The following is a 144,179-nucleotide window of genomic DNA, read 5'->3' as shown; positions in this document are numbered from 1 at the left end:
GCCTAAAAACGCAGGTTTGATTCCCCAGTACTCACCTAAGCCAGACACACATGGTGGTGCAGCTGTCTAGAGTTCATTCACAGTGACTAGAGACCCTGGCATGTCCATTCTCTCTCTCTCGCTCTTTCTCTCTCTCTCAGTTGGGATTTTCCTTATAGACCTTAAAGAATAAAATATAACAGAAAACCCCCTCCCATCGTGATAATGTATGTGCTGGGGGTATGGCTCAGTAATAGTGTGGATATCATGTATGATGCTCTGAGTCTGATCCCCAACACTGAAAGTAAATAAATAAGCAAGTAAGTGTATCTACTAAGTGTTGACTGTGTCAAAATTCTTTTAGAACATATTTGTACTTCACAACAACCTCACACAATTTGTTTTTTTTTTTTTTGGTTTATTTTTATTTATTTACTTGAGAGTGAAAAACAGAGAAAGAGGCAGAGAGAGAGAGAGAGAGAATGGGCGCGCCAGGGCTTCCAGCCACTGCAGACAATTTCCAGATATGTGCGCCCTCTTGTGCATCTGGCTAACGTGGGTCCTGGGGAATTGAGCCTCAAACAGGGGTCCTTAGGCTTCACAGGCAAACGCTTAACCGCTAAGCCATCTCTCCAGCCCACAATTTTTGACTTAGTCCCATTGTACGGATGGTCCTTAGGCTAACTGAGTAATTTGCTGGCATCATTAAAATTTCAAATCAGGTCTGATTAGGACTGGGACATGATGTCCTTGTGTTTCGTTTTGTGTCATAAATTCCTCAGTCATTCAGACTGTTAAATATTTCTTATGTGCTTAATTTGTGAGTAAAACCAAGCAGGATAAGACACAATGCTCACCTTCATGGAGCATTTACTTTTATTGTTTAGAGAAGACACCGGCATCTGGTGAGTTACTGCTTTCATTTCCACACACAAAATTCCACTTTGTCCCTCAGGTCTGACTTCCAAAAGCCCTATTTCCACAACACAAAGGTAAGATTATTTGCCATCAAGACATCACTTAGGAATTCTGAAGAGGAGCTGATCTGATGGGAAATGTGGGGTGAAACTATACACTCCCCACCCTGGATGTGTGCTTGGCGTAGATATGTTATTTTTCCACCTAACATCTCAACGACCTTCTCCAAGTAACAGCATCCCAACTTTGCTCTGAACCCTACAGCTGTCAGTCCATTTGCTTCAAGGAGAGTTGATTCCACTCCCGACTGTCATAGGAGAGTGTGGAAAGAGGCACAAAGCTAACTCGGGCTTAGACAATCAAAACACTGTCTTCTCTAACCTAAGCAATTGGTTGGGACATGGGCCTGGTGCCCAGGAGAACCATAAAGGCCATATCCAGGACTGATACAGCAGAGATGCATCATTCTCTTCCCTTGGCTCTGTTAGAGGTAAGGGGAGTTGAAGAACTTCCAGGCCATCACAAGGACCCGGGAACCAAACGCAGCATGGCAAGAGGCAGACCTGAGAAACAGAAAGAAAACAAGACCTGGTGACATCTGTTGTCCCATTGGCCCCTGTCACTCATAAAGCAATGAAGAGGAAGAAACATTCACCCTTCTATACAAATACCTTCTCTCGGAAGCCAGTTCTAGTTAGGTATACGTCCCTTCTAGACAAATTTATCTAGACTGAGAAAAGTTCCCAGTAAATTCATTTTATCGGTTTAATTTATATTATCAACAATGGTTACAGAAGAAATTGGCTGTTTATACTGTTCTACGTTTGTCAGGGTGTAGGTCACAGGCATAGACCTGTGAAGCATCTCTCTGTGGTTGATGGTATACTCTAAAGAACAGAATGAGCAAGTTTGCACCAAAACCTAGAAGTCAAGCAAGTGAAACCCACTGAGCCTAGACTCCAATTATGTAAATGTAATGTTGACTTCAGCAACCCACCGGGTGTCCAGTTCTCCTCTGTTCATCACACAAGATCAATCACAAACCAAACTTTGAGGTGCAACTTAGATTGAATCAAAAGTAAGCTCAGGGGCTGGAGAGATGGCTTAGTGGTGAAGTCACTTGCTTGCAAAGCCAAAGGACCCAGGTTCAATTCCACAGGACCCACATAAGTCAGATGCACAAGGTAGCACGTGCATCTGGAGTTTACACTGGCTGGAGGCCCTGGTACAACCATTCTGTCTCCCTCTCTCTCTCTCTCTCTCTCCCTCTCTCATAAATAAATAAACAAAAATATTTTTTAAAGTAAGCTGATTTATTAATCCCTAAGACGTTGATTGGAGTAAAGCAAACTCTAACCCCCAGAGAAGCCTCCCTCTTTGTGTGACAGCAGACATGGCGAGTCACAGCAGTGTGTTTGCAGATTTCGGAATTACACTTAAATGTCTTTCCTGCTGTCTTTTTTCCTCCCTTCCTCTCCTGCCCATTCCAGTACCTTCCGAGGGAAGATTGGCAATTGCAGGATATATTGTGCATCCATATTTTGTCCTTGAATGCCCTTGCTGGTGATAGTAACCTATCAGTCCATGAGAAGTTCACTTTGGTCTACCCAGGGTAATCTTAAATGTTTACATCAACATTTGACCCAAAAGAGATTATTCATAAAATTCTGGATCTCTGGCTTTTCCTTGGAAAATCAGAAGATCCAGCAACATGAGTGACATAAGCCAGGACGAGCTAGCAAGCCCCTTTAAACCAACCAGCACCCTGGAGTGTGGGAAGCTTCAACCCAACACATGCTCCTTCCCAGTCCCACCTCGTCTCTGGAGGCGGGTGGGTTTGCGGTTCTTGGCCTCAGTCTATAGAGGACAGGGTGTCAGGAGTCCCGGTGAGCTGGGAGCATTCAGCTGAGGATGAAAACTGCAAGAAGAGAAGTAAATGCTCTCAAGATTAAGGAGGTTCCCAAAGGCTAAGGGAGGGGGTAAGTGGCCTTTGTGACCTCCAAGAGGAGAGACCCAAGGGGGCTAATAGCAGGGTTCAAGAGAGATGAGGGGACCCCTGCAAGGAATGGCTGTGCAGTTCTTGCGTTGACAGCAGGGGCTGGACATGGCGGCTCAGGCCTTTAACCGCAGCATCTGAAGGCTGAGGCAGGAGTGCTGTGCGTGTGCGGCCAGCTCGGGGCTAGAGTGACAGCCCGCCTCGGAATTTTTTTAAAAAAATTAAATAAATAAGAATAATAAGCAAAGCAACAGGACAGGAATCACCCCACATGGCTTCTCAGTAACCGAGGCACACTGATGGCCTCTGCCCCAGGGCCCTGGTCCCTGAAGTCTATCGCAGGTCCCTTTAACCCTTCTGGAGACGGAGGAAGAGCAGGTCCAGCACCTTGGCCGTGTTGTACTTCAGGCCCAGCAGGCAAATGAGCCTTGGGTTGTTCTGAAAGGAAAAGCATGTGTTATTTCTTAAGTGCAGAAGATAACTACGCTTTCAACATTACAAACAGAGCCCCTCAAAAAAACGACACCTGCCGGGCGTGGTGGCGCACGCCTTTAATCCCAGCACTCGGGAGGCAGAGGTAAGAGCATCACCATGAGTTTGAGGCCACTCTATAGTGAATTCCAGGTCAGCCTGGGCTAGAGTGGGACCCTACCTCGAAAAACAAAAAATAAACGACAACTTCTCTCTCCCTCAGTTTGGCTGCTTATGTTTTGTTTTGTTTTCCTATTTCCAGGTAGCTTTTCTCCGATGGCTGTTCCTGTTGGCATCGTTCCTATGGCTGCCACATCCTTGACCGAGAAAGGCCTGGACCTCATAGCGCTTTCGGGCTCAGGAGTTTGAGCTGTTTCCTTCTGTTGCTCTCGTGGGAACACGGGGCTCGGTGGACGGTGCCGCGTGCCTCACATACCCCCTGGAGCCCCGTCCACAGTTTCACGGCTCACGGGAAGAGTTCAGCCCGGGCAAGTCTGCAGGATGGGTGCCAAGACCGTCCCTGTGACCATTATGAAGCACCACACAAGCACACCCCGCGGTGGCTCAGCAAGCAAGGCTGCTACCCGGTCACCAAGGGCGCCAGCTTCAATGACGAGCAAACCGAGTTCAAACCAAGGATCAGCCCGTTATCAGCTTTGTTTTTTAATCTCCTCGTGTGTGTGTGTGTGTGGGTGTGTGTGCACGTGCATGTGTGTACATGTGTTTATGGGCATGTCAGTGCGTGTGGGAGGGATGCACGTGTGTATGCATGCTTGTAGAGGTCAGAGGACAACCTCGGGTTGTCCCTCATTCATTGTCCACTTGTTTTTTTTTAAGACAGTGGCTCTCATTGGCTTGTAGCTTGTCAGTCAGGCTAGGCTAGTTCTAGGGATCCCCTGTGGGTAGCTCCCCACACTGAGATTACAAGCATGCATCACTCCACCCAGCATTGTAACACGGCTGTAATCAAAGTCAGGTCCTTGTGCTTACAAAGCAAGTGCGCTACCCACTGAGCATCTCCCCAGGCTCCCTCACAAGCATTTTATTTAACTTCAGGAAGCCTCGGTTACCTCAAAATAATAGTACACACCTCACAGTGTTGCTAGGAAGAGTCAATGAGGCAATGCATAGCAAGTGTCTAGTTTAATGCCTGTTCTCAGTAAGAACCTGACTAGGAATTGCCTGTTAAAATAATAATTCTTATTATTAATGGAAAACAGCCCAGGCACCCTGGGAATTCAGAACGTGAATAATGAACCCAGCTAAACCAACATCTGCCCAGTGATTTCATCCATAGAACATACATTAAGGAAAAAACAGCACCAACGCAAGGCCTTTCCCGGCTCTACTCGATCCAATGTAAATACAGATCTGCCCTTCACTGCCCAAGAGCCAGAGCTTCCTTGTGTTCAAGGAAAATGGAGGCGAGTGTATGTAAATATTTGACACTTGTTCCAGAAAACACGAAGTTGCCAACCAAAATTACACAAGTCGCCCAATGTAGGCAAGCAGTTAGGCCAGAGCCATGAGACAAAGCTATGAAGACCAAGGTGTTGCTAACCACATTTTTTTTTTTTTTTGCTTTCTTCATTACTGTATTACAATACACCCTTCCAATTAGGCCCCTGTGCTAGTTTGGAAGGATGGCCCCCCTAGACTCAGGTGTTTTATTAAAGCTTGTAACTTGGGTCTCCGGCGGCCTGGCTGGAAGAGGTGTCACTGGGGACTGATCCTGGAGTCCAGCCCTCAGGTGTGTTTGGGGATCGATCTGATTTCCAGCCCAAAGGTTTGGCAGAGTTTTGAGCCCTGCCTGGGTCCCCCTTGCAGCTCGCTGCCTTTGGTGTGGCTGGCTGGGGACGGTGTCTCTCTGCTGGGACGTGTGCAAGCATCTGCTTCTGCCATGGATGGAGCCTCCCCAAATCTGTGAGCCTGAAACAAATCCCTTCCTCCTGCAAACTACGCCTCGTCTGGATGCTCATCCCAGAGATGCACAGCTGACTACAACAGTCCCTACGACAGCATGGCTGTCCTTTTCATGCCCAGGGTCTCAAAGTTAGCCTCATTCTGTCTCAAGTCTTCTCGGGCCCTCTGAGCCTTTGGGTAACAGCCCTGGCCCTAGTCCAAACCTGCCACGTAGTCCCTTCATTTAGACTCTACTTCTCACTAATATGAAAAATAATAATAATAATAATTCCTATAGAAGTTTTATGGTGGTTTTAGGTGGTCTCCATCACCACTTCACTTGTTCAAATCTGCATTTTACCAGCTTTTCCTACTCCCCTGAACAAGCCTTAGATTAGGTATGCCTCAAGAGTGACTTAGAGCTGGTGTGAAGTGGGCAGACCTCCTGGAATTGTGGTTCGATTGTAAACTGAAAGGTGATGCATAAATGTAACAAGACGTGAGTGTCATCAATACAGGCAGTCACATACCAAGTTCTGTCCAAGGCCCTCAGCTAGGCTGAGCCCCAGGCATAGAGACTGCAAAGGAGAGACTCCATGGCCCACAGGAAAAAAAGAGAGAGAGAGAGAGAGAGAGAAAATGCTGGCTGCTGGGGAAATGGCTCAGCAAGCAGTTAAGGGCACTTGCTTGTAAAGCCTGCTAGCTTAGGTTCAATTCCCCAGTACCCATGTAAAGCCAGATGCACAAAGTGGTACATGTATCTGGAGTTTGTTTGTAGTAACAAGAGGCCCTTCTGTTCCCATTCCCTCCCTCCCTCCCTCTCTCTCTCTCTCTCTCTCTCTCTCTCTCTCTCTCTCTCTCTCTCTCTCGTCAGTCTGCTTTCAAATAAATAAATAAAGAGAATGTTGTTTATAAAGCACTTCCCTTTGATCTTATAACATGTAAGTTATATATGAAAAGATATCTGAGAATTTCCCTTAAATTACCATCTAAGGTTCTCAAATCCATTCATTTCCTTGCACTCTCTCTCATCTTGGATTCCTCAAGCCTTTGCTTGAGAATAGGATTGTCTAAAGATTCCAATTCTTATGGCACAGGGAAAGCCCTGAGTTTCCTGTGATTTCCTAGAATTTGCACTCCATTTCTCCATTTCCTGGCTCCTAAGTCCAAACACCCAACTATGCTCTCAATGCATCCAGATGAGAAATCCAACTACTCCTCAATTGCCCCCAAAGGATCCCCCCAGAGAGCATCGTGAAGCATGACGTTCACTGATGGTTTCAGAGAAATGGCATTGCACAGGCTGGAGAGATGGCTCAGAGGTTGAGGCACTTGCCTGCCAAGCCTAACAACCCAGCCTCAATTCCCCACGACCCATGTAAAGCCAGATGCACAGAGTACCACTTGCATCTGGACTTTGTTTGCAGCGGCTGTAGACCCTGGGGCACCCTTTCTCTCTGTCACTCTTCTCTATCTCTCTCTGCTTGCAGATAAATAAATAAATAAACTTTATGAGAGGGAAAGAACAAGAGGGCTGGATGAATGGTTTAGTGGTTAAGATGCTTGCCTGCAATGCCAAAAAATATTTCAAAAGCCATATTTGACTGCCCAGGACCCACACAAGCCAGATGCACAAGATGGCACATGTATCTGCAGTTTGTTTGCAGTGGCTGGAGGCCCTGGCACACCCATATTCATTCTGTCTTTCTCTTTCTCTCTCTCCCCCTCTCTCTGTTTCTGAAAGAAAGAAAGAAAGAAAGAAAGAAAGAAAGAAAGAAAGAAAGAAAGAAAGAAAGAAAGAAAGAAATAAGAAAGAAAGATCAAGAGATAGAGAGAATTGGTGCAGTAGGGCCTTCAGCCACTGCTATCAAACTCCAGATGTGTATGCCACCTTGTGCACATGTGCAACATTACACATGTGTCACCTTGTATGCCTGGCTTACGTGGGATCTGGGGAGTCGAACATGGGTCCTTAGCCTTCACAGGCAAGCACCTTAATTGCTAAGCCATCTCTCCAGCCCAGAAATATTTTTTTTCAAAAAAACAACACATGTCCCTCTCTGCTGACTGCCCCTTCTCCCTGGATACATGATGGCTATCAATGACCTTGGACAATATATAATTGACTCAAACATTGTTTTTACCTGACTTTTCTTTGTGGCAGCCATACTGCTACTGTGACTATGTAGTATATTCAGTATCTAGAAACAGGCAAAATACAAGTATAAAAATCTAGCTCTCGCTCCTATCAAAACTAAGTCAGATGCTTTGTACAAACTCAATAAAAGTGCACTTATAGGAAAATTACTGTCATGCCCAATCTTAAAAAAAATAGATTGGTATAAAAGATAAAGGGGACAGTAGTAAACCTCTGGAAGGACTCTATACTGAGATTTCTGGTCCTTTCTTTTAAATTGATGCTGCAATTAAAAAAAAGTAAAATAAAAACCAGTAGTCATAGATAATGTATCATAGAGTGTCTGGCCAGAAAAAGACTTTGGCTAGACACCAAACGATGAGTAAATGAACATATATTTTATGTGTCTTAGGGTAAAATAAGATATACAAATGTGTTTTTTATGATATCCCTATGTGGCCATTTTTTTTACTAACTATGCAACAGCTCCCATCATCTAAGTCAAGAAGCTTCTAAAAATCTTTAAAATTTTATAGGTCATGGTGACGCATCCCAGAGGTAGGAAAGTCCTCATGAGTTCAAGACCATCGTGAACTACATAATGAATTCCAGGTCAGCCTGAGCTAGAGGGGGATCCTACCTTGAAAAACAAACAAACAAAACAAAACAAAACTATTAAAACTTTAAAACTTGATGCTAGGCATGGTGGTGCACGCCTTTAATCCTAGCACTTGGGAGGCTGAGGTAGGAGGATCGCCGTGAGTTCAAGGCCACCCTGAGACTACAGAGTTAATTCCAGGTCAGCCTGAGCCAGAGTGAGATCTTACCTTGAAAAATCAAACAAAAAAAAAAAAAAAAAAACCAAACTGGGTGAATTATGAGTGCCTATTTATTATCATTATTTTTATTATTATTATTATTATTTTATGAGAGCGAGAAAAAGAGAGAATAGGCGTGCCAGAGCCTTAGGCACTGCAAATGAACTCCAGGCACGTGTACCACCTTGGGCACATGTGTCATCTTGTGCATCTGACTTACATGGGTTCTGGAGACTCAAACCTGGGTCCTTAGGGTTCACAGGCAAGTGCCTTAACATCTCTCTAGCCCTAAGTACATATATTCTTAACCAGAAAGTTATGGGTAAGCTCCAAAGTAATGCCTTAAAATGTTTGCAAAGTATTGCATTCTTGTGGGCATGTGCACCCTTTAAGTTTCAAATGTGACCTTGTAAATGGCTGTTCTATGCTGCCCTCACAGGGTGACCCATGATGCCCATCTGCTCATGATTATCCTGTTTTGATATCCTGGGAGAGTCCTCAGACCTGGAGTGATCAGAGTGTTTTGTAGAGTAACACAGGGCAGCCAGAAAAGATGTACAATGCACAAGTAAATTTTAATACAAGAAATGATGAGCCGGGTGTGGTAGCACACACCTTTAATCCCAGCACTTATGAGGCAGAGGTACGAGGATCACAGTGAGTTCGAGGCCACCCTGAGACTACATACTGAATTCCAGGTCAGCCTGGGCTAGAGTGAGACCCTTCCTCGAAAAAAAAAAAAGAAAGAAAGAAAGAAATGAAATGAAATGATGAGTAACTTTCAGTGTATGTCCTAATCAATAGTTACTGTCAAACTGAGCATGGTGGGATACACTTTAATGGTCCCTCTCACAGGCAGAGGCAGCAAGATCCCGAGTTCCAGGCTAGCCAGGGCTATATAGTAAGACCTCTGTCCAAAATTTTTAAATTAAAAAAAAAAACAGTGTTAGTGTTCATCTGAAGTTCACACTTAACTGAACATCTTCTATTTTTACTTAAATAATCTGAATCTGGTAACCTTAGCCTAATACAATAATTAGTAATACTAGAAATAGTATATTAATGAGGGAAATAACAGCAACTAACAATTACTCAATGTTTCCTTCATGCCACCTTTATTTTTAGTCAATCTTTACCATATAATTGGAGATTAGGATTATCATAATTTCCTTTTCATGAACCCTGACACTAAGGGTTAGAGATGTAAAACAGATTGCTCAATCATACAGTCAGTGACAAAGGGCAGGTGCCAATCCACCGCAACGTGCCCTAGAAAGGAAGGGAAGCTCCATGTCAAGGAGCCAGAGTGGCCAACGTTGCCTCTTAGGCTCTCTCCATCCTGCGCTTGGAGAGTCAGCCAGGGCTTGGCGCGCACCTAAACAGGCTGTGCGTGGAGGCCTGTGAACACAAGCCTGGCCGGCATCCTGTTTCCCAAACCCTGATCTCACTCCCCCACTTTTCTCACAGGCGTTATCACAGAGACTTGCCCTGACGGCTGCTTCCAACTCCAGCTGAACTTCATTTGCCACTTCCTGTTCTCCAAAATGTACCAGCTCTGTGTCCACAGACGCCTTGGGGACGGAGGGAGACTCTCGTGGAGTGAGTGATCAATTCTCCTGGCTTGACTGACATTGAAGGGGCCTCGAGGTCTGAGGCTTCAAGACCCAGAATGCTAAAAATGAAACCCAGCTCTAGAAAACCAGGGTAGTCCGTCTGCTGTCTGCCAGATCACCATGCATTTATTTGTCTTTAATACTTGTTTGTTTGCTTATTTGAGAGACAAAGAGAATGAGATTAAGAATGAGAACGAATACACCAGGGCCTCCTGCCACTGTGAATGAACTCCAGATGCAGGCATCACTTTGTGCATCTGGCTTTATGCAGGTGATGGGGAATCAACCCAAAGCCATCAGGCTTTGCAGCAAGTGCTTTTAACCACTGAGCCATCTCTCCAACCTCCAACACGTGTTCTTGTGGCTATTATTTCATTAGTCCTTAGCACAACCCTGAGACAGAACCCACTGCACTAGCAAGGGAAACTAAATCACGGGGATACTCAGTAACTGTCCAAGTGTGTGGAGCGGTGAGCCCCAGAACAAGCCGACCAGATGTGTCTACCCTCAAAGATGGCTGAGAAGTGATTCAATGCCCTGGGCTGTGGAAGCCAGACTGCTTGAATGGGTACCTTGTGGCTGACCCTGGGTCTATTGATCAACCTCTCCCAGCACCCCAATTCCTTGTATATAAAAATGAGGGTGACATGAAATCTACCTTTCCACATTGTAGATACCAAGACAGGATCTCTCGTTATACACCTTGTGATGGTTTGATTCAGGTGTCCCCCAAAAATTTAGGTGTTCTGAATTCTAGGTTCCCAGCTGATGGAGATTTGAGAATTAACGCCTCCTGGAGGCAGTGTATTGCTGGGGGCGGGCTTATGGGTGGTACAGCCAGCTTCCTCTTGCCAGTGTTGGGCATACTCTCCTGTTGCTGTTGTCCATCTGATGTTGTCCAGGAGGTGATGTCCTCCCTCTGCTCATGCCATCATTTCCCCTGCCATCATGGAGCTTCCCCTCAAGTCTGTAAGTCAAAATAAACCTTTTCTTCCCACAAGCTGCTTTTGATCAGGTGTTTTCTGCCAGCAGTGTGAACCTGACTGCAACACACCTCTCCTTTCTCTATGCTGGCTGTCCCCTGAGCTTCTGGCACATTCTCCTATATCTGATTCCCTTCTCTTCACAGGCGCATTAGGGTTACAGATACCCATTACAGCGTCCAGCTGGACACGTGGGTTCTGGGGATCCAAACTCAGGTTCATGCTTACACCCAGTCACAGGAAGAAAACTGTTCAGGGTGGGATCAGGAGCTGCGCCCTCATAAATCAGGCTATGCTGCGCCCCCCCCCCACTTCAGCTTTTCCCTCTCTCTCTAGAGATTGGACTCAAATCCAGGCAGGCAAGCCCAGCTCCCTGTTGCCATAGCCAAGACAACTTTGAATTCTAACTCAATTCTCTCATCTAGTTCCTTCCTACATCTCCCTGACCCCCACCCCTGCCAAGAGCATGAGCAGGAGAATAGACCCTCCCCCTTAAAGACCTTGAAGGACCAGAAGCTTCTCTGACCTCCCATTGCCTCAGTGACTCCTACCACATAGCCTGTCCAGACACTCCCTTTTCCCCCAGAAATTCTAGGATGCCCAAGTCCATCTCTCTCTCTCTCTCTCTCTCTCTCTATCTATCTATCTATCTATCTATCTGTCTGTCTCATACACGCATGTGCTTCTACACCCCATCATGCTCCCCTAATAACACTCCAATTCTAAAAGGCCATTTGGTCTCATTGCCTCTCATGGAAGCAGCCTGCTTTTTCTCTTTCATCTCTGTCATTCAGAACAAGCAGAGACAAAGGAATCAGGCAACGTGGGGTAGAAGGCATATCAGGTCAGAAGTCAGCAGACTGATACCAGACTTGCCATTAACTAGCTATGTGCCTAGTAAAAAGAAGGGAGTGAGAACATTCGCACAGCCAGCTCTGTATAAAGCCCTTCCTACAAACTGTTTTCAAATGTAACTTCCCTGCCAACAGGTTAGTGCCTTCCCGGGTTTTAAAACTGAAGGCGCTCGGGGATCTTGAACATCTAACCCAAATTATACCTGTTAGGAAAGTTAAGATGTGAACCCAAGTCTATTGACCAGAAAACACAGATTCTCCTCACTTTTCCCACTGCCATGCCTCCTTAAGTGTGAGGTGGTATTTTAAAAAAAAATCTTTCAATCAGTCTATGGGTTCATGGGCCCAATGAGCTCCCCTTGAATCAGAACCTGCCATCAATTTAAGCCCTTAGTTTTTCTTTAGGTAACAGGAGGCTGAGCTAGGTGGTGTCATACACATTTGAAATCCTGTGACTCGGTACCAATGTATTGAGATTCACTAGAAGAAGAAAAAAAAGAAGCAGCAGCTCATCAGAGCCCTCAGGAAGGAAGCCTGTGTGCTCAAGCGTCCATCCTTCCAGCATTATCAATCTGTCACATTAATATGCTAATTGTGTGGGAAGATATGTGGAACTAATTCCATGTATCGCTCGGGCAAAGGCATCCAGGTAATTCCAAGATACTAAAGAACAGAAGCAGCGACTCTGAGTGCCACGGTCGGGGGACCGTGGGAAGCGCTCTTCGTTAAGATTTCCCATCCCAGCCCGACCGACAGAAAGCGCTCCTTTCCCCATTCCCTCTGGGCGTTGGCGTTGCCCAGTGCATAAAGTACACAGGCAGCCTTCCCCATTCTTCCAAGAGCCCATGAAAAAGTAATGACCCTGATGCCTTGGGGCTCGGTCAATCTGTTGCTCTCACAATCCCCACCCAGACTTGGAGGGTTGGCTGGCTCGAATAAATGGGGCTAAACGAATGTTCCAGTTGTCTTTCTCAGGATCTGGGCTAAGTCTGCCATCTGGTTGGGGACAACAGCCATGTCATTCTGATGATCTTAAATAAGCTGCCAGTGTGTGTGTTTGAGGAAAAGGGTTGGTGGTGTGTTGGTAAGAGCTTCAGGAGTTCTGAGCACAGCTGAGCACGCTGCTGGACCTTAACATAGAATTGTCTGAATGTAAAAAAAAAAAAAAAAAAAAATCATCCTTTCTCCCTCCATGACCTCTGCTCGATTTAAAACAACAAAATATACGCTTACTTTCTTTTTCATGTTCACTGCTCATATAAAGAGTATTTCTAAGCCAGACATGGTGGTGCACACCTTTAATCCCAGCACTTGCAAGACAGAGCTAGGAGGATCACCATGAGTTCAAGGTCACCATAAGACTACATAGGCTGGGCTAAAGTGAAACCCTACCTTGAAAAACCAAAAAAAAAAAAAAAAAAAGTATTTCTAGCTTTCTCTTTTTACATGCTTCCTTTGCTAAGACTAACCCTCACATATGATCTAAATACTAAACCACCTACATAGTTTAGTTACAGAGCCTTTCAAGACCCTCCTATCTGGTGCCCTTGCCATCTACCCACCAAAAATAAATTACAGTAAATGCTGGCTTTGCCACAATGGCTGTGATTGCCATTGTAATCAATTGTGAAATTAAATGTGGGTGTACCTCTCAAAGATGTGGGAACATGGTGGGTTAGATGGGATTCCTCTCAAGCAGACCCATAGGGCAAAATTGCTCAGCAAGTGATTTGTTAAGGAAACCCTCCAGGAGATGCAGGAAGAGGGAGAAAGGAAATGCATGCTTGATTTCTGGCAAATTCCCATGAAGAGCAGCTTCAGCCGATCCTACGGGGAACCTGGAGTGGAAGCCATGTTCCTCAGGTTTATCTCCACTGGAGGCAAAGAAACGGGCCTTCCAGACACCTGCACAGCCCAGCTCACGAGTCACCGAGAGCAACCGTTGGTGAGTAAACTCCAGCAGCCAGAGTCTCCTTCAACGGGAGCAGCTGGGGGCAGATCCCAAAATCAAGAGCAACCAGGAAAAGGAACAGGAAATGAAGGGACTCTACCAAGTGGCTGCTGCAAACAGTAAGCTTTCCCTAAGCTCCTGTTGGTTAATGCAAAATCGCCAGGCTGGCCCATTAGGAGAGGGCATGATCTAGGAAAGAGAGATCACAGATGGGAAGGAAGCCGGGATGCCAAGGAGGGGCTCAGGCTGCAGCTTCTACGAGCCACAGTTCTCTCTGAGAGCAAGGACTTAGAAATAAAACCCCCATGGCCCTAGCAAAGAAGGCAGACAGAGCCTGAGGCCCACACTGCCAGGACTTCCCATCAGGGGATTGATCCATTCACTCACTTGCAAGCATTCAGGTGAGATGTTCAAAATATCATGAAGACAGGCAAGGTACCTACTTTCAAAGAGTTTCCTGTGTGATCGGGGAAACCAAGGGAAATCCAGTAAACCAGGTGAGATAATGCAAAACACTGGCTAGTGCTGGGACAAGAAGTGCAAAGAGTAGCAAAGAAATACTGACAGGATTACATGAGAGCTGATCAAGAGTGGGAAAAGCAGAGCCTTTCGTATGGACGATGTGTGAGCAGAGACTTGAAGGAAGTAGGGAATGCACTCGTGCAAAAAAATAATCTGTTTTGTGATTATTATTAACAACGTATTTTGTATGGATACATCATGTGTTGGTACCATCCTTTCTCTCATCCTTGCCCCTATTCTGCTGGAAGGCTCCTCTTGTCGGGTTGCAGATATTCCCCATGGGGTTCTGGGTTATGACTTGTGGGTGCGGTAGTCAGTTATTTTGAGGGGGGAGGGAATGGCTCTGGGCATGATGTCTCAACCTGTGGCTCTTACAATCTTTCTGCCCTCTCTTCTGCAATATTCTCTGAGCTGTGGTGGGTGAGTTTTAAGTCTACTTCAGAGATGAGCTCTTAGGAGCCTCTGCATCTCCGCTTTGGTAGGTGTTGAGTGTCCTCAGGGTCTGTCTCCTTCACCCTGACGCTTATTATCAGGTTCAACATGGAAGCAGCGCTCTTGCTCATCTCCCCAATTCCTCTGTGGTTTCAGCTGTGGCCTGGCTGATGTGCAAAGGGTAGTTTATCTCCTCTGGTCTTGCTACCTTCTGAAAACGAAGAACAGATTCTCCAATGGAGAGTGACGTCGGCATAGTTTAAATGGGGTAACCATTATTAATTTAGGGAGAAATTAATGTGTGTAGCCCCTCTTTTAGCCAAAGACTGATGAGAGCTTGACATTATAGAGCATAATCTTTGTCACCATAGGATTCTATTAAAAAAAATAGAACCTTGGTTTCATTTTCTAAACCATCAGCACAGCTTTTACGTGGAAGATTACTGTTCATCAGACATCTATGGAAACAGATGACTTGCAAGGCTTTTCCCAAAGGCAAGAGGAAGTGCGGAAGTGCTCTAAGGGCTGGGTGACAGCTACATGGTGAGAAGCAGAAAACATCAGAGGCAAGGGAGCAGGTGGAGATGGCAGCACTTTGGAGAGAAGGCGATGGTATCCAAAAACTACTGTCTGGGGCTGGATAGACAGCTTAGCGGTTCAGGCATTTGCCTGCAAAGCGAAAGGTTCCTGATTCGATTCCCCAGGACCCATGTAAGCCAGATGCACAAGGGGACACATGAATCTGGCATGCCCATTCTCTCCCTCTCTCTCTCTTTCTCTCTTTCAAATAAATAAATAAAATATATTAAAATAAAGAAACTACTGTATGGTACATACCAGTCTTATCCCTTATCTTGGCGATTTGCCCACTTCAGGAAATCATCAGGTTCATCAATATCAATACCCAAATGCATAAACAGCATAAAGAATCCTGAGCACTTCTCACCCTGATGCCATATCCTTTCCAGAGGCCAAGCTCAAATTGCTCCAGAACAAGGCGAGCACGCTTTTCCTGTGAAGCGGCTCCACAGCCACATGGTCTCTGCCATGAACACTGCGCTTGTAGCGGCCGCATGTGGATGAATACCAGGGTGTGCGCACAGTATGCGTGTTTATGGGCAATGACATTTTAACTTCATATAATAGTTTTCTCATGCTACAGAATATTCTTCTTGTTTTAACCATTTAAAATGTGCAAACCAGGGCTGGGGAGATAGCTTAGTCAGTAACATACTGGCCTTACAAGCATGGTAACCTGAGTTCAATCCCCAGCACCCCTGTAAATAAAAGGTGTTGGCACCACCTGTAATCCCAGTGCTAATGAGCGGAGATGTGAGGATAACTGGTCCAGTCTAATCCGTAAGCTCTGAGCCCATGAGAGATTCTGTCTCAAAAAAAAAAAAAAAAAAAAAAATGATGGATGGACTTTCTGAGGAAGATCATACAAGATTGTCTCCTGGCCTCTATAAACACACACACACACACACACACACACACACACTAAATAAATATAAAACCCACATTCCATTCATATGATTACAGAAACAGGCAGCTGGTTGCATTTGAGCCATGGGCCACAATACACAGACCCCCTCTCTAGGAGACTGCAGGCTGACATCCCCCACATTCAGTTTCCAACGTTAGCATCTCTCCTGTGGGCCCAATATATGTCATGCGGCATCTTCCATATAAACATAGCCACTTTTTTTAGTCCTTGCATGGAATATCCCTGGAGACTCTAGAGTCTAATAGCAAGAGTGAGTACATTTTGCCAACAATCCCACACTTTCCATAATGGAATTTAATTATTTGGCCTGAAAAGCATTTAAGCCTCACCATACAGGAGTCAAATAAATAAATAATAAAGGGAGCACATTTTGATAGCACCTGCCTCAAAGATCTTAAAGGCACTGTCATGCCTTCTTTAATATTTTATGGTGTAGAAATGTGACTGTTACCAGGTCATAAAAAATATACGGCATTTTCGACGAGGTCAGAATCTGGGGCCAGTAGTCCTGGTCTGTGATGGGATGCAGAGGACAGGGCAAGAGCGAGGACGGAGATGCAGGTTGTGAAATCTGAGGGGAGCTGTTTAGAGATGATGGACCCCCATAACTGCACATTAGGTATTTTTTACTGTTTTCTTTTCTTTCCTTCTGCATCTCAACACAGGAGGTTGCGGAGTGTGCTGGCAGCTGGAGCAACATTCATTATTTATGACTGAAAAGCCAAGACTCTCAGCCTCTGACCTTCTGTGATTGCTTAGGCATATTCTGGGAAGAGCCACGAGGCAGGCAGGTGCTTCCTGGAGCCAATTACACTCAGTTTCTACTGCAAACACTCAAGCCCCTTGAGTTGGAAGTGACCTAGCAACGATCCCCACCCCCAAGGTTACATCCTAGAAGAAAAGGCTACTCAGCGTGACTGGCTGTGGACACCCCATCCCACGGAGTCTTCCCCGCTCCCCCCACCCCCGGCAGCCTCTGTCAACGTTAGACAGAGAGTTGGCTGTTTTTTTAACCTTCTCAAAAATCTCCCAGCAACAGGAACTATGATAATGTCTAGTTTACAGATGAGGAAACTGAGACAGGTAACTATCCAAATGTTACACAGGTCACATTAGCAGAGCTGAAGGGGGAACCCCGCTGTTCTGTTTGCTTTACAGGTTTGCTTTTCTGGCTCCTGCCGAGCACTGTACGGAGCCCTCTCGCCACCCTTGCCCCCCCCCCCCCGCCCCTCTCCCAATGTGTCAGCCGCTAAGCATGCTGCCCTGGTTCCTACCCAAGGAGAATGACCATTTCCAGGATATTGACAGAAAAGTGGCAGTTCTCAGCTGGGGTCACGTACTAACAGAGCTAATGACCGACATACAAGCCAGCGTGGGCAGAGAAAAGATTTTGGCACCATTCAATGTGACGCAGAGATTAATTAATACTAGATTACAATGGAATTCCGATAGAATGACACTAGGTCCAGACCCCAGAATAACATAGGAAATCAACATGATTAATGCTCTGAAAGGCAAGGGACGTCAGAATAATTTGCCTCTTATTACTAAGAAAAAACGGGGGGGGGGGGGGGGGTCTGCCAGGTTGCTTATAAAAGCTCCGCCCGAGCCAGGACGTGGCTGTCCGGGCACAGGCAGCTCTGCAAGGATGGTCAATGGACAGGGCGCGCTTCCTAGCTTTCTAGGAAGCTTTTCTCCTTCCCCTCTCCTTCCCTCTCTGTCAGCATTGCAAGGAGAGCAGACCGCCTCTCTCCGGCTTTCATGCCAAGCCAATAAGCCACGTTGGAGGGAAGAATGTTGAAATCCCCGACAAGCCCAGATGAATAACTGGAGCTCCTCAGACAAGCTGGTCACAGGCAGTGGGCAAGATGAGCAAAATGCATCCGCACGCAAGTGCCAGCTATCCTTCCAGCTCCAAAAGCCTCCCTTTATTTTATCTTACCCTTCCTCTTCTTTAAATTTAAAAAAAAAAAAAAAAAAAGATCCCTGCTGGTGAGTCATTCATAGCTATAGGTGTTTAAAGCATTTATATGAGGAAAAAGACAGATTGATGTCCTGAGCCCAGCCTGGCTGCTCTGGTCTAAAGAGAGGTCGGGAGGATGACAGGAACACTAAAGTGTAACACAGAATTGGCGCCAACGTGACATTTAAGCAGAGACGAAGAGTCCAGAATTCCTGGACATCATAAAGACTCTATTATCGTTGTGGTCCACTCTCGGCAAGACTGATTTCATTAGCGTCTGTTTTCATCTTCGACTGTTTGGTGAATAAATATTAAATATAGAGCTTTTTCCTGGACTGAGTCACTGAGGCTGAGAGGGAGGTGGTCGTGAAGCAGTGACCTCCCCCCCCCCCAAAAAACGCATCCCAGGCAGGAGAGAGCACATGAGGGGAGGGTGAGGCGGCAGGTGGTTGGGGACGGGGACACGGGTGGAGGCAGATCAGATCATTAGCTCCACTGAGTCGAAAATAAGAGTATAGTTCTCGGTTGAGTAATAATTCTCTTTTCAAGGTGGGCGATATTTAAGCAATCATCTCCTGAAAATTGGTCATTACCACCAGCTAATAACTGATTTGTTAGTTAATAGCCCAAGGTGAAACCAAGGACAGTAAATGCTCCCACAGACTGTTCTTCAGTGCCGGGATGGGCAGATTCCAAGGGCAGTGTTGCTATAATGAACCATGCTCACTGATTTATAACACCAATAGGTATGATTTTTTTTTTAAGTGGATGCAAGATACTAGAAAAAAAATCATCACTGCCTGGTGATTTGAAGTTAAGTAACCACAATGTCATGTCCAAAAAAAGGCACCTTCCAATCTAGTATTGCGTGTTGCCAAGCTTAGGCTAGGGTACCCTAGGGACCGTGTTCTGGGTGGGATGAGAGAATCTAGGCAGACATTATCCAGAAGGGTCCAGGGTATGGCTTTAACTAGAAAGATGCTGCCTCCGCCCCTGAGCATACGCTGATTATGTTTTTCCTTCATACGTGTTTGGCATGCATGTGTGTTCACATGCATGTGGTATGGAGGAGCGTGCACTTGAGTGTGGATATGGGAGACCACAGGTTGACATCAAACGTCTTCCAAAATCTCTCTCTCACTGTCTGAGGCAAGGTCTCTCGCTTGGACCTAGAGCTCACCGACTGAGCCAGCTTGTTCTGAGGATCCCCTGCCCGCGGCCCACCCCCCGCCCCTCCCTGGTGCTGTGTGCTCAGGGCCGCTTCACCCTCCAGCCACCTCCCAAGCCCCCAGTGTAGTTTGGAAGCCTTTTATGATGAAGTCTAGAAGGATAAACAGTAGAGGGCACTGAGGAAGAGCAACACTCACTTCCTGCTTTATTTTTTTTTAATATTTTTATTTCTTTATTTCAGAGACAGAAAGAGAGAGCATGGACATACCAGGACCCCTTGTGCTGCAAAATCCAGATGGAGGTACCACTGTGTGCATCTGGCTTTATGCAAGTGGGCTGGGGAACCAAACCCCGGATGGTAGGCTTTCTAAAGGGCTTATCTTTAACCACTGAGTCACCTCCCCAACCCTGTTTCCTACTTTACAATTTCTTTCTCCTTCTTTTGTTTTGAAAGACAAAAAAAAATGACACGGAATTCTAAGGTTCAGGTGGGAGTTAATATCCATTCTTAGCACAGGTGTGTGCAGCGTGACTGGGTCCAAGAGAGCAACAGTGCTGGGAGAAGGCCTTCGGGATCCACTGGATCTCCCCAGGCAGGCTTCCCGCAGGTCATCACACCTCCCTTCCCGAAGACAGCATGTCCATGTGGGCCAAGGTCAGACCTGTCCGCAGTGCAGAAGAGCCCCAGTGCTGAGTGCGACACTGGCCACCCTGTTGTCCAGGACCCCTCTCCATCCAGAGGAGCGTTCATCCGCTTTCACTTTCAAGGGCTTATTAAAAGTATGCTTAATGGGTTGGAGAGATGGCTTAGCAGTTAAGCGCCTTTCTGTGAAGCCTAAAGACCCCAGTTCGAGGCTTGATTCCCCAGGACCCACGTAAGCCAGATGCACAAGGGGCGCATGCATCTGGAGTTTGTTTGCAGTGGCTGGCGGCCCTGGCAAGCCCATTCTCTCTCTCTCTCTCTCTCTCTCTCTCTCTCTCTCTCTCTCTCTCTCTCACCCTCCCTCCCTCCCTCCCTCCCTCCCTCCCTCTCTCTCTCTCTCCCTCTTTCTCTGTCTGTTGCTCTCAAATAAATAAATAAATTTTTTTTAAAGTATGCTTAAGATAAAATTTTCCTACATTTGTTCAGAAAGTATCACTTAAAATCTAGTGTGAGGGCTGGAGAGATGCCTTAGCGCTTGCCTGTGAAGCCTAAGGATCCCGGTTCGAGGCTCGATTCCCCAGGACCCACGTTAGCCAGATGCACAAGGGGCGCACGCATCTGAAGGCCCTGGCGCGCCCATTCTCTCTCTATATCTCTGCCTCTTTCTCTCTGTCGCTCTAAAATAAATAAAATAACAACAAAAAAATGTTTTTTTTTTAAATATAGTGTGAGCGGGCTGGAGAAATGGCTAAGAAGTTAAGCACTTGCCTGTGAAGCCAAAGGACTTCGGTTCAAGGCTCAATCCCTCAGGACCCACGTAAGGACAAGGGGACACATGCATCTGGAATTCATTTGCATTGGCTGGAGGCCCTGGTGCGCCCATTCTCTATCTATCTGCCTCTTTCTCTGTCTGTCACTCTCAAATAAATAAATAAATAAGAATAAAAACAAAAAATAAATCTAGTAGGCTGGGTGGAGAGATGGCTCTGGGGGTAAAGGCACTATAGAGCAAAGCCTGACATCTGGGTTGATTCCTCAGGACCCACATAACACCAGACACATAAACTGGTGCATGCATCTGGAGTCCATGTGCTGGGGCACGAGGCCCTGATGCACCCATACACATCCTTTCTCCCTCTCCCTCCCTTACAAATAAATAAATGAAAATATTTTTTAAAAAATAAATAAAATCTGACACTAAAATAAGAAATAAGAGCAGGAGATAACTGGCTAAATATTTGTTACCTGTACATTGTGCGTTTAAGTAAGTTATAATAAAGGCATATCATCCATATTTTATTCAGCAACCTTAATGAAAACCAGTCTGGAGCTGGGCATGGTGGCGCACGGCTTTAATACCAGCACTCGGGAGGCAGAGGTAGGAGGATCGCCGTGAGTTCAAGGTCACCCTGAGACTCCATAGTGAATTCCAGGTCAGCCTGGGCTAGAGTGAGACCCTACCTTGAAAAACTAAAAAAAAGAAAGAAAACCAGCCTGTAATGTTGCAATACTGTTTCAAGAAAAAAAGATGAAATACTGTTCACACGCAGTTACCAACTGAGGTATCCGTTTCTACTCACTCAGCGTGGAGGGTAAACAGAGTGGATAGGAGAAACCATGCTGGGCAACGATACTGAATGCCGCAAGGTCTTCTGCTGCCTTTGCCATACAAACCTCCAGTGACTCGTATCTCGAGTGTGTGGGAGTCGGTTGATAAGAACATGTAAGATAGTTGACAGCATACAAAGTTTGAGGGTCACAAACAGCCAGCAAAAAGCTCTATTCATTGCCATGTGTCACCCGAGGAACAGAGGATAGAAACAGTAACGCCCTGTTCATCTGTGGCAGGAACACTTGCCTATTACTCTGCTCCGGGTTTGGGAACCAAGGCCACGTCCCTAGACATAAAAGCCTATTTACGTGGACAAGGCATCCTGGGCAATTAGAAGGCGGCGCGCCAAGCCTTTGCGGGTAAATGCATATTGAACACTCACTCTTCCAAGACCTTGAGAATGCCTATAACGGCCTTCATAGACATGCCTGCACGTCAAAGCTACTGTTTCTAGTCACACTGGGTGGCGAAAGGAATTATTAATTTGTCCGTGAATGCAGTTCCTGAGCGAATGAGTTTCTCTGACTCATTGGTGTCCATGAGTTTATGTGTATTTCTGACCATAATCTAGAAATGCATGTGGGAAGAAAAGCTGGATTCTTGTCAAAGCCAGAAAAATTCCCAGGTCTAGAGGATAAAGGTGCCTTCCATCAGCTGAGAAACTGAGAAACGGAACACAGCATGCAAGAGCTTTATTTGAAAACCAAGCTGGAAAAAAGAAAATTTTGTTTAATACCTACCAACAAAGAAAAGTAGCTAAAGACTGTCAGTGCATTGGGAAAATTATGGGACAAAGTGTGTTTCCAGCATAGCTCTGAGCTTGATCCATGGAGCTCTACTGAGAGGGTAACCCCTGAGCGTGGGCTCCAGGCCTGACTTTGACCAAACTCATTAACAATCTTCAGCAAGTGGCTGGAACCCTTGGGTCCACTACTGCCCTACTGTTCAAACAATGGTGACAGAAAAAACAACTGGCTGAACAAAGTAAGGGGACAACACAGGGAATGAATGGGAAGTTCACAAAGATTTTTAAGAAAGCAGAAAACAGAAATGAAAACTCAAAGGTTCCTGAAAAGCTGAGTGGAGGCCACCATGGCCACCTGCACCTGGCGCCTGGATCACCTCCAGCCCCTGGGCTGGGAAGATGGCTCAGCAGTTAAAGACACATGTTTGTATATCTGCCCCTACGTTCAGTACCCAGGCACCCACATAAGTGGAGCATGCATCTGTGATCCCACCAAGCAGCTGTCAATGGGAGCTGGTGGAGACTGGCCCACAGGAAGCAAAGTAGCAAAAACAAAATAACAAGAGAGAGGCTGCCGCAGGCAGAGGTGCAGTTACCTTCTCACTGCTGGGACAGACACCGACCAGAAGCAGCTTATGGGAAGAAAGGGTTTCTTCCAGGCTGAAAGAGTCCAGGAGGAGCTTCCTCATGTGGAGGGCGCTGGCTCACTCCATCACACATCCGCAACAGAGAAGGGGAAACCAGCACCAGCAAGCAGAAATAGCCAGAACTCAAGCTGGCTCTCTACACCCCTAGTGGGGCTGGACTAAAGATCCACCCCAACATTGTCCTCAGACCCCCACACATGAGCCATGTCATACACACAACACATACCACCATTCAAGAAAGAAAAAAAAAAAAAGCCGGGCATGGTGGCGCACGCCTGTAATCCCAGCACTCGGGAGGCAGAGATAGGATTGCCGTGAGTTCCAGGCCACCCTGAGACTCCATAGTGAATTCCAAGTCAGCCTGGGCTAGAGTGAGACCCTACCTCGAAAAACCAAAAAGAAAAGGACGTTACCTTAAAAAGTTCTGGAAGCTTCTCTGTTCAGATCGGTAGTGAGCTCTGGGGTGACTCAAAACTCACCAAAGTGGAGTGATCTGCACTAAGTGAGACATCTCTATGTCACCCTCCAAAGCTGAGGGACCATTGAGGAAGAGGTGGCAGAAAGAATTAACAGCCAAAGGAAGGGGAGGAGTGCTTACAATACTGTCTTCCAGGCACAGAGAGGCTTTGATATTCATGACCTCATGGCGCCTGACACTAACTACACAAGATCTCCATAATAACATGAAAAAGTGTGACATCAAAATAGAAGAGAGGCTAGTTGTAAAGAAGAGGGATTCAGTTGAGGGAGGACTCAGGAGGGAAAAGGAAAGTGATAGGAGGGCATTATGATCATGGTATATTGTCTATATGTATGGAAATACTAAATAAGAAGTTAAATAATTTAAATTTTTTAATGGGCCTGGAGAGATGGCTTAGGGGTTAAGTACTTGCCTGTAAAGCCTAAGGACCCCGGTTCAAGACTCGATTCCCCAGGACCCACGTTAACCAGATGCACAAGGGGGCACGCGCGTCTGGAGTTCGTTTGCAGAGGCTGGAGAACCTGGCGCGCCCATTCTCTCTCTCTCTCTCTCTCATTGCCTCTTTCTTTCTCTGTCACTCTCAAATAAATAAATAAAAATAAAAAATAAATTTTTAAAAAATAAATGAATAAATATTTTTTTAATGAACTGGTCCAAAAAATGTTCTGGAAATTTAATGCAGTACTCTTTTTTTTTTTAATTTTTATTTATTTATTTATTTGAGAGCGACAGACACAGAGAGAAAGACAGATAGAGGAAGAGAGAGAGAATGGGCGCGCCAGGGCTTCCAGCCTCTGCAAATGAACTCCAGACGCGTGCGCCCCCTTGTGCATCTGGCTAACGTGGGACCTGGGGAACCGAGCCTCGAACCGGGGTCCTTAGGCTTCACAGGCAAGCGCTTAACCGCTAAGCCATCTCTCCAGCCCCTCTTTTTTATTTTTAATAGCTTTAACCTTAATGCCAAGAGAAGTAACTGTTTGAGAGCTGGAGAGGTGGCTTCGTGGTTAAGGTGCTTGCCTGCAAAGCCAAAAACCCCTGCTTAATTTCCCAGGACCCATGTAAACCAGATGCTTTCTTTGTGGTGGCTAAAGGCCCTGGCATGTCCATTCTTTCTCTCTCTCTCTCTCTCTCTCTCTCTCTCTCTATCTATCTATCTATCTTATCTGCCTCTTTCTCTCTTTCAAGTAAATAAATAGAAATAAGAACGTTTAAAAAAAGAAGTCTTTGATATTCTAAGGAGGAATTAAAGATGAAAAGCATATTTGATTTAATGCTGGAAATTGGAAACAGTATTAAAGACGCCATGCATTAGCACACATAGGGGCTGGAGAAATGGCTTCATGGTCAAGGCGCTTGCCGGAAAGCCTAACGACCTAGCTTTGTTCATGCAGTAAAGTTCATATCATTCTTTTAAATGGCCTGGTGGAACACAAAGCCCTTCAGATAAGCTCGGACAAGCAGAAGGATTGGAGAACTTTAAGAAAAAGGTCAAATAATTGTAAAGAGAAATAAGAAATTATGTACCAAATACGTCCTGTTTCTGGGACACAATTGAAATGACAAATCTCTCCGACGCGGTGCAGAAGTGGGCGGGCAGGTGCTAATGTACAAACTAAAGGCAGGCACGCTAGGCGGCACACACGTCTGGCGTTCAATAACAGTGGCTAGAGGCCCTGGTGTGCCAATTTTCTCTGTCTCATGAACAAAGCCAATCTTTTGGGCTTGCCTCAAAAAAACTAAAAAATAATTTAAAAATACTAAAGATGAGTAAGTGATTTTGGTACCCAATGTCTGTTGAAAAAAGTCATCAACAATCATAATCAGCCTTGGACCCTTCAAAACTACGTAACTGGCCACCGAGGCAAGATCAGCTAACTAGTGCAATAGGGGCATGTCTGTTATGGGGGGAACCAACTGATTTCTAATTTGATCTGAGGCCCATTCCATGGGAAGAAATTCATGCCTGATACCGAAAACTTAGTCCAAAGTCTGTGGCCAGGAAAGTCACAAATCTTAGGAGGGTAGATATTAGTGTTGTTTGGCTAGGTGGATAGATTATACCCACAAAATTGCCCTCTAAATGCTTACATTTATGCATCTCTATTAGTGTTTCCCTCAGTTTTTGTTAGAGAAATTTCTCTTTTCAGATGCTGGTGACTGATAGAGACCCTCAAAACTTGCCAAAGTGCTGAGAAGTGACAGCTGAGTGTTTATCACGTCATGAGACACCTCTAGCGCACCCTCCAGTGGCTGGATAGGTGGCAGAAAGAATATAAGAGCCGGCGGCTGGGGAGGCATGCTTTGAAAGGCTGTCTCACAGACATAAATCAGCTATTGTTACCCTGCACAAGACCTGCATAATATTGGGCCCACCAATAGGTTGTCATGGATGATGGAGGAGGGGGGAAAAAGACATCAATATAGAGGAAAGAACAGTAGGAAGAAAGTGGGGTTCAATGGAGTGGGTAAAAAGGGGATAAATAAAAATAGTTAAGGGAGATTATATAATTTTTACTTAAGTTTTAGTTCTGTTAAAAGAAAATATTAAAGAAAAAATATCCCACCATCACCACTAGATAGTTCATCAGAAGACAAAAAATTCAAAGAAACCTCAGAGTTAAAGTACGCTATATATCAAATAGATTGTTCAAACATCTACAGAGTTTTCCATCTACAAACATCAGAATACATATTCTTTTCAGCAGTTCATGGTCCTTTCTCCAAAACAAATCATGATCATGTTTTAGGCCACAAAGCAAGTCTTAAATTTTGAAAAATTGAAAATTTTTGTGTGCTATCAGATCATAATAGAAAGAAATTAAAATATCAAAAGAAACTGAAAGTACTATTCAGAAACATGGAAATTAAGTAATATACTTTGAAATAATCCGAGGGTCATTGATATCAGGGGGACCTTTAAAAGTTCCTGGAATGAAATGAAAATGGCAACATATCAGATTCTATGAGATAGTGAAAACGTAGTCCTAAGATGTCTATAGCTATAATGTCTACATGTAAAAATTAGAGTGATCTCACATGACTTACCTCAGTACGTCAGAAAAACAAAACTATGCAGCCCAAAAACCATGTGGCCTTACCCATCAGAACTGGGTGAAATCTATTCTGGGGAGGCATGTTCCTCCTCTGGCTAGCATCACTGCTTCATTGTTTCCCTTTTCTCACCACGAAATTTCTAGGGAAAAAGCCAATTCCTTGGGGCCAATTATTTCAATAGTCTGACACCTGATAAGAGCAGATACTACACTTGATCTTAGCCAAAAGGCCAAGAAGCAATTATTCTCTGTAACGCAGCAAGCTCTCAAGTCTGTAAGCCTAATAATAACACCTTTCCTCTCCCAGGTCTTTTGCCACTTCCATCTTTTTCACAGTTATCACTAGTCCAACATACTAACCCTGCATCTCTCTCACTTCTAAGTAACTAAATGCTCCCATGCTCCATGCCAGCCTTGCTGTCTTATCCACCAACAGAATTAATGTAAAAGTGACCACTGTTAACTTGCTACTGTGATACTGCATAGCAGGTATACCCACAAGCTCTAACCCCTCTCACTGTTAGTATTATTCGCTGGGAATTACATCGAGGTCACACCAAGCACCTTGCACTTCTAACCTCATAATATAATTTCTGACCAACTGGAACTAAGAATACAGCTGATGAAACAAACAGAAACCCCAAACAATGAAATCACCCAGGATGCAAAAATCCCAATGCAATAATACAAGAAATCAAGATAACATAACTGCCATAATAGTTTAATCCCATAGAAATGGCCTGTAGTAGGAGTAAACTAGATGAAATGACAGGCAGATAATTCAAAAGATTAATTATAAGTCTGCTCAAAAAAATCAAAGAAGGGCTGGGGAGGTGGCTTAATGTAAAGCCAAAGGACCTAGGCTCAATTCCCCAGGACCCAAATAAGCCAGATGTACAAGGTGGCACATGAGTCTAGAGTTTGTTTGCAGTGGCTGGAGGCCCTGGTGAGCCCATTCTCAATCTCTCTCTATCTCTCTCTCCTTCTCTCTCAAATAAATAAATAAATATTAAAATAACGTAAAAATCAAAGAAGACAACAAACTCCTGAAGGAATCCCAAGAGAACACAGGAACTCAGCTGAACAAAATAAGGAAGTCAACACAAGATATGAGTAAGGAAATAGAAATACTGAAGAAAAGATCAATACAGGAATAAAAAACATCAAACACTACAAAAACAGCAAGAATGACTGGAACTAATACACACCTTCCAATAATAACTCTGAATAGTGATGGTCTCGATTTCCAAATCAAAAGACAGAATAAAATGTGCCAACTGGTACAATGGTGACATGTCTGCTGTGGGGGAAACCAACTGCTCTGTGATAAGATTTGTAGCCCACTCCACAGCACCTACCGAGTACTGAAAACCTAATCAAAAGCCTATGGCATGAATGAAGAGATGGCTTAGCAACCAAGCTGCTTGCTTGCAAAGCCTAAGGACCCAGATTCGATTCTCCAGCGCCCATGTAAGTCAGATGCATGAGGTGGTACATGTGTCTGGAGTCCATTTACAATAGCTAGAGGCCTTGGCACACCCATCCTCTTTCTCTATCTCTCTCTCAAATAAATATTTTTAAAGCCTATAGCTGGAGAGGTCATAAGCCTGAGGAGGGAAGCTACTAGTGTTACCAGGCTTAATGGATATGTCATCAAACTGCCCTCTAGATACTTATGTTTAGGACCATCTGTCAATGTTACTCTCCCTTTTGGATTCAGAAGCTTCTCTTTTCAGATGGCAGTGGCCACTTGAGAGACTCAAAACTCACCAAAGTGTTGAGAAGAAATGATAGTGGTATGTATCAGCACTCACTAAACTATCTCTATCAACTCTTCCAGGCTCAGGGACATCATGAAAGATGTAGTGGAAAAATGTTAACAGTCAAAGGAAGGGGAGGAGGGCTTTGCAATACTGTCTTCCAGATACAAAGTGGCCATGGTATTCATAACCTCACAGTGCCTGATGCTACCTACACAAGACCTGCATAATAGGAAGAAAAAACATGATGACATAAAAATAGAAGAGAGAATAGAAAAAAGAAGGGATCCATTGGAGGGTGGGTTTAGTATGGGGAAAGGGGAGGATGGTAGGAGGGGGATTATGATCATAGAATATTTTTCTATATGTATGTGGGCTGTTAATAAAGTTTTAAAAAAAATAAAATCAAGCCAAGCATGATGGCACATGCTTTGAATCCTAGCACTCAGGAGACAAAGGTAGGAGAATCACTATAAGTTTAGGACCAACCTGGGACTGCAGGGTGAGTTCCAGGCCATCCTGAGTTAAATCATGGACTGAACAAAAATGTGACACTTAAAAACTTTAACAAATCTTGGGCTGGAGAGATGGTTTAGTGGTTAAGCGCTTGCCTGTGAAGCTTAAGGACCCCAGTTCAAGGCTCAGTTCCCCAGGACCCACATTAGCCAGATGCGCAAGGGGGTGCATGCGTCTGGAGTTCATTTGCAGTGGCTGGAAGTCCTGGCGCACCCATTCTCTCTCTCTCTCTCTCTCTCTCTCTCTCTCTCTCTCTCTCTCTCTCTACTTCTTTCTGTGTGTCACTCTCAAATAAATAAATAAAAATGAACGACAAAAAAAAAGAACTTTAACAAATCTTATGTTCCTCATAAAAATCTTCATCTCACACTGCTCCTTAAACATATAGCCATGGTACAACACCAATCCATGGGCTCTCTGAGCTTAATAAAAAGGAAATACTCCTATTTGCAGTATTTGTCTAGACTCCATAGTATAAATACTCTGACTCTGGGTAGATATAATCTTCCAATTGATTAACTACTCGCCAGTGAAATTCCTAAAATTCTGGCAATAAGCCCTTCGAGGCTTGAAGGTTGGCTCCAGCACATATGCTGAACATTTTTACAGTATGGGAGTATCTACACTTGGAAATTAAACCGAATGAATCACTAAGGTTTTAAAAGGACACTGGTAAAGTCCAGGTTTAAATATCTGAGGATTGATCTCATGTGATACATGGCCCCAGGATGGGCAGACATTGGCCCAACCTTCTCCTGGGTATGTCTTGTGAAGGTAATTCTGGGGTGATCTTGGCATCTAATTTGTAGACTGCATGAAGCAGGTGGCCCTCCCTATAGTTAGTGGGGCTCTTCTTGTCAATGGGAGACCTGAATAAGACCCGAAGGCCGACAGTGAGGGTGTCCTTCTCTAGCCCCTACCTCAAAAAAAAAAAAAAAAAAAGACAGTGATGTGCAAGGGAAGTTGTTCACCACCTTGTCATATGACCAAAGTCACAAAACCTCTCAACTCTAATAACCAGCAGATCCTGAAGCACAAAGGCTGGCTTTCATCTCTTTGAAATTTTATATGCAGACAATAAACACATGGCTGTTGATAATAATGAAACAGAGCAGATTCCCCGCTCAGCTGGCAGGGGAAATGGCTGCAGAGAGATCAAAAACCATAGTCTATGATAAAAAATAAAAATCCGTGTGCAAAAGTCTCTGTAGCATAGCTCCTTCTCCCATTTTAAAAATCTTCCTGCGCTTCCCTCCTGCTTTCCTCCTGCCCCAGCGTTCCATCATAACCCTGTGGTTACACAATCGCCTTCAGTCAAAATTAGAAATTAAATAAAAGGCCTATGGTATTTTCCTGATCCTAACATGTCAGCCCTTTAAAAATAAATCAAACATTGCAAAACAGATTTTCAAAAAGTCATAATGAAAGAGCACATACATTGTGCTGTAATGGAGCATTTCACAAGTGGTAAAATCGGGTTGAAGGGGGATACATCTTAGAATCAAAGAAGTGTTCTAATTCTTGTGTCAAGGGTAATCCAATTAGAGTGTGATTTCTCCATATTTGAAGAAAAGCAAAACGCTTTTTGGAATTAGAGGGGTGATGAAAGTTTACTGATGGAAATCAGGCCTGAGACAACGGCAGAGAGAGTAGGACTCGGTGCTGGTTCTGAAGGCGGCTTCCCAGAACCCATCAAGGCACCAAGGCCATGTCCAAGCCCTTCTTTCTGGAATGCCTCCCCCACCCTCATTTTGCAAGGGTAGCAATGGAAGTGGGAGAGACCATGCGTGTTCTCAGAGCTGTGCATTCTCAAAGCCCGGGGAGGTATGAGTGAGAAGCTCCAACTTTTTGGCTGTTGTCAACAGCAGCAGAGCTTTCAGCTAATGACCAATGCTGGACCACCCACATTTTGAGGAACTGTTGAATCCTACCTTCAGTGAAAATGTACCCATGTAAGGCCAGAGGCACAAGGTGGCACATGCATCTGGAGTTTGCAGTGGCAAGAGGCCCTGGCATGCCCATTCTCTTTCTTTCTTTCTTTCTTTCTTTCTTTCTTTCTTTCTTTCTTTCTTTCTTTCTTTCTCCACCCCTCCCCCCACTCTCTCTCTTTCTCTTCTCTCTCTTCCTCCTTGCAAATAAAACTTAAAAAAAAAAAAAAAACACCAGGCATGGTGGCACACATTTTTAATCCCAGCACTTGGGAGGCAGAGGTAGGAGGATCGCCATGAGTTCAAGGCCACCCTGAGACTACAGAGTGAATTCAAGGTCAGCCTGGGCTAGAGTGAGCCCCTACCTCAAAACAAACAAATAAATAAATAAACTTTTTAAAAATATTTTTATTTTTATTTATTTATTAGAGAGAAAGAGGGAAAGTGAGAGTGTGTGAGTGTGTGTGTGTGTGTGTGTGTGTGTGTGTGTGTATGTGTGTGTAAGAGAGAGAAAGGACACACCACCACCTCTAGCTACTGCAAACAAACTCCAGATGTATGGGCCATCTTGTGCCTCTGGCTTACATGGGTCCTGAGGGATTGAACCTGGGTCCTTTGGCTTTTTAGGCGAGTGCCTTAACCACTAAGCCCCAGCCCAATAAATAAGCTATTTATAAAAAGAAAGAAAATTTAATGTCTGAGCTGGGTATGTGGCTCAGAAGTTAAAAGCACTTGCTTATAAAGCCTGTTGGCTAGGGTTCAATTCCCCAGCACCCATACAAAGCCAAACAAGCATTCATTTTCAGTGGCAAATGATCCTCACATATCCAAACATGCACACGCATGTACAAATAAATAAAATCTTTTAAAATAAAATTATTTTTCCATAAGAAAAAGCTACTTAGAAAAGAAAGTGAGTCAATTCCTGCCTATAAATGAATTCTTTTTTAAAATGTTTATTTATTTGCAAGCAGAGAGATAAGTAGAAAGAGAGAAAGAATGGGCACACGAGGGCCTCTAACCACTGCAAATGAGCAGATGCATGTGCCACTTTGTGCATTTGGCTTTACATGGATACTGGAGAATTGAACCCAGTTCATTAGGCTTTGCAGGCAAGTACCTTAACCTCTGAGCCATCTCTCCAACTCCTAAATGAAAGATGAGTAAACTTTAGGACGGTAAAAAAATCTATTTTATGTTCTTTTTGCCAACAACTTGATTTCTTGAATTGTTTGGCCATCACAGCCTACCCAATATCAGATGGATACTCGGTGGAATGTTCAGGACAACTCCAAAAATCATCTGAATATTGGTATCACAAATGTTTCCTCAGAGCAACAGACATGCAAAGCTCCAGCACCGTGGTGGTAATATGAGACTTTTGACTGTGAAGTCCAAGAAATGCCAAGCTGGGCGTGGTGGCGCACGCCTTTAATCCTAGCACTCAGGAGGCAGAGGTAGGAGGATCGCCATGAGTTCAAGGCCACCATGAGACTACATAGTGAATACCAGGTCAACCTGGGCTAGAGGGAGACCCTACCTCGAAAAACCAAAATAAAAACAAAAAAGAAATGCTATGCAGTAGTACCACAATATGAAAGTACTATGTGGAAAATTCCAGGACAAACTATTCATAACTTTTTAAGTGGTGTGTCGTTCTGCATAGCAGGATGACATGTCCCTCCATCGTGCTCTGTCCCACTTGGGACATGAGTCATCTCTTTGTCCACCTGTTCACACTGTGTGCCATTCACCATTCGTGTGCACAGCACAGTATTTTAAGAGAGACTACATCCACATAATTTCATTATTGAATACAATCGCTTTGTTTTATTATTATTGTTAACCGCTCATGGTCCCTATTTATAGACTAATTTATTTTACGTATATTTGTAAAGGGGAAAAAGCAAACATAGGGTTCAGTAATATTCACTATGACTCTTAGATTATATGCTGTGGATAAGGGGCCACTATGTATTCTTGGGAACAGAAGCTCAAGACAATTTTATGTAGAGATTTTCTGGGGAGATTTTAATTATATTTATCACACATGAATTAATGGCAACTATAAATCAGAGTTGCAAAAGCTAATATTTTATTTTATAAACATAGCATATTATACACTAGAATTCAGAAAGAAAGCATTAATCTTGCATAAAAAGTAATGTTTCCTTAACTTTCAGAAAATTATAAATCAATTTCTATCGGCTATTTTTTATGTGTGTGTGTGCTTGTTTGTTTTGGTTTTGGGAAGTAGTGAGGTTAAACCTAGGACCTTAGCACCAGGCAAGCATTCTCAGAGCCAAAATAAAAAAAAATCTTTTTTTTTCTATTTTTACTGTTAGGTGCTTGGTACTTCATGTATGCTAGGCAGGTGCTCTACCACTTAATCATATCCCCAGACCAAAACACTGCAACTCAAACGTTAAAATATTTACATGAGGATAACTGAATATGGGCACACAGCAGTAAGAAAAATCCTCATATTCATTTAAGTAGTTAATCATAAATAATTATGGTAGGTAGTACTTATTTGTTAACAATTTTATTTTAACTTTATACATATAAATGTACAATTTTTTATTCATAGCTAGGTTTCATCAAGAATAGTTCCACTTGGGCTGGAAAGATTGCTCAGTGGTTATGGCACTTGCCTGCAAAGCCTAACGACCCAGGTTTGATTCCCCAATACCCATGTAAAGCCAAATGCACAAAGTGGCTCGTGTATCTGGACTTTGTTTACAGTGGCTATAGACCCTGGATGGCCCATTCTCCCTCACTCTCTCTCTCTCTCTCTCTCTCTCTCTCTCTCTTTTCTCCTCTCTGCCTGCAAATAAATAAATAAAATATTTTTAAACAAGAATAAGTCCTAAAAAAGAATATGTCCATTAATTAAAATTAATGTCTGCACAAACTACACTCATATAATGTTCAGTTTAGCATTCAAATATCTTAAGGACACTTGTGAGGAAACCAGAGTGGATGGAGAATTGTTAGCTTTTATAGTGTTGTTATGCCAACCTTTGTTAGTCACTTTCTCATACTCCTAATTTGTCACCAGGACGCCTAATTTTAGCTCTCGCCTCAATGAGTCTTTATGAAGAATTCTGCCTTATCCTTCTAACTCATCCAACTACCAACTTTAGGATGCAATCACATAGTCATACAGCTACTGGCCTTCTTCCTCAAAACCAAACATAATCTGTCTGCATTCGAGGAAATGACAGGCAGTGGGTCATAATAGAAAAACAGAACACTCACTTAAAATGCCTTCTCTACCTCTTATGAGAGATATGACCTTGTATGATGCAATTCTTTCTGGGATTCTGGTTCTCCCTCAGTAAAATGAGAAGATAGCTTAAGATCAGAAGTTTTTTTTAATGATAATACTGAGTTGATATAACCACTACTGCAGCAGACAAATTCCCTGTCCCAACCGAAAAAGGACTCATGTACTCACAGAGGCTATTTCATACATTCGGCTTCTGAATATCACTTGTTTCCTGGTATTAAAGAATACTGGAGCCACCAGGCATTGTGGCACACATTTTTAATACCAGCACTTGGGAGGCAGAAGTAGGAGGATCACCATGGAGTTCAAGGCCACCCTGAGACTACCGAGTAAATTCCAGGTCAGCCTGGGTTAGAGCAAGATCCTACCTAAAAAATAAAAATAAAATTAAAAAAAATGGGAACCTTAGATGAGAGCTGAGTTCTGGCCAGCTCTTTCTCTGAGTCTTTCTTTCACACTGCCATTTGGACAGCAACTACTCAGAAATTACGAGTTGTTGATGGCGTTTACTGTGACTGGTTGAGAACTGAACACTCAGCTACCAAGAGCCGTTGGAATGAAGCTTTGATTTACACCCGAGACAACTCTGTACATATTTAAGATTTCAAACATGCAGTGGAATTGTCAAAGAGATTTTTAAAAAGAAAGCTGAGCTGAAGAGATGGCTTACCAGTTAAGGCAATTACTTGCCCAGCCTAACAAGCTGGGTTCATAAAGCCAGATGCACAAAGTGGCACATGCATCTAGAGTTCATTTGCAGAGGCCAGAGGTCCTGGTGTGCCCATTTTCTCTCCCTTTCTCCCTCTCTGTCTCTTTCTGTCTCTCTCTGTGCCCCCCTCCTCTCTCTTTCTCCCCAAATAATAAAGACAAAAAGAGAAAAAGAAAAAGAAAAACAGCTATCCCAGCTTCATAACTTTGCCACCGCCTTCCCATGTGCAGATTTCACCCCTGGGTCTCTTTCCACATGTAGTTGACATCCTGCTTCTCTGTTGAGGCTAAGCTCAAGCCATCCTGTTGGACACGGAGAAGCAGCGAGAACACTGTACCACCCTAAGGAAGTTTGAAATAGTTAACAATTTACTAACTAACCAACTAATGTAAACAAATGCACGTAGACACAGCAGTCTAAAAGTGTCAGGGTTGGAGAGATGGCTTAGCGGTTAAGGCATTTGCCTGCAAAGCCAAAGGATTCCGGTTCAATTCTCCAGGACCCATGGTTCAATTCTCCAGGACCCGATTCTCCAGGACCCACATAAGCCACATGTATCTGGAGTTCGTTTGTAGTGGCTAGAGGCCCTGGCATGCCCGTTCTCCCCCCTCCCTCTCTCTCTCTCTCTCTCTCTCTCTCTCTCTCTCTCTCTCTCTCTCTCTCTCTCTCATAAATAAATAAAATATACTTAAAATGCTTAAGAGTCATATCCTGAGCCCCATAAAAATGCCCAATTATTGGTATTTGAAACAGTTTAACAGCTTAGATAGATTTTATTCCTTAGGGGCAGAAGGCAGCTATAATGCAAGTCATAAGTTCCTGAAGTTCAGATAGTTTTAGAATGTTAAAAATATTTCCCATAGGAAGAATTAATTTCTCTCAAGCCAAAAAAAAAGAAAAGAAAAGAAACAAGGAGAATTTCTTCAATTAGTCCCATGTTGCGGGCAGAAACAGTAGAAATTCTCAGTCCCACAGGTGACTTTTCAGAAAGGCTTAAACCAGCCTTTCCCCAAGAGGCCGTATTTAGGTCTGTTAGAAGTGTGTTAGCAAGAGACTATGTGGGGAATTTACATATTCATTGCACATAGTTTACTTAGACGGACAAAGTCCACGTAGCCTATTCCCACACACATTTTTAAGTTCACATTTCCTTGCTGCTTCCTATAAGTTAGCTGATGGGGAAGTTGGTCCATCCATATTTCCTCTCTGTCAGCTAATGTTGCCGCCACCGGTCCCCTGAGGAGGCACAATACTTAATTCATAGACTCATACCCAGGACTGTGAGATGTGAGAGTGCAGAGGACTCTGTTCTCTACCATTCTGACATGCAAAACTGGGGAAATAATGGCAAAGATATCGGAAATTTTTCTGCAGCCTCTTAAAGGTGGCAAACCACAGCTTGGAAAAGAGTGTCTGCAAGGAGGAAAACTGCGTAGAACGCAGCCCTCCCAAGGGTTAGTTGGGTGCATGGGCTTTGGAAAGTGATAGTGGGTGAGACCTTGTCTTAGCTCAGCTTCTCACTAATTAAGATTAATTAGGTAAGTCACTGAACTGTTCAGAAGCTTTCTTCTCTCTCTCCTAGAATATATAAAATTGTGACCACAGTGAATATTAAAACATTTTCAACATTCCAGAAAGAACCCCTATACCCATATCCATCACCATGATCCCCCAACATCCCCAGCCCTAGAAAAACCCTAATCTACTGTCAGTCCCTATGGACTTACCCATTTTGAATCCTTGATATAAGTAGACTCATACAGCGTCTGGCCTTTGTGACTGGACATTTGTCAGCTAGCATGAAGTCTCCAGGGCTGGTCTCTGCGGCAGTGCGTCTCAGTCCTCCATCCTCTTCCTTCTCAATAGTACCGCATTCCATGGTCACCATGTTTTACTTAGCAATTGATGGGCCTTTGCCTTACTTCCATTGTTCAATACTGTTTTAATATTGCTAGTGGGAACACTTGTGTGTGGAATTTTGTTTTGTTTTTTGTTTGTTTTTTTGTGTGTGTAGATCTATGTTTTCCTTTTCCTGCATAATATTTTCATTTCCTTTTATCTCCATTGGATAGATACCTAAAACTGAGATTGCTGTATCAAATGCTATCTAGTGCTTAATATCTGAGGAGCTTGATTTGGTCAATATTTTGATAAGGAACTTAGCTAGAGACAAACTTACACAGATCAAAACTGTAAGTGATACAAATAAATCTGCAAGACACTCTGGCTGTGTTACAGTGGCTCGATGTGGCAGCCACACCACACATAGCAGCTAAGCACTTGGGACCTGGTGAGTCGGGATCACAATGCTGTAAATGTAAAATGCACACTGAGTTTCAACACCTTGCTGTAAAAAAAAACAAAGAATGTCAATTTATTTTCTCATTTGTAAACTGGAACTTAAAGACTTTGTCATGGGGCTATGAAAAGAAGAGGAGATGCCTATAAAGTGTTTATTGTAATGCTTGCTCTTAGTTCACTATTGTTGCTGAATATTGACCATCCTTTGCTGAATGACTTTGGGACTCCATAGCATTAAAAAAAAAAAAGTAGCATAGGAAATTTATCCAGAGTAAATTTAATATAATCAAGCTCTTCATGTTGTATATTAGCACAAGAACTAGGGAATTTCACATTTATAAAATAAAATTTAAGATAAGGTCATGAATCCAGTTGCCAAACCACCACCCTGTAATTATGATCCTTCAGCTAATGTCACCATGCCACCATGCCCCTCTGGGCCACCTCAGAGTCCCTCAGTATTACTCCTCTAAGGACCCACTATTTAATGAGGAGCCACATGGGTGTAAGGTATTTAAGGAACAAGAGTACAATTAGACATTCATTTTCCCACTTTCAGCTCTTCCATATTATAAAAAGGGATAAAGAAGCAAAACGTCTAGCTGGTGCTAGAAGGACCGAGAATGTTCAGCCCTTGTGTGCTTTTAATTTGAGGCATCTCAGTATGGCTATTTCTCAGAGTCATTGAGGGCTAATGGTGCAATCCGATTTTTGCCCAGATGAATTTCCCATGACAAACGAGATTGACTCATCGTTTGTGGTTGTGTGGAGCGCCAGCGTTTTTCTTTCTCCAAAGCCTGCGTAGGACAGCACGGAGCTCTTATGTTCCTACAGACATTTGTTTCCAATTTTGCAAACACTGTGAATGTGGTTATTTTTGTAGCTCTGTTAGGAAAGTGCATGGCATTTGGTTTTTCTTGTTGGAGTTCATTATAAATCATTAGGGTTCCAGTGCCCACAACAAAGTCCTTGGACCTTGAAGCTCAATCATTGGTGATTGCAATAGTTCTGCCCACAGCCCCCACCTCTTACTAAATCTCTCCAGTTCTCATTACGGAGGAGGAGGGGAGAGGGGGCGTTATTTTAAGATGTTTTCATTGGCTTTTAAATGTGAAGCTTTGGTTCCAAGGTCTTCTTTTTTTTTTTCCCAGAGCAAGATAAACTTGTTGGGGCGGTAAATCATGGGGCTTTTGTGTCATTTGATAGGGTCCGTGGTTAAAAGCCATTCTGATCGCCTCTCTGATGACTTGGGGAAGTCAAGAGGCTTGCCCACGCATCATGAAAAGGTCCCTTTCAGTAGCACTGGGCCTATGCCAAAATCTGTTGCTTTAGAACAATAAATCATTCCAGTTTTCCCCTCCTCCCCACATGCACCACACACACACACACACCCACACACACACATTGACCGAAACTGCATCATGACCTGACCAGTAACTTTTGGGCCATGAACAAAACTGGTAGGCCCAAGATGAGGAGCCTTTCCATCTACAAGCAGATGGCTCTCTCTTCCCAGCATCAAGCATACATGGCCTTGCACTACCCTAGACCCCTGCTTCAGTGACCCACCCAGAGTCTCCTCCAGGACCACACCCACAGTCCCAAGTTTCTGCCATTTAGATATCCACTTCCTGAATGTTAAATTCCCTTGGAGCTCTACCTCCTGCTAAAGAGCTTGGCGTTCATCTAAGTAGAAATAAAGATCTGCTGGATAAATGCCCATGCTGTGCCCACCAAGCTGCCCTCTCTGCACTTATGTTTACCCCATATGTTAATGCTGCTCTCACTTTTGGTTACAGAAGCTTCTCTTTTCTGATGGCAGTGAATCAAAAGTCACCATAAACCAGGTGTGCGTGGTGGCGCACGCCTTTAAATCCCAGTACTCAGGAAGCAGCGGTTAGGAGAAATCACTGTGAGTTCAAGGCCACCCTGAGACTACATAGTGAATTTCTGGTCAGCCTGGGCCAGAATGAGACTTTACCTTGGGGAGGAAAAAAGTCACCATAATGCTGAGAAGTGACAGTAGAGAAATAAGAAATCTCTATCACACCCTCCAAGGCTCAGAGACCACTTCAGAAGAGGTGGCAGAAAGGATGTAAGAATCAAAGGGAGGGGAGAACAGCTTACAGTACTGTCATGGAGACACAAAGCGGGCTTGGTGTTCACGACCTCACAGTGGCGCATGCTACTCCCACGAGCCCTGCACGCTAGGAGGAAGAGAACAATGCGGCATCAAAATAGGAGGGAGACTAGTCAGAAAGAAGGGATTCAATGGAGGAGGATTGGGATGGGGGGGGGACGGTGGGAGCTGCAAAAGGTTTGTTCTCATGGTATATTGTCTATATTTATGGAAACTGTCAATAAATAGTTAAACATAACAATAAATACCACCATTCAGGATGGAGAGATAGCTCAGTAGATAAAGCACTTGTTGCAAGAACTCGAGTACCTGAGTTGGGATCCCTAGAAAACACAGACAAGCTGAAGCTGTTGGGCCAGTGCTGCCGTCGAGCACAGCTCGGGTGAGAGGGAGACAGAGGTAGAGGAGAGTCACCCGGAAGCTCACAGGCCGGCTGGACAAGGGGGAAGGCCAGGACTGACCCTGAAGTTGTCCTCTGACTGCCACACGTGTGCCGTGGCACGCGCACACCCATGCTCGCACACATGAACAAACACACAAGCATCACATTCTCTCCCCCTCTCACAAAAACAAAACGGGTGCCAGAGAGATGGCCCAGCGGTTAAGGCCCTTGCCTGCAAAGCCTAACGACCTGGATTTGATTCCCCAGGACCCATGTAAAGCCAGATGCACAAAGTGGTACATGCATCTGGAGTTTCGATTTTTTTTTTTTTTTTTTTTGCAGTGGCTAGATGCTCTGGTATGCTCATTTTTTTCTCTTTCTTTCTCTCCCTCTCTCACTCTCTCTCTTTGCAAATAAATAAATAAAACATTTTTAAAGCCTGTATTCATATATTAATCAGCAACAACTGGACAACGAAATGAGAGAAACCTGTCCTCAAGCGGTTTGTTTTGTTTGTTCCAATTTCAGTGAAACCTTGTGTTTTTTAATGTTTATATTTTATTTATCTACTTGAAAAAGAGAGAGAAAGAGTCAGATAGAGAGAAAATGGGGAAGCCAAGGCCTCTAGCCACTGCAAACAAACTCCAGATGCATGCGCCCCCTTGTGCATCTGACTTACGTGCATTCTGGGGAATTTAACCTGGGTCCTTTGGCTTCCCAAACAAGTGCCTTAACCACTAAGCCATCTCTCCAGCTCCAAAACCCTATTTTATTTTATTTTAGCTAATTTTTTATCATGTAGCTTCCTCACGGGCTCGATGTTCTGTCTTATTCTACGTGCCCAGCACCTAGCACAGAGCCTGAACACAGAAGACTGTTTATAAATAGCTGTAGGATAGGATGGAGAGATGGCTTAGCAGTTAAGGCACTTGCCTACGAAGCTTAAGGTCCCAGGTTCACTTCCCCTACCCACGTGAGTCAGATGCACAAGGTGGCACATGGATCTGAAGTTCGTTGGCAGTGGCTGGAAGCCCTGGCGCGCCCATTCTCCCCCACCCCCACCCCATGAATGTTGCTGAGGCCTGTGTTTAATTAAGGTAGCTTGGATGGAGTGTATTCAGTGTGAGTGGGCCAAGTTAGGCCTCCCAGCTTGTTTTTCATCTACTTTCTCTTCATCCACTGAGCTATTTCTGTGGAGGACCCATGATACTATGTTCCTCAAACAGCTTAAGTCAGTAAAATTTCAGGTGAGAGAGTCCCATCAAGTTTTATTAAAGGAAATTTGCCAATACTTCCTCCCTCTAACCTCCTTACTGTCAAGATCCATTTAGGAAACAGAGGGCTTTGGGGCCATAAAAGATTAATCAGGTTTCCTCTTCTCTGGAGAGGGTAAAAACCAGCTTCCTCGCAGGGTGAGCTGGACGATGTTATCACCAGCTGTTCTGGGAAGGACGAGCCTACCCCACTTAAGGACAAGCATTTTCCACAGCGTTCACTCCCTTGAAGCCTTTCACAGAGCAGGCACATGTTCTGGAACAAGACTGTGAGATCAGCTCCCGCTCTTAACCCGGTGAACAGGGGTAGGATGGCCGAGATACTGACGCGAACCTCTCCTAGGGAGCCATGTTCAATTCTAAAGACAAATACGGTGCTGTAGCTTGCTGAGACCAGTGGAGGAAAGGGTAAAGGTACTAATGTACAGATAAAGAAATGCCTCTTGAGAAAACAGGAACATTTGAATCAAGACTTAGAAAAGGCAAAACATCTCTGGGGTTGAGACTGTCAAAACTAACTCTCTCTCTCCCTCTCTCTCTCTCTCTCTCTCTCTCTCTCACACACACACACACAATTTATTCTTGAATATAGTCATCATATAACCTTTTTCATTGTTAGTTTTAATTCTAATTCCTACTGATATAAGTGGCTTTTTGGACTTTGTTTTCAAACCAATATACTTAAGAGAGGAGTCAAAGCCGGTCTACTCATTTTTTTTTAATTATTTATTTATGTATTTGAGAGCGACAGACACAGAGAGAAAGACAGATAGAGGGAGAGAGAGAGAATGGGCGCGCCAGGGCTTCCAGCCTCTGCAAACGAACTCCAGACGCGTGCGCCCCCTTGTGCATCTGGCTAATGTGGGACCTGGGGAACCGAGCCTTGAACCAGGGTCCTTAGGCTTCACAGGCAAGTGCTTAACCGCTCAGCCATCTCTCCAGCCCCGGTCTACTCATTTTAAATGCAAACAAGTTCCATAGATTATTGACAAGCCCAGAGACAATGCTAACAAAGATGAATTCTGTGACAATCAATGCCATGGGAAAGAGGACAGGAAGGCAGAATTCTAAAACACTGAATACAGGCTTGCCCACTTAGGTAAGGGTAAAGGCAAAATTTCCTTTATAAAAAAGGTGAAAATTAGCCGGGCATGGTGGTACACGCCTATAATCCCAGCACTCGGGAGGCAGAGGTAGGAGGATCATCATGAGTTCGAGGCCACCCTGAGACTACATAGTGAATTCCAGGTCAGCCTGAGCTAGGGTGAGACCCTACCTCGGAATACCAAAAAAATAAAAATAAAAAAAGTGAAAACAGATCAAAATACTAACTTCCTTTATTCTATTCCCCCAAAACTGCTCATAACTGGTGACTAAGGATGAAGAAATATTAATGTTTGAGGACAGTTGTCACAGTCTCCTTCCCTGTTCTTTCAACTACAGCGTGCTGGAGACACCAGTGCCTTTTACTAATCACAGGCCATATGCAGCCCTGGCTCAAGATGAGGCAGAGGTGTGGGGTGGGGGCCATCTTCAATCCAGCACAAACAGGCTTGTCAAAGGCCCCACAGACCGCCGTCCGAGGGAGCGACAAGTCTGAAGCATGCTCCACGCTTTTCCCCCAGAGGCCTACGCGTGACTGAGGCACAGTTTCGCAGAGGAAAGCCGCTTAAGAACGCACTTGCGGGGCCTTCTCTGTCGCACCTCCCTCTCTGCCTGCCACTCCAGGATTTACAAGCCCTACTTCAGAGCATGACTCCGAACTCTCAACCTAAAGAATCTTCCAGGGGCCGGAGAGAGGGCACAGTGGTTAAAGGCACGTGCTTGCAAAGCCTGAAAGCTCAAGGTCGATTCTCTGCAGCCACATAGAGCCAGATGCACAGAGCAGCACACATGTGCGGCACTTGTTTGCAGCAGCTAGAGGCTCTGGCGCGCTCCTGCTCACTGCTGTCTATTTCATTCTCGCTCTCTCTCAGATAAATAAATAGAAATGTTGTTAAAAGCTTTCTGAGGCAAAAAAAAAAAAAAGTTTTTTAAAAAAAATGTAAAGAAAGAAATCTTCCAGATTTCCAAGGACAACCCAACATCTCTCCAGTTCTGTCCTCCAGACCTTGTCCTGTGTCATGGTTCCTTTGCTCCTGCTCCCCGTTGTAAGTATGTGCGGTGTACATACACGTGTGTGTGTGTGTGTGTGTGTGTGTGTGTGTGTGTGTGTGTGTGTGCAGGCACGCCTGTGTGTAGGTGTGCGTGGAGGCCAGAGGTTGACATCAGGCATCTTCCGCAATTGCTCCCCACTTTGCGCCCTGGAACAAGGTCACTTATTCTAACTCTGGACTTACTCATTTTGTTTGTCTAGCTGCCAACTTGAGCTGAGCATCCCGTCTCTGCCTCCCCAGTTCTGGGAATCCAGGCATGTGCCACATCTACCCAGCAATCCCCTGGGTGCTGGATATCCAACCTCTGGTCTCATGCTTGGTGGCAAGGGCTTGATCTACTGAGCCATCTCCCCAGCCCCAGGTGGTTCTTATTCCATGTGACAATTCCCTCAAAGCACTTACAGACACTAAGGCAGTGACAGAATCCACAGATATTTGCCCACTATAAAAAGCGTGTATGCTGGGGCCAGGTGTGGTGGTGCATGCTTTTAATGCCTTTAACAGGTGGAAGTAGGAGATCGGCTATGAGTTTGAGATCACCCTGAAACTACATGGTGAATTCCAGGTCAGCCTGAGCTGCAGTGAGACCCTACCTCAGGGGGAAAAAAAAAAAAGTTCATGCTATGGAGATCATTAGACAAGCAACGGGCTAGTTCCTGGTTCTTCTGAACTTGTGGAAAAAGTTATATCTCAGCAATAAAAACAATTACTAAAGCCAGATTAAGAAGCGAACCCAATGATCTAGTCTCAGAAATATGTAACAGTCAAAAAAAAAAAAATGTAGTCAACAACCAAATTTAGAAATGGTTTAAGTTCTTCAAGAGGACATGACTTTGTCCATGCCTAAGAACTCGACAGCAACATCATGAAGATGTCAATTCTGCCAAGTTAATATATAGATGTAATGCAATTCCAGTAAAAATTATCAGAAGTTTTCAAAACCATTTTCTTATGGAGAAATAAATGAGTAAAAGCAGGATTGGTAGATAGCTCAGTCAGTGAGATGCTAACCCTAGAAACATGATGAGCTGGGCGGGATCCCTGGTACTCACGGAAATATGCCCAGTGTGGTGGCACGCACCAGCAATCCCAGCACTGGGAAAGCAAAAGCAAGAGAATCCCGGGGGCTCCCTCACTAGCCAGTCCAGCCTACTTTGTGAGTTCCAGGCCAGTGAGAGACCCTGCATCAAAAAATGTGGGTATCAGGCCGGGCATGGTGACACACACCTTTAACCCCTGCACTTTGGAGGCAGAAAAAGGAGGAGCTTGGGAAGTTCGAAGCCACCCTGACACTACATAGTGAATTCCAGGTCAGCCAGGGCTAGAGCGAGACCCTACCTTGAAGAAACAAAAAAATTAAAATAAAAACATGTGGGTGTCTCCTGAGGAACCCCACCAAAGGTTGTCCCCTTGCCTCTACGCTCACGTGCACACATACAAACACACATGCACATACACACAAAAATAGCCAAACGTTTTTAATGAGAATAAATTAACACTGAAAGATATGAAAATATGAAGTTACATTAATTAAAGTAACATAATATCAGACCATGAATACACATGCCAGTGTGATATTCCAGTGATCAACCAAAAACTTACAGAAATTTAATAAAGGACAAAAATACATTATTTTTAATATGGCATTCACACAATGGGTAGCCATTTGGAGGAAAAAGAAATCAAATCCATTCCTCTAACCATGGAACAAAATAAATTACAGATGGGCCAAAAATTTAAATGTAAAAATGAAAACCACAATATTTTTAGGAAAGAAAAATGGAAGAGTGTAGAAGGCCTGCTAAGCTTGGCATGGAAATCAGAAATCATGGAATAAAACACTTGTTTTATTTTGTCTCACCTCGTTTTGTTCTGAGACAGTCTCAGCATCCTCCTGCCTATTTCCTGACTCCTAGGATTACACAGATACACTAACATGTCCAGGTATAAAAAAGAATTTTTAGGGCTACAGAGATTTCTTACTGGTTAAGGACAATGCCTGTAAAGCCAAAGGACCCAGGTTCAATTCCCCAGGACCCACATAAGCCAGATGCACAAGGTGGCGCATGCATCTGAAGTTCATTTGCAACTTGAGGCCCTGCTGTGCTTTCCTTCTCTCTCTCTCTCTCTCTCTCCCTCTCTCTCTCTCTCTCTCTCTCTCATCCTCTCCCTCCCTCCCTTTCTCCCTCAAATAAATAAATGAAAATAAAATATTTTTCAAAAGTAAGCATATTTATATTACTGCATATTTATATTACTGCATATTTTTTTAAAGTTTTGCATGTAAAACCTTCACAAACAAATTCAAGAGAATACATGATGAGAAAACAAGGTAGATTTGTGCAATTCATTTTACAAATTAATCTGTTCCCTAGCATATCAATAAATAAATAGGTCCAGGAGATGGCATCAGCTCCTACAAATTACACACGTTATTTTCCAACACATGTGCAAAAAATACAAACAGGCAGTCCATAGATAAGCAAGCACAAATGCTCTTAAAATACACTGGTTTCATTTATATGAAATGTTCAACTCATCAACAATAAGTACAATTAAAGCTATTATGAGGGGCTGGAGAGATGGTTTAGCAGTTAAGGCACTTGCCTGCAAAACCATAGGACCCAGGATCAATTTCCCAGTAAAGCCACATACACAAGGAGGCACAAGTGTCGAGTTTGTTCGCAGTGGCTGGAGGCCCTGGTGTGCCCATTCTGTGTGTGTGTGTGTGTGTGTGTGTGTGTGTGTGTGTGTGTGTCTCGCTCTCTCTCATAAATGATTTTTTAAAAAGCTATAATTACATACCATTGTCATCTACCAAATTGTGCATATGTAAGCTGAGCATGGTGGTTCATGCTTGCAATCCTGGGGAACCTAGCATTCAGAGCACCTAAGTTTGTAGGGGGGCACCTGAATCAAACCAGCCCAGCCCCCGAACCTGAACTCATATTGTAAAAGTTTGATACTCTGTACTGGGGAATAGACCACCTCACACATTGCTCCCCTAAATACAAAGTGTGTACCCCTCAACCTAGCAGTCTTACTCCTCTGGGCAACTTGGGACATTTTCGTTACAAGATTCAGCAAAATTTCCCTATAAAGGGCCAAATGGTAAACACTTTACAGGTCATCTCTATCTCAACAATTTTAAACTGTCATTGCAGTGTGAAATTGGCCACAAATGAGGCCTAAATGAGAATGGCTTTGTTCCAGTAAAACTTTATTTACAAAAATAAAGTTGTTGTAGATGATGCTTGTCAGTTCCTGCTCTAAGACACAATAGACACAGGAAGACGAGGTGTATCCTCACTGGGGCACAGACCAAAGGCTGTCCCCAACCTCCATTTCTTTCCTATAGTTAAGTATCTTCAGCCATAAAATTGATACTAAAACAGACTTGGGAGTCAGGGACTGGATTTTTTTTTTTTTTTTTTTGCAAAGCTCTTGGGTATTTGCTGGCCACTGGCTAAGTTATTCATGGTACGTGAGCATGTTATATGTACACAACTTCTGGCTCCTTTACTGAATTCTCAGTTCGTGCACATCTGTTCTTTTTATCTTCCTCACTGACTCGTGACATTAGAGCCATATAGACTGTGCATGCAATGGCAGAGTTGCCACCAACCAGACTGTCCTGAATGACTTCAGTAGGACAGAATGACCCCGCCCTGTAAATGATAAAAATTGTTTCAAATCTGACCTGGATGGAGAATCTTTTTTGCTTCATAACCTCTTTCTAAAAAGTTAGCATGCCTGATAAAAATGCTTAGGCAATTTTCTGTGAACTTTAATGGGATTAAGGTTTGCTCTGGGAAACCAATTACCCACATGCCCAATGACCCACACACTCAATTGCCAACTGCCAGTCAAGGCTCTACTGACCTTACCAGACTTTCCTTTTGGTGTCTAACAATGATTACCTAACCACACTCTCTCTGGCCTATAAAATGCCCCTGCCAAAAACAAATTTGAGAAGTAGACTTTTCGGTTCGATTTCCCTCATACAGAGTATTACAATCAATCAAACGCAGATACAAGCCCATGACCAAACTGTCTGAAAAGTCTCCTCTAACCCTCAGAACGCTCATCAGCTACTTCAGTATGAGGGAAAAAAAAAAAAAAAAAAAACAATCATTTTTCTTTTTGCCATTAAAAGTTGCTCTCTAAAAGCCCAATCTGCCACAATACAGTCACACTTTAGAAATTTGCTTAAATGGGACTAGAGAGATGGCTTAGCAGTTAAGGCGCTTGCCTGCAAAGCCAAAGGACCCATGTTAGATTCCCCAATACCCACATAAAACAAGATGGACAAGGTGGCTCATGTGTCTGGAGTTCGTTTGCAGTGGTTGGAGGCCCTGCCGCGCCCATTCTATCTGGCTCTCTTCTCTCTATCTCTTTCTCTCTCTCTCCCTTTGCTTACAAATAAATAAATAAAAATTTTTAAAAATGGAATTTGCATAAGTTTACTAAAAAGTAAACTCACTACATGCCAACGAGGATACTAAGAACTTTACATACATGTGCTATAACCAAATGCATTTCTTCCCTATAGCAAAGATCTTTAAGACCAGCCAGGAACCACCACCACTAATGACAGTCATTATGGCAGCAATGTTAATGCCAATAATATCATTAAATACTTGTACTATGCCAAGCCCTGAGCAGAACTCTTTGAATATTATTCCTTACAACCTCATGAAGATTGTTTTAAAAAAATATATCCAAATGTAATCACTAGCATTAAATTAATCTCTGATAGGTTAATACACTGCATTTAGAAAATAAAAGAAAACCAACTGCTTTCCTAAGACAAATTTCTAATAATAAAGCTCAACCCAATTTTCTTGCTTAGGGACATTCAGGGAAAATGAAGCTGCTCTTAAAAGAGACACGAGTCCCCAGAGGCGTATGAGCATCAGTGGGTCAGACTGCCAGCAGGATTTTATACATGCTCTCCGACAAGGGAGACTCTTTGGAAAGGCTAAAAACAATACCACACTGGCTGATGGGAGCCTGCTCACTCGCTGGCCCTTTGGAAGGCAGCTAGGAACGCACACTCAGGTCTTTTCTCCTAATGTCTTTTCTCTTTGAACAAGAACTCTTCTCATGTTACCCCCAAAGACTTGGCTCAGTTTGAAACAAACTTCCAATTATACACACAGGAGGAAGAATTAGATTTTGATTTAAGGCACAGGCTGAATCTGGAATGTTTTTACAATCTTTTCTTTAAGGGAAGTTTGAAGGCTGGTATATTCCTGTTTGACTTCAATATGGCTGGATGGATAGTTGGGTTTTTTTAATTTTTTTATTGACAACTTCCATAAGTGTAAATAATATCCCATGGTAATTCCCTCCCACCCACCCCACGTTCCCCTTTGAAACTCCACTCTCTGGATGGATAGTTTTGCTATTATTTTTCTGTCTTGTTTTGGTTTGGTTTCTGTGGTCAGTGCTGGACTCAAACTTACTATGTAGCCCAGGCTAGCCATGAGCTCCTCCTACCTCAACCTGCCTGAAATTATTGGGGTGACCACCATACCTGAGTACTTGAGGTTTGGGAATTGTTTAGTGGGATCATTTCTATCTAAAGGTACTTTTAGTACAAGGTACAGAGGTGGAGTCTCACATGAGATGTCTACACTTGTACATGATTATAAGGCAAATGAATAAACACTGGAGACTTCTAGGGGCCGGAATCCCTGGGTCTATACCCTTTCTGTTCCTTGCTGGCAAAGATATGAATCAACCCTTGGACACTTCTGCATTGTCTGAGGACATAACCCTGTTGGGAAAGTACTTCAAGTTCATCTTAGCCTCAGTATCTTCATCTGTTAAATGGACCCAATATTGGGGCCTCATTAAGAAGGCTGTGAGAGCAGGGCATGCCTTTAATCCCCACACTTAAGAGGCAAAGGTAGGAAGATAGCCACGAGTTTGAGGCCACCCTAAGACTACAGTGTGAATTCCAGGTCAGCCTGGGCTAGAGCAAAACCCAACCTCAAAAAAAAGAAGGCGGTTAGAGTAAGCGTGGTGTGTTTAGGCATACGTACTCTGGAGGCCTCGTCATTACACCACCCTTGACTATAATCTAAACTGTGGATAAGTCATTTAACCCCATTTTGCTCAATGTTTTCTTCTCTGAATTGGAGGTAGTGAGAATGTTTATTATTGTAAGGACTGAAGTTTTGCATGTTGCCTAATATACATTTGGCATTATATCACCACCACGACTATGTCTATTCATCCAGAGACATTTTCAGCTGTGTCACAGCATAGGCAGGGGTTGACAGTGATCCTTGAAGCCCCTGAAACAGCCTTTTTTAGAACGGATATCTCGATAAAGAAAGGATGAAACATTCTGGGTACGTGAATGCAGGGAGCAGGGGCCAGGCCTGCACCAGCCTCCTGAGGTCGGCTTGTGGTCTGGGACAGTGGGTGAGAAAATAAGCATGGAGTCAGGTTCAAGTCTGCAGTCATGTCACCCAGAGCTCAGGGCATCCAGGGCCCAGCCCAGCACCAAAGGCCCGGAACATAGTCCCTGCATAGAACAACAGCATGGCCCTTGGGGAAATAGAAACAGCTGCTTTCGGGCACGTTCCCTGTGAAGGAGCCTGTGGGGCTAGCCAGAAGTCAGCTTCGCCAGCGACACCCTCTGGCAGCAAGAAAGAAACAGCGAAGACAACATAGAGGTTTATCCCTGATTGCCCCTAGCATTGAAAAGGACCGGCTACTCTCACTTCTGGTCAGAGATGCTTCTCTTTTCGGAGGGCAGTGACCTTGGGATGACTAGAAGCCACCTTGTGCATCTAGCTTACATGGGTCCTGGGGAATCGAGCCTTGAATCAGGATCCTTAGGCTTCATAGGCAAGGGCTTAATCGCTAAGCCATCTCTCCAGCCCTCACATACATTTTAAATCCATAATAGAGCTCACAGTTCCTGGTAGAAGCAGACAAGAAACCAAGAAAGAAAATCTTTACTTAGCAGGGAAACGTAGCAACTCTTGGTAAGACTTGAAGTGGGTGAGAACTAATGAGATGCTTGTTTTGTTTCTTCTTGAGACAGGATCTCTCTGTCAAACTTACCATCCTCTTGCCTTCAAAGTGGTGGGGCTATAGGCTGGGTGATCCCTCTGGGGCAAATTCCAAAACTTGGTTTAGCCAGATGGGGATGGAGATCGTGGACACTCCGAATAGCCTGGGTAACAAGGAGTCTCCAAGGCTATTTGAAGTAAGAGAGGAGAGACTGCAGAGCACAGAGCAGGGATGAGAGCTCCCTTAGCTTTCCACTGTGTGGGCTCATATAAATCATCTTCCCTATTTTCTCGTGAAATTGTTGGTTTTTAAAAGCCAATTTTTATTCATGATTTTCTGGAGCTGGGGGCTCCCCGAGGGGCCTCAGGAATCGTGTGAGCACCAACAGTCCACAGAGGTGTGCCCCATCCGGGTTCCCGTTATGAGCAATGTGAAGGGCTCCAGTTTCCTACCGCCTGCTGGTGGTTCGGTTGGCGCTTTAGGGTGGGATTTCTAAATAGCAGTGAAAAGGTTTTGACGTCTCAAATCACAGGGCAATGAGAAATCACTGTTTTGTGTTAAAATGTCAGGTCCCTCCTTTCTGAAAAAGAAGATGCCAGGACTGGAGAGATGGCCCAGTAGTTAAGACACCTGCCTGCAAAGCCTAATGACGTGGGTTTAATTCCCCAGTCCACATGTAAAGCCAGATGCACAAAGTGGCACATGTACTTGGAGATTGTTTGCAGTGGCAGGAGGACCTGGTGTGCCCATTCTCTCTGTCTGTCTCTCCTTTCTATCTCTCTGCTTGCAAATAAGTAAATAAACAAGTATTTGTTTCAAAATAAAAGGCCTGGAGACATGGCTTAGTGGTTAAGACACTTGACACTTGCTGTGAAGCCTAAGGACCCATGTTTGACTCTCCGTGTCCCACTTAAGCCAGATGCATAAAGGATGCCTATAAAAGGGGCTGCAGAGATAGATTAGCGGTTAAGGCATTTGCCAGCAAAGCCAAAGGATCCTGGTTTAATTCTCCAGGACCAATATAAGCCAGATGCACAAGGGGGCACATGCATCTGGAGTTCTTTTGCAATGGCTGGAGGCCCTGGCGCACCCATTCTCTCCCACTCTCTTGCTTTCTTTCCCTCTCTCTCTCCCTCTTTCCCTCTCTCTCTCTGTCTCTCTCTCTCTCTTCCTCCTCCTCCTTCTCCTCCTCTTTCTCTCTCTCAAATGAATAAATAAAATATTTTTTTTAAGTTGGTAAAAGGCTGGGCGTGGTGGCACATACCTTTAAGCTCAGTAGTGAGAAGGCAAAGGTAGGAGAACTGCTGTGAGTTTGAGGCCACCCTGAGACTACATAGTGAATTCCAGGTTGATCTGAGCTAGAATGAAACCCTACCTCAAAAAAAAAATAACAATAATAATAATAATAAAGGCTGCAAAAGTAATATAGGTGCAATTGCTTACATTTTATAGCTCTACACCATCAAGCCAAACCCAGCAGTAAAAACAGCAGGGCTTTCTCAAAGGTTCTGTAGGAGACCCCTTCCCACCACGATAGTTCAACCACAGAAGGTTCCAGATACGTTGTATATGATTTCTTAGAAAATCCAATTCATAAAGACAAGGTCTTGCAGACTCGATGAACACTAGCATCCTCATCACAATCTCTACATAGTTTGACATCCTAAAGAGCTCTGCTCTTGGTCCAAGATGGACTGCCAGCAATTGCCACACACTTATGTTGAGGGGCTAATGGGGAAAGGCATACAGCTTTGTGGCTTTTTTCCTCTCCACAAACATGCTGATGACTTAGTCAATTACCCCCATGACTCCTATATCCATTTACAGTAATTTCCTCTAAGAAAAGTCCTATCTCTTGCACTCAGGGGAACGTCCATGGCCAACTCAAGAGCCCTAGCTGCTATGTTTAGCTGCTGCCCCCGCTGGACCTCATGGACCCTTCTTAGTGCTCTAGGAAATGGATCTTTGAGGGGTACAGTGATTCTCATGACTGCTCCCTCTCCCGCCTCACTAGCGGGCAGGAAGGAACATGTGTGACAGCCAGCGAAGGAACCCTGGGAACAATGGCTGCAGTTATCATTGTCACACATAACACATGTGCAGCACACAATGGGGTTTTGTTCAACAGCAGTCCTGTAGTAATTAAATTTTACTGTTAATATTTTTTCTCAGTGATTTAAATAGCTTCCCTCGTGCAGCTATCCTAGACTAAAACCAGGCATGGCCACTACTAACTGCATTACACTAAATGACTCCATCACAATGAATTACATGTGCCATCTTTTTTCGGTGCTGTGATCCCAGCTCATGACAACCAAAAGAACAACGAGGGGGAAGGAAGAACCGAAAACATAAATCATATAGAAAATGGAAGGGGAAAGACAATAGGGAATTATACTACACTTCAATGCAACGGACATAGCCAGTGGTGGGAGTTCTCCCCATCAAACTTGGTTTTCAGAAAATTCAGACCAGGGGGAGAGGGAAGGCAGGGAGTTACGACAGAAGTCTTTCCTTGCTGCTCAGTGCAGCCCACAGACAGCAGCCATAGCGTGGCCATAGAACTTGCTAGAAACGCAGATTCTTGGGCCTCACCCAGACCTAATAAATGAAAACCCACATTTTAACAAATATAGGGATGATATACGTGATGGTTTGATTCAGGCAACTCCCATAATGTTAGGTGTTCCCCAGCAGATAACAACTGGAAATTAAAGCCTCCTGGAGGCAGTGTATTGTTGGGAGCAGGCTACGGGTGTTATAGCCAGTTTCCCCATGCCACTGTTTGGCACACCCTCCTATTGCTGTTGTCCACCTGATATCGGTGGGGGGGTGATGTCCACTCTCTGCTCATGTTGTTGTTTCCCCTGCCATCGTGGAGCTTCCCCTCAAGTCTGTAAGCCAAAATAAACCTTTTTCCCATAAGCTGCTCTTGGTGGGGTGATTTCTGCCAGCAATGAGAACCGGATTGCAACAGTTATGTTGGTACTGAGAGTGGGATTGCTGCTTGACACTTGACAGTGTGGCTTTGCCCTTTTGGAATGAATTTTCAAGAGGAATGTGGAAGAGTTTGAAACCTTGGCCCAAGAGATGCCTTGCAGTGCTGTAAGTACACCTTGATGGACTATTCTGGTCAGAGTTGCAAGACCTTAATGCAGTAAGAAGTATGGACTGTGAGGTCTGGCTTATGAGGGTGAGAAAGAGCTTTGCCTGGCCTGAGCTAAAAGCAGTTTGTGTGAGAGGCTTGCTGTTATGCCCGTGTCCTGAGAACTTATGCAGGGTTGATTTTCATAGAAATGGACTGTTGTGAGCAGACGGATATGGCACAGAAGCAAAATCTTTGGGCTCAAACTTTTACTTGTTCAGCTGCAATTATATGAGAGATTACAACCTTTCAGATTGGACTAGCTGACCTGAACCAGGACAACAGAAAGAACATAGTCTTCTGAAGGGGCCTGAATGCTAAAGGAGTGTCCTGTTGTTCGAAGTATGCTTTTTATTCCCCCCTGGATTAACAAATTGGCATAATACCCTACCTGGTATTATGAAGTACAAGAAATGTAGGAAAGAAAAGGTCATTGAATTTGCAGCACAGTCTTGTGTTTTGGAAATGGCCATGGGCAGTGTGAAGCAGGTTTGCTGGATGCCTGCATGGAGACCTGATAGAGCTGTGAGGATGAACCGTGGATTGCAGTGGAGATGCTGGGACCATGAGATAGCTGCTAAGGAGAGCTGCCAGCCCCAGATGAAGTTTTTCAGGACGGTGAGTAGCCTAGCTGGAGGGGTGGAATTAAAACTCCAGAGACTTGTTGCTGGTTAGAATTATTGGACTTGGAGACTTGTCACTGTCTAGAGTTGTTGGACTTGGAGTTACAGAGGTTAGTGTTTGCCCTGTTTAAATCATATATTTCTTGAATATTTCTTTGCTATACCTAATACAATCTTTGGCAGTGTGAATGTTTATTCTGTGCCATTATGGGGTTTTTGAGACCTTTTTTGTTGGGGTGGGGTTTTTTTTTGTCTTATGGCTCAATTAAAAGATTTTGGACTATGGGAATGTTTGGACATCATTAGGATTATTAAAACCTATGGGAATTTTGCCTGGCGTGGTGGTACACACCTTTAATCACAGCACTCGGGAGACAGAGATTGGAGGATAACCATGAGTTCAAGGCCACCCTGAAACTACATAGTTAATTCCAAATTAGCCTGGACCAGAGTGATAGCCTACCTTGAAAAAAAAAAAAAATTAAAAACCTATGGGAACTTTTAAAGTTGGATAAATGCATTGCATTTTGCATCATTGATGGTTAACAGTTATTGGGTGCCAGGGGCATAATGTGGTGGTTTGAGTCAGGTGTCCCCCATAAACTCAGGTGTTCTGGATGCTAGGTTCCCCAGCTGATGGTAGCTGGAAATTAATTATAGCTAGTTTCCCATGCCACTGTTTGGTACACTCTCTTGTTGCTGTTGTCCACCTGATGTTGGCGAGGAGGTGATGCCTACTCTCTGCTCCTGTCGCCGCTTTCCCTGCCATCGTGGAGCTTTCCCTCAAGTCCATAAGGCAAAATAAACCTTTTTTCCCACAAGCTGCTCTTGGTTGGATGATTTCTGCCAGCCATGCAAACTGAACTGCAACAATATGTGTGCACAATGAAGTCTGCAAAGCACTGGTCCAGCTCAGTGTAGTATGAGAAAACAAGTCTAAAGACAGAGCACAGGTCTAAGGGTTTAGCTAGAATGAGCCTAACAGGAAACACTAACAAAGGAAGCAAGGATTTAACCACATCATATATGTCATAAGGGACCAGACATGAAGATGCACGTCCTGTAGTCCCAGCACCCCACAGGTTCAGAGAGAAGGGTAGCGAGTACAAGGCCAGCCTGGGCTATTTACACAGACCCTACTTTTGTTTGTGTTGGTTTTCAAACTGCTACTGAATTTCTTGCCCATGAATTTGAGATAGACAACTGGACAATGAACTTGGACAAGTTATTTTCTTTTTAAAAAAATATTTATTTATTATTTGTTTATTTGCAAGTTGGGGGAGGGAGACGGGTAGGCCAGGACCTCTTGCCACTGCAAACAAACTCCAGACACACGTGCCACTTTGAGCATCTGCTTTACATGGGTACTGATCCCAGCACTCAGGAAGCAGAAGTAGGAGGGTCGTCAAGAGTTCAAGGCCACGCTGAGACTACATAGTGAATTCTAGGTCAGCCTGGGCTAGAGTGAGAACCTTCCTGGAAAAAAAAAAGGAAAGGAATAGGTATAAAGGCAGATGAGGGGGCACACAGCTGTAATCCCAGCACTCAGGAGGCTGAGCCAAGAAGATCACAAGGTTGAGGCAAGTCTGGGATATGCAGTGAGACTCTGCCCCTCCCCAAGAAAAAGATATACAAAATAGTCCTAGAGAGATTGTTCAGTGGTTAAAGCACTTTCCTACAAAGCCTAATGACCCAGGTTTGATTCCTCAGGACCCAGGTAAGGCCAGGTGCACACAGCAGTGCGTGCATCTGAAATTTGTTTGCAGTAGCTGGAGGCCCTGGTATATGCATTCTTCCTCTTTCTCACTTGCTCTCTCTCTCCCTCTCTCTCAATTTTCTCTCTCTCTCTCTCCATAAAAATAAGTAGATAAAATATTTTTTAAAAACAAAATAAGTGACTCTCACTCCACACCTCCTGCTGGCTCATTTTGCTCATGGTTCTTCCCCATAGCTTTCCTAGAAGTTCCCACACCAGAGATACTTGGAAAAACTGTTGTAGAGCTCTACATGGGACGGAGCTGTCCCTGCTCACAGCCAGATGCTACAGGCTCCAGAGTGGGCATTACTATTGTCAGACAGGGTACCCAACGTAGGAGGGACATTTAAATCAACCAGGGGCTACAGAGATGACTCAGCAGAGGCACTTACTTACAAAGCCTGATGGCCTGGGTTTGATTCCCCAGTAGCCATGTAAATCCAGAAGCACAAAGTTCAACATCTTGAATTTGTTTGCAGTAGCAAGAGGCCATGGACTGCCGATTCTCCTTCTCCTCCTCCTCCTTCTTTCTCTCTCTTTCTCTCTCTCTCATTCTCTTTCTCACCAAATTAAAAACGTCAACCAGGGCTGGAGAGATGGCTTAGCGGTTAAGCGCTTGCCTGTGAAGCCTAAGGACCCCGGTTCGAGGCTCGGTTCCCCAGGTCCCACGTTAGCCAGATGCACAAGGGGGCGCACGCGTCTGGAGTTCGTTTGCAGAGGCTGGAGGCCCTGGCGCGCCCATTCTCTCTCTCTCTCCCTCTATGTGTCTTTCTCTCTGTGTCTGTCGCTCTCAAATAAATAAATAAATAAATAATTTAAAAAAAAAAAGTCAACCAATTTTGGCATGGGTTGGATTATAAAACATAATGGTCCAAATTATGTTAGTGATGAGACACTCTGTAGACTGTCATTTGGTTGCAGTAAAGAGAAAACAGTTTGGTTCTTTCAAGGTATACCGAGATATTCAGGAGCAGCATGAGTGAAATCAGTGGCTTTTATTATCCACCAGGATCATTGCTGGGGCAGCAGTCAGGACCATATGCTAGATCAATAGGAGGGGAAGTATTAGTCAGAATGCCACAAGAAGGTGATGGACATGATCGTGGCTGTGGATGCTTTGATGACTACAAACTGTGAGAGTGATGGCTTTGACGACAGAATGAGAGAAAGAAAAGATAGAGAAGGGTACGGCTACGCGGCACTGGCAGTGCAAATCCAGGCTTTCATGGTGGTCATTTTGTATGCATGAGAGGGCTGCCCTTTCGTGCAACTGAAATGACATTGCTTATTTCTTTTCCCCACTAATGCACCACGAGCCAACGGCAAAGCCACAGGAAAAGCAGATGAAGAGTTTCGTGTGACACATGGAGATCAGTAGGAGCTGCGCCTAGAGAGAAAATAACATGTGACATCTGCACAGAAATGTCTTCTTGAACTCCACCCTTGGAGGTGTCTCTGGAATGGAAGGTTCTGGAATGGAAGGCTAAGGCAGAGATGGAATGGAAAAATCAGAGACAGGGATCTATTGGAAGAATGAGGATGTGAAACAACTTCAGTGAAGGGTAGGGCATTCCTGATGGTCTGGGTGGATAGAATCATGGTGGAAGAGGTAATGGAGTTACTATGGGCAAGGGCCATGAGTGGAGGTGGTTGGTATAAATGTACTGAGACCAAAGCCACTCACACATACACTCTAACAACAGCATCTGGTCTGCTAGACTGTCTTAGCAGTTTAAGAACTTTAAAGATGACTGAAGGGATGGGTTTTCAAAACACTGTTTGGTAAAGCAACAGATTGTGATGGGAAATTCTATTTTCTGTAGGTTTTACTTTTCACTTAAGTTGTTAGATGCAAAACATAAAATAAAATACCTAGGAATAAACGTAAGAAAGTGAATGCTGATGAAATGATAGAAAGAAACATTGATGAAACTGAAGAGGATGCAAGAAAATTATGAAAGTATCCCCTATTCATGGATTGGAAAAATTAGTATGGCCCAAATGTTTATACAATCCAAACAAATTTACAGACTCAATAAAATCCCCATCAAAATGCCAATGGCAGCTGGGCATGGTGGTGCACACCTTTAATCCCAGCACTCAGGAGGCAGAGGTAGGAGGATCACCATGAATTCAGAGTCACCCTGAAACTACATAGTGAATTCCAGGGCAGTCTGAGCTGAGCTAGAGTGAGATCCTACCTCAAAAAACCAAAAAAGAAAAAAAAAATGCCAATGGCAGTTATGATGGTTGATTTTGTCAGCTTGAAAGGATTTACCATCACCATGGAAACATATCTCTGCACATCTGTGAGGGATTTTTTTTTTTTTTTTTTGAGGCAGGGTCTCACTCTATCTCAGGCTGATGTAGAATTCACTATGTAGTCTCAGGGTGGCCTTGAACTCACGGTGGTCCTCCTACCTCTGCCTCCCAATTGCTGGGACTAAAGGTGTGCACCACTTCTCTGGGAGGTATTTTCTAGATTAGGTTATTTGAGGTGGGAAGACCCTACCTAAACATGGATGGCACTGTTTCATGGGATGGTGTCCTAGACTGTATACAGAGGAGAGAACCGGCGGAGTAGTAGAATGCATCTATCTGCTTTCTCTCTACAAAGTGGCAATGTGACTCTGGCTGCCTGTCCTGTCCCGCCAGTCCTTCCTCAGCATGACAGCCTTCCCCCTGAAACTATAGGATGAAAATAAACCCTGCCCTTCCTTAAGCTGCTTCTGGTCACGTGTTTTATCCCAGTAATGAGAAAGTAAGTGGCCAAGCATTTTTTACAGACACAGAGGAAAAAAATTCTAAAATTTATATGCGACAACCAGGAAATTAAACTAGGCCCATATCTACTATTAAATATAAATATCAATTTTAAATGTATCAAAGATCTTCATGTAAAACCTGAAACTATGAAACCACTAGAAGAAAACATAGAAGGAATCGTTGGCATTGCTGATAATTTCTTTTTCATGAGTCTTAAAAGCACAACCAATTATGGCAAAAATAGACCAAAAAGAATTTATACAACAAAGAAATCAATGAATGAATGAAGAAACAGTCTGTGGAATGACAGAAAATACTTGGGCTGGAGAGATGGCTTAGCGGTTAAGCGCTTGCCTGTGAAGCCTAAGGACCCTGGTTTGAGGCTCGATTCCCCAGGACCCACGTTAGCCTGATGCACAAGGAGGCGCACACGTCTGGAGTTCGTTTGTAGTGGCTGGAAGCCCTGGCACGCCCATTCTCTCCCTCTCTCTCTCTCTCTCTCTCTCTCTCTCTCTCTCTCTTTCTCTCTATCTATCTGCCTCTTTCTCTCTCTGTCTGTTGCTCTCAAATAAATAAATAAATAATAAACAAAAAAAATTTTTTAAAAAGAAAATACTTGCAAACTAGTCATCAAACAAGACATTAGTATCCAGAATATAGAAAAGAGCTGAAAAAACTTCAACAGAAAGAAATATATAATTGGGAGCTCGAGAGATGGCTTAGCGGTTAAGCGCTTGCCTGTCAAGCCTAAGGACACCAGTTCGAGGCTCGATTCCCCAGGTCCCACATTAAGGGCGCACAAGGGGCACACACGTCTGGAGGTCCTTTGCAGTGGCTAGAGGCCCTGGTGTGCCCATTCTCTATCTATCTATTGGCCTCTTTCTCTCTCTGTCTGTCGCTCTCAAATAAATAAATAAAATAAATATATATATATTTATTACATCATATATATATATGTATGTATGTATGTATGTATGTATATAATTGGGGCTGGAGAGATAGCTCAGTGGTTAAGTCACTTGCCTGCAAAGCCTAACAATCTGGATTCAATTCCCCAATACCCATGTAAGCCAGATGCTCAAAGCAGCACATGCATCTGGAATTTGTTTGCAGTGGCTGGAGCCCTGGTGTGCCCATATTCTCTCTCTTTCTCTCCCTCTCTCTCTCTCTCTCTCTCTCTCTCCTATGTCTTTCTTTGCTTGCAAATAAATTAAAAAATAACAGGCCAGTTGATAATGAGCAAATAAAGGACTTGCCCTATAAGTACTTGGGTTATATACCTATACATTAGTGCTTCTCTCACTTTTGGTTTGAAAAATCTCTCTTTCCAGATGGTGGTCACTCCTGGAGGGCTCAAAACTCACCCAAATGCTGAGAAGAGATGCTAGTGGAGTATTCAGCACTAAGTGAGTATCTCTGTCACACCCTCCAAGGGCTCAGGGACCACAGAAGAAGAGGTGGAGGAAGAATATGAGAGCCAGAGGACGGGAGGGAGTGCTGGGCGAGGCCACCTCCCAGGCCCAGGGTGCTGCGTTCCCGACCGCCTTACTGCGCAAGCCCTGAATAATGCTGGGCCCAGCAACACGTCATCAGGGATGATGGATAAAAGCCAAAAAACAAGACATCCAAATAGAAAAGGGAATATTAGCAAAGAAGAAGGGGTCAGTGAAAGGGAATGGGAGAGGGAGGACAAAAAGAGGGTAAAAGGAGGACATTTTGTATATTTTAATAGTTTTTCATTTTAATTTGAAAATTTTTCTATACTGCCCAGAGCAATTCACACACTCAACATAACCACTATTAATATCCAATGACAAATCAGCAATAAGTAATTTAATTTTTTTTTAATTTTTTATTTATTTATTTGAGAGCGACAGACACAGACAGAAAGACAGATAGAGGGAGAGAGAGAGAACGGGCGCGCTAGGGCCTCCAGCCTCTGCAAACGAACTCCAGACGCATGCGCCCCCTTGTGCATCTGGCTAACGTGGGACCTGGGGAACCGAGCCTCGAACCGGGGTCCTTAGGCTTCACAGGCAAGCGTTTAACCGCTAAGCCATCTCTCCAGCCCGTAATTTAATTTTTTAAAAAGGCAAAAAGAGTCTGAATAGAATTTTTTCCAAAGGATACAGACAAAGTTGAGCATAGTAACTAGTGTTTGTAATATCAGCAACTCAGGAGGCGGAAAGGCTGTGGCAAGTTAAGCCAGCTCAGACTAAAACACAGCAAGCAGTAGCAAATGCTGGTGAGGACACAGAGAAAAAGGAAGGTGTGCACACTCTCAGTAGGCCTGTGCATTAATGCAGCCACTGTGGAAAACAGTACAGGGTTCTGCGCGGACGACTAGACACATCATGTGACCCAGCAGCCCACAGGAATATATCACCAAGAAAACTGTAACAATGTTGGACTGAAGAGATGGCTTAGCGATTAAGGTGCTTGTCTGCAAAGCCAAAGGACCCAGGTTCAATTCCCCAGAACCCATGTAAGCAAGATGCACAAAATGGCGCATGCATCTGGAGTTCATTTGCAGTGGCTTGGAAGCCCTGACACACCTCTTTCTCCCTCTCTCCCTCGACACTCTCTCTCTCTCTCTCTCTCTCTGTCTCTCTCCTTCATAAAAATAAAGATGTTCATCTCTTTCAAAAAATAAAAATAAAAAAGAGGGCTGGAGAGATTGCTTAGTGGTTAAGGTGCTTGCCTGCAAAGCCAAAGGACCCAGGCTTAATTCCCCAGAGCCCATGTAAGCCAGATGCACAAGGTGGCACATGCTTCTGGAATTCATTCTCTTTCTCTCTATCTGCTTCTCTCTCTCTCTCTCTCTCTCTCTCTCTAATAAAAATAAATAAATAAATTTCTAATTTAATTTAATTTTAAAAAGAAAATTGTATCAGTCTCAAAGACGTATCTACAAGCCCATGTTCACCAAAGAATTTTTCACAATCGCCAAGATGTAGTAATGAATGGAGGAAGATAACCTATCTGCGTGGATCCACACATGCAGAGTTATTAACAAAGAATGAAATGCTGCCACTGTGATGAGGTGGAGAAACCCAGAGATCGTTATGCAACGTGAGACAAGCCAAACGCCAGGACATACACTACACGATGCCACTTACATGTGGAATCTAAAAACGTCATATTGATAAAAGCAAAAAAATAGAATAGTGGTCATCAAGGCTAGAGATTCAAGAATTGGGGCGACATTAGGCAGAGGATACGAAATTTTACTCCAAGGTGAACAAGTCCTTGGAATCTAACGTAGAGTACTGTGGTGTCCAAGGTGTTAATCAGATGACGGCAGACATCGTTATACGAAGCTATGCACAGCAAAGCAGATTGATTGTACACCTGTTGTAGTTCCCTTCCCATTGCTGGGCCAAAGCCCTCCACCAAAAGCAGCTGATGGGAAGAAAAAAATATATATGTTTGGCTTACAGTCTCGAGGGGAAGCTTCATGATGACGGGGGAAAAGGCATAGCATGGGCAGAGGCTGAACATCACCTCTGCCACAGCAGGTTAAAAAAAAAAAAGGAAAGCAGCAGGATGGGTCAAGTTCTGAAAAGGGGAGCTGGCTATAACACTCATCAGCCTGACCCCCGCAGCACACACCTCCTCCAGCAAAGCTTCACCTCCCAAACTGACATCAGCTGGGCAGCAAGCTTGCAGAACACATGAGTTTATGGGGGATATCCAATTCAAGCCCCCACAACATCCTTGAATGTATAAACGCATATTTAACAAATAAGCACTTTAAATAAAAATAGCAGGATGCATATGAAATTTAAGAAAAAAATAACCCCTTGAACATAATACCATTTTTAGCATCTCAGTATGACAGCTCCTAAATACAAAATAAATAAAAATGCAAAGCTCTGATTCTATTTTATAGATGTAGACTTTAATTTACTCAGGTTTATTAAGAGGCCACTTTGGGGTATGCCCACCAACAACTTGGCAATTTTAGTACATTCTCATTAATACCAAAAATCTGTGTTTTAAGGAACAAAATTTCAAAGGAGCTTTTGAAAGGATCCCCAGGGAACAGCTGTGGACCACCGCTGCCACGCAGAAAGCCCCACGATCCCCATGTGGAAATCTCTGCACAGCCACAGGGGCCATTTCCCGAATCTACTCCTGACTAATGCTCTGAGGGGGACAGTGTCTTGACTCTTGTCTCCTTGCGAGGCCCATCTTTCTGATGTGGGCACTAGTAAATGACACATGAGCACAACTCGCCTGTTAGCGTTGAATGAAATCGATGTGGGCTATCACTTATTAAAGCTTTCAGTAAATGTGTGCCTTTGCTCATTTAATAACTAAGGGAAACTGGATACCGTACTTGCGGGTGGTGAGCAGAAATTCAAAGGGACTCAGCACTCACCAAGCAAGCGTGTGTTGAAAGCCTGTGAGGTCAGTCAGGGATGGTCGTGAAAAGCAATTTATGACCTGTGAAGTCAAGGATAAGAGGAACTTTTACATCCTCAGGAATGAAGGAGGAACTTGCAAGAACCCTTGAAGCACAGACAAGTTCAAACTTGAAACTTGACTAACTCAATGCAGGGTTTTTTCCAATGTTTTTTAAAATATTTTTGTTTATTTGCAAAGGAAAAGAGAGGGTGTGTGTGTGTGTGTGTGTGTGTGTGTGTGTGTGTGTGTGCGTGCACGCACGCGCACGCACATGGGCACACCAGGGCCTCCTGCCACTGCATACAAACTCCAGATGCATGTGTCACACGGGAGGCAGAGGTAGGAGGAGCGCTGTGAGGTTGAGAACATCTTGAGATTACATGGTGAATTCTAGGTCAGCCTGAGCTAGAGAGTGAGATTCTACCTAGAAAAACTAAAAGAAATAAGATTTTAAAACCAGGCATGGTGGCTCACGCCTTTAACCCCAGCACGTAGGAGGATTGCTGTGAGTTCGAGGCTAGCCTGAGACTACATAGTGAATTCCAGGTCAGCCTGGGATAGAGCAAGACCCTACATGAAGAAACAAAATTAAATAAATAAATAAATAAAAATTTTTTAGAATGACCTTTAGTTTTCCAACAAGGTCAATCGGATCAGAGGTAAAGGAAGGGTTGAGAAATGGTTCCAGACTAGAGAAGACCAAAGAGACATGACAGATTAATGTTGTACCTGTTGTCCTGTTGATCCCAGAGCATATTACAGGCAGGAAATTTTTATAAATGACATAAGTGAAGTAATTAACAAAACTAGAATATGGACTGCAGACATAATTATTGTATCAATTAACTTTCCAGGATTTAATTACTATGCTGGGCCATGTCATAGAACATCTAGGTTCTCAGGAAATGGGCACTGACACATGAGGGAAATCGGGGCCTGAGCATGCGGTTTGCCATGTTTCCAAACATTTAATGACTTTATAGGGATGTGCACAGGCACACAGAGCAAATGTGGCAATGTGGCAAAAATCAGTAGAGTTGGATAAAGCCTATTTGGATATTGACTATGCTGGTACTTTCCCTGTTAATTTGAAATCATTTCGAAGTTAATCATTCCATACTAAATATATCCATATCTAATAAAATAAATTAATTAATTAAAAGTTAAGCATTCCAAAAGCAAGTCTGAAGAGAAGGGAAAGCAATAGACAGACATAGAGATGAAATGACATTGGCTCCGAGTCAATACTGTTGGCTCTAGTGAAGAGTGCATTACACTGTCCTTCCTACTTTTGTGTATAGTTTAAAAGTGTGTCAGGGGCTGGAGAGACCCAGCAGTTAAGGCACTTGCCTGTGAACCCTAAGGACCAGGGTTCAAATCCCCAATACCCACGTAAAACCAGATGCACAGGTGGTGCCTATGCCTGAAGTTTATTTGCAGTGGCTAGAGGCCCTAGGACACCCATTCTCTCTGTCTTTCTCTCTCTCACTCACTCTATCACTCTCCTCTCTCTCCCTCTTCCTCTTTCTCTCACTCTCCTTCAAATAAAAAAAATATTTTTTAAAGTGAGTCAGAAAACACCATGAATAAAATTATCTTCTAAAACGTGTATGTGCTCCTACATGTTTGGCGTGTGCGTGCACATATCTGTGTCTGCATATGACCGTGTGTGTGATTGCATCATGCGTGTGTACACCCCAGTGGGGTCACTGAAGAGATCTGTATGAAAGATGCTATGAGGTTTGGGCAATGCTGAGATGAAACCAAGCACACTGCATGTGCTACAGTGTCCTGACTGGACTGAAGGACAGCTGGCCAGCCCAGAGGACCTCTTCCTCTGCGGGGGTGCGCGCGATGCAGTGACTTCAGCGGAGAGGTGGGAATGAAGACCAACTTCAATCAGAGCACTTGAGTTCAAATTCAAGCTTCACTGCCTTTTAGGTCAAGCTGACATTTGGTTTGCTTCCCCGTGTGCAAGACAGGAGTGACTGTCGAGACTCCCTCCTTAGGTTATTAGCAAAGAGAAAACAGGAGGATATACATAAAGTGCTTAGAGTTATACTCGAGCTTTGCTGAGTATTATTTTTAGAAGTGGGGACATCAGGGACAACTTTTACCACCTGGAATCCCAGCCCTGTGGAGACAGAGACATGAAGATCCCTAGGGCTTGTTGGCTGTTAGTCTAGCCAAATCAGTGACCTCTTGACTCTGTAAGAGACTCCCCCACCACCACCAAGAAAAAAGGAGAATGATTGAGGAAGATATATGATATTGATGTCTGGCTTCCACACTCACTTGTGTATACATACACACATACACTCACACACACACACACACACAAAGCATTGTCTTACACTAGTATCAGATAATGGGAACTAAATATTGCCATGACATTAGTTATTAGTTCCACAAATATTTGCTGAGGACTTACTGTTAACCAAATAGTGACTGAAAGAGATAGTAAAACAAATGTAGTTCCTGCCTTTATGGATTGAGACTGACATTTAAAAAGTCACACGGGGCTGGAGAGAGGGCTTAGCAGTTAAAGCATTTGCCTGCAAAGCCAAAGGACCCGGGTTTGGTTCCCCAGGACCCACGTTAGCCAGATGCACAAGGGGGTGCACACAACTGGAGTACATTTGCAGTGGCTGGAGACCCTGATGCACCCATTCTCTCTCCCTCCCTCCCTTCCTCTCTCCCTCTCTCTCTCTCTCCCTTTCTCTCTCTCTCTCCTCTTTCTCCCCTTCCTCCCTCCCTCTTTATCTGTCAAATAAATAAATAATATTTAAAAACAGTCACACAGGCTACAGAGATGGCCCAGGGATTAAAGGCACTTGCTTGCAAAACCTGACAGCCTGGGTTCTATATCCCAATACCCACATAAAGCCAGATGTACAAAGTGACACATGTATCTGGAGTTTGTAGCAGCCATATTCTCTCTCTCTCTCTCTCTCTCTCATATATATATATATATATGGCTGGAGAGATGGCTCAGCAGTTAAGGCGCTTGCCCACGAAGCCTAAGTATGCATATTCAAATCTCCAGGTCCCATGTAGCCAGACACAGTGACACAAGTGTGCAATATCACACATGCCCACGAGGGGGCACACAGTCTGGACTTCATTCACAGCAGTTGAAAGGCCCTAGCGCTCCCATTCTCTTCCTCTCTCTCTCTCTCCCTCTCCCTCTTTCTCTGTCTCTCTCTCTCTCAAAATAAAATATAAAAAATTTAAAAATCAAATACATAAATAAAAATATTTTAAAAAACAGTCACACAGGTCACTTTTAATTACAAGTGTAGCAAATGTTAGAAATGAAAATACCATAGGTTATTGGCTTCAAACTTACTTTTTTTTTAATTTGTAATTTTTATTTATTTGAGAGAGACAGAGAAAGAGGCAGAGAGAGAGAGAGAGAGTGAGAGAAAGAACAAACTTACTTTTAATTCTCTATTAATAGTAGTGATGTCTAGCTCTGAATATTTTATCAATTATAATCTACAGATGCAAGCAACAAAGACCCCAATGTAAGATGCTCCCCCCACAAAAAAAAAAGAAAAGAAATAGAAATGTATTGGCTCAACTTAGGCCCAACCAGAAAATGCAGTGTAACTGGTCTCCCTCACCCTCCAGATCTCACCTTCCTCTCCAGTGTTGGTTTCACTCTCGGGCAGCCTGTCTCCACATGGCCAGAGTGGCAGGGAGTGGAAGTCTGGGTATCTGGGTATCGGAGGCATGTAAATTCTAGATTCCAAAGAGAAAGTGATTCTCGGATGTCCCAGTGTGCTTGAGCCGGTGCTTAGAGAAGACCTCCTTTGCCTGGGCTGCTTCGTGGCTCCTTTCCCACCCTTGAGGCCCAAAGGATGGGGGAGCTCTCACACCCAGCCTACCCATAGACCCTAGGGAAGGGCAGCGCTGCAGCCATCGCCCTAAAGAATGACCCCTGCTCTGATTTAAGAAGGGTTGGAGAGAGCCGGAGAGGTGGCTTAGCGGTTAAGCGCTTGCCTGTGAAGCCTAAGGACCCCGGTTCGAGGCTCGATTCCCCAGGACCCACGTTAGCCAGATGCACAAGGGGGCACACGCGTCTAGAGTTCATTTGCAGTGGCTGGAGGCCCTGGCGCACCCATTCTCTCTCTCTCTCTATGTGCCTCTTTCTCTCTCTGTCTGTCTTTCTCAAATAAATAAAAATAAACAAAAAAATTAAAAAAAAAAAGAAGGGTTGGAGAGATGGCTTAGCAGTTAAGGCGTTTGCCTGCAACAACTAAGGACTCAGGTTCGATTCCCTAGGACCCACGTAAAGTCAGATGCACAACGGCACATGTGTCTAGAGTTCGTTTGCAGTGGCTGGAGGTCTTGGTATGCCTGTTCTCTTTCAGCCTATCTCTCCTCTATCTTTCTCTGCCCACTAATAAATAAATAAAAATAATTTTTAAAAATAAGGGTGGGAAGGTGCAAATCTACCTGCCACCCCATGGCAGTGTCTGAAATTCTGACCCCTCCTCGGTCCTAGAAACGTGCAGAGGACCTGGCTCAAGACACAGAGCCTGCTCCTAGCCACGTGGAGGACGGAGGTAAAGCTCTGAGTGTCACTTGGTCCATCTGTCTTAACAAGCCAATTCCACCAGAGGTCAGAGCAGAGCACCAAGCAGGAAGCCAGGGGCTGCCAGCTCTTGGACTCAGCGGTAACCCTGTCTCCAGAAACACGAGAGGACCGCTCCAGAAACAAAGCCCGGGCTGCCACAGAAAGCCACCTTCCCTCAGAGCTGGCTTTCAAAAATGACAGGTCTAGACTTCAGAGCGAGGACAGGCAGGGTGAGGGAAGTTTTTCAAGCACATCGTATGCTGCAGCCCCACAGATTCTGCTGAAGGAACCTTAAAAGCAATAAACACGATGTCAGGCTGTGGTGCAGAACCCACCATCTCCCCCACCTGCCTTTTAGACCAATCTTCTACCACCCCTGACAGCCTCTCTGTGGCCCAAACACACTGAGCCTAGTACCACCTCAGAGCCTTTGCACTTTTGTACGCTGGGCACGCGAAATCCTTTCCCTACCAGAGATTTGATTGGTCAGAGCCTGGTCCGGGCAGCCCCGACAAGCTGGGCTCAGTCACCTGACCACACACTCTGCTGAAAAGAGGAGAAAGGGGATTTTTTTTTTCAATAAGATCACATGCAAAAGAGGAATAAATAAAAAGGCCCGATGATTCCCCACCACCACACACGTACACGTCTATCTTTGGGGTGCTGCATGAAGCTTGGTTTAAATAGAGGGCAAGAGGGCTAGAGAGATGGCTTAGTAGTTAAGGCACTTGTCTGTGAAGCCTAAGGACCCAGGTTCGGTTCCCAAGTACCCATTTAAGCCAGATGCACAAGGTGGCGCATTCGTCTGGAGTTTGTTTGCAGCAGCTAGAGGCCTTGGTGCACCCATTCATTCTCTCGCTCTCTCCTTGCAAATAAATAAATAAAGTATTTTGTAAAATAGTGGCTAACATATATTGAATGTGCCAACATGCTGGGCACACTATTATAGGCTGGGAATGGCACTGTAAACAATGTATCTTTTCACCCTTATCAAGAGGTCATATACTCTTTGGACTGCAAGCACCCAAAATGATGTGTCTCATGTCAAAATTCCTCTCTTACCAAGTATTCCTTTGGCTTAATTTAGAAACTTTCAAAATACCTTTTTACTGCAAAAATATTTTTTCAAGTGAAATTTCCCTTCAAAGTCATACTTGCAAAACAGTTGAGAAAAATCACCATGTGTTAGGTCATAAAGATACCTCTCATACATTTCAGAGACAAAAATCGTTTTTTAATATTGTATTGACAACCTCCACATACACAATAATATACCCTGGCCATTAGATTTTGTATTTATTTGTTGCTGATCAATTGAAAATATTAATTCTGGCTGAACATGGTGGTGCACGCCTTTAATCCCAGCATTCAGGAAGCAGAGGTAGGAGGATCACTGTGACTTTGAGGCCGCCCTGGGACAAAAGGGTGAGTTCCAGGTTAGCCTGACCAGGTTAGCCTGAGCTAGAGTGAGACCCAACCTTGAAAAATGGAGAGTGTGTGTGTGTGTGTGTGTGTGTGTGTGTGTGTGTGTATACATATATATCCAACATTTTTGTCAAACTCTATTGTTTTTGTTTTTGAAAGGGTTTCACTAAAGATCTACACAAATTATTAGAATAAGATCATTTCAGCCGTATGGAATGTTGGGAAACCCAGTCTTGTTGGGAAACCACGGCCACTGTGAGTTCATGAATGCAAAAGGCATGTCATGGCCTGAAGCCATGTCCCACAGCACTCTTCCGCATCCTCTTATCATAGTCTTTCTGTCCCCTCTTCCAAAAATGTTCCCTGAGTTTTGGAAGGTATGATATAGATACTCCCTTTAAGGCAGAGAACTCACCAATCACTTCTCAGAAATTTGGTCAGGGCACTTTTTCTGAAAGGGGCAGAAATACGGGTTTCTGGCTTTGAGGGACAAAGACCTCCACCCCACCACTCTCTGCTTTTATCACTTCTTACTGTGGCTTTGAGCAGGATAGCTCATATGTCAAAGTATAAACTCAAGAGGTAGAGAACAGACTCCATGACTGTTTTTTTAATCCCACATTAGTTTTTCACTTTTTTTTTAATTTATGTGACTGGAGTCAGAGAGAGAAAGAGACAGAGAGAAAATGGATGTACCAGGGCCTTCAGTTGCTGCAAACGAACTCCAGACACGTGCGCCCCCTTGTGCACATGTGCAGCATTGCATGCTTGCATCACTGTGTGTCTGGCTTATGTGAGACCTGGAGATTTGAACATGAATTCTTAGGCTTTTCACGCAAGCACCTTAACTGCTAAGCTGTATCTCCACCCCTCAGGTTATTTTTTAAAACTTTTTATTGACAACTTTCATCATTGCTGAAAATAAACCATTTTAATCCCCTCCTACCATCTTAAAAAAAGAAAAAAAAATTTCTTGTTTGTTTTTTTTTAAGTCAAGATCTTATGTAGCCCAAGCTAGCCTTGAATTCCCTATGTAGCAGAGACCACCAGCCTTGGATTCTTACAGCTAAGATTACAGCTGTGTGCCACTACATCCAGACCCCATTTTTTTTTTAATTTTTTTTTAAACTTTTTTATTTATTTATTTGAGAGCGACAGACACAGAGAGAAAGACAGATAGAGGGAGAGAGAGAATGGGCGCGCCAGGGCTTCCAGCCTCTGCAAACGAACTCCAGACGCGTGCGCCCCCTTGTGCATCTGGCTAACGTGGGACCTGGGGAACCGAGCCTCGAACCGGGGTCCTTAGGCTTCACAGGCAAGCGCTTAACCGCTAAGCCATCTCTCCAGCCCCAGACCCCATTTTTTTAATTAAACATGTTAAAACTTTATAATTCAAATAACAGCATAGAAATATTATATGTGCATGTAATAGCATACAGATCAAAGGAGAAAACAGATACCAATACGATTTATAAAAGTGAGTGTAGTCCTCTAAGATCAAAGTAATTACTAAATTCATCATAATTGAAAAAGAACGCAAGCCATAGTACATAAGATTTAAACAAAACTACATGTACAGTTTCACATTGGGATATATATATACAATTAAGTATTTCAGAGAAAACATATGTATGATTACATATATACATAAACCACAAATGACATGTAGTCACAATTGGCACCCTTTTATATATATATATATATATATATATATATATATATATATATATATATATATATATATATATATATTTTTTTTTTTTCCCTCAAGGTACTGTCTCGCTCTAGCCCAGGCTAACCTGGAATTCACTTTGTAGTCCCAGGGTGGCCTCAAACTCACAGCAATACTCCTACCTCTGCCTCCCAAGTCCTGGGATGAAAAGTGTGTACCACCATGCCCGGCAATTCTTTTTGGGTCTCACTCCAGCCCTGACTAACCTGGAACTCCCTCTGTAGCCAAAGCTGTCCTGAACTCATGGAGATCCTCCTATGTCAGCTTCCCAAGTGCTGGGAATAAAGACATGCACCATTACACCTGGCAGGTTACTTTTTGTTTGTTTTGTTTTGTTTTGTTTTGTTTTGTTTTGTTTTGTTTTGTTTTGTTTTTTTAATTTGAGAGAGGAAGAGGCAGATATAAAGAGAGAGCAGAGATATAGAGAGCTAGGGCCTCCAGCTGTTGCAAACGAACTCCAAACACACGTACCTCCTTGTGCGTCTGGCTTTTGGGAGGGTTCTGGGGAATGGAACCTGGGTCCTGCGGGTTTGCAGGCTAACGCCTTCACCACCAAGCCATCCTTTTCTATTGACAATTATCAAACCTGTACATACAGATGAAGGAGGATAGGAGACAGCCAGCTTTTTTAGGCAGTCTTAGAGACTGAGGCTCAAAGAGAGAAGCAGGAGCGGCCGCTACAGGACACCTGGCCCCAGCGCCACCCTTGGCAGAAAAGGAGCAGCGGCCCATGGAGAGTGGTCGCCAGCGGCCCTGCTGCCCACAGTCCAGTGTGCGGCGTGGGTAGCGGCCCTGGGATCCGCCCTCCTCCAGCACGTGGGCGCTCTCGCCAGCTCGAGGCTTGCTACCCGCGTAATTTCATTAAACTCGGGGTAACCATGGGTGTAACTGTCTTCGTTGCTCTTTCCTCCTCTGAATCTCCTGGTCTCCGCTTTGATATCTTCCCTCTCGTTTTCCATGAGCCCCGCCATTTGCCCTCAACGTCCCTCCGTGGACTACGCAGGCTCCTGCCAAGTCTCTCCGCGCAAGCTCCGAGACTCCACTGTCCAGGCGCCAGCGGCTTTGCCCTAACTTGTCTTTAAAAGCCTCAGTTTCTCTTAAGTCCACGGGCTTGCAGATCTACTCTAATGTCTTTTTTTACAAGCTCCTGTTTAATTCCCCTCCATGTGCTTGAGGCTCTACTCCAGTTTTGCTTTGTTTTTTTTTTCCAAAAAACTCAGTTTCTCTTAAATGAACCTCATGAACGATGCAGTGTTTCCACATAAGGGCATGTTTCCTAAACCCCACAATTTGTGATTTCTCCCTTAAATGAACCCTACAGTTTGTGGTTTTTCCCTAAATGAACTTAATAATTCATAATTTATCCTTCTTGGGACCATCTTTATTAATTCTTTGTTAAAGGTAGAACAGAACCCAAATTTGGTTCATACATCAGGGACCCCTGAACCCCAAAATCCTACATTACAGGGAATAGGGAAAAGTATTTTTAAAAAAAAAACATTTGCTCAGGGCTGGAGAGATTGCTCAGTGGTTAAGGCACTTACCTGCAAAACCTAATGACCCTAAATTTTAAATTTTTTTCTCAAATAAATCACACACAATTTTTTAGCCAGAAAAATGAAATATATAGGGCTGGAGAGATGGCTTAGAGGTTAAGGCGTTTGCCAGCAAAGCCAAAGGACCCAGATTTCATTCTCTAGTACCCACATAAAGCCAGATGCACAAGGTAGCACATGCATCTGGAGTTCATTTACGGTGGCTAGAGGCCCTGGTGCACCTGTTCTCTCCCTTTCTATCTGCTTCTCTCTCTCTCTCTCTCTCTCTCTCTCTCTCTCTCTCTCTTTAATAAATAAATAAATAAAATGTTTTTTAAAAAGAAAATGAGGGCTGGAGAGATGGCTTAGCGGTTAAATGCTTGCCTGTGAAGCCTAAGGACCCCGGTTCAAGGCCCGGTTCAAGGCTCGGTTCCCCAGGTCCCACGTTAGCCAGATGCACAAGGGGGCGCATGCGTCTGGAGTTCGTTTGCAGAGGCTGGAAGCCCTGGCGCGCCCATTCTCTCTCCCTCTAGCTGTCTTTCTGTCTAGCTGTCTGTCGCTCTCTAAATAAATAAATAAATAAATAAATAAATAAATAAATAAATAAATAAATATGAAATGGGCATATGCTACCTTTTATAATACAAATTATGAAAAGCTTCCTGGAATCGGGGAGGCACCAGCCAGATTGTGTGAGGATTCCAGCTTCCCACACCGCGGTCCCTCTCTCGGAGAGCGACATCCTTGGATGGCCACAGCAGGGCTCGCCTTCTCTCTGGCTGACCGGCACTTGGCAACCTGACAGGCGATTTACATTCAAAAGGTCAAGCTCGTGGATTCTGTCCAGACATGAAGTCCAGGAAGCCCTTCCACATGCCTGGATGCCCAGGGCTGGCATCTGTGCCCTGCTGCTGGCGTTCTGACAGCTGCAGGGAAAGCCCCATGCCCAGCTTGGCCTCCCAGGACAACGGCAGCAGCCTTTTTGCTGAAGGTCAATGTCCAAGTTCACTGGAGGGACCTTTTCCCTCACGCTTGCTCCAGGGCCCTTCTCACTCACGCCAACACCTCCAGAACGACCATCTCAGTACTTGCTTGTATTTTTCTGCTTCTTAACCCTGCTCCAAACATTGTCCAGTTCATACTCTCTTGACCCCCTCAAATAGGGGAGGGCAGCAGAGCAACCACAGGTTTCCCTTACGTAAGACGATAATGAAACGGGTCCAGAGAGACCACGCAATGAAGTGTTGAGAGAGGAAAGCACAACGCAGCGGTTACAAGCCGAGCCGAGGGCGGGGCGCAGGGCCACAGCACAGATGCTTTCCATACACAAAGCCGTGTGTTCGATCCCTGGTACCGAAAGAGAATAAGCAAACTATATTATCTCTCTTTGATTCAGTGTGTGTCTCTGTAGATAATAATTTTTCTTATCTCATCATGTTTGCCCAAGAATAAAGTACAACAATACATGTGAAATGCCCAGGATATGACCAGAGCAGAGCCAATCACAGCCTAGTTTTACTGTCTCCACTGCTTCTGTTATTACCACACAGCATGAGAACACCACACTCATATCCCAGGACTCATATCCAGGGCTCCAAACCTATGCTGCCTATCTCTCTATCTTTCACAAAAAGACAGAGTGAAGGTTCGGGTCCATCTGATATTTCAAGAGTTCACCATTAGACCCATCTGAAAAGAAAACTGTCTTATAGCTCTGTGGTGGTTTGATTCAGGTGTCTCCCATAAACTTAGGTGTTCTGAATGCCATGTCCCCAGCTGATGGAAATTTGGGAATTAAAGCCTCCTGGAAGCAGTGTATTGTTGGGGGCGGGCTTATGGATATTATAGCCAGTTTCCCCATGCCAGTGCTTGGCACACTCTCCTGTTGCTGTTGTCCACTTTCTGCTGGCCAGGAAGTGACGTCCACCCTCTGTTCATGCCATAGTTTTCCCCTGCCATCATGGAGCTGCCCCTAGAGTCTGTAAGCCAAAATAAACTCTTTTTTTCCCCACAAGCTGCTCTTGATCGGATGATTTCTGCCAGCAGTGCAAAGCTGACTACAATAGTAAAGTTCGTACCAAGAGGTTGTCATTGCTGTTGGAATCATGACTCTGTGTCTTTGGCCTTTTGGGACTGCTTTGCAGGAAGAATGTGGAAGGATTTGAACCTTGGCCTAAGAGACACCTTGCAATGCTGTAAGTACAGCTTGATGGACTATTCTGGTCAAACTCAGACCTGAATACAGTAAGAACCATGGACTGTGAGGTTTGGCTTATGAGGGTGAGAAAGACCTTTGCTTGGACTGGGCTAACAGCAGGTTGTGTGAGAGGCCTGCTGCAATCTGCCTGCCTGTATCCTGAGAAGTTGTGCAGGGTTGCCTTGCATAGAAATGGACTGGTGTGAGCAGAGGGACACGGCACAGAAAAATGAAATCTTTGGGCCAAAACTGCTGCCCAGTCACCTGCAATTGTTTAAGAGATTATAACCATTGTGATTGGGCCAGCTGACCCACATTAGGACAACATAAAGAATGCAGTCTTTCGAAGGGGCCTGAATGCAGGAGTGTCCTGTTCTTCAAAGTCTGCTTTATTCCCCCATGGATTAACAAACTGGCACCCTACCTGGTATTATGGAGTATGAGAATTGCAGGAAAGTGAGGGTCATTAAATTTGCAACACGGGCTTATGTTTTGGAAATGGCCATGAGCCATGTGAAGCAGGTTTGCTGGATGCCTGTAAAGAGACCTGATGGAGCCGTGAGGATGAACAACCGTGAGTTGCAGTGGAGACCCAGTAGAGATGCCAGGACCACGAGATGGCTGCCAAGGAGAGCTGCCGGCCCCGGATGAAGTTTTCCAGGACTGTGAGTAACCTAGCTAGAGGGGTGGAATTGGAATTCCAGAAACTTGTTACTGACTAAAGTTATTGAACTAGAGTTGTTGGACATGGAGCTACAGTTTGATGTTTGCCCTGGTTGTTTTAAATCTTGTATTGGTTGACAATTTCGTTGCTATACCCAGTGCTATCTTTGCAGTGTGAATGTTTATTCTGTGCCTTTATGGGCTTGAGGGGGGAATGTTTTTTGGTATTATGGCTCAGTTAAAAACACCTTGAATTATGGGGATTTTATATTTCACTGGAATTGATAAAAACTACAGGGACTTTAAAGTTGGACTGAATGCATTGTATTTTACATCATGTATGGTTATCAGTTTGTGGGGGCCAGGGATGGAATGTGGTGGTTTGATTCAGGTGTTCTGAGTGCATGCCATGTCCCCAGGTGATGGCAATTTGGGAATTAATGCCTCCTGGAGGTGGTGTAGTGTTGGAGGCGGGCTTATGGGTGTTATAGTCAGTTTCCTCTTGCCAGTGTTTGGCACATTCTCCTGTTGCTGTCGTCTATCTGATGTTGCCCTCCTAGGAAGTGATGTCCACCCTCTGCTCATGCCGTTGTTCCCCCTTCCATCATGGAGCTTCCCCTCAAGACTGTAAACCAAATAAACCCTTCCCACAAGCTGCTCTTGGTCAGATGTTTTCTGCCAGCAATGCGAACCTGACTGCAACAAACTCCTTCAAACTTCACCAAAGCCAGGCATACTGACACATGCCTCTAATCCCAGCATTCTGGAGGCAGAGGTAGGGGGTTACTGCGAGCTCAAGGCCAGCCTGAGACTTCATAGTGAATTCTAGGTCAGTCTGGGCTAAATCAAGACCCTAGCTAAAGAAAACAGGGAGCTGGAGAGATGACTCAGCAGTTAAAGCACCTGCCTGCGAAGCCTAACGCCTCCAGTTTGATTCCCCAGCCCCCACATAAAGCCATATGAACAAAATGACACAGAAATCTGACCTTTATTTGCAGTGGCTGAAGGCCCTAGCATGCCCATTCTCTCTGTCCCTCTTCCCCCTCTCTATTTGCAAATAAATACATAAATATTTTTTTAAAAAAACTTCACCAAAGAACTTCAGGGCCCTGAATATTTTTAGTTCCTCAAAAAAAACTGGGGTGGGGGGCTTTACCCTAAACAGGTTTTACCTTCAGAATACCATCAGCCTCTCCCTCAACAAACTCCCATTTGATCCCAGGTAAACCACGTTAAGCAAAAATTGCAGGAGGCCATTCTACTGGACTAGGCTCATGTACAAGACCCCAACAGGAAAAGCTAAAATTCAAAATGGAGTTATTTCGTCTCATGCTTGTAATCCTAGCACTTGGGAGGCAGGAGGATTACAGTGAGTTTGAGACAAGTCTGGGTTACACAGTCCTGAACAAGAGGGCATTGATCTCTGGAAGAACTGGGAGAGAGCTGGCTCAGAGGTCAAAGGCACTTGCTAGAACTGAGAGAGGTAGCAAATAGCTACTTTTCTTTTCTTTCTTTTTTTTTCAGTTTGTTGTTGTTGTTGTGTTATTTTGTTTTGTTTTGCTTTTTTAGTTTCTTGAGGTAGGGTCTCACACTAGCCCAGGTTGACCTGGAATTCACTATGCAATCTCAGGGTGGCGTTGAACTCACAGCGATCCTCCTACCTCTACCTCCCGAGTGCTGGGGCTAAAGGTTTGTGCCACCATGCCCGCCTCTACTTTTATTTGTATTGATTATTTATTTTCAAGCAGAGAGAGAGAGAGAAGAAGAGGGAGAGAAAAGATGTGCCAAAGCCTCTCACCACAGCAAACGTGCCACTCTGTGCGTCTGGTTTCATGTAGGTGCTGGTGAGTTGAACTCTGGCTTAGCAAACGAACGCCTTTAACGGCTGAGCCGTCTCTCTCCAGCCCTGTTGAGTTTTTAATCCTCAGTCTTCCCCATCTTTCAATCTGTAGGTCAGCCAAGCAGTGGAGCAAATACCAGATGCTTTTTCTTTGGCCTTTAGGGAATCAAAGGAGTTTCAACTTTCCAGGATGCACGCTAGAGGGACGCATGTGGCCCTGGGCCTATGATCTACAATGAAAAAAAGGAAAGTAACAAGAGGTGATGATTAGCCCCATCCTCTGTCATCTTTAGGGTATCCCCAAAGCCCAGTTGACTAATAGATACATCCTTGGCAATTGTGGTAGTTTGATTCAGATGTCCCCCATAAACTTAGGTGTTCTGAATGCTAGGTTCCCCACTGAAGGAGATTTGGGAATTAACGCCTCCTGGAGGTGGTGTATTATTGGGGAAAGAGCTTATGGGTGTCACAGCAAGTTTCCCCTTGCCAGAGTTTGACACACTCTCCTGTCCCTGTTGTCCACTTGATGTTGGCCAGAGGGTGATGCTCACCCTCTGCTAATGCCATCGTTTTGCCTGCCATCATGGAGCTTCCCCCTTGAGCCTGTAAGCCAAAATAAACCTCTTTTCCCCACAAGCCGCTGTCTTGGTTGGGTGATTTCTACCAGCAATGTGAACCTGGCAGCAACAGCGATCATCAGCGTCCCAAGAAGCAAAGCAGAACCAGGGTCCCTGGGCGCACTGGTGCATGGACCTCTGCCTCCTGGCCTTGAAACCTCCTTTGTCCTTTCTAAAGCCAGAGGTGGTGACTCTGCTAACACCAGGATGCATGACACACGGTGTGGCTACAGAATAACTGTAGTGTATAAAGAGGCAATGATGGTTCTTGAAGAAGAAGCTTGCTATCTACTTTTATGATTAATGAAGCTACAAGAGAGGCATCCATTCTTCAAAGCTTCTTAGCTTCTATGTCATCCAGATGAGAAGGGGAAAAAATTTGCAGGAGGGCTGGAGAGATGGCTTCAGGTTCGGTTCCCCAGTACCCACACAAGCCAGATGCACAAGGGGGCACAAGGGGGCACAAGTGTCTGGAGTTCAGTTGCAGTGGCTGGAGGCCATGGCATGCCCATTAACTCTTTCTCTATCTGTCTGTCTGTCTATCTGTCTCTGTCTCTCTCTCTCTTTCTCTCTCTGTGTGTATCAAATAAATAATTTAAAATAAAATATATTTAAATTTTTTTTCAGGAATATTCACCCTACATGAAAACCTTTTCCACTCAAATGAGACCCCAGGTAAAGGAGAGAGGTATGTAATGGACAGTACTCAACATTACCAGTGCTTTCGACCTTTTGGTACCCCAATGTGGCAAACTGTATTTGAATTACCTGTGTCTGGCTTGGAGTCCTCCTTATCTTTCTTTAGAACCCTGCAGAAAGCAGCTGAACTCTTACATCTTTTATCTTAATGCTTTTTCTTTCATTAACTAGTTTGAGAATCTACTGACATTTTGTGTTTTATTTTTCTATTTCATTTATTTTCTTAATTTATTTAAGGAAGAGAGAGAAATAAGCAGAGAGTGAGAGAGAGAGAATCAGTATGCCAGGACCTCCAGCCACCTCAATCAAACTCCAGATGTGTGTGCCCCCTTGTGTACATGCATGACACTGTATTTGCATCATTGTGCATCTGGCTTAGATGGGACCTGGAGAGTTGAACATGAGTCCTTAGGCTTCACAGGCAAGGGTGTTGACCACTAAGCCATCTCTCCAGCCCCATTTTTCCATTTTTTTAATTGGTATCCATGTCATATTGGTGTCTCATTTTTTTAATTTTTAACTTATTTATTTGCAAACAGACAGAGAGAGAGAATGGGCCCTCCAGGGCCTCTTGGCTCCACAAATGAACTCCAGATACATGCACCACTTTGTGCATCTGGCTGTACATGGGTGCTGAGGAATTGAACCCTGGCCAAAAAGTATGGCAAACAAGTGCCTTTAACAACTGAGCCATCTTCCCTTCCCCATTGTCTGATTATTTTATTTTAAGCTTTTTTATTTACTTATTTGCAAGTAGAGAATGAGAATGGATGTGCCAGAGCCTCTAGCCACTACAAATGAACTTCAGATGCATGTGCCACTTTGTGCATCTGGCTTTACATGGATACTGGGGAATCAAACCTGGGTCACTAGGCTCTGCAGGCAAGTGCCTTAACTGCTGACCTATCTCTCCAGCACCCCCCATGCTCTCATTTTAAGGGTTGCTTGTTTGTTTAGGTATAGTTCCTTTTGTTGATTTAGCATTTAGCATTCACTGTTTTTCTTTAGTATTCTGGCACCAAAAGTTTCCCTTAAAGAAATGCCCTGATTGCAGGGCATGGCAGCACACACTTTTAATCCCAGCACTCAGAAGGCAGAGGTAGGAGGATCACTGTGAGTTCGAGGCCAGCCTGTGACTCCATAGCGAATTCCAGGTTAGCCAGGTCTAGAGCAAGACCCTACCTCAAAAAAAAAAGGAGAGGGGGAACTGACTTGGTCTTGCAAGTTCAAGCCCCTCATACCCTTTAAGCTGGGTGTGATGGCGCATGCCTTTAATCCTAGCACTTGGGAGGCAGAGGTAGGAGGATCGCTCTGAGTTCAAGGCCACACCTAAATAACTCAAAGAGGACACAAACAGCTGGTTTGAACTAGCTGACCCCCATAAATTTATGTGTTCTGAATGCTGCGTTCCTGAGATGATGGTAATTTGGAAGGTGAAGCCTTGCTGGAGGAGGTGGGTCGCTGGGAGTGGACCAAGCACTTGCTTGTTCACTGTTAGTCAGCTCACTCTGCTGCTGCTGTTCTGATGTTTGCCACCATCACAGAGCTGCCCTTCAAGACTGTAAGCTGGGATTTTAAAAGAACTTTCCTCTTATCAGTTGCTTTTGGTTGGGTGTTTTGTCCCATCAATAAGAAGGTAACCACAACACAGCTAAATGAAGTGAGAAAGTTAAACCAACATATGAAAATGGAATACAAGGGCTTGAGGGATGGCTTAGTGGTTAAGGTGTTTGCCTGCAAAGCCAAAGGACCCAGGTTCAATTCTCCAGGACCCACGTTAGCCAGATGCACAAAGGGGCGCACATGTCTGGAGTTTGTTTGCAGTGGCTATAGGCCCTGGCACAACCATATTCTCTCTCTCTTTCTCTCCACCCCTCCTTTCTCTGTCAAATAAATAAATAGAAAATGGAATACAAGAAGAAGATAGAAATGCTGAAGAAAAGCCAAACAGAAATGAAAAAATTCAATAAGTCTAACAGTGTCACTTATGGAATAAACCATATAGACTGTGTGGAAGACAGAACGTCAGGACTTGAGGACAAGGTAGAGGAAGATCCTATTCTCAACAAATGCCAACATTAGTGACAAGTTCAAAAGAAAATATATGAGAAGAACATGAGAGACATTTGGGACACTGAAAGGACCATACAAATATTGAGCATAGAAGGAGAAAAACTTCAGGCCAAAAACACAGAAAGTATTTTCAGTATCATTATAGGGGAAATTTAAAAAGAAAAAGAACTTTCCAAGGCTAGGGGAAGGATGTCGGTCCAGATACAGATACAGGAGTCATACAGAACACCAAATAGATTGTACCAGAAAAGGAACTCCCCGTGCCCTATTATGGTCAAAACACTGGATGCACAGAACAAAGAGAAGATGCCGCAAGCTGTGAGAGAAAGTCAACTAGACCTATGTATGCAAAGGCAGGCCCATAAGAATATCGTTCAGTTTTTCAATCGAAACTCCAAAAGCCAGAATAGCATGGAACGATGCGTTCTAATTATTTAAAACTATGGCTGGGGCTGGAGAGGTGGCTTAGCTGTTAAGGTGTTTGCCTGCAAAGCCAAAGGACCTTCGTTCAATTCCCCAGGACCCATGTAAGCCAGATGCAGAAGGTGATGCATGCATCTGGAGTTGATTTGTAGTGGGCATTCTCCCTCTCTCACTCTCTCAAATAAGTAAATAATTTTAATTTTTTTTAATTTTTTTGTATATTTTCATTTATTTGAAAGTGACAGCGAGACAAAGAGGCAGAGAGAGAGAGAGAGAGAGAGAGAGAGAGAGAGAGAGAGAGAGGGAGAGAATGGGCGCGCCAGGGCTTCCAGCCTCTGCAAACGAACTCCAGACGCGTGCGCCCCCTTGTGCATCTGGCTAACGTGGGGCCTGGGGAACCGAGCCTCGAACCGGGGTCCTTAGGCTTCACAGGCAAGCGCTTAACCGCTAAGCCATCTCTCCAGCCCATAATTTTAATTTTTAAAAACAAACTATGGCTGGGAGTTCGCACATCGTGGGCGCGGAGCGTGGGTCAGAGCGCGAGGCAGGTTGCCCCCCATGGAGCAGCAGCCAGCGCCGTGCGCGCCCCGAGCGCGGTCCCCCCGCGGACCCCGGCCGCCCCCAACGCCATCGGTGGCTCGGACATCACATTCACCAAGGTCTTCGTGGGTGACCTGCCCTACCACACCACCGACACCTCTCTCAGAAAAGTACTTCCAGCTGGCCTAGAGAGATGGCTCAGCGCTTAAGGCGCGTGCCTGAGAAGCCTAATGACCCAGGTTCAATACCCTAAACCCATGTAAGACAGATGCACAAGGTGGCACATGCATCTGGAATACATTTTCAGTGGCTAGCGGCCCGCCAGCCTCAAGTTCTCAGGTGTCTGTCGCTGCGCCCTGCCGTTCCAAGACCTCCCCAGCCCCGCAGCCCCCTCACTGCGGCAGCTCTGGCTGGCAGGGTCTGTGGCCGCTTTTCCTCCCGCTGCCCGTGTGTCAGCCTGGGACACAGCCTGGCTGCCTATGGCCCTGCACAGAACCGGTTCTGACCCCTTCTGGCTGGGGAGTGTCAGGTGCCTGCTGGCTGGGCGGTGGGTCCCTTCACAAGTACCTCGGGGAGCTAGTGTGCAAGTGTTCCACACGGAGAGAACTAATGTTATAATAATATTTTTATTAGAATGTTCTGATTATAAAAATAAAACCTGTTTTCTTTAAAGAGGAAAAAAAATATGGCTGCCACCCGAACTACTATACCCAGCAAAATGATTTCTCATAAAAGATGCTTTGGGGACAGGATGTGAAGAAACCAATCTGGAACTGAGCTGTAATCTTCTTCCCTGCTAGCTAGCTTTCTTGATGCCAGAAAATGCTATCAATAAGTTAGTGGGTCAAAAATAATAAGGCATGGGGGCTGGAGAGATGGCTTAGTGGTTAATCGCTTGCCTGTGAAGCCTAAGGACCCCGGTTCGAAGCTCGGTTCCCCAGGTCCCATGTTAGCCAGATACACAAGGGGGCGCACGCATCTGGAGTTCGTTTGCAGAGGCTGGAAGCCCTGGCGTGCCCATTCTCTCTCTCTCCCTCTATCTGTCTTTCTCTCTGTGTCTGTCGCTCTCAAATAAATAAATTTAAAAAATATTTAAAAAAAAAATAATAAGGCATGAAAGTAGGGAGGCGTATCTAAGGGAAATAAGAGTAGTGTTGGGGGGAGGGGCTTGCCTTTAAGCCTGAGGACCCAGGTTCAACTCCCCAGAGCTGAAATGGTGACACATGCATCTGGAGTTCGTTTGCAGTGGCTAGAGGTCCTAGTATGGCCATTCTCTCTCACTCATTCACTCTAATAAATAAATAAAATAAAGTATTTTTAAAGGAGGGGTAGGAAGGGAGAAATGAGAAAATAATGAGGAGTTTCAATTCAAAATGCATTGTTTACATGTATGAAAATGTCAAAACAATTTTTTAATTATGCCGCGTGAAAGAAAATGAAGAGGTGGTGACCCAGTAATCAGGCCACACGCCCTGCATAAGGCACAGATGGCCTTTCCCATGAGGAAAAGAACAGAAGAACGTGTAGTTTACACCATGCAGAAACACACAAAAGCTTACACGAGGCAAGGAAATCAATTCAAACATAATCGCAAGCACATAGAAAAAAAGAAAATCAAACAAAAAGGAGAGTCACAATCCCCGGGAAACACATTTGACCGTGAGTGTGGAAACAAAGAAAATGACAAGACTCTGCAGACATCCACCTCCACTGCCTTGTGCACAACTACGGAACCACACGCAATGAATCTCCCACTACCATTAAATTAAACACAAATTGCTTTTGCTTCTAATTAACATATGCCAGAGCCAAATGTGGCAGTGGCAGCCTTTTTTTAATGTCTTTCATATGCCATGGAAGTATTAGGACCAGAAGGAGTGATTATTGATGGTTTTCAATAGCTGCCGCTACAGTATGGCCAGGCCTAATGGAAGGTGGATGAGAGAGTCATTTGAATTCCAACCACACTCACGAGCACCAGCTCCATTAAGGCACACAGCAAACAAATCCATAATGAGGAAATATTCCAGCCCCATTGTTTCCACGTTACATTGTTAGGTTATCTTCATTTCTCTTTTGAATACGTGCCTCGTTGCTTCCAGCATGGCAGGAGAAGCCCTTGACTTTGCTGGCATCCAGTGACATCTCTGGTGTTTGGGGCTGATCTCCCGGGACCTTGTACACAGCAACCTAGCCATGCTTGACTTAAGCTCTCATTCCCAGTAAACCCTTAGCATCCCTCAAAGCCCAGCTCAAACATCACGGGCTCTGTGGAACCTTCGCCAGCAATGCCCACGTGGAGTAGAAACCCTCCGGCTCTCCCACCACTCTGAGTCCAGACATCTGCTCTTTCACACGTGGCGTTCAGGAGCCATCTTCCCTGCCAGTATCCACACTCACCCGGTCAAAATTAAGCTACTGTGCCTATACCTGGATTTATCATTATTATTTATTAATTTATTTATTAAGAGAAGAACAGAAACCTCCAGAAGTCAGATTCGAAAGGAGTGTCGGATGAAGGCTATATGGGTGTTGGGTGGAATTGAAGCCTCAGGGAGAGATCAGTGTAAGAAGAAATGGGAAGGCATCTGGAACCGAAGGCTGCTCTCCCGTGTTCCATCAAGCATCCTTGCACTTCCATCACTATTAGCTAAGCTTTCTGTTATCTTCCTGTTACAGCAAAAGGACCAGGTGATGGAGGAATGAGTCCCACCACAACTTTGCGCCCATACTGTTAGATTCTAGCCATGCAAACAGAATCCCGGTTGTTTCCCCTTCCATCCCAGTGCCAAGGAATCACAGTGCACAGCTTAAAATCGTGTCTGCAGAAACCAACATGCTCACCCAGGTGGTCAAAAACCTGTAGTTCAAACACAACTGCTGAGAACACTGAGAAGGGCGGGAAGAGAGGATCACTATGGAGTCTAAAAACTTGATTCCTAACAGCCAGGCATGGTGACACACTCCTTTAATGCGAGCACTCAGGGGGCAGAGGTAAGAGGATTGCCATGAGTGTGAGGTCACCCTGAGACTACATAATGAGTTCCAGATCAGCCTGGACTAGAGCAAGACCCTAACTCAAAAAACCAAGCCTCCCCAAAAAAGGACCTTGATCCCTAATCAGACATTTCGTTGGCGAAAAGAAAGGGAAGAAAAGAAAGAAAGAACAAAGAAAAGAATGCAGGAAGACTAGAGAGATGGCTTAGCAGTTAAGACATTTGCCTGCAAAGCCTAAAGACCCAACTTCAATTCTCTAGTACTCAGGTAAGCCAGATGCACAAGGTAGCACACTTGTCTGGAGTTCATTTGCAGTGGCTAGAGGCCCTGGCACACCAATTCTCTCTCTTCTCATCTGCCTCTGTTTCTTAAATAAATAAATAAAAATTTTAAAGGGCTGGAGAGATTGCTTAGCAGTTAAGGCACTTGCCTGAGAAGCTTAAGGACCCAGGTTCACTTCCCTAGAACTCACATAAGCCAGATGCACAAAGTGGCACATGTGTCTGGAGTATGTTTGCAGTGGCTGGAGGCCCTGGAATACCTATTTCCTCTCTCTCTTTTTCTCTCTCTCTCTCTCCTTCCCACTCTCTCTCTCAAATAAATAAATAGATAAAGGAAAATTTAAAGACTACAGAAGGAATGAACAATCCAGATACTGTTTTGGGGTTTTTTGTTGTTGTTGTTTTTTCAAGATAGGGTCTTGCTATAGCCCAAGCTGACCTGGAATTCCCTATGTAGTCCCAGCCTGGCCTCAAACTCACTGCAATCCTTCTGCCTCTGCCTTCTGAGCACTGGGATTAAAGGCATGCACCACCATGCCCAGCCCAGATACATGGTTAATTAAATATATAAACTTTATTCAAAATTGTATATAATTCCCTCCTGCCACCTTCCCCTTCTTCTCATCCACTGAAACCCCTTCTTTGTTCAACTAATCTCTATTTTATGTGTCATTCCCCCCCCCCCTTTATTTTTTTTTTCTGCTGTCCTCCATTATGACAACATGTTGATGAGCCCAATATTTTTCAGGGCTTGTGCAGGTAGCGACAGCTACTGCGTAGTCATAAATGCAAGAACCACTCTGTGTCTGGAAGGCTGCATTTCAAAGCATTCTTCCCATCCTTTGGCTCTTATATGCTTTCCATCCCTTCCACAATGGCCCCGGAACCTGGGAGGGTGGGGTAAAGATGTCTCACTCTATCACAGTGTATAGAAATGCAGGAAAGAGAGGGTCATTGAGTCTACAACACGGTCTTGTGTCTTGGAAATGGTCATGGGCAGTGTGAAGCAGGTTTGCTGGATGCCTGCATGGAGACCCCATGGGGCCAGGAGATGGACCATGGCTTGCAGTGGAGACCCAGTAAAGATGCCGGGACTACAAGACAGCTGAGAAAAGCTGCCAGCCCGATGAAGTTTTCCAGGACTGTGAGTAGCCTAGCTAGAGGGTTGGAATTGGAATTCCAGAGACTTGTTACTGGTTAGAATTATCAGACTTGGAGATTTGTCACTGGCTAGAGTTGTTGGACTTGGAGCTACAGTTTGATGTTTGTCCTTGGATTGTAGGGATATTTGAACATCATTGGGATTGATTAAAAAAAAAAAAAGGACTTTTAAAGTTAGATGAATGCATTGTATTTTTTTCAAAAAAAATTTACTAACAACTTCCATGATAATAAAAAATATCCCATGGTAATACCCTCCCCTCCACCCCCCACTTTCCCCTTTGAAACTGCAATTCTCCATCATATCCCCTCCTCCTCTCAATCAGACTCTCTTTTATTTTGATGTCATCATCTTTTCCTCCTATTATGATTGTCTTGTGTAGGTAGTGTCAGGAACTGTGAGGTCATGGATATCCAGGCCATTTTGTGTCTGGGGGGAGTACGTTGTAAGGAGTCCTACCCTTCCTTTGGCTCTTACATTCTTCCGCCACCTCTTCTGCAGTAGACCCTGAGCCTCAGAAGGTATGATAGAGACATTTCAGTGCTGAGCACTCCTGTCACTTCTTTCCAGCACCATGATGCCTTCTGAGTCATCCCAAGATCACTGCCATCTGAAAAGAGAAGATTCTCTACCAAAAGTGAGAGTAGCATTAATATAAGGGTATGAACATTAAGAGAAGTGCTTACTGGGAAGTTTGATAAGCATAGTATATACATTTAGCCAGACATCAGCAGACATTACACCCCTAGGGCTCATGACTACCCCTGTTTTAAGTTTTAGGTATCAGGGATGTATTCCCTCCCATGGAGCAGGACTCCAGTCCAATTAGAGAGCAGTTGGTTTCCACCATGACAGATGTGCCACTATTGCACCCATCGGCTCATTTGGCCTGAATGGCCAAATATAAGGCTAAATGCATTATATTTTATATCATGGATGGTTATCAGTTTATGGGGGCCAGGGGCAGGATCCAATGTTTTGGTTCAGGTGTCCCCTATAAACTAAGGTATTTTGAATGCTAGGTTCCCAGCTGATGGAAATTTGGGAATTAAAGCTTCCTGGAGTCAGGGTATTGATCAGGTGTTTTCTTCCAGCAATTCAAACCTGACTGCAACAGATGGAGTTTTTCCTTCCTTAAGTCTAAGCTGGTTCTATGACTGACTGGCCTGAGCAATAGGACGTGACATTCTGGAACTTCTCAGCCCAGGTTCAGCTCCCTACCTTTGGAACCTCAGCACATGCTGTGAGCAACGAAAGTCACAGGGAGAAAATATGTGGAAGAGAGCTGGCATCAGGCAGCGCCAGCTGAGCTCCCAGCCAATATCTAGTAATAACTGTGTGCCATGTGACTGAGCCCCCTTGGCAGCCCCTCGAGTCTATCCCCAAGTGACCACACATCCTACCAATATCATGGGAATAATTGCCTAATTAACCCAAAGAATGGTGAATTAAAAAAAATGACTGTTGCTATTTAAACCAATAAATTTGGGAAGAGTTTTTAAGTAGCAATAGATAACCAAAGCATACTATCTTTTTTTGTTGTTGCTGTTGCTGTTTTTTACAGTAGGGTCTTGCTCTAGCCCAGGCTGTCCTGGAATTCACTATGAAGTTTCCGGCTGGTCTCGAACTCTCAATGATCCTCCTACCTCTGCCTCAACCACCACTATGCCCAGTTTATCTTGTTTTTGTTTTGTTTTTGTTTTGTTTTTCAAGGTAGGGTCTCATGTCTCACTTTATCCTGAGCTGACCTGAAACTCACTCTGTAGTCCCAGGTTGGCCTCAAAATCACAGAGATCCTACTACCTCTGCTTTGGCTGGGAATAAAAGCATGCACCACCATATCCAGCCTAGAGCACACTATCTTAAAATAGTGAATTTGCTAATGAATATCAGTCTCTGAATGAGTTATCTATTCCCGTCCAAGGAACATTTGTAGGTAAAGAAGCCATGATGCCCTTGGTTGTTTCAGGAGGTAAGATGGGACCCTCTAAGGTTTGTTCAACTCTCGTGGTGACATGGACACTGTTAAGAAGGAACACATTGAGCTGTCTGTGGCTCAGAAAGTTCCCCAGCTCTGGCTGTGCTGAACCACACCTCTCCCAGAGTGCTCCTCAGCCTTTCTTGTGCTCCACCCCACATTAAAAAAAACACTGACTACAGTACTTTACCTGCTACCTTGAAAAAAAAATCACTGACTACAATAGTTTATCTGCTAATTCAAAAACAAACAAACAAAAAAGCACTAATTCCAATAGTTTCATATTACCTAAAAAAAAAAAAAACTGACTAGAATAGTGTACCTACCACTATTAATTTGCTAAATTATTATAGCAACCCTAAGAGCTAGGTCCTGCAGTTTGGTCCATTCCATATATTGGATAACTGGGCTTGAAAAGTTCAAGAACTATCCACCTCACACAGAACTGACAGGCAGCAAAGTCAGAAATGTAGTTGCTTGTTGCAGTTACCATCTCATTGCCGGGGAAAACACCCGACCAGAAGCAGCTTATGGGAGGAAAGGGCTTGTTTCAGGCTCACAGATTCCAGGGGAAGCTTCATCATGGCAGAGAAGCTGGCTCCCTTCATCACACATCCGCAGCAGAGAGACCACAGCCAGCACAAGCTGACGCTGAACACCCCAGAGCTGGACTCAAGCTCCACTCCCAGTGACTCACCTCCTCCAGCAGGGCTCTACCTGCTAAGACTTAAGTAGGAAGCTTAATCTTAATCAAAAATACCTGAGGCTGAGGCTGGAGGGATGGTTTATTTGTTAAGGCCTTTGCCTGCAAAGCCAAAAGACCATCTTGCCCTGAACATCCAAAACCTTTGCTGTTTTTCTTTTTTTTTTTTTAATTTTTATTTATTTATTTATTTGAGAGTGACAGACACAGAGAGAAGGACAGATAGAGGGAGAGAGAGAGAATGGGCACGCCAGGGCTTCCAGCCTCTGCAAACGAACTCCAGACGCGTGCGCCCCTTTGTGCATCTGGCTAACGTGGGACCTGGGGAACTGAGCCTCGAACCGGGGTCCTTAGGCTTCATAGGCAAGCGTTTAACCGCTAAGCCATCTCTCCAGCCCCCTTTGCTGTTTTTCTAAGTGCATCAGTCGTAGGCTCACACAACAAGCTAGGAAGACAGCCCCGCTCCCTGTGCCACACAGACACGTGAGTGGCTTGCACTGTGGGTCTTACAAGCCTTCCTCTCAGTGGGGGCCTGAAGTATACTTAGTACTTTTAGAATAATGTAAAACATGTACTTTGGTAACATACATTTTCTACTACTACACAGAAAAAGTCATAGTTTTACTTACATCTCAGTTTCTTAGATATTAGCCTTTTCTTCTTCTCAGGGTTTAATGATTGAATCTATGAGATAAACTAAAGGTAGACAGGTAGGAGAAAAGGTATTCAAATATAACACATCCAGACTGAATAGATGGCTCAGCATTGAAGGTGCTTGCCTGAAAATCCTAAGGACCCAACTTTGATTCCCCAGTCACATGTAAAACCAGATATACATGCTGGCAGTGGCTAGAGGCCCTGGTGTGTCCATTTTCTCATTCTCATTCTCTCTCTCTCTCTCTCTCTCTCTTTCCCTCTCATACTCTCTCTTCAATAAATAAATAAAATATTTAAAATACATATAATGCATCTATTATGCACATCACATAAAAGAAAAAGAAGCATAAGAAAAGCCCAATGAGCCAGGCATGGTGGCATACACCTTTAATCCCAGCACTCAGGTGGCAGAGGTAGGAGTATTGCCATGAGTTCAAGGCCAGCCTGAGACTACATAGTGAATTCCATACTAGCTTGGGCTAGAGCGAGCCCTGCCTTGAAAAACAAAAACAAAGCCCAATGACAACTGGAATCTTCCTTAACTGTTGTAGTGGTTTGGATCAGATGCCCCCCATAAACTTATGTGTTCTAAATGCTTGGTCCCCAGCTGGCGGCAACTTCAGAGGCATATTCTTGTTGGAGGAAGGGTGTTATTGGGGGTAGGCTTTGGGGTCTTGTAGCCAGCTCCCCTTTGCCAGAGCTCAGCTCACTCTTGCTGCTGTTTTCTACCTGCTATCACAGGAGTGATGTCCAGCCTCTGCTCATGTCATCACATAGCTTCCCTTCAAGACTGTAAGCCACCAGGCCAAATGAGCCAACAGTGCAATAGTGGCACGTCTGTCATGGTGGAAACCAACTGCTCTCTAATTGGACCGGAGGCCCGCTCCATGGTAGAGAACACATCCCTGATACTTAAAACTTTAAAACAGGGGTAGTCATGAGCCCTAGGCATGTAACATCTGCTGATGTCTGGCTAAATGTATATACTATGCTTATCAAACTGCCCAGTAAGCATTTCTCTTAATATTCATACCCTTATATTAATGACTTTGGGTAGAGAATCTTCTCTTTTCAGACGGCAGTGACCTTGGGATGACTCAGAAGGTATCATGGTGCTGGAAGGAAGTGACTGGAATACTGAGTAATATCTCGATCGCAACTTCCAAGGCTCAGGGTCTAATGCAGAAGAGGTGGCAGAACAAATGTAAGAGCCAAAGAAAGGGTAGGACTCCTTACAATGTGCTTGCCCCAGACACAAAATGGCCTGGATATCCATAACCTTGCAGTGCCTGACACTACCTACATAAGACCTTCATAAGAGGAGGAAAAGATCATGACATCAAAATAAAAGAGAGACTGATTGAGATGGGGAGGGGATATGATGGAGAATGGAATTTCAAAAGGGAAAGTGGGGGAAGGGAGGGTATTGCCATGGGATATGTTTTATAATCATGGAAGATGTTAATAAAAATTGAGAGAAAAAATAAAATTAAAATAAAGGGGAAAAAAGACTGTAAGCCAAAATAACTGTTTCTTCCTGTGAGCTGCTTTGGACAAGGTGTTTTGTCCCAGCAATGTGGAAGTAACTATAACACCTGCTCCTAGGTGAGAGTAAAGGGGAAATACAAGCAACTTAAGAGAGGTTACAGGGCTGGAGAGATGGCTTAGCACTTAGGACATTTGTCTGCAAAGCCAAACGACCCAGGTGCAATTCCCCAGGACCCACGTAAGACAGAGGCGCATGCGTCTAGAGCTCGTTTGCAGTGGCTGCCGGCCCCGGCACACCCGTTCTTTCCATCTGCCCCTCTCTGTTTCTCTATCACTGAAATAAATAAATATATGTTAAAAAAAAAAAAAAAGAAAAACCAAAAATCATTTTTAAAAAAGAGGGAGATGTTATAATTTAGATGATGAAAGTCTCAAATGCTAAAGGCTTGCTCTCGAGCCCATCGGGAGGCGGTGCAACTGTAGGAAAAAACCCCCGCAGGAGGTCCCCACGCTCTGCCCGGATAAGGCGACACCCCAAATCACTCACTCACGAGAAGCGGTCTTGATGCAAACTGCAAGAGGATTTTATTCCAAGCGCGCTGGGGCCCACAGTCGTACACCACACAGGGGTAGAGGACTGCAGAGCCCTGAATGCAGGAACAGGACAGTTTTTATAGGGTTTCTAACAAAGCCTGTGCCTTAGACCAATCATTTTCTAATATTAGGAGCCCCGCAGGGTGTTAGCCAGTCAGTTGGTGCCACCCCATAGTTTCTAAGCCAATTAGTTTATGACCTTGGTGGTCAGCATTTGCGCAGGTCCTTGGGTGGGAGTAGCAGAGTGTGGTTCCAGTCTCCTATGACCTTGGAGGTCAGCACTTGTGTAATTCCTTAGGTGGGGGTAGCAGAGTATGGTATCAGCCTCCTATGACCTTGGTGGTCTGAGGCAGGCTGCTACAGCTTATGATGCGAGCTACTAAGGCTAACAGTGTGGGCTATTAAGGCTTATAGTGTAAGGCTATTTACAGAAACCAAATAAGTGGTTCACTTCATTACTCATTTCCCATCCTTGAGGGCTATCTCATGCCCTTTTACCTAGTTTTATATTAGGAGCGGGCTCTGATATAATGAGAAGAGGGATTCTTTACTTGCTTCCAACAGAGAGTAAAGCCTGGAGTTTGAGGTATGCAGGGAGCCTGCTTAAGCTCCCCTTGGAGCGTGATAGTATTTCTGAGCTTCTGAATTCTTGGGCCTTTCACAACCTTTGGGAGAAGCAGCTAGTGGAAGGAAGTGGGGTCAGGGGTGCGCTCCCCACGCTGCATTCATGCCTGCGTTCTACCTGCCTCTCCTTCTCTCGGCTTCCTGGCCAAAGTGAGGAGCGCTTTCCTGCCCCGTGTGCTCTTCACTGTGACGTCTTGCCTCACCACAGGCCCAAAGCAGCAAGGCCAAGCACCCGTGGACTAGAACCAGAGAGCCAGAGTAAATCCTTCCTCCGTTTAGATTATCTCCAGCACTTTGTCACCACGAAGGAAAGCTAAGTAATCCAGGGAGAATGAGTGACCTCAAGGGAAGTGGACTGGGCCTCTGACAAAGTCAAGCTGGAGATGTGTGGACTTCCAGTCTCCTTCCTGCGATAGGAGTTACACCTCCCTGGTGATGAAATTTCCTGGGAAGGGGATTTGTGACTATTGGGTGTTCATTTCTATTTTCACATGTGTTCATGTGCATAGGTGCACTGGGGCCTCTTGCTGCTACAATCAGATGCCTGCCTGGCTGTACATGGCTGGCTGGGGAATTGAACCCAGGCCAGCAGTTTTTTCAAGCAAGTACCTTTAACTACTGAGCCATCTCCCCAGCCCAGAAGAAAGAAACTTTCAAAAAAAAGTTTTTTTTATTTATGCAGCCAGGCATAGTGGCACACACCTTTAATCCCAGCACTCGGGAGACAGAGGTAGGAGGATTACCATGAGTTTAAGGCCACCCTGAGAATACATAGCGAATGCCAGGTCATCCTGGGCCAGAGTGAGATCTTACCTCAAAAACAAAAAAAAAAAAAAAAAGTGTTTTACTTATTTGTGTACATCAGTGAGGGGATGGGGGGACATGCCAGAGTCACTTGCTGTTACAAACGAATGCTCGTCTGGATTTACATGGATGGCTGAGGAATTGGACCTGGGCCAACAGGCTTTGCAAAAAGCACCTTTAACTGCTGAGTCACCTCCCCAGACCCAGGATTGTCTTTATAGGTAACTACGGGAAGGTCAGAGCAAGCCACTCCCCTAAATTTGCTGTCCACCAATCTATGTGCATGGCTTGTCACCTGCTGCTTAACGGTGGCTTCCTTCCACAAATCAATGATTGCGCAAGCCAAAACTAAGACGTTTTTGATCATATAACACTTTTCTTTTCTACTAGTCATAATTCAGTCAGATAACAAATGCCCCCAGTAACATGAAATAAGAAATTTAGGACTGTAGAGATGGCTTAGCAGTTAAAGTACTTGCCTGCAAAGCCAAAGGACCCAGATTCAGTTCCCCAGGACCCACATGGTGCATGTATCTGGAGTTTGTTTGCAGTGGCTGGAGGCCCTGGTGTACCCATTCTCTCTATCTATCTATCTATATATATATATATATATATATATATATATATATATATATAGTTATTTCTCTCTCAAATAAATAAGCCAGGTGTGGTGGCTCATGGCTTTAATCTCAGCACTTGGGAGGCAGAGATAGGAGGAGGCCCAAAAATTTCTTTCTGTGCCATATTCCTTTGCTCACACCAGTCCATTTCTACACAATGTAACCCTGCACAAGTTCTCAGGACACGGCCAAAACAGCAAGCTTCCCACACAAGCTCCAGCCCAGTCCAAGCAAAGCTCTTTCTCACCTCATAAGCCAAACCTCACAATCCATAGTGCTTACTGCATTCAGGCCTTTCTACTGTGACCAAAAGAGTCCATCAAGCTGTACTTACAGTACTGCAAGGTGTCTCGTAGGCCAAGGTTTCAAATCCTTCCACATTCCTCTTGAAAATTAGCTGCAAAAAACCCAAAGCCACAGAATCAGGTTGCTAGCAGCAATGATCCCACTTCTCGGTACCAACTTTACTGTTGCAGTCAGACTCACGTTCCTGGTAAAAGAAAAACACCCGACCAAGAGCAAGTGTATGGGGAAAAGAAGTTTATTTTGGCTTACAGACTCAAAGGGAAGCTCCATGATGGCAGGGGAAAATGATGGCATGAGCAGAGGGTGGACATCACCCCCTGGCCAACATCAGGTAGAGAACAGCAACAGGAGAGTGTGTCAAACACTGGCAAGAAGAAGCTGGTTATAACACTCATAAGCCCGACCCCAACAGTACACTGCCTCCAGGAGGTGTTAATTCCAAAACTGCCATCAGCTGGGGACCTAACATTCAGAAAACCTAAGTTTATGGGGGACACCTGACAAACCATCACAAGTGCCAAAGATGAAAGTACATAGATATCAATATATGACTTTGGATGTTTTGTTGTGTTTTGTTGAGGTAGGGTCTCACTCTAGCCCAGGCTGACCTGGAATTCACTATGTAGTCTCAGGCTGGCCTTGAACTCACAGTGATCCTCCTACCTCTGCCTCCCAAGTGCTGGGATTAAAGGCATGTACCACCATACCTGGAAACTTTGAAATTTTTTTTTAAATATCTTTTTTTATTTATTTGCAAGCCCAGAGATATGGAGAGAGGGAGAGAGAAGAGTTTGGGCACACCACTGCAAACGAACTCCAGATGAGTGCACCACTCTGTATCTGGCTTACATGGGTACTTGGGAATAAAACCCAAGTCACTGGGCTTTGCAGGCAAGCTCCTTAACCACTGCTGCGCCATCTCTACCACCCTGAGTTTGGAATTTTATTTATCCATGTCACTCATCTATCCTGCCAACAAGTATTTATGCAATGCCTCTTTTATGTGGCAATGACAAAAATGATCTCTGTCTTACGAGAGCTTGCAGGCTACTATGGGTTAAAGAGACACTGAAAGAGTAATTCATGAATGTTGCAAGGGGGAAGCCCAAAGTGCTTTGAGACCCTTGTCAGATCAGTCACATGTCTCCTCTGGAAATTTCTTACAGATATGTTCCCCTTAATTACAGAGCATCACTTGGTTTCTGGCAGCGTTCCAGATCCGCAGAGCAAAAGAAAAGATATCAATTTACAATTTCAGCAAATGCAGGCTGGCTGGGTTATAGGGGTTTGTGGTGGCTGCTTTCAACTGTGACAGTCAGCTGTCCTTTCCTGGATCAAGCAAACACAGACAAGAGGCTAATTGCATGCTTTTCCCTGGACTCACTTTGAAATTATTTACAATGATGAAACTATAAGACCATCTTGTCGAAGAAGCACTCCTGTGCAGTTGGACGCAGATAGAAATTACTCGCAAGGTCTATATGAGATCCGCAAAGACCTCCCCGTCAAGTCGCTGGTAATGAAGTTCACTAACCATTCTGGTGCATAAAGTAGAATTATGAAAGTGATTCAGTCTAATGATCGAAGGGTCGGGGTTTTTCCGCTGTTCTCAAAATGTGGCCACTGAAGCAGCTTGAGAACTCGTCCAGAATTTAAATTACCCATTACCAAGGCTCACTGAATGCTCCAGGAATGAGCAAAAGTGCTTCAAATCTCCGGACTGCTTGATTACAGGTACCTGTCCAACGTTTGCTCGCTCATGTATGACTGTGCAATTAAAACAAATGGTGGCCTATAAAAGGCTGACGGAGGTAAATCTGGCCTGCAGGCAACATGCCAGCCTGTGCAAAGGAAGTGTTGGGCATGGTAGGAAAAAAACTGAACAACAAAACAAAAAAAGATGGGCCATCATGTGGTTCACTCCTGGAGTTTATGGTTTGATGGGGGGGAAAGACAAGAAGGGATCAGGAGTTCACTGTGGGGCAGGGGAATGGGGGAATGGTCACACTGGAGTTCCAAGGAAAACCAACCCGAAGCTAAAGTTTGAGTACAAGCCACAAACCAGAGGTAAAGAGAGAAAAGAAGTCAGACTTCAGTATTGAGTCAGGTTTGAGCTAAAAGGCTAGAGAGGCTCTAAAAGTTAGAGGAACAGGAAAAAAAAATCATTCTGGTGGGTCAGAAGACAGACAAAATGATGAGAGATAAGGCCAGGCAGGAAGAGACAATTTTTATTTTATTCCCTACATTTCATTTCTAATCCAGAACAGACACATCCACAGGAGAGAAAGAGGAGAAGGGGAGGAGGAAAGAGGAGGGAGGGAGGGAAGAAAGAAAGAAGGAGGCAGAAAGAGAGGGGCAGGGATGGAGCACAGTTGATTAATACTTGCTGGTGTGGTGGTCAAGCCCTGTGATTCCAAACTCGGGAAGCTGGAGCAGGATGACTGCAAGTTCAAGGTCAGCCTGCCCTATAGAGCAAGACCTTCTCTCAAAAGCACCCTCCCCTGACAACAAAGATTATTTTTCGTGACAATCACTAAGTGTGACATTGGTTCTTCTGCGGTGACAGGTCAAGGAAGCAGAGAGCCTGCAGTTCCCAACTTCCCGGTTCAAGCTTCTTCTAAAGGCTGCAAGCTGTTTTCTCCTTGGCCCGCTCAACCCTCACCTCTACACTCAGCAGATGGGAGAAATAAGCCACACAACCAGGTCTAAAAACATGGAAAATGGCATTCTCCATGTTCAGGAGGGCATTTTTCTTTTTAAAAATATTTTATTTTTCTTTACTTATTTGAGAGAGAGAGAGAGAGAGAAATAGGCGGGGGTGAGAGTGGAGAGAGAATGGGCATGCCAGGGCCTCCAGCCACTGCTAACCCCTGATGCATACACCTCCTTGTACATCTGGCTTACGTGAGTACTGGGGAGTTGAACCCAAGCGTCTTAACCACTAAGCCATCTCTCCAGCCCCAGGAGAGCACTTTTTAGCACAATGGATAAGGATGACTATTTCAGACAAGTAAAAGATTAGGGAAATATTAATTGTGTAGAATTGGCAAAGGTTTTGATTAAATGTAAGACTTGCTGAAGTCGCCCAGTTGGGAGCATGTTAGACTGAGGGTCTCAATGTAAGACTCCTATATAAAAAAGAACATACATGTCTTGTATCTAAGTTTCAGAAAAAAATAAATAAGGTATTATAGGGTTTAGTTCAAAGCATCTGTGGATACAGTACCAGCCCTGGTAGCACTTCGGTCATACTACAGGCAGTGGTTAAACAGATGGAAATTTCCTTAGTAACCGAAAGGCCATCTCTCTCATGAATATCATCATTTGCAGAAAAATCCAAGCCAAGCGTGGGCTGTAGGGAGACTAAACACTACACACGTACCGTGCCTCCACGTAATGCCAGGTTACACTGATGCATTCGGCGCAGCCTAACGTCCGTTTCAAAGTCAAGGTATCAAGCCGGGCATGGTGGTGCATGCATTTAACCCCAGCACTTAGGAGGCTGAGGAAAGAGGATCACTCTGAGTTCAAGGCCACCCTGAGACTACAGAGTGAGTTCCAGGTCAACCTGAGCTAGAGTGAGACCCTACCTCAAAACAATCAAAGTCAAGATGCGCAGGGCATGGTGGCGCACGCCTTTAATCCCAGCACTCAGGAGGCAGAGGTAGGAGGATCGCCGTGAGTTCAAGGCCACCCTGAGACTACAGAGTTAATTCCAGGTCAGCCTGGACCAGAGTGAGACCCTACCTCGAAAAACCAAAAAAAAAAAAAAAAAGTTAAGATGCGTTTGCAGCCAGGCTGCATTCCTTCCAGACACTCAAAGAGAGATTCCACCCTTGCCTTTTTCAGCTTCTAGAGTGACCGTGGCCACAGCAAAGGACACTCTGCCTCATTATTTCCTTCATCTCTTCTCCTATTCTTCCGACTCTCCTTCCTCCCTCTTCTTCAGTGAGAACCTCCCCCGGGTTACTCCAAGGACTCCCAGATAATGCAGGATAAGCTCCTCTCAGGACCCCTCACTCTGACCACATGGGCAGTTCCAGCCATGGGGGTGTTTTTTCCTTGGCTGAGCTGAGGGGAGGGCCCCCAGCCCTTACTGTCCACACAGGCTCCTTACCCCCTCCGGCCCCACACGTGGCAGGAGCTCTTTGAACTTTCTTTTCTCTCTCTTTTTTCCACAGTTTTCCCAGCCCCCTCCTTCCTGGGGGATCTCCAGCCTTGTGGTACCTTTCCTGGGCTCTATACTTCCCTCAATAAATATAAGAATTTAATTTAAATTTTAAAAATGATACTTGCCTGGGAATGGTGGCACACACCTTTTATCCCAGCACTCGGGAGGTAGTGGTAGGAGGATCACTATGAGTTCGAGGCCACCCTGAGACCTGAGTGAATTCCAGGTCAGCCTGGGATACAGCCAGATCCTACCTGGATAAAACAAAAGCGGGGGTGGGGCTGGAGAGATGGCTTAGTGGTTAAGCGCTTGCCTGTGAAGCCTAAGGACCCTAGTTCGAGGCTGGATTCCCCAGGACCCACGTTAGCCAGATGCACAAGGTGGAACATGCATATGGAGTTCATTTGCAGTGGATGGAAGCCCTGGCGTGCCCATTCTCTGTGTGTGTGTGTCTCTCTCTCTGCCTCTTTCTCTCTCAAATAAATAAAAATAAACAAAAAAATTTATGAAAAGATACTTCATATAATCACATCTCAATGGCTTAGTGGTTAAGGTACTTGCCTACGAAGCCTAAGGACCCAGGCTCAATTCTCTAGTACCCATATAAGCCAGATGCACAAGGTGGCACATGTGTCTGGAGTTCATTTACAGTGGCTGGAGGCCCTGGTGTGCCCATTCTCTCTTTCCTCTCTCACTCTCTCTCAAATAAGTAAATAAACTAAAAATTTAAATATATTAGAATCACATCTCAAAGTCTCCTGTTGGTGAGGTAACATATTCACAGGTTCAGGAGATCAGGATGTGGACGTGTTTGGGTCCACGATTATGCATACCACAAGAAAGAGAGAAAGATATGAGCCTAGCAGGCGAGACCACTCTTAGGTCAACTTTTACCCCAGGGCAACAACTAGGAACCAGCTACAGCCATTCTATCTAGTGGGCTTATTGTCCATGTAAATCTTTGACTGGAAAAAAACCCAATGTGAAAGTTAACAGTCCCAAACAACACACCCTTAGACTTCATCTGGCTTCTCCCACACCTTCAAAATGCCTCCATTGCTTCCTCAAGTGCCTGAACCTAGCTGTCTCAGCTTCTGGCATGTAGAACGAGCAGGGGCCCTCTGCCGAGTCGCTTAGGTCGTTTGATCCTCACAGCAAGCTGGTAGAAACGCTTCCCTCTGGCTGGAGAGATAACTTAGCCATTAGGGTGCGTGCCTGGGAAGCCTAAGGACCCAGGTTCGATTCCCCAGTACCCAGGCGAGCCAGATGCATGTGGTGGACATGCAACTGGACTTCATTTGCAGTGGTTAGAGGCCCTGGCATGCCCATTCTCTCCAACTCTCTCTCTCAAATAAATAAAGAAAAATAAATAAAATATTTTTTTAAAAAAACACTGGTCTATCATGGTATATAAGACATATGGTGTTACACCAGTAAAACTAGCGGAGTAGAACCCAGAACCCCAATATGTCTTATTTCAAGTGTATTACATTTCAAGCACACTTTTGGGGCTAGCCAATGCCCACCTGCAACAGTGTACGGGGCTCCCCATGCCCTTTCCCCCATCACAGCAAAGATACTGCTCATACTTTTGGGGAGCCCAGCCCTCCCCTGCCTGTTAAGGAAAAAACAATTGGTAAAATAAGCTATCATTTCAGCCACAGCCAGTATCTTCTAGGGTGTTCTATGGGCCTGGTGCTGTGTGGAAGCATTTCACATGCATTAGGATGTATAAAGCCTGTCCTTAGATATGCCAATTACTGAGTCTGAGAAGATATCAGTGAGGTTAGACTGAGCTCTGGCATTACCTTTGGGGACCACAATTTACGACTCAAGCATCTTCAGTACCATGGTGGAACACAGTACTGACTGTCTTATGAAGAGCGCAGACCAGAGGGCGTGGAGAAAGCCCTGACAAAAAGAAGAAAAGGGCTTTATTTTTTCACAAACAAAGCATGCTTGCATTTTGCTTTCAAAGAATTCATTCTGAGCAGCAAAGACTCTGTTAACTAAATTTGTGTTGGAAAGCATAAGAATGCATCAACAGAGCTGGTTTGGTGACACATGCATGCCGGTGACCCCAGCACTTGAGAGACTGAGATGGAGGAGCATAGCATGTAATTGCAGACCAGCCCAGGGCTACGTAGGAAAACCCAGGGCAGTCTGAACCACGCTGAATGAGATACCCATCCGAAAAACAAATGAATGCGGCCTTTCTGCCACGTTTTCTATGTCTTGGATCAAAGGAACTTGGTAAGAAGCGGCCCTAAGAGATGTATGAACACAAGGTGGACTCAGTGCTTGTCTTCACAGCTTCCCAAATAAGCTTCTATCTACACCACGAAGCATGGGGGGAAATTCAGGTGATCCCTAAGAGAGGCATTCACAAGAGACCCATGACCTCTGTGCACATGTGGAATAAAACCCCTCCTGTGAAAATTGTCTTCCCCTGGACCACTTATTTAATATTCATATTTCCTGTCTCATGATCTCCACGGGGAGGAGGTGGGCTCAGGAGCGTGTGCAGGGAGAGAAGACTTATAGAGGTCAGAGGCAATTAAAAAAAAAATTCGAGCTGGCCTGGAGAGATGGTTAAGCGCTTGCGTGCATGGCCTGACAGGCAGGCTTCAAGTCCCCAGTGCCTGAGCGCAGCCAGGTGCAGAAAGTGGCGCATGTACGTGAAGTGCATTGCAGCGCCAGGAGACCCTCCTGTGGTCATCCTCCCTCTCTCTCTCTCTCCTGCCTCTTTCTCTCTGTCTCTCTCCAATAAATAAATAAGAATATTTTTTAAAAGAAATAAAATTCAGGGCTGGAGAGATGGCTTAGCGGTTAAGCACTTGCCTGTGAAGCCTAAGGACCCCGGTTCGAGGCTCGGTTCCCCAGGTCCCACGTTAGCCAGATGCACAAGGGGGCGCACGCGTCTGGAGTTCGTTTGCAGAGGCTGGAAGCCCTGGCGCGCCCATTCTCTCTCTCTCCCTCTATCTGTCTTTCTCTCTGTGTCTGTCACTCTCAAATAAATAAATAAACAATTAAAAAAAAAGAAATAAAATTCAAATTGAGTCCTTGTTGGGCTCCTTCTACAGACCAAAAACGAAAGATTTGAAGGGAGAGTCTAAATTTTCAATATTTACATTTTTGGAGAAAAAAAAAATTCTTACTCTTTAAAATTAATCAGAAACCCAAGCTAGTGCTACCAAACTTCTGATAAACAACCCTGAAAGACATTGGTTAGGGAAAATTGGTGTGACTGAGACATTTTCTTTTGAAAGTGATTTAAATATATATATATTCAGCCACGTGTGGTGCCTTTAATTCCAGCACTTGGGAGGTAAAAGCAGGAGGATCACTGTGAATTTGAGACCAACCTGAGACCACACAGTGAATTCCTGGTCAGCCTGGGCTAGAGCAAGATCCTACCTTAAACACACACACACACACACACACACACACACACACACACACACACGGAGTGGTGGTGCACGTCTTTAATCCCAGCACATGGAAGGCAGAGGTAGGAGGATGGCTGTGAGTTTAAGGCCATGCTGAGACTACATAGTGAATTTCAGGTCAGCCTGGACTAGAGAAAGACTCTACCACAAAATTTAAAAAACAAACAAAACTCAAGAACAGGATTCTCAGAGAAATGGCTCAGCAGTTAAGGCACTTGCCTGCATAGCTTAACAACCCTGGTTCAATTCCCCAGGGCCCATGTAAAGCCAAATGAACAAATGGCACATGCATCTGGAGTTCATTTGCAACAGCAAGAGGCCCTGGCACACCCATTTTCATCCTCTCTCTCTTTCTCTCTCTCCTCGCTATATCTCTCTCTGTTTACAAATAAATATATATATAATTTTTAATAATTAAAAAAACACAGGTGCAAGCACCTTCCAAGGCTCAGGGTCCATTGCAGAAGAGGTGGAAGATAGAATGTAAGAAGGAAGGGGAGAACTGCTTACAATGCAATCGACCAGACCGAAATTGGCCTTGCTGTCCATGACCTCACGGTGCCTAGCACTGCCTTCACCAGACCCTCATAATAGGAGGGAAAGATAATGACGTCAAAATAAAAGAGAGACTAATGGAGAGAGGGAGGGAATATGATGGAATGTAGATCTGTAAAGAAAGTGGGGGGGGGAGGGAATTGTCATGGTTTATTTTCTGTATGTATGGAAGCTGTCAGTAAAAAGGAAAAAAAATTAAGGTGTAAGGCTGAGATCACTGGGTGGTTAAAGGTGCTTGTTTGCAAATCCTGTCCACCTGGGTTCCATTCTTTTTTTTTTTTTTAATTTATTTATTTGAGAGTGACAGACACAGAGAGAAAGACAGATAGAGGGAGAGAGAGAGAATGGGCGCGCCAGGGCCTCCAGCCACTGCAAACGAACTCCAGACGCGTGCGCCCCCTTGTGCATCTGGCTAACGTGGGACCTGGGGAACTGAGCCTCGAACCGGGGTCCTTAGGCTTCACAGGCAAGCGCTTAACCACTAAGCCATCTCTCCAGCCCCTGGGTTCCATTCTTCATCACCCACATAAGCTGCTGCACAAAGTGGAGCATGTGTCCGGAGCTCATCAACAGTGGCAAGAGGCCCTGACATTCTCTCCCTCCCTCTCTCCCCTCTCTCTTCTTCTCTTTCAAATAATTTTTTTAAAAAAATTTAATGATTAAAAACATAGGTTCCCTGTGGGCACTGCCACCAACTTCATGGGTAGAGTCAGTCCTTAGGCTTATATCCTTCTCCTGAACAAGAAGACAGTTCTGATTAGATCATCTGCACTTCTAATCCCTTTTATTTCCAATGTCAAATCCTCGTCCCCTGGGTCTGTCACTTTCTCAGAAGAGGAAATTGAGATCAGAAGTGGAAAGATTTGGCCCAAGTTCCCGTCTCTGGGAGCGGCGGCCGCCACCGCGCCTCTGGCTCCGAGGGTCTTGGTTTGCAATGTTTCCTTGGGTCACCTCCTGCCAGTGAAGCTCCTCACCCGCCTGAGAACCAGCAGAATGCGGCTGTTTTCTGGGTGCCACCGCCCTCCAGGCTCCTGTCTCCTGGGCGGCTCTGCTGGGCGGAACTTGGATTTCTAACAGCAGAGGGGGCTGCTGAGCCAAACCCAGCCTTCCCCAAATAAGGGCACCCCACCCATGGCCTGCCTGCTGGGATGCACTTGGGGTCATTCTGTCCTGAGCTGTGACATCCCCGAAGGTTTAAGTAGAACACAAAAAACACAGCGGATCTGGAACACAAAGGATAATCAGGGGGAACATGTGCTCACTTGTGACCCCAGAAAAGCCTCTTAAGGAAATGAAAAAAAAAAAAAAATCCTAGCTCAGGGGTTTTCACACCCAGCTGCCCACCAGAAACCACTAGGCTGCTTAGTTTTTGTGTGTTTGGGGGCTGGGGATGCATAAGTCTAGGGGTGCTGTGTGTAGGCACATGGATGTGAACAGGGGCTCATCGGGCGTATTCCTCAATTGCTTTCTACCTGATTTCTTTGAGAAAATGTTTTCCCACTCGTCCTAGAGCTTACCAGTTTAGCCAGAGGAGCTGGGCAGCAAGCCCTGGGGATTCGACCGTCTGCACCGCCCCAGTGTCGGAGTACAGGCTACGCGGAAACTGAGATCTGAACTCAGTCTTCGTGCTTACATGGCAAACACTTCACCTGCTGAGCCATCTCCCTGGGCCTGTGAAGAACGATGTGTGTACCTTATGAGAGAAGGTCACATGTACCCCAGGCTGATCTCCAACGTGAGAGGTAGAGGCTGATGGCTTTGAACTCCGGCCTTCATCCTTCAAGTGCTGGATTTCCCGCATACGCCACTACACTCAGCTTGTTTGTATTGTTTTTTTTTTTTAATATTTCATTTATTTCTTTATTTAACAGAGAGAGAGAGAGATAATGGGTATGCCAGGGCCTTTAGCCACTGTAAATGAACTCCAGACACATGGGCCACTCTGTGCATCTGGCTTTACATGGGTACTAGGGAATCGAACCTGGGTCATTGGGCTTTTCATGCAAGTGCCTTAACCAGTGAGTCATCTCTCCAGCCCTGTATTGTTTTTAAGCTGTTTATTTTATTTTATTTATTTGAGAGAGAGATAGAAAGAGAGAGAGAGAATGGGCATGCCAGTGCCTTCAGCCACTGTTAAAAAACAAAACAAACAAACAAAAAAAAAAACTCCAGACACATGTGTCACCTTGTGCATCTGGCTTACATGGGTCCTGGGGAATCAAACCTGGGTCCTTTGGCTTCACATGCAAGTACCTTAACTGCTAAGCCATCACTCCAGCCCCTTTATTTTATTTTAACTTATATATTTATGCACATATTGGGCAAGCACACCCATTCTACCACTGAGCCATGGACTGCATATTAACAAACATGCATACTAAAAAAATAAAAATACAACCCAGGATCCTATTTCGGGCCTATGAATCCAGCACACCCAGAGAAGAGCCCAGAAATGTGTAAAATAATGACTTAAGACCCTAGCAGTTTCTAAAAGGAAGACAAGTTCAGGAACCAATAAACTAGAGGCACTGGAAGGTTCCTTGAGGGTTGGTTTTTTTTTTTTTTTAAGAGATGTATTTTTTAAATATTTTTATTTATTTATTTATTTATTTATTTATTTATTTATTTATTTATTAGAGACAGAGAGGGAGAGAGAGAGGGATAGTGAGTGAGAATGGGCGCACCAGGGCCTCCAGCCACTACAAACTTCAGACTCATGCACCACCGTGTGCATCTAGTTTACGTGGGACCTGGAGAATCAAACCTGGGTCCTTAGGCTTCGCAGGCAAATGCCTTACCCGCTTAAGCCATATCTCCAGCCTGGTTTTTGTTTTATGAAGCAAAAACTCACTCGAGCCCATGGTAATCTAGAACTCACTCTATAACTTAGGCTGGCTTTGAAACTCAGCTTCCCAAGTGCTAGTAATATAGGCTTGGGCCACCACACCTAGTCCTATGGGATGGGGGGGGTGCTGGGTTTTTTGTTTTGTTTTGTTTTGTTTTTTGTTTTTGAAGATACATAAGCCAAATTACATAAACCTCTCCACTTCCATAAAACAATCTATTTTCTGTTTGTGGGGTGTTGACTTGCCTAGAGAACTATCTTAAGGAGTATTTGAAGACAGCCTTGTCCTGCAGAATACAACAGGAGCCACAAACAAGAGGCACGGAAGGAATTTGATATTTTCTAGTAACCACTTTTTTAATAAGTTAGAGGCAGATTAAAATCAATTCTGGCAACATTTTATTTAACTCTATCATTTCACCCATTAGCCAATATGAAACATTAATGAGATGTTTTGCAAGCTTTTCACACACGTCCTGCACAGTCTGGTGTATGTTTTGCATACACAGCAAACCCAAATTCACAGTGGCCCCATTTCACGTGCTCAATAGCCACAGGGGACCAGTGGCTACCACGAAGTCAGCGCCTGTAAGCCACAGCCATCAACAATGAACAGCAGCAATGGTGAGCCGGAAGTTGGAGTGGAGCTACCGCTCCATAGTTGTCACCCCTGTGCACCCCTATGTCGAAACTGCCTGACTTTTAGCTCTGTAGAGATCAGGGGAAAAGACCAGTTCAAATGTGACTTGCCCTAGGACTCATACAAGAGAGAAGAGAGGAAGTTTACATGAGTAGTCAGTGGTTAAGAAAGTGTTAATTGAGTACCGCAGCATGCTTAGAATACACTTTGTAGTCACAAGCGTATTTATTTAGCCAGACCACGACCACTAAAAAGAAAAAAGTAAGTCCAAGCATCAGTGTTTCAAAGTATATAAAAATAATCTTCCGGGGTCAGATATGGTGGTGCACGCCTTTAATCCCAGCACTCCGGAAGGCAGAGGTAGGAGGATCACCATGAGTTCAAGACCACCCTGAGAATACATAGTGAATTACAGGTCAGCCTGAGCTAGAGTGAGACCCTACCTCAAAACCCCTCAAAAATAAAATAGTTAATAATCTTTCTGAAGCCGGGCGTGGTGGCACACGCCTTTAATCCCAGCACTTGGGAGGCAGAGGTAGGAGGATCACCGTGAGTTCAAGGCCACCCTGAGGCTACATAGTGAATGCCAGGTCAGCCTGAGCTAGAGTGAGACCCTACCTTGAAAACCAAAATAATAATAATAATAATAATGATAATAATAATAATAATCTTTCTGGCTCAGGATAGGAGTGGACTCCAAGACTACTGATGGATCTGTAAGGCATGGTGCACAGAACACCAGAGTCTACTGTGAGAGACAGCCAGCCAACACACTGCACAAGCATGGATTACTTTGTTCATTAAAATGAGAATGGAGGGCTGGAAAGGTGGCCTAGTGATTAAGGCGCCTGCCTGCAAAGCCAAAGGACCCAGGTTCGATTCCCTAGAACCCACGTAAACCAGAAGCACAAGGTGGCGCACACATGTGGAGTTCGTTTGCGGCGGCTGGATGCCCTGGCACACCCATTCACTCTCTTTCTCTCTATCTGCCTCTTTCTCTCTCTAATAAATAAAGTAAAAATAAAATATTTTTAAAAATAAGAATGGAATCAAAGCCGGGTGTGGTGGCGCACATCTTTAATCCCAGCACTTGAGATGCAGAGGTAGGAGGATCATCATGAGTTCGAGGTCACCCTGAGAATACATAGTGAATTCCAGCTCAGCCTGGACTAGAGTGAGACACTACCTGAAAAAAGAAAAAAAAAAAAAAAAAGAATGGAATCAAGCAAGGTACGATCGTATTGACAATGGATTTAGAGAGCACTTTATTATCCATGCCCACTTGTTCCTCGAAGCAGTCCAACAGGGCAGGCAGATGGGAAGCCTGGCCCTGTCTTAGACGACGGACTGTTCTTTGTTTGCTGAAGTCCATGGACAGTTGGCGAACAGTATAATTTCTCTACTGAAGCTCTGGTCCGTGTGGGAATTCAACCTTGGCCTCATTATCAGCTAGCTCTTGCCAGCGACTCACCTGATGTGGCTATAAATATCGTTAATTCACTTTTCAAAGGCCTTTCTCTTCTAATAGATTAAGTTCCACTTAGCCTCCTACGCGCCCCCTCCACTGTGCCTGCTTCTCTAATCATGGATTTCCCTGGAAGGTGTAAATGCCTTTGCCTGGGGCAAGGGTGCCTTTTCCACTGTACCATGCGGGGCTGCATGCCAGCTTTTTAATGTGGGAACCACGCTTTGCTGCTGTGGAGATAATTCGCAAAGTCACTCCGAGAGACGTGGAAGGGTTTGAGCCGCAGTGAAGTGATGTGGTGAGATGCTGTGTAAGGCAGGTGAATGGTTGAAGCAGAAGGAACTAGAAGGAAAAGATAAGCTCAACAGTAACAAGGGCCAAACTCAACACTTCTCATCATTCAGAGCCTCACCTGGCCAACCCAGCAAATGGAGCCATCCTTCCCTACCAAATCTCCATGCCCTAATTTCTATACAGCCTCTGTCATTCCAGTGTGGGATGTTTGGTGTTTTTTTTTGGGGGGGGGGGGTGTTTTTCTTCAAGGCAAGGTCTCACTCCAGCCCAGGCTGACCTGGAATTCACTATGTAGTCTCAGCCTGGCCTCAAACTTACAGCGATCCAAGCACTGGGATTAAAGGTATGGGCCACAATGCCCAGCTCACTGGTTTCTTTCTTTTTTTTTTTTTCTTTTCTTTCTTGGGCATGTGTATGGGTGGTATGCATATGTGTGGCACAACATGCTGCAGCCAGTTGACATCCGTGTCTTCCTCAATTACTCGTCACTTTCTTTTGGGGGACAGGCTCTCTCACTGAACCTGGGGCTCACCAATTCAGATAGACTTGCTAGCTAACCAGACGCAGGGATTCTCCAGTCTCTGCCTGCCAAGCCCTAGGAGCGCAGGCATGTGCCATCATGCCCAGCTTTATGTGGGTGCTGGGGATTGAACTCGGCTCCTTACGCTTGTACAGCAGGCCTTTTACCCACTGAGCCACGCCTGCAGTCCCACTCCTGTGCTTTACTTACCTGTCCCCAGTCCGTGTTGAGTATAAGATCCATGAAAGTACAAAGCCTGTCTTCTTCACTCTTCTGTCCACGGCCATCAGAGCCATAGCTGGGGCTGGAGAGATGGCTCAGTGGTTAAGGCGTTTGCCTGCAAAGCCTAACAACCTGGGTTTGATTCCCCAGTAGCTACATAAAGCCAGATTCACAAAGTGGCACATGCATATGGAGTCCATCTTTCTCTCACCTCTCTGTCTCTCTCTGCTTGCGATAAATAATATTTGTTTAAATATTATAAATAAATCCCTATTGCAGTGGTTTTACTCTCATTCCTCTGCAGAGATAGACTGGAGTGAATCAGGGAAGCATCTTGATCAAACACACTACTTCATCCCCACCATCTCACAATTCTTTTTTTAGACTTTTTTTTTTTTCATTTTACAGAGAGAGAGAGAGAAAATTGGCAAGCCAGGGCCTCAGCCACTGTAGTTGAATGCCAGACACTTGCACCACCTACTGGACATGTGAAGCCTTGCACCTGCCTCACCTTTATGTGTCTGGCTAACATGGGATCTGGAGAGCAGAACATGGGTCCTTAGGCTTCAGAGGCAGATACCTTAACCAAAACTATAAAGTTAACTATGGAATCTGGGCTGCACAAAAACTAAAGGAAAGAAGCGAGGCCAACTAAAATGCCAGCACTCAGGATGCGGAGAAGGAGGCTTGCCTATTAGTTCCAGGCTAGCCACAGCTATAGGGCAAGTCAACTGGCTTTATGAAAGAAAGAAAGAAAGAAAGAAAGAAAGAAAGAAAGAAAGAAAGAAAGAAAGAAAGAAAGAAAGAAAGAAAGAAAGAAAGAAAGAAAGAAAGAAAGGAAGAAAGAAAGAAAGAAAGGGAGAAGGAAGGAAGGAAGGAAGGAAGGAAGGAAGGAAGGAAGGAAGGAAGGAAGGAAGGAAGGAAGGAAGGAAGGAAGGAAAGAAAGAAAGAAAGACGGAAGGAAGGGAGGGAGGGAGGGAGGAAAGATAGATGCCAGGCATGGTGGTCCACACCTTTAATCCCAGCACTTGAGAGGCAGAGGTAAAAGGATCGCTGTGAATTCGAGGCCACCCTGAGACAACATAGTGAATTCCAGGTCATCTTGAGCTAGAGCAAGACCCTACCTTGAAAAAAACAGAGTAAGAAAGAGAGAAAAAAAAAAAGAAAGAAGGAAAGGGAGAGAGAAAGAGAAAAAAAAGAGAGAGAGAGGAAGGAAGGAGGGAGGGAGGGAAGGAAAGAAGAGAGGAATGGAGGTAGCAAGGGAAAGAAGGAAGAAGAGAGGGAGAGAGAAAGAGGAAACAGGAAAAATTCTTGGCCTAGCTGATTCAAGGGAAAGGAATGCAAAGATTGCAGCATAAAGCCACTTGCAAGCCAATTAAAGGTATTTCTCCAGCCCCAGAATTCCGTATAGAAAATGACACGCTGATTTCACAGTGTATACAGAACTGCCAAGGATTCACAGCATTTTTTTTTTGTTGCTGTTTGTTTGTTTGTTTGTTTGTTTGTTTCAGGCAGGATCCTACTCTAGCCCAGGCAGACCTGGAACTCACTCTGTAACCTAGGCCAGCCTCGAACGAGCAGTGATCTTCCTACTTCAGTCTCCTTACTGCTGATACTGAAGTTGTGAGCCACCATGCCCAGATTACAACATAGCTTTGGACAGATTGGGAACGGGCTCTGCAATAGAGCTATTGCCTGCATGCACACAGCCCTGGTTCAATCCCTAGCACTACAAAAATAATAAATGAATAAATAAATCACACTACCTGTGGTGGTTTGGGTCAGGTGTACCCCATAAACTTAGGTGTTCTGAATGCTAGGTTCCCAGCTGATGGAAATTTGGGAATTATTTTTTTGTGTGTTTCTCTTCAAGGCAAGGTCTCACACCAGCCCAGGCTGACCTGGAATTCACTATGTAGTCTCAGCCTGGCCTCAAACTTACAGTGATCCAAGCACTGGGATTAAAAGGTATGGGCCACAATGCCCAGCTCACTGGTTTCAAGTGCCTCAACCATTAAGCCATCTCTCCAGCCCCCAGGTATATATTCCTAAAGAAAAAGGAATCATTCATCCGTGCAAAGACCTGTAAACACATCTTCACAGTAGTTCTCTTTGAAACTGTCCCAAACTAGAAACAGCAATTCCCCATCAACAGATGAATGGGCAAGCTGGAAATCAACCATGGAAAGAACAAACTACTGATATGTGCAACATGGATGAATCTCAAATTAATGACCTTGAGTGAAAAACCAAGCAAGGCCACATGACTCCATTCATATAAAACTCCTTGCTCTGTCTACAGCACTATACATCTTTTCTTATTGATGTTTAAAATATCATCTCAGTTTGGAGACTTGGCTTAGCAGTTAAGGCACCTGCCTATGAAGCCGAAGAACCCAGGTTCAATTTCCCAGTACCCATGTAAGCCAGATGAACAAGGTGGCACACGTGTCTGGAGTTCATTTGCCCTGGCTGGAGGCCCTGGTGTGCACCCATTCTCCCTCTCCCTCTCCCTCTCCCTCCCTCCCCCTCTCTCTCTCCCTTGTTTTCTCCCTCTCTGTCCCTCCCTCTGTCTCTCAAATAAATAAGTTAAATATTTTTAAAAATAAAAGTTCTCTTTCTCTTTCATATTATTTATTTATGTATTTTCAAGGAGAGATAGAGAATGAAAATGAGTGAGCCAGGACTTCTAGCCACTGCAAACAAACTCCAGATGTATGCACCACTTTGTGCATCTGGTTTTACATGAGTTCTGGGAATCAAGGCCAGATTGTTAAACCCTGGAGGCAAGTGCCTTAACTGCTGAGCTATCTCTCCTATCCTTTTTTGTTTGTTTGGTTGGTAGGTTGGTTTTTCAAGGTAGGGTTTCATTCTAGCCCAGGCTGACCTGGAATTCACTATGGAGTCTCAGGGTGGCCTCGAACTCACTGCAATCCTCCTACCTCTGCCTCCCAAGTGCTGGGATTAAAGGCATGTGCCACCACGCCCGATGCACACTTTTAATCCCAGCACTCTGGAGGCAGAGGTAAGGGGCTTGTAGTGAGTTCAAGACCAGCCTGAGACTTCATAGTGAATTCCAGCCTGGGCTAGAGTAAAACCCTACCTCAAAAAACCAAAATAAATAAAAAGTGTGTGCCATTGCACTGGGCCAAAGTATATCTCTTAAATATGTTTTAGGTAAATATTAACAAGTATTCTCACGTGGCCTGCAATTTTCCCTTTAACTTGGCTTATAGTGTTTGGTTTTTGTTTTATTTGGTTTTTATTACCCTTCCTTATTTTGTAATAAAAATTCTCAATGCCTACTATGGGTCACTGGAAGGACTTGGTGGGAATTTGAATCCTTACATCCAAGCCAGGAATGCCTAAAATCCAAGCACAGGAGGCTGAAACAGGAGAATCTCAATTCCAAGTCCAGCTTGGCAGTTTAGGATACAAAGCAGTTTTAGGTTAACCTGTCCTCACCCCTCAAAAAGAGAAAACTCACCAGGCTTGCCTTTAATCACAGCACTCAGGAGGCTGAGGCAGGAGGGTCACTGTGAGTTTGAGGCCAGCCTGGGATCACAGAGTGAGTTCCAGATCAGCCTGGGCTAGAATAAGACCCTACCTTGAAAAAAAAAAAAAAAAAAAGATAAAAAGTACAAATTCTACTTCTAGAAAAGCCACATATGTTTAGAGCCAAATAAGGTAGGTCAGAAGCAAAACAAAAGCGATTCCAAGTGAAAGGAAAAAGTATAGTGGTTCTTTTGTTCTAAATAATTGAACTACTAATTTGGGAGTGCCTATAAAATCCTGATTTTGAATTTAGAAAGTCTGAGAACATTTAATCACTATTCATGGGAATTCCAGCTAGAATTCTTAGCGTCTGTGTATCCAAACGATGCTGAAACAAAACTCTTAGCGAAAGTTCAAGGTAGCTGAGCAGACAGATGCTGTGATCACAATTGCCCCCCTTCACCCACGGCAGACATTGCTGATGGATCACGCGTTCTTCCAGAGCCTAATGTAATTCCTGCAGTATGCACGGACCATTGCGGGGACCTGTCAGCTTTCAATCTAGTACACACTTGGAAGACGTGACAGACCCACATCCCACAGCAAGTTAGTCACAACACCAGCACTCGAGACCCACCAATACCCACGCCCTGTGCTGCTGCTGTGACCTGCCTCATCCTTCCTGTCCAGAAGCAACCTTCACGGGCACATGGTGAAGAGTTTGCCACAGAACGAATGACAGGGATAAATGGCCGCGCTGCACATATGTGGAGACAGTTTGAGAGCTGGGCCGAGAAGGAACATAACTGCACAATCAACGGTAGCAAAATCCCACAGGCAGGCTGAAACTAAATGCAAAACGCAAGAAAATGGCAACGCTGTCTTGGAGAGAGCATCTTATGAAACAAAGAAGTGAAAACTAAAATGGGGCGGGACAGATGGCTCAGCAGTTAAGGCGCTTGCCTGCAAAGGCAAAAGACTCAGGTTTGATTCCCCATTGCACACGTAAAGCCAGATGCACAAAGTGACGCGTGCACCTGGAGTTTGTTTGCAGCAGCTGGCGGCCTGGCCCATTCTCTCTGTCCATGTCTCTTCTCTCTGCATGTCTCTCTGCTTGCAAATAAATAACTAAAATACTTTAAAACAAAAACTAAAATGCTCTTACAGAGGCAGCAAGAGTAAAGATCACGCTGAGTAGCAGGCCTGGGACCAACATACAGTTTTATTTATTTTTCTTTTCTTTTTAAATTTTGAGCCAGGATGACTTCGTAGTCCAGGCTGGCCTGGAACTCAAGATGCTCCTTCCTCAGTCTCCATAGTGCTGGCATTTCAGGTGTGCCTCCATACTGGCCCTAAACACGCAGTCTTTAAGCCAATGGTCTTGTGAGTCCTAAAGATTTGATTCTAGGGGGTCTCCAACGGACCAGGTCAACTACTCACTACATTGGCAAATACACACACACACATATAGTAATGTACTCAATATGGTCAAACTGGGGGGAGAGGAAGATCAGCACATGGTCCTCATCCCTTCTTCAGAGCACTGACAAGATTTCGGGGTTCTGTTGGGAGGGGGAGAGGTAAGCATGGTGGAGCAACATTGGTCCAAGAGGTACAGGGTCTGGCTCATCATTACCTCGGCCTTGGCTGCATAAAGCAAGTTGCTGCTGCCTAGAGCTGGTTTCCACTCTCATCACAAGATGTTCATCGATGCTGCGACCTGCTATTCTTGGAATCCAAGATGATGGCAGGAGAGAATGACTCAGAGAAGGGACAAGTCTGAAAGGCAAGACGGCAGTTGATAATGAAGATTGTCACCTCCGCCTTGGGGCATGGGGCGGGTCTGCCAGTTTCAGACAAACACTGCTTCAGAGATCCTACTAACCATGTGCAGAGTTGAGCAGGAATCTCACCCAAAGTTCAAGGTAGCGGAGGAGACAGGTGCACACTGAAGGCAGAGTTCCAAGCTTTCTGTCACCCTCTGGCCACCTGTAGATAGACCCAAGTAAAGAACTGGTGCTTTTTGTTGCTGTTGTTGTTTTGTTTTGTTTTTGTTTTTCGAAGTAGGGTCTCACTCTAGCCCAGGCTGACCTGAAATTCACTATGTCATCTCAGGCTGGCCTCAAACTCACAGTGATCCTCCTACCGCTGCCTCCCAAGTGCTGGGATTAAAGACGTGCACCACTTTTATCAAAAGCAGCCTCGAGTCCCTGTTACAATCTGGTTAACTTGTTTGCAGGGGGGAAGTGTAATACATTGTTGGGAGCAATTATTAAGATGCTTAAGGCTTTCTTCTTAGACCTTCCCCCAGGAGCACACCACTTCTTCTGTGAAGAAACAAGAACCACATTGCTGATCTTTGAGCAGCACATTACTGAACCTCCCTAAGCACACACAAGTGTGTGACCTTAGGAAGTGTATTAACTGTACACAACTGCACAGGGAGGAAGTGCGTATCTCTAGTATGGATTGACCAGAGAGTAGACGTACAGGTCAGAATGCTAACGCTCCAGGATGCTCCCAGCAACAGCAGCAGAAGGAGCCAGAATAGCATCCAGCAGGGAAGAAGAGTATAAATAGGATCAGAGTCAAGGTTCTAATGAAAAGGTGCTCGTAGTGGGGCATGATGGCGCATGGCCCTAATCCCAGGCATAGGTAGGAGGAGTGCTGTGAGTTCGAGGCCAGCCTGAGACTACAGAGTGAATTCCAGGTCAGCCTGGACTAGAGTGAAACCCTCCCTCGAAAAAATCAAAGAAAAGAAAAAGAAAGAAATGTGCCCTTGATTTTCCAATCTTTTAATTTTTTTTAAGTGAGAGACAGAGAAAGAGACAGAGAGAGAGAGGGAATGGGTGCACCAGGGCCTTTCAGCCACTGCGAGTGAACTCCAGATGTGTGTGCCCCTTGTGACGCACATGCAAGATTGCTCCCTTGTGTCTGGCTGGGTGTGACCTGGGAATTCAAACATGCGTTCTTAGGCTTCACAGGCAAGTGTCTTAACGGCTAAGCCATCTTTCCAGCCCAATTTTCCAATCTCTCACCAATTTGTTTTTATCAATCTGACACAAAAGGATGCTAGAGTTTGGGTCCTGGCAGGGGAGAGTGGAGACTTTGGGGCACCTACCTCAAATGACCACACCTATTCCCTGACAGCTTTGTGTCTGATCCCCACCGTGTACTGGACGCCGAGTGCTGACCTATTCTCCTTCCCCTCGTGCCTGAACAGTGGCACGCTGTGTGGTGACCGCCCACGGTGGAATGCACTCTACCCTCCATCATAAGAGCTAAGATTCGGGAGCCAGGGAGAGAGAAAATTGGGGCAGGAATAGGAGGAGAATGAGGCAGTGGATAAAGTGAGGTCGCCTGTGCAAATCTCTCTCTAGAAGAGTCTTTCTTATCTAAGGGGAAACTTTACACACTCCCTCCCATCCCAGTAAATTGCCAGATTATATTTAGTACATCCAGCTAAATTCATACATACTAAAATTTATTCATTGTTTTTCTGAAATTCAAATTTAACTAGATATCCTCTATTTTTATTTGCTAAAACTGGCATCTCTATTCCAAGGGACATGTGACAATTCAGGATTTTTTTTTTAACTGTCAAAATTTAGGGGAACTAGGCATGGTGGTGCACGCCTTTAATCCCAGCACTCAGGAGGCAAAGGTAGGAGGATTGCTGTGAGTTCAAGACCATCCTGAGACTACATAGTGAATTCCAGGTTAGCCTAGGCTAGAGTGAGACCCTACCTCAAAAAAAAAAAATATTTAGGGGAAAACTGAGCTTGATGGCTTATGCCTATAATCCCAGTACTTCAGAAGAAAAAGGATTGCAGTAAATTCAAGGATTTAAGGTCATCCTGGGCTGCAGAGTGATTCCAGGTCATTCTAGGCTAGAGTGAAATCCTGCCTCAAGATAAACAAACAAACAAACAGTAAACAAACTTGGGGAGCTGCTGGTATCTAGATGGCCAAGGCCAGCATTCTGCAAGACACACTCAGCACCCCACAACCAAGGCGTCAAGAAGCCTGATTAAAGCCAGGAGTGGGGGTGAAGGCTACTAACCCCCGTGTTCAGGAAGCTGAGGCAGAGGTTGGCAGGGTGTGGTGGTAGAGCGCTTGCTTTGTGTGTTCGAGGTCTTGGGTTCTGTCCCAGCACTGCTCACGTGCACGCGCACACACGCACGCGCACACACGCACGCACGCACACACACACACATACACACACACACACACACACAAACATGGATCATAAAGGAAACTAGCTATATGGAAGCTGGGTCTAGTAAAACACGCCTGTAAATCTACGCAGCTGGGAAGCCAAAGAATCAGGAATCCCAAGTCACCTTTTGCTACATAATGAGTTCAAGGCCAGCCAGCCCTACATGAGACCCTGTCTCCAAAAAAGAAAGGAAACTAAGGCAGGACAGGAGGTGGCAAGGTTGAGGAAGCCTGGGGCGACATAGTCATACAGGAATCTCAAAGGAAGCCTGATTTCATCCCTGATACTGAAAACTTAAAACAGGGGTAGTCAGTCATGAGCCCTAGGGGTGTAACGTCTGCTGATGTCTGGAAAAATGTATATACGATGCTTATCAAACTGCCCAGTAAGCCCTTCTCTTAATATTTATACTCTTATATTAACGCTACTTTCACTTTGGGTAGAGAATCTTCTCTCTTCAGATGGCAGTGACCTTGGGATGACTCAGAAGGTATCATGGTGCTGGAAAGAAGTGACTGGAGTACTGAGTAACACCTCGATCACAATTTCCAAGGCTCAGGGTCTAATGCGGAAGAGGTGGCAGAAAGAATGTAAGAGCCAAAGGAAGGGTAGGACTCCTTACAATGTGCTCGCCCCAGACACAAAATGGCCTGGATATCCAAGACCTCATAGTGCCTGACACTGCCTACACAAGACCACCATAAGAGGAGGAAAAAATCATGACATCAAAACAAAAGAGAGATTGATTGAGATGGGGAGGGGATATGATGGAGAATGGAATTTCAAAGGGGAAAGTGGCGGGGGGGAGGGTATTACCATGGGATATTTTTTATAATCATGGAAAATGTTAATAAAAATTGAAAAAAAGTTAAAAAGGAAGCCTGATTTAGGCAGATATAGTATCTGGTATCCAACTAGCTCCGTCATTCAATAGGAGGACACTTACAAACAGCCCATCTGTATCAGCTACCATGGCTGAAAACAATCTACAATTGTAAAGTTTATCATTTTATTATGATTATTTTAGATTTATCTATTTGCAAAGGCAGAGAGAGAGAGAACATGAGTGTGCCAAGGCCTCTTGCCACTACAAATGAATTCCAAACACATGTGCCACTTTGTGTATCTGGCTTTATGTGGGTACTGGGAAATCAAAGCCAGGTTGTCATGTTTTGCAGGCAAGCACCTTAACTGCTAAGCCATCTCTCCAGCCCTATTATTTTCTTTTAACACAAGGTTCTGGAACTTAATCTGTAGCCTAGGCTAGCCTTGAATTCACAGTGATCCTCCTATTTCTGCCACCTTTATGCTGAGATTAAAGGCATGTGCCACCACTCCCAGCTCTGCAAAGTTTATCTTAAATTTTAAATTAACTGGAGAGTCTACAGCCATGCCACCCTGAACGCACCTGATCTCGTCTAAATGAACTGGGTGGTTTTGTGGGTTTTGTTTTGCTTCCTAGTTGCTATTTTTTTTTTCCTATTTCCTTATTTGCAAGCAGAGAGAGATAGAAAAGACACAGAGGAAATGGGCATGCTGGGGCCCCCCAGAAGCTGTGGCAAACAAACTCAAGAAGCATGTATCACTGTGTGCATCTGACTTTACATGGGCACTGGGAAATTGAAGCCAGGTCATTAGGCTATGCAGGCCAGTGCCTTAACCACTGAACCATCTCTCCAGCTCTTCTTGTTACTTTTTTTTATTTATTTATTTAAGAGAGAGGAAGAGAGAGAGATAAAATGGGCGCACCAGGGTCTTTAGCCACTGTAAACAAACTTCAGACGCGTAAGCTGCCTCGTGCTCACGTGTGACATTGCGTGCTGGCGTCACTGTGCATCTGCCTTAAGTGGGGCCTGGAGATTCGAACATGAGTCCTTAGACTTCGCAGGCAAGCGCCTTAACTGCTAAGCCATCTCTTGTCGCATCTGAGGGTTGCTGTCCTTTACTTAGTCCACAGTGCTGGGAGAGGGAACCTGGGGTCTTGCCCCTGTTCAAGGGCTCCCCACTAAGTTACAGCCCCAGTCCCAAGCTAGTGTTTATCTAGTGAAACAACCCCCTCCCCCGGGTGGATCTATGACAAAATGCAGATCACATTTGGTGGAAGGGACCTGAGAAACATTAAATCATTTTCTGGGATCCCATAGAGCCCTAAGAAAGAATTAAGATGAAAGCTGCTAATCACCGCTCCCCCCACCCACCCACCCAATAAAGCAGCCCGCCTGTTCTAGGGCAGCTCAGCTACCACGCTCAGAACTGGGCCTGGCAAAGGCTTTTGGGTTTTCAAGAGAAGATCAAAAGTTTTCACAACTGATTAGCATCCAGAAAACAACAGCCTACTTTAACCTTGAGATGCAAATAGCCAAAGACAGGATAGATCTGAAGGGCGGGAGGATTTGATGGAAGATCAAATTCCTGACATTTCCAGGGCAATTAGTTTCCTCATACAAAGTCACAGGGAGGGGCTGCCTGGTCTCTCTCCACCAGAGGGAGAGCTGTGTGTGCTAAGACTCTGGAGCTTCCCAAACTTGGAATCATTGGTCTGCACCTACCCAGCAGTTCATTATCTTATCCCATTTCCCAGGACACAGGAAGTGGACAAAGATGGCTTCTGCGCTACTGGAGTTTGGGCCACTGCAGATCACTGTGCATCAACTCCAGGTACCAAAGGTGGAGACTGCTCTGCCAATTATTTATACTAGTGGGAGGGGAAAAAAGGTCTCGAAGTAAGTTAATTCTCTCAGCAGGCTCCTCTTAAGATTCTATTTGAGGCCTGGAGAGATGATTCAGTGATTAAAGGCACTTGCTACCAAGCCTGACGAACTGGGTTCAATTCCCCAGCACCCACATAAAACCAGACGCTCACACAAAGAGGCCAATGTGCCTGGAGTTCCTTTGCAGTGGCAGGAGGCCCTGGAGCACCCATATTCTCTCTCTCTCAAATAAATAAATAAATAAAATATATTCAAAAAAATTCCATCAGACATGGTGGTGCACGTGTTTAATCCCAGCACTCGGGGTGGGGGGGAGGCAGAGGTAGGAGGATGGCTATGAGTTTGAGGCCACCCTGAGACTACATAGTGAATTCCAGGTCAGCCTGGGCTATACCTGAAAAAAGAAAACTTAAAAAAAAAAAAAGAATTCTATTTGAAGGTAAGTCCTGGCCTCAAAAAGGTTTAAAGTGGCTCAGCACTTGTATTCAACGGTCACAGAAGCCAAGAGGAAGTTGCTGTCAGTTCCAGCCAGGACTTTGGAGCATGAGCTAAATCGATTTTGAAAGATCTGATTGCTAAGCCGCTTCCCTCATACTCACTCAGCCTGGGCTGGGGCCATGGCTGACTTCTGCGGATGAGCTGCGTCGCGGTAGGCAAGGTCCAGCCACATGGCCGAGGGCATCTGGTGACTCAGAGGCAGCCTGTCGTCACGACAGAGTTTCCGCTTGCAGGTGTCTGTCCAGTTGTGCCTGACTTTTTCTTCGTCACCTTTGTGCTCTGAAGGGCAGCGCCCTCCGAGGCCATTTCATGGCTGAGCCTGACGGACAGTTGTACAACAACCGCAGAGTCCTTCACTGCGAGCCTGGACCTGGCGTGGCAGTGCTCTCCATTCGCTGACGCTGGGGATGCTTTACGCTACTGGAGCCTGGAGCCTGCTCTCAAATTGGCCAAAGGACACTTTTTGAAGACCTGCCCCGAGAAAATGTGACCAAAGATACTGGTAGAGTCCTGGCTAGCGGGGCCACATCCCAACAGCACAGCTCATGGCTGACATCTCTGCCCTTTTGGCTTTCCTCTAACATTCCATGAAGAAAGTGGGGTACTTCAGACCTTATAAAGGTGTCTACTTGACCAACCCCCTCACCTCTCAGGAGTGTTTGTAACAATAGCGGTCTTAGGAACAGGCTCTTTTTTTTTTCTTTTTTTTTTTTTTAATGAGAGAGAGAGAGAGAAAGAGACAGAATTGTCCCTCCAGCCACTGCGAACTAACTCCATACCCATGAGCCACTTTGTGCATCTCAGAGGCTCCACATGGGTACTGGGAAATCAAACCCAGCTCCTTAGGCTCTATAGCAAGTGACTTAACTGCTGAGCCACCTCTCCAGTCCCCATAAAACTACTTTTTAACTGCAGTTTCCTCATCTATAAGCATGATAAGGATATTTAGGCTGTGCTGAGTGGAAGGGGCTAGTAAATGAGATGGAAAGACCTCACTACACATGACCTGGGGCTGGAGCCATAGCTCACTTTGGCTGAGTGTTTAGATGGTACGTACCAGGCCCTGCAGGAGATTCCCAGCACTGAATAGACCAAGCATCGTGGCCCATGCCTGTAATCCCAGCAATGCAGCAGGTGGAGGCAAGAGGATAAAAAATTCAAGTTCTGGCCTGGCGTGGTGGCACACACCTTTAATCTCAGCACTCGGGAGGCAGAGGTATGAGGATCACCATGCGTTCGAGGCTACCCTGAGACTACATACTGAATTCCAGGTCAGCCTGGGCTATTCAAGCTCACCCTCAGCTACGTCAGAGTCTGAGAGTAGTGTGGGATATATGAAACCCTGTTTCGAACAAACAAGCAAACAAAAAATGACCTTGTGGGGTGGCTGTAGCGGTATGGCCTTCCCTCGTCAAAATGGTGGGAAGATTCAAGATTTTATTTTATTCAGTGGCACTCACAATAATCAATACAACAAAGAAAAGAAAGAGAGAACCCTGAAAGTAGCCTTGTTTTCTTTTATTTTTTTATTTTTTTTTAACCTTCTTTTCCTTTATAAAATCTTCCCCTGGTCGGGCATAATGGCATACACCTTTAATCCCAGCACTCAGAAGGCAGAGGTAGGAGGATGGCCATGAGTTTGAGGCCACCCTGAGACGACATAGTGAATTCCAGGTCAGCCTGAGCTAGTGTGAGACCCTACCTCAAAAAAAAAATCTTCCTCTATCCCCACCCAGTCCCTGCTGTTCTGTTTTGTTTAGAACTCTACACCACCTCATTGAGCCCAACTCCACCGCCCTCCCGTATGCACTCTGACCCAGAGTTAAAACCCCACCCCCCATTATGTGTGAGCTCCCCCTCTCTACCACTCTGGTCTCCTCGTCATCGCTGTGGGTACAAAGGACCAGCCTGGACACTGACAGAAGATCACTGCTACCACATGAGCACTGCCAGGAGGCCATAGGCATCTAAGAACCTCCCTCCACTGGTCCTTACTGGCCTAAAACGCCCAGGGTGAATGCTACTGCTTAGGTGCCACTGCCTCTCCCTAGGCTACTGCAGAAGTGTTCACTTGTCATATGGACAGCCACAGAAAGCCACTTCCTTTTTCTAGGGACCCAGTAAGCCATTAGTTCACAAGAACCGATCAGATTAGCACACTGAAGAGAGAAGAAGACAGAGAGAGAGAAAGAGAGGAGGCAGCCTTGGAATGAGGATGACTTGATGGGACCACAGGGAGAAAACGTGTTACTGAGGTAGGCTTGTAATGACCACAGTAATATTACTGCATGACCACCGAGCAGCTCTGGGAACCATAATTACGGGGGGACAAACGAAGGCTCAACAGCTAGGAGCTGAGAGGGCAAGGTGTCCAGAGGCATAGGGCAGAGCTACAACAAAGTCAGCTTGCCCTACTTCTTTGCATGGCACCCTGGGCCCTGCCTCCGTAATGCGTAAGGCAGCAGCTGGTTGGCTGACTATGCATATTCATGGCCCACACTGCTTCAGACAGGGGCGTTGAATATTTTAAATCTGTTTTGGGTCTGTCATGAGCTTGGAAACTTTTGCAATAGAAGTGTGGAAGGCAAGAAATTTGAAGAGACAGTCTACATTTTTGAGTTTAAAGAGCCATCAATTTGTTCATCTGCAGGCATTGCGGGGAACCAGCGTCAAGGAGAAAGGGTAGCGGTGTCGTATACGGGCTTTGGTCATGGCTCCTGCAGTGGGTCACCTTATTGAAAAAGAGCCCGGGGGTTAGAGGGAGCGATAATAAACACAGACTAGCCAGGCGCAAAATGCCAGCACTTGCGAGGCAGGGGTAAGAGGATTTCCATGAGTTCAAGGCCAACCTGAAACTAGTGAATTTCAGGTCAACTTGGGCTACAGCAAAACCCTACCTTGAAAAAGAAAAAAGAAAAAATTTAATTAGATTTAGAAAAAAAATCACAAACCAGAACAGAACAGCACAATCTTCTAAAGTTAGTCCACTTATATGTCATTACTTTCATTTTTATTTTATTTTTAGTATTATTATTTTGTTTTTGTTTTTAGGGTGGGTTTTTTGTTTTGTTTTGTTTTGTTTTTGTTTTTTGAGGAAGGGTCAAATTCACTATGTAGTCTCAGGGTGGCCTCAAAGTCACAGCAATCCTCCTACCTCTGCCTCTCAAGTGCTGGGATTAAAGACCTGCGCCACCACGCGCGGCTATAATGTCATTACTTTCAGTTAGCTGAAACATTTGAGGTAGAAAATGCAACTTTTACCAATTTCTACGGATGCCATTAACATTTAGCATTTACCTTTGCCCATGCTTCCACACCTAAAAATGAAAACAAAATAAGGTGGGAAGATATTTTGGGGAATAACTCTTCTTGCAAAAATCTCAGTGGTTTGAGAGGAAAAACATAAGACTTATTAGTCAGGCGTGGTGGCTCATGCCTTTAATCCCAGCACTTGGGAGGCAGAGGTAGGAGAATAGCTGTGAGTTCGAGGCCAGCCTGAGACTACAGAGTGAATTCCAGGTCAGCCTGGGCTAGAGTGAGACCCTACCTCAAAACACCAAACAAACAAACAAACACAAAAGGCTTATTCGTCAGTGTGAAATGTTGTCACTCGGTGCCAAGATCCAGTACATTCTCTTCGTAGAACCAGTGAGTGAGCAAGAGAGGAGGGGCACCAAGCAGGCTCTACAGGACCCAGCCAGAGCGATTCAAGTAGCTCCAATTTCTGCTACACTGGTGGGAACTGGTCTGTGGCCCAAACTCAGTGGTGTGGGGCTGGAAAAGCCACCCCAGCTGCGTGAGCGGGCCCAGGCACACGGGGAGAGGGACTGGCGGGCACCTGGTCCCTACCACGGCCAGCAGCATCCACGCTGGCACCGGGGCCACTTCCCATTTGGTTCCCCCCCCCCCCCTCCGCACTGGCACGCTGTGTGAGGCAGACGAGGCTGAGCAAGATTGATGGATGAGCGTGGGAGGCAGGGACACCGTCCTTCCCTAGATTGCCTGGTCTTGGGCAGGTTTGCTGTCACTTCCTATTTCCCGACCATGGCAGACATCGCTAATTAATCATGACATCCTTCCCTGCAACTGCAGTCACAGGGCACAGTCGTTGACAGTACAGAACTTCAGAGACGAAGGGCCAATGGATTAGAGCTGGCACACCAAGCAACACCTTTCTGCATCCCAGATTCTTCCCATCTCTTCTATTTTATGCAGGGAAAGATGAAACCCAGGGCAGCAGAATAACTTCATTGGTTCATTCACTCACTCATTGACAAAGTTCCCTGTGTCCTTACTGTATTCGAAGCATTGTTAGTCTCAAAGAGTCATACTTAAAACAACACTCAGAAGCCGGGGGTGGTGGCGCACGCCTTTAATCCCAGCACTCGGGAGGCAGAGGTAGGAGGATGCCGTGAGTCAAGCTAAACTGGCCTGATTGGTTCTTGCTAAAGTAGACCAGAGTTGTCCGATATCAAGAATGGGAGGTCAGTTCTTTCGAAACTGACTTAACAGCAAGAACTCTTATCAAAACTAGACGCTGCAAGTCTAACAAGTCTAAGAAAATCAGAGCCGAGAAAACAGAGGTCTGACTAAAGTAAGTTTCAGAGAGTCTTTGTCAAGGCTGACAGCTAGGCATGATAAGGGCTAGAATAAACTTGCTGAAAGAAAAGTCATCTATGCAGATATTTTAAAAGAAGGAAAGAAAACATGGCTGGAGAGATGGCTTAGTGGTTAAGTGGCTTGCCTGTGAAGCCTAAGGACCCAGGTTCAATTCTCCAGGGCCCACATAAACCAGATGCACAAGGGACACATGCTTCTGGAGTTCATTTGCAATGGCTAGAGGCCCTGGCATGCCTGTTCTCTCTCTCTCTCTCCCTCTCTCAAATAAATAAATAAATAAAATATTTTTTTATAAAAAGAAAGAAGGCCAGGTGTGGTGGTGCACGCCTTTAATGCGAGCACTCGGGAGACAGAGGTAGGAGGATCGCCGTGAGTTCAAGGCCACCCTGAGTCTACATGGTGAATTCCAGGTCAGTCTGGACTACAGTGAAACCCTACCTTGAAAAACCAAAAGAAAAAAAAAAGCTAGGTGTGGTGCACACCTTTAATCCCAGCACTTAGGAGGCAGAGGTATTAGGATCATCCTGAGTTCAAGGCCAAACTGGACTACAGAGTGACTGCCAGGACAGTTTGGGCTAAGGCTTACCTGGGAAAAAAAAATGTTAAAAAGAAAATGAAAATAAATAAAGAAAAGATAGAAAACTGGGCATTGTTGTTCACGCCTTTAATTCCAGCACTCGGGAGGCTAAGGTAGGAGGATTGCCACGTGTTTGAAGCTAGCCTGGGCTACTGAATAAGTTTCAGATCAGCCTGGGCTTGAGTGAGACCCTGCTACCAAAAAAAAAATTGCCAGGTGTGGTGGCACACACTTTTAACCCCAGCACTTGGGAGAGCAAGGTAGGAGGACCACCATGAGTTCAGGGCCACCCTGAGACTACAGAGTAAATTCCAGTTCAGCCTAGGCTAGAATAAGATCCTACCTCAAAAAAAGGGGGGGGGGCTGGAGAGATGGCTTAGCAGTTAAGCGCTTGCGATTCCCCAGGACCCACGTTAACCAGATGCACAAGGGGGTGCACGCGTCTGGAGTTCGTTTGCAGTGGCTAGAAGCCCTGGCACGCCCATTCCCTCTCTGTCATTTTCAAATAAATAAATAAAAATAACTTAAAAAAACAATAACAGCAACAGAAAGAGTATACTTAAGTCAAGCCAAAGGAGAGACTGAAAACTAAGAGTTTCTGAAGCAGAGGAACTAAGCCTGACAAAGGGCTGGAGTTGAAAATCAGGAAGGTGTATGCAAAAACAGCAAGAAATTTAGCCTGGCTGGAGCCCACAGGGGCGAGGATATAGATTGTAGGTGTGTCCACTAGCTACTGCTATGAGACACATTTAAAGTCATAACAGCATCGTCATTGTGCCCAAGTCTAGTGGCCAGCTGAGCACTTCTCGGCTGGCAGCCAGCCCACCGTGGGGAGACAGCACTCCCTCTTGCATGTCCAGACATCAGCTAGGTGGAGACAGCTTTGGCTATGACAACTGCTCTGCCTTCCAAACAAGGCCCCATCCTCTGCCAGACTAGCCTGGCCCTGCCTACATGGCAGTGAGAAGGTTCCAAGAGCTAGCAGACATACCCCAGGTCTCTTTAGTCCAGGCTCGGGATTGACACAATGCCATATGGAGTGTGTTTGATGAGTAAGAAAGCATGTCCCAAAGCCATCCAAGAGGCAGGGGTCAGGAACACAGACTGTACCCACAACGGAAGACGCTACGCAATCTTGAGGCTTGTGTTCTGTCTCCCTCTTGCTCAGTCCCTTGTTCTGTTCCCGCGCCTACGTAATCTTCTCTTTCAGGGACAACAGTGGCAAGAAGGGAACATGTGCCAGATGTGGTGGCGCACACTTTTAATCCCAACACTTGGGAGGCAGAGCTAGGAGGATCGCTGTGAGTTCAAGGCCACTCCGAGACTACATAGTGAATTCTGGGTCAGCCTGGGCTAGAATAAGACCCTACCTCAAAAAAAAAAAAAAGAAAGAAAGAAAGAAAAAAAGAAAAGAAAGAAAGAAGGGAAGAAAGAAAGAAAGAAAAGAAAGAAGGGAACATAGGGAGAAGTTATTCCCAGATCATGAAGTTTTATTTGTAAAGCGCAGGAATCCACAAAGGCAGAAGTGGTATGCTCAAATATGCATTCTAGCCAGTGGTGATGGCGTATACCTTTAATCCCAGCAAGAGGTAGGAGGACCACTGTGAGTTTGAGGCCAGTCTGAGACTGCGTAGTGAATTCCAGGTCTAGAGTGAGACCATACATTGAAAAACAAAAACAAAAATAAACCTCTAGAAAGCTGTGTCTTTAACTTAAAAGACAAATGATACAGCGATCCTCCTACCTCTGCCTCCCAAGTGCTGGGATTAAAGGCATGCACCGCCATGCCCGGCCCATGGTAGTGTTTCTTTGAGGCAGGGTCTTGCTCAAGCTCAGGCTGGCCTCAAACTCATGGCACTCCTCCTACCTTAGCCTCCCAAGTACTGGGATTAAAGGCATGCACCACCATGTCTAGCTTTTATTTATTTATTTTTTACTTATTTATTTGAGAGAGAAAAAGAGAAAGAAAGAGGCAGAGAGAGAGGGAGAATGAATGAGCACACCAGGGTCTCCAGCCACTGCAAACAAATCTTAGATGTATGTGTCACCTTGTGCATCTGGCTTACATGGGTACTGGGGAATCAAATCTAGGTACTTAGGTTTTGCAGGCAAGCATCTTAACTGCTGAGCCATCTCTCCAGTTCCATAAAATTTTCTTGTTTGTTTGTTTTTTAAGGTCAAGTCTCGCTCTAGCCCAAGCGGACCTGGAATTCACTTTGTAGTCTTAAAGTGGCCTCGAACTCACATGGCTCTTCTTACCTAAAGGCATGTACCACCAAAAAAAAAAAAAAAAAAAAAAAGGCAGATGATAAATCCTTTGCACAGGTAGGAGAGTTACATTCAAGTGTTACCCAGGGAGCTCCTGCCTACTGTGGGGTGAGAAGGGTAAGAGAGCATCCCTGGTGAGTGGCATTAAACATTAAAACAAGCTCTCACGCCGGGGCGTGGTGGCGCACGCCTTTAATCCCAGCACTTGGGAGGCAGAGGTAGGAGGATCGCCGTGAGTTCAAGCTCTCTGCATCTTGGGCTTCAATCCTCAATGTTGAATACAGATATTTACAAGCCTTCTTTTTCAATTTTGTTGTATGTAGTTACTTGTCATGAATTTGTATATTTTCTTTATTGTTATTATTTTTTTCGAGGAGGTAGGGTCTCACTCAAGCTCAGGCTGACGTGGAATTCACTATGTAGCCTCAGGGTGACCTTGAACTCATGGCGATCGTCCTACCTCTGATCCCCAGTCCTCATGTTTGAACAGTGCACAGCAACCAATCCTGTGGCAAGTGAGGTGAAGGCAAGGACTGACCCCTGGGTCCTCCTCTGGCTGTGCCCATGACCCGATCCATGTGTGTCCGCACTTGTACACACAGACGTATACACACGCCAAATAAATCAATGAATAAAAGACAAAGTAAGCTCTCCTACATCCCAGTCTGAGGTCATTGTCACTCCTGTCCTGCTTACAGCGAGTTCAGAATGCTTCCCGTCACTGCCCGACCAGGCAGTGTTTCCTTGGCTGCATTTCTGCAGTTAGCACCAAGAACTAAGAACTCCAAGGTCACTGGAAGGTCATTGGAAGGAGTAAACCATGTGGAAAGATAAAACCCAACTTATCACACCAACACTCAAAAGATGCCAAGCCTTTAGAGACGGGGAAACAGCAATAGATGTCAATAGCTGGTATGTCCGGCAGGGCTGGAGAATCATTATCCATTGTGAGATAAATTGATCATGACTACGGCTGATCCAAGAGCTTGCTTCTCCCGTGGCTAGGTGAGGTCGTAGTAAACAAGCAACTCAGAGCCAGGTGTGGTGGGGCACCCCATTAATCCCAGCACTTGGGAGGCAGAGGTAGGAGGATCGCTGTAAGTTCGAGGCCAGCCTGACACTACATAGTGAATTTCTGGTTAGGCTAGGCTACGGGGAGACCCTGCCTCGGAGGAAACACACACACACACACACAACAAGCAACTCAGTTATAACTCGGCATCTGCCATTCAGAGCATCCACCGTCCTTGTGACTTTTAATTTGAGACTCATTTGAGAAGCCAGCTGCTTCCATGGCGAGCCTGACTACCTGTGCTAGGGTGATGAGACAGACCCTGAGAACACTCAAGATGCACCGAAGCAGAAATCCAGAAGCTTCTGAGAGTTCAACACTAAAAGCACACCCACCAAGTTCAGGGATGTTAGTGAAGAGGGCGCAGAAAGAATGGAAGCGCCACAGGCTGGGAAGGACCATCCAGAGGCATTGCCCCCCACCACAATGACTGACCGCTGCTCCCACAGCTCATAACCACAACTCCATGGTGAAGCCCTCTGAGGTGGGCTTTCAGTGGAGTGGGGAAGGGCAGGAGGGAAATGATGGTACCAACACATGATGTGTCCATACAAAGTTTCTACTTAATTTTTTTTTAAATTTATTTATTTATTTATTTATTTGAGAGTGACAGACACAGAGAGAAAGACAGATAGAGGGAGAGAGAGAGAATGGGCGCGCCAGGGCTTCCAGCCTCTGCAAATGAACTCCAGACGCGTGCGCCCCCTTGTGCATCTGGCTAACGTGGGACCTGGGGAACCGAGCCTCATTAGGCTTCACAGGCAAGCGCTTAACCGCTAAGCCATCTCTCCAGCCCATCTACTTAAATTTTTTCTAAAAAAGAAAGAAGCCAGTTTGTTCTCTTGGCCGTAGCTCCTTGATCTGTTGACACATCCACCTAGCAAGCAGTCTGAACCCTCATTCTATTTCCTTTTGTTTTGTTTTGTTTGTTGTCTGAGGTAGGGTCTCACTCTAGCTGAAGGTCTTCACTCTGTAGTCTCAGGGTGGCCTTGAACTCACGGCGACCCTCCTACCTCTGCCTCCCCGAGTGCTGGGATTAAAGGCACGCACCACCATGCCTGGCTTTTGCTCTATTTCATTTTTTAAAAATGTTTTTATTTACTTGAGAGAAAGAGAGAGGATGAAAATAAGAATGGGTGCACCAAGCCGGGTGTGGTGGCGCATGCCTTTAATCCCAGCACTTGGGAAGCAGGGGTAGGAGGATCACCATGAGTTCGAGGCCACCCTGAGAATACAGAGTGAATTCCAGGTCAGCCTGGGCTAGAGCGAGACCCTACTTCAAAAAAAAAATAAAAGAATGGGTGCACCAGGGCCTCTTGCTACTACAAACTCTAGACACATACATCACATTGTACATGTGACTTCATGCTGGTACTGAGGAATTGAACTCAGGCTAGCAGGCTGGGTAAGCAAGCAAAGTTAACCTGTGAGCCATCTTCCTGGCCCCTCCATTCCATTTCAGTCGCTCTAGTAAGACTTCTCGGGAGCTTTTCCCAGTGAGCCACATGCATGCAAAATAAATATTGCCTCTACTCTGTGAGACTGTTGCCACCACGACCCTCCAAACAATGAAATCTACCTAGCTTTCATGTCATGGTGACCAACAAAAATGGCTTCAGTTTACAGTGGAAATGTGTATCTTGCCCATACACTGAACTTTTCGTCAGAGAGGCTCAGAATGTCTTGTGAATGCTGTATCATTTAGTATTACAGCATTTAGCTGGGGAGGTGGCATGTGGCTGTAATTCCAGCACACATGAGGCTGAGGCAAGGGGATGAGAAGTTGACAGTCAGCTTGAGCTACACCGTGAAATGCTATAAGTAAATAACAATGTTAAACCGGGCGTGGTGGCTCGCACCTCTAATCCCAGCACTCGGGAGGCCGAGGTAGGAGGATCACCCTGAGTTCAAGGCCACCCTAAGACTACATAGTGAATTCCAGGTCAGCCTGAGCTAGAGTAAGACCCTACCTCAAAAAACCAAAAAATAAAATAAATAAATAAATAACAATGTTACTCCTTTAGAGCTGGGTACAAGGCAGCTCTCATGACACCTGTTTATTCAGGTCTGGGTGGTAGATCTGAAAAGATGGACTCAGTAAATCCACCCAGCTCGGCCCCAGGACACACGGCTGATGAACTCCTCACCACTTGAATCTGGTTTGATCCCCCTCACTTGCTCAAAGCAATAGGTCAGGGTAGAGGTGCCACAAGGCAACTCAATAAGCCTGTGGTTTCGGCCTTAAACTTTCCTGGAGCAATTGTCATGTAAATGAATGGGAGCCTGCCCGGCACCTGGGGCGGGGTGGGTGCTATGCGCTTAGTAGGTCTCACAGCACACAGATGTGGCTTTTCTACCTCACTTTCTCTGGAAATCACCTCTAATGGAGAGAAGGGAAATGAGATGGATTATTTTTATGTGTTATTTTTCTCTTTAGAGAATGGCTTTTCCCTTTTCCTGACTCAGAAATGTATTTAGAAGCCGGTGCGCTGATGATGGCCGGTTCATGTGTGTCAAATGGGACGTTCATTCGAAGGATTCTTCAAAAGCCCCTGCCCCTTACTGGGAGAAGGGTTCGCTTTGTAACACGCACTCAAGCAGCGGGAACACAGAGTACTTTGAGCTCTGAATACTAAGTATAGTTCAAAAATCCAACTCACTGGAAAGGAGATGGAAAATCACAGGTTTTACAACAAAGTCACCTTTCAGGTTCTCAGAATCACTTGAAAAGACCTATTTTACTGTACTGTTTGCCTGCCAAAACTTGAGGCCTTTTTTTTTTTTTTTTTTTTTGGTCCTGTGGCAGCTAACCACATAGGTCTCCAAGCTCCAAGGGTCACCATGGCCTCAGATGCTAAAGACCTGGCTCCCTTAGCAGGAAAAACCAGTCAGACAAGAGGAGGGCAGTGCCAGTGCAGTGGGTGGCTACTCACCCCTTCCTTGAGACCTTTGAGGTTTACAAGGGGAATCGGGTGTGGTGGGTGGAGAAGGTGGTGTGACATTTTCTAGCCAAGATTTTGTGTGTGGGGAGCTAAAAAGAGTCCCAAATATGGATAGCCATTAACAGAGAAAGAACAAAGGCTTGCATCAAGAAATGCATTCGTGCAGAGCCAACAGAACTTTCAGAGGTGCCCACCACGACGCCAAGGCATGTCTTTCCACTCTGAGCCCATGCCATTGCACAAGGTACTTTGGGGACCGGAAGGAGAGGAGGAAGGACACAAGAAAGTCAACAACGCCCACAGTCAGGTGTTTCTGCCAGGGTGGTGCGAAGTGGAGAAGGTTCTCCGTGCCAGGTTGCTTCAGCCCATGATCTGGAGCATGCCAGTGTGCCCAACAGGAGCAATGAACCGGAGCCTGTGTGGAGGCCAGTATAATGAGGAGAAATTGTGACTCAGTATTCCAGGCTTGAGCAACATCGCAGGTGCTTAGCTTTCTAACCCCCCCTCCCAGCACCACACAAATAGGTCAGGGAGAAGCCAAAAGATGTCCTTTGTGGTTTGTGGCCTCCGAATATCTGTGTAGATGTAGTCCTGAAAAACATTGGAGGTGGGCTGGAGAGATGGCTTAGCGGTTAAGCACTTGCCTGTGAAGCCTAAGGACCCCGGTTCGAGGCTCGGTTCCCCAGGTCCCACGTTAGCCAGATGCACAAGGGGGCGCACGCGTCTGGAGTTCGTTTGCAGAGGCTGGAAGCCCTGGCGCGCCCATTCCCTCTCTCTCTCTCTATCTGTCTTTCTCTCTGTGTCTGTCACTCTCAAATAAATAAATAAAAATAAAAATAAATTAAAAAAAAAACATTGGTGGTGAGGGTTCTGGCTGGGTCGCCACTTCTACAGTTGGTTGAGAGCTGCCGCCTCAAACAGTGGTGCCAGCTGCTCACGCTCGCCGGCCTCCTTCCTCCTCCTGGGTCCCGAGGCCATAGGACCCCCTCTTTCCAAGAGTACAGCATCCACATTACCACCCCCCAGGCAAGCTCCTTCCTTGTTTGTTTGTTTTTCCGAGACAGGGTCTCACTCTAGCCCAGGCTGACCAGTATGTAGTCTCAGGGTGGTCTTGAACTCTCTGCAAGCTTTCTACCTCTGCCTCCTGCGTGCTGGGGTTAAAAGCACCACCGCGCCCGGCTTGAGCTTCCATGTTTTAAGCGCTGTATGAGCAGTAGCCTAGATTTGGGCACACTACTCGGAAGTCTACGGTCATCCCTTCCCAGTTTCCATAAGGGGACTCTGGCGTGATTTTCCTCTCACCTGGAAAATGAAGAGTGTTGTCAGTGAGTACAAACCCCAGTGAGCCAGACTGCCTTTCCTGGGCACTGAATGTGTAAGGGGAGTTTTGGGGTTCCTTGCCAATGCACCAAGATGCCAGCACACTAATAAATTTAGGGTACCCATATTCTTATGAATTTAAAGAATTAAAATCCACAGACCAGAGGATACAATTTAAAGAGACTTTATTAAGAGAAGAAAGGAGACAAAAAAAAAAAAAATAGTACAGACAGCACCTGTCCTGTGGCTGGCAGGAGCGGGTAGAGAGCCCAGGTGAAAATGGGGGTCCCCTTCCCTCCTCATCTCAGCCCAGCCTGAGGGGCCGGGGCGCTTATCAGAGCAGGGACCTGGAAGTTCAAGAAAGGTGAAAAACGCCCTGCTTGGTGGCTCACACCTCTAATCCCAGCACTCGGGTGCAGAGGTAGGAAGATCACCATGAGTTCAAGGCCACCCTGAGACTACATAGTAAGTTCCAGGTCAGCCTGGGCTAGAGCAAGACCCAACTTCGAAGAAAAAATTTAAAAAGAAAGAAAGGTGAAAAGCCAAAATAAATAAACAAATGAGAGAGAGAGAGAGAGAGAGAGTAGTGGGTTTTCTTTGTTTGGTTTTTGTTTTTTTTCAAGGTAGGGTCTTGCTATAGTCCAGGCTGACCTGGAATTCACTATGTAGTCTCAGGGTGGCCTTGAACTCACAGCAATCCTCCGACCTCTGCCTCCCAAGTGCTGGGATTAAAGGTGTGCACCACCATGCCTAGCTCCTTTGGCTCGTTTTATGTATTTATTTATTTCAGAGAGAGAGAGAGAGAAGGAGGAAGAGGCAGATAGAGAGAAAATAGGCTCACCAGGGCCTTCAGCCCCTGCAAACAAACTACAGACACATGTGCCCCCATGTACATCTGGCTTTCGTGGGTCCTGGGGAATCAAACCTGGGTCTTTTGGCTTTGCAGGCAAGCACCTTAACCACCAAGCCATCTCTTACGACCTCCTTTGGCTCTTACATTCTTTCACCACCTCTTCTTCAATGGACCCTGAGCCTTGGAAGGTGAGATAGAGATGTTTCAGTGCTGAGCGCTCCTCTGTCACTTCTTCTCAGCACTGTGGTGCCTTTTAAGTCATCCCAGAGGTAACTGCCATCTGAAAAGAGAAGCTTCTATAACCAAAAGTGAGAGTAGCATTAAGATATGGGTATGAACATTAAGAGAAGTGCTTACTGGGCAGTTTGGTGGGCATAATATATGCATTTAGCCAGACACCAGCAGATGTTACACCCCTACGGCTCATGACCTCCCCTGTCATAGGTTTTCAGTATCAGACATGTATTCCTTCTCATGGAGCCGGCCTCCACTCCAATTAGTGAGCAGTTGGTTTCCCCTATAATAGACATGCCACTATTGTACCCATTGGCTCATTTGGCCTGGCTGGCCAAATTCAAGGTTTTTAGGGTGCTCTGTTGTTTATATACACTGATGACTTCTCTCTCACACAGGACTGCTTGCAGCACAGTTTTTCCAGCCTTCTGTCAGCTGGTCTACAGGGAGGGGGTTTTCAGCTCAGCTCCAGCTTGATTTCTCAGTGACCTTGCCGCCAAGCATGTGGAGTGCTCAGCAATATCAGTGCTTATATTTTAATATAATTATAATATCCTTCACAATTAGATTGCATTTCTGGTGATCTCTTTCAATAATTTGCCATCAGCAGCATTATCTCACGGTATTATTTGAGAGATTATTTCATAGTAAATACCGAGACAGAAAGTTGTAAGAAGGCTGGAGAGATGGCTTAGTGGTTAAACATGTTTGCTTGTAAAGCCTCATGGCCCAGATTCAATTCTCCTGTATTCATGGAAAGCCAGACACACAAGGTGGCCTATGTGTCTGGTTTGTTTGCAGCAGCAGGAGGTCCTGGTGAACCCTAACTCTCTCTCTCTCTTTCTAGTATATAAACAAACATGTTTTGTTTGTTTGAATTTTTTGGTTTTTTGTTTGTTTGTTTTTGTTTTTGTTTTTTTTGAGGTAGAACTTGCTCTAGCCCAGGCTGACCTGGAATTCACTATGTAGTCTCAGGGTGGCCCTGAACACACGGCAATCATCCTACCTCTGCCTCCTGAGAGTGCTGAGATTAAAGACGTGCGCCACCATGACCAGCTGAATATTTTATTTTTTATTTATTAGAGAGAGTGCGTGTGCACATGCAGGAGAGAGAAAGACAGAGAGAATGGATGCACCAGGGCCTCCAGTCAATGCAAACGAAGTCTAGATCATTGGGCATCTGGCTTATGTGGGTCCTTGGTCTTTTGGTTTTGCAGGCAAGAACCTTAACCACTAAGCCATCTCTCCAGCCCTGTTTGTTTGCTTTTTAAAAAAGGAAGTGGTAAGGAACTTGAGGTGTCTTTGAGAGTGACAAGAGTTTTTCTCAGTTCTTGGTTGGCCTGTAAGTTAGAAGTTAGGGTACTAGATGCTGTCACACAAAACTTCTGAGTCAGTGGTCTCTGGGGTCTTATCTTAAGAGCTCAATAAATGATATTCTCAGACCATAGGGAATGCAATTTAGGAAGATTTTTTTTTTTTTATCATAGACCTTAAGGAAAGGGAGGCAGGCTGAGCTGTGGACCCAGGAGAGGGTTCTAGAAATTGAAAAGCCCCTCCCTGCCCCCAGGACCACAGGATTCGGATCCTGAACGGGGGCTGACGGAGTTGGTTGCCCACCCCCCATCTCAGATGTCTAGTTGCCATCAGGTTTCCAGGAAAGGGAGTAATCGTGTCTCTTAATTCTAGGAAAGAAAGAGGTAAATTCAGAAGCAGGATTCCCCCTATCTATATTCCTGGCTTCTGGCAATGTGGAGGAAAGAGATAAGGAAAAGGGAGACCTCTTCCCCCAACTCCCCACCAGCTGGAGGACGTTTCTGCCCCTACAAGACCATTTTTCTTTCTTATTGTTACTTTTTTTTTTTTTTCGAGGTAGGGTCTCACTCTGGTCCAGGCTAACCTGGAATTCACTATGTAGTCTCAGGGTGGCCTCGAACTCATGGTGACCCTCCTACCTCTGCCTCCCAAGTGCTGGGATTAAAGGCGTGTGTCACCACGCCCACATGCCCATTTTTCTTTAGTCACTTTCTTTTCACTTTCAGGGGCCCTTTTACCCCTACACTGTCTCAAAGGAAGGCGACTTCTTTGCTCATGCTCATAAAGGGTCATAGCTGACATACCAAAAGGCAAGACAAGAATGAAGCTTAAAAAGTATCTGGTTACAGTTCTCTGTGACAGGGGCATCTTCAGAGGAAAGACTCAAATGCTGAGGGGAAGCTATCTGATTTTATGTTTAGGTTTCATGAGACAAAAGCAGCCCCATTAGAAATGTGATTGGAGCCAAATATAATGGGGCACACCTTTTACCCCAGCACTCAGAAGCAGAGGTAGGAGAACCACTGTGAATTCGAGGCCAGCCTGAAACTACATAGTGAATTCCAGGTCAGCCTGGGCTAGGGTGAAACCCTACCTCAAAAACTAAGAAGAAACATGCGATTCGCCAAACAAACAAACAAAAAAAGACAAGAGCTAAAGGAAATGGATTAAGTCAGGAAACCTAGCAAAATTAGTCTGTTTCAACGTCTACTAAGCCATCTTTCCAGTCCTGTTTGGCCATTTTCTACTAATTCAAGCCATGTACAGTACTAAAGGACATATAATGTACCAAGTGCAACTGTATAATAATGTATTGTCTGCTTCAAAATAGTAAAGAGAATTTTAACTATTTTTATCACGAAGAAGTGATACATATTAGAAGTAAAAGACATGGTAATTACTCTGATTATTCAACAATGCATATATTGTTGTAATATAGAGGCTACATAATCAGAAAGGTCACAGGGCCAACCAGTGGTAGAACCAGGATCTGTATTCATGTAACCCAGCTACAGTCTATGAGATTAATCACCCCATGGTGGTGAATGCCTGCAATCCCAGCAATTGGAGTTGGAGGCAAGAGGATTGGAGTTTAAGGCCAGCCTTGACTGCATACTGAGTAACCATGCCATATTGGGTTACATAGGGAAATTCTGTCTTAAAAAAGAAAAATCAGGGGCTTTATCCCTTCCTGCTTTCTCCTAAGTGGGAGCTCTTCATACTCTCTCCTCGTAATGTAATAGTCTCTCTTTAAAAGGGGGTGGGGGTGGAGAGATGGCTTAGCAGTTAAGATGCTTGCTTTAAGGATCCATGTTCAACTCTCCAGATCCCACATAGGCCAGACACACAAGGTGAATCAAGCACAAGGTCGCACATGTGCACAAAGTGGCGCACACATCTGGAGTTTGAGGGCAGTGACTGGAGAACCTGAAGCACCAATTCTTTCTCTCTCATAAAAAAATTTTTAAAAAGAAAGAGAAGAAAAGAAAGAAAAAGAGAAAAGAAAAGAAAAATCAAGTGGTCTGGGGATACATAAAATCCCAGGTCATCTTGGGCTTGTGTGAGACCTTGATTCAACTCCCTCCCCTAAAAAGATCACCCATAATTTAGAAATAATAAATGATAATATTTAAGAAGAATGTGCTAGGCGTGGTGGCACACGCCTTTAGTCCAGCACTCAGGAGGCAAGGTAGGAGGATCGCTGTGAGTTCGAGGTCAGAATGAGACTACGTAGTGGATTCCAGGTCAGCCTGGGCTAGAGTGAGACCCTACCCTGAAAAACCAAATAAATTAATAAATTTAAGGAAAATATAATGTTTTTTTCAAGTTAGTAAATATAGACATATACTTTAATATAAAAACATATGTATAGGGCTGGAGAGATGGCTTAGTGGTTAAGTGCTTGCCTGTGAAGCCTAAGGACCCCGGTTCGAGGCTCGGTTCCCCAGGTCCCACATTAGCCAGATGCACAAGGGGGCGCACGCGTCTGGAGTTCGTTTGCAGAGGCTGGAAGCCCTGGCGTGTCCATTCTCTCTTTCCCTCTATCTGTCTTTCTCTCTGTGGCTGTCGCTCTCAAATAAATAAATAAATAAATATAAAAAAAAACATGTATATGACATATTAGTAAATATACTTATTTATAATTCATTTACTTCCATGTAAGTAAGTGATTTTCATATGGCTTTTACATTTTCAATTTCTTTAAAATTTATTTGCAAATGTGTATGCACACTCACACACACTAGGGTCTCTTGCTGTTGCAAACAAACACCAAACATTCATGCCTCTTTTGTGTCCAGCTTTTGTGGTTGAGTTGGGAATTGAACCCCAGCCAGTAGGCTTTGTGAATGAGTGCTTTTAACTGCTGAACCATCTTCTTAGCCCTCAGTTTTTGTGTGTTTTGGGTTTTAATCTGTGTGTTGTGTGTGTGTGTGTGAGAGAGAAAGAGAGAGAGAGAGAGAGAGAGAGGTGTGTGTGGGTGACTGTGGCGCATTCTCCAGCATCATTCCTTGTTGTCTACCTTGTTTTGAGGCAGGTCTCTCTTGCTGTTCAAAGCTGCATCGGTCAGGGTAGCTGGCTCAGGGGCTTTGGGACCCCCTTTTCTTCTCCCCTCTTTCTGCACACGCTCTGCTATTACAGGGTCATGTTACACAGCGGCTTACATGGTTCTGAGAATCTGAACTTGGGTCATGTACTGGCCAGCATGCATTTCACCTGCTGAGCCATGGCCCCAAGCCCTTTGACTTAAAAAATATTTTTTTATTTATATATTTGTAAGCACAGAAAGAAAGAAAGAGAGAGAGAAGAGAAAGAGAGAGAGTGGGCACACCAAAGCCTCCAACCACTGAAAATGAACTCCAAAGGCATGTGCCCTGTGCATCTGGCTTTACATGGGCACTGGGGAATTAAATCTGGTTGTCAGGCTCTGCAGGCAAGCGCCTTAACTACTGACCCATCTCTCCAGCCCTTTTTTTTCTTTTCTTTTCTTTTCTTTTCTTTTCTTTTCTTTTTTGAGATAGGGCCCTTTTTTTCCCCATTTATTTATTTGAGAGTGACAGACAGAGAAAGGCAGATAGGCAGAGAATGGGTGCGCCAGGGCCTCCAGCCATTGCAAATGAACTCCAGATGCGTGTGCCCCCTTGTGCATCTGGCTAATGTGGGTCCTGGGGAATCGAGCCTCGAACCGGGGTCCTGAGACTTCACAGGCAAGCGCTTAACTGATAAGCCATCTCTCCAGCCCTCTTTTCTATTTTTTAAAAAAGATATTATTTATTTATTTATTTGTAAGCACAGAGAGAGGGAATGTGTGTGCCAGGACCTTTATCCACTGCTAACAAACTCCAGATGCATGTGGCACTTTGGGCATCTGGCTTGACATGGGTACTGGGGAATCGGACTTGAGTTGTTAGGTTTTGCAGGCAAGTGCCTCAACTACTGAGCCATCTGCCCAAACCCTTTGTCTTTTCTTTTTTTATCTTTCTTTTCTTTTATTTTATTTTCTTAGAGACAGGGTCTCATGTAGCCTACATAATCACTAGGTAGCCAAGAATGGCCTGGCACTCACGCTCCTCTGCCTCCGCTTCCCAGTGGCTGGAATCTCAGGCGTCTACCACCACAGCCAGCAAGACATCCTTCTTGGACATAAGCCAGCACCATGAATAACTCTCCAGTAGTTCACTCGGTCTATAAACTTTCTCACCTTCATTCCTTATGATGATGAAACCAAATTATACCCTGCTGCCCAGCAGTGCTATCTGGTGACTACACAAGCCATTTAAAAATACTATGGTGATAATTTTATTATGTTACCATTAAGGAAATCACAGGTGCTGTATTTTGAGTGACTCAGAGAGACAGTAATGGAAGAATTGAACAGTGGGATTGGGTGGAAACATTTATAAAGAAAAACAAAGTGTCTTCTTGAATGTAGATTCACCCCAGGGGCTAAATGAGGTCTAGGACATAGTAAATTTGGGGGAGTGAATGAATATTAAGGCCCAGTAAATAGCTTAAAACAAATGCCATCTCTCCACCCCCCATTCCCCCCAGTAAACATCCAAAATTGCGAGGGAAGTTAGAGGAGACTAAGGAAGGGAGGGAGGGAGGGAGGGAGGGATGGAGGGAGGGAGGGAGGGAAGGAAAGAGAAAGAATGAAAGAAATAAAGACAGGAAGAAAGGGAGTTAGGGTGATGGCTCAACTGTTAAAGATGCTTGTTTGCAAAGTCTGCCAGCCATGGTTCGATTCCCCAACATCTGCACAAAGTCAGACACAAAAATGGCATATAGATCTGGTATTCATTTGCAGCAGCAAGAAACCCTGGAATGTGGGTGCGCACGCATGTACACACACACACACACACACACACGTATGTAAATAAATGCAAAATATTGCCTGGGGGGCTGGGGGACTTATGAGTTAAGGCACTTGCCTGCAAAGCCAAAGGACCCAAGTTTGATTCCCCAGCACCCATGTAAACCATATGCACAAAGTGGCACATGCGTCTAGAGTTTGTTTGCAGTGGCTGGAGGCCTTGGCACACCCATTCTCTCCCTCCCTCCCTCACCCTCTCTCAAATAAATTCTAAAAACTTAACAAAGTATAGCTGAGCATGGTGACATATGCCTTTAATCCCAGTTCTTGGGAGGCAGAGGTAGGAGGACCACTGTGAGTTCAAGGCCAGCTTGGAGCTATAGAGTTCTAGGTCAGCCTGGGCCAGAGTGAGACCCTATCTCAAAAAAAAAAACCACACAAAAATAAATAAATAAATGATATTTTAGCGGGGGGAAAAGGGGAGAGAGAGAGAGAAAGAAGTAAGCCTGCTTTCTTGGTTTTCCTGATTAGATTATTCATTCCATTGTGGTGAATTACAAACAAGATTCTCATACTAGTTATCCAGAGAAATATCAATGGCAAAGTGATTCTATCTCACCACTGTCCTGGGCAGCCTTCTAGAGCCGTCACATGTTTGGGTTGGGTCTGGACATCTCCCAAATACATGCTGAAGGAGTTTGAAGGAAGCCAAAATATTTATTGTAGGAGTCTGTCATGTTGGATGTAAGCTAAGAACGCTAGGATCTATGTGTCTGCCACGATGGATAACAGCAAGAAGGGAAGGTGTGACTGTTACTCCAAATCTAGCAGAGAACCATTACCGAGGAAAGTGTTTTAGAGAGATGGTGGGTAGTACCAAGTGTTTTAGGCAACTGGCAAGTCCCTGTCTTTAGTGTTGTATGGAAAGGGAAGCAGAAAAATGCATCACCTCACAATTTCCAGAATTGAGAAGTTATAATGCAAGCGGGTCTTTTATTGTGAGCAAATGTTAGGCAAGAAATTAGAGAGACATATAATAACTGTTAATAATAGATGCACGCTGGGCTGGAGAGATGGCTTAGCGGTTAAGCGCTTGCCTGTGAAGCCTAAGGACCCCGGTTCGAGGCTCGGTTCCCCAGGTCCCACGTTAGCCAGATGCACAAGGGGGCGCACGCATCTGGAGTTCGTTTGCAGAGGCTGGAAGCCCTGGCGCACCCATTCTCTCTCTCCCTCTATCTGTCTTTCTCTCTGTGTCTGTCGCTCTCAAATAAATAAATAAATAATTAAAAAAAAAATAATAGATGCACGCTGTCAGAAGCAAGCAGGCCGGTTCAGCATCAGAACCCAAGGAGGCCTCTTTTTCCATAATCATCTCATCTGCTTTCTTGCCAACACAAGCTTTCTTGTGGCAGAGGGGCAGATTCTGCTGGCATATCTGATCATTTGGATCAGATAAATAAATCTGAAGGCACGCGCCAGCTGCTGACTCAAAAGCTTAGGAATCCTAACATGCCGAGGCTGAAAAAGCCTGGGAGTTAACAAATCTCACTCTGGTATTTCTCAGATGAGGAAATGAAAACCCAAAAGGGTGAAGGGACTTTTCCAGAAAGGTAAAGCGAGTTTAAGGCCGAGCCAAGAAGGATGGCATGGCCAGCACATATTATTTTAATCAATGCTGCTCAATGCCTGTCCATTTCTTACTGAACATCCACTTTCAAGAACTTTCTGCATGCCAAAGTCCTTAAGTGTAGACAGGTGCTTGGATCAGAGAGAGGGAAAGAGAGAGAGAGGTGGGGAGAAGTAGACATGATGCAGGGCTTTTGAGTAGTGGTGAAAGGGCATTGCCACACAGGTAACGTAACTACAGGTGTGAGGGGATGGAGCGGGTTCAGGGGTGGAGCTTGCCTAGTATGTGGTTGCTTTGGGTTTTAGCAACACAGTTGTAAAGGATTTCAAATAGGGAAGGAAATAAGTACAAAGGGAGGCTAGGGATATTGCTTAGTGGTTAAGGATCTTACTACACAACCCTTAAGTACCTGTGACCCCATAGAAAAAAGCCAGAAGCAGTGGGCTTCTGTAATCCCAGTTCACCTACAGTGGGAAGAGAGGCAGAGACAGGATAATTTCCCGGAAGGTTGTGAATGGAGCTGTGAACACTGAGACCTGCCTCAAACAAGGTGGGAAGCGAGGGCCAACCGGAGCGCGGTCCTCTGAGCTCCACAGCCACACACACACCCATGCACGTGTGTGTGTGTGCAATATTTAAAAAGAAGTTCCAAGGGCTGGAGAGATGGCTTAGTTGTTAAGTGCTTGCCTGTGAAGCCTAAGGACCCCAGTTCAAGGCTCGATTCCCCAGGACCCACGTTAGCCAGATACACAAGGGGGTGCATGCATCTGGACTTTGTTTGCAGTGGCTGGAAGCCCTGGCGCACCCATTCATTCCCTCTCTCTCTCTCTCTCTCTCTCTCTCTCTCTCTCTGCCTCTCTCTCTCTCTCTCTGTCGCTCTCAAATAAATGAACAAAAAAATTTTAAACAAAAAATAAAATAAAATAAGTTCCAAGGTAATGCTCCCAGCTCTAGAGCTAATATATCCTGGAAAATGGAATTTTTCAAATTCAAATACGAGAAGGCTAACTGGAGAAGAATCTCAAGTTGTACTGAACCAAGGCCTTGAGTGACTGGCCAGCGCAGGACGGGAGAGTTGAGAAAGGCGTCCATCCACTGTGTGGGCTGGAGCCCAGTTCATCATAACTTAGAGCTAAGTATAGAGAAATAGGCCAGCCCTACAGACAAGCAGATGAGAGATATGAACATAGGCAATTTAAAAAAAACAGAAAGAATGCAAATGACTTTTGAAAAATGGATTTTTTAAAGTTTTTTTAAAACAAATTTTTTTAAAAAAACTTTATACTCTTTTTAAATTTTTATTTTATTATTATTATTATTATTATTATTTTGGTTTTTCGAGGTAGGGTCTCACTGTAGCCCAGCTTGACCTGGAATTCACTAGATAGTCTCAGGGTGGCCTCAAACTCACAGCAATCCTCCGACACAGCCTCCTGAGTGCTGGGATTAAAGGCGTGCATCACCACACCCAGCGTATTTTATTTATTTATTTGCAAGCAGAGAAAAAAAAAGAGAAGAGAGATAGTGAAAATGGGCACACAAGGGCCTCCAGCCACTGCAAATGAACTCCAGATACATGCACCACTGTGTGCATCTGGTTCACGTGTGTACTGGGCAATGGAACCCAGGAGTTAAGCTTTGCAGGCAAGCACCTTAACCTCTGAGCCATGTCTCCAGCCCGCAAATGACTTTTTGACACACAGATATAGCAATCTTAAGTCATCATGATGAGGCACACCTGCAATCCTAGCACTTGGGAGGCAAAGACAAGAGAATATGAATCAAGGCTGCCTGGGCAATATAAAAGACACCGTCTCAAAAAAAAAAAAAAAAGGCAGGAGAGAAAGAAGAGAAATAACAATCTTGCTCAAAAGAAATGTGAGAAGCCAGGCAAGCTGGTACACACCTTTAATCCCAGCACTTTTTGTTTGTTTGTTTGTTTGTTGTTTTGTTTTTCGAGGTAGGGTCTTCACTCTAATCCAGGCTGAACTGGAATTCACTCTGTGTTCTCAGGGTGGCCTCGAACTTATAGCGATCCTCCTACCTCTGCCTCCCTCCCGGGTGCTGGGATTAAAGGCATGCGCCACCACACTCGGCTCAATCCCAGCATTTGGGAGGCAGAGGTAGGAGGATCACTGCTAGAGTAAGACCCTACCTCAAAAAAAAAAAGAAAAAGAAAAAGAAAAAGAAAAAGAAAAAGAAAGAAAGGAAGAAAGAAAGAAAGAAAGAAAGAAAGAAAGAAAGAAAGAAAGAAAGAAAGAAAGAAAAGAAATGTGGAAGTGTGGGATTGGGGAGATAGCTCAGAGTGTAAAGCCTGATGAGCAAAGCCCGAGCTCGATGGACAAAACCCATACATAAATGCCAGGGGTGGCGGTGCCCGCCTGCAGTCCCAGCACCGAGGAGGTGGAGACAGGTGGATCCTGGGGCTGAATGGTCGCCAGTCAAGCCTAACCTGTGAGCTGTAGGCCAGTGACACACCTGCCTCAAGAAGGTGTGTAGCACTGAAAGGAACGCCCCCAAGGTTGTCCTCTGGCCTCTACTACTGGTGCACACACATGTGAACCTGCACACATATAAACACCCACATACACACATAAGTATGTAAAGTATCTCTGTCTCTCTCTCTCTTACAGATTAACAAATAAATAAAATACTCTTTAAAGGAGAGAAATGTGATTCAAAGGCAGGCCAAGATATCATTTCATATCTATTACTTTGACAAAAAATCCAAAGCATTGACAACATATTTTTTTTTGTTCTTTGTATTTGGATTTGTACGTGTACACACATTCCTTGTACATGTGTTTACTGATGGTGAGAAGGAAAAGTGGTGAAAGTCATAGTCTTCTCTCTCTGCTAAGGCTGTATGATGAAATGAGCCTGATGAAGGTTCCCCTGGAATCTATAAGCCTGAAATAAACTCTTTCCTCCCATGAAAAAAAAAGAAATCTCATACAGAGGAGAACCAACAATACCTACAGGATTTTCAGTGGCATTTTTTCTTTGCCCTCTAAATTCCTCTTCCAACTATATATCCCAGAAACTCACAGACAGGTGTCTACTGTGCCGAGTCAGAACTGGCATTAGTTGGAATAGCAGGAAAATAAAAATAAATATTCACCAGTACAGCCAGGCATGGTGGTGCACACCTTTATTCCCAGCACTTGGGAAGCAGAGGTAGGAGGATCGCCATGAGTTCAAGGCCACCCTGAAAATACAGAGTGAATTCCAGGTCAACCTGGGCTAGAGCAAGACCCTACCTCGGGAAAAAAAAAAAAAAAAAAAAAATTCACCAGTAGGGAGCTGGCTGAATAAAAAGAAAAAACAATTTAAGCTTGAATTCAAGTTTTTCTTTTTTTCACAAAAAATAGTTGTGTGTGTGTGCATACACCAGTGTCTCCTGCTACTGCAAGCAAATGCTTATCCAGATTGATATAGGTGGATGGGTGTGGTAGTCTGAATGTGTGTCCCCTATAGACTCAGGTGTTGTTCTTTTTAATTTGTTTGTTTGTGGGTTGGTTGGTTTTTGGTTTTTTGAGGTAGGGTCTCACTCTGGTCCAGGCCGACCTGGAATTAACTATGTAGTCTCAGGGTGGCCTTGAACTCACGGCGATCCTCTACCTCTGCCTCCTGAGTGCTGGGATTAAAGGTGTGCACCACCATGCCTAGCTTGACTCAGGTATTTTATTAAGCTTGTGACTTGGGTCTCCAGATACCTGGTTGGAGGAAGTGTTACTGGGGGAGGAACCTGAGATCCTACCCAAATGTTTGTCTGGGGTCAATTTGATTCCAGCCCAAAGATATGGAAAGCACTTTGGCCTCTGTTTTTTGGTGGTTTCTCTCTGCTTGAGTCTATGAAAGAGGGCCAGCTTGTTCCAGCATTGATGGAACATCCCCAAATCTGTAACCTTGAAATAAATTCCTTCCTCCCGTAAACTATGTCTGGTTGGATGTTCATCCCACTGGACTGTGACACTGGGGAATTGAGCCCAGGCCAGCAGGCTTTGCAAGCAAGTGCCTCTAACCACTGAGCAATGTCCCCAACTCCTCAAGTTTTTCTTAAATGTTCATTCTAGTAAACTATTTTTAAATATGCTTGTACTTATATGTTTAGTACATGCAGGTATGTATATTGTATATACACATCTAATATAGTTACATATACCTAAAAATAAAACGTTACCTATTGGAAGGGAGGGAACAGAGAAGAGAGGTAACATGAAAAACTAGACTTCTAAATATAATTTGTTTTAGAGATTTGACTTTCAACTATGGATTTTATAAATTTATTTTAAAGTAGTTCAGTGGAGGAGATGGGGAGCATCTACGAA

The 144,179-nt window shown here is 44.8% G+C and overlaps 2 pseudogenes; one reads left to right on the top strand and one right to left on the bottom strand.

The window, feature by feature from the left end:
* Window positions 1-26,530: 26,530 nt before the first annotated feature.
* On the bottom strand, window positions 26,531-26,639 carry LOC123461752 (annotated as a pseudogene).
* Window positions 26,640-56,255: 29,616 nt separating this feature from the next.
* Window positions 56,256-118,610, top strand: LOC101593399 (annotated as a pseudogene).
* The last annotated feature ends 25,569 nt before the right edge of the window (window positions 118,611-144,179 follow it).

This window comes from Jaculus jaculus, chromosome 6, assembly GCF_020740685.1.
Source record: "Jaculus jaculus isolate mJacJac1 chromosome 6, mJacJac1.mat.Y.cur, whole genome shotgun sequence".
Classification (NCBI taxonomy): domain Eukaryota; kingdom Metazoa; phylum Chordata; class Mammalia; order Rodentia; family Dipodidae; genus Jaculus; species Jaculus jaculus.
The sequence above is the reverse complement of the archived record's forward strand: the minus strand, read 5'-3'. Positions and strand labels throughout refer to the sequence as shown.